The following is a 144,179-nucleotide window of genomic DNA, read 5'->3' on the forward strand; positions in this document are numbered from 1 at the left end:
TCAGCTACTATATATAGGGGGAGTTAATCTGCGCCGTTGATCAAAAATGAATCCGACCAATTAGATTAGCCTAGGAAATTGGGCGGTATGATTGAGCGGGATATTTGAAAAGACATGTGAGGAACTCGAGGCGTCATAATGATTTATCTTCTCGGAATACGAAAAGTTTTTGACAGACTTTAATGCTAGGGTTTACGTCAGCACTAATAGGGTGACATCATCCTTACCATATCGGGGAGACTAAATGACAAATATTTTTCCTGACCGGGCACACATGATTAATCGGGACAATGAGTACAACTCTAGCCCAACTATTTGAGGAGGGAGTGATGATACCCCGGGATGTCCCGGGTCAAGGATAAAATCCGAGATGTCCCGGGCCATGGGTAGTACCCGGGTCAGGAGTACAAATTATTCCCGGATCAATAAGACGACAATGAGTATAAATCTGGATCTCAATCTGCTCGGGACATTGGGAGCGTGACATCAGAATAAGCAGAGAGGCCAGTCGAACGGCCGGGCCATTGGAACACCCAGACTTAAACTAACTGGGATATGGGATGCCCGGGATCTCATGTAAATGCCCGAGAGGCGCTTCACCCGGGCCACTCTGATAAACGTGCCACATTTAATTACGCCAACAAAATAGAGTGTGCGGCCGACCTATCTCTGACACCAGTGCAAGTGGTTGACAAAATCAAGTAGGTTGGATTTGACTAATATGAGATTTGACATGTCAGAACAATAGGTATAATCAGCCGCCCTACTATAATTAATGCTCAACACAAAGAACGAGGTCATCATTACATCTCCTACTATAAATATCAGGTTCACTCTTTGCATTTACTCTCTATTCAGATATTGAATGCTCTCATTTATTGCTCATTTACTCCCCTCTCACACCAATCTCACAACCATTACTTGGTTACATTGGTTTTTTGCTTGAGTTATTCACTGACTTAAGCATCGGAGTGGTCACGCCGGACACCCCTCCGGCGCCCATTCACGTGGTTACTCTATTGGTTGCAGATTTTCATATCTATCCCGGGAAGCATGCTTTTGGTCCAGACGTCCAGCTCTTATTTTTCCGTAATATTTTGATAGTAAATTTGGTGGAGCACCCGATCCGGCTCACTCATTTCACCCGGATCACATCAATCCATATAAGAGTTGAATTTGAATATGAAGGTATTGTCACCCGACGCTTCTATAGATATCATTTTCTCAATTTGGAGTATCTGAATCATATGTTGTCGGAAAGCCTCTCGATTGATGGCCCTTGGCAAAAGGACTTTGGCGACCAAACAACGAGACAGCCGTTCCGTCCCAATTCGAACGTCTTCTTCATCGAGTTTTAAATCTTCATTCAGGTTTTGATTGATTAATTTCATATTGTTAACTAGCCAGACCATTTCATCAGGATCCATGATGGTCGATGGAATCAAAGAACCTACGCACATATCCAAGGAAGATCGTGTGGAGAAATCCTACAGAATGTAGGTTTCAACTCCTATAGGGTTAGAGCAGCCTAAGGAGCGCCGCCTCAAAATCTTCTTAATACATATAAAAAATCTACACTTCTATTTATAAAGCACAAAGATTGGTGCAAAAATTATAATCAAATCAAGTATATAATATAATTTATATAGCCGTTATGGATTAGTGGAGTTAGTCTATATTATATTAGAAATTAATTATCCAAAATTAATATTTGATCACGTAAATATTTTAAATAAAGCATGAAATTATCAGGAGTGGTCAAATATTTTAAGTACAGCATATAATTATCCGGATGAGTGGATACGAAGGTCCAGAAAGGATAGATTACTCGTCCAAATTCTTAAACAAATAATTTCACCGAGCAACGAGGGCGGCCGAGGATGACGTCGATTCGAAGGTTTTGCTGCAACTGATCTCCTCCGATTTGCATCTGTGAATCTCGACCATCTCACAGAAACAGTAAGTATCCCTTCCTGGTTTCGATCTTACCTTTTCGAGGAATCGACAATTCGGTATATTTCAATTGACAAGTGCAATAATCCAATGGCTGCAGTTCAACCTGTCGTTCTATATGACTTATTTGGCGCGTTGGCCGGATTATTTTCACGTGGCGGAAGCTCCTGGCAACCGAATCATGGGCTACAGTGAGTTCCCCTTCTATAGTCCAGCATCCTTGTTTAATTCTTAATTGTTGTTAAGTGGGAAGACAAGGAGGTTGTTTGCTTAGGTTTTGATCGCAATAGGATTGAGATTCCTGGATTGCCGGATTTGATTGCTCGTATGGTGCATAAGCATTAGACTGAGATGTGGAAAGATTTTAGACGCTGCTGGTTTGAGAAGCTGGGAATTCGTCTGTATTAATTGAATATGCTCTTATTTTATCTATTAAATTGTCCAAATTTGGAAGTATGTCAATCCCTCAACTAGAATCCTAGTTGTGCTCGTGCATTAGATGTTCTAGTGGGGAGTTCTTGTCTGCAGTGCGACTAATAGAATGGATATCTGTTCGTTAGTATATTGAAATACTCAATATAGTAGGATTGGAGCAACTTCGTTTGGAATAAGAGTAACTTTTAAATTTGGGATTAAAGTTACTTTGTTTGAAAGAAGGGAAAACTAAATACAATTGTTTCTTGGTTTTAACATGAGATGTACTTTCTAAACTTGGGAATTATCTTATTGTTCCCACTTAATGAAAACCAAATGTTCTTTAAAATTGTACGGTTCATATTAGGTTATCAAGTTTTGTCAGCCCTGTAATGGAACATAATAGATTTACTTAAAATTTTGAATGGGAGGAAAGAAGGAGAATGAATAAAGTCGATCAATGAGGTGAAAAACAATAAAGGCAGGTGCACATTCGGTCAATAATTGATAGAGTCTCAAATTGTTTTTCTGATAAAGAAGCTATTGCCTGTTTTAATTTTGGCTTCATTGTTTTCAGTGGTTGGTGAAGTTGGGTTATTTGGTTCATGATGTCCCTGACTACACGAAGAATTATGAATCTGAGGTCATAGATTGCTAGTCTTTCTGCCTAACTTGGGATACTCTTAGGTTTGGGGAAGTTGGGTTATTTGGTTCAAGATGTCCCTGACTGCACGAGGAATGATGAATCTGAGGTCATAGATTGCTAGTCTTTCTGCCTAACTGGTGATACTCTTAGTTTTGATTTGGATGTGGCAGTTCTGGTATTGTTTGAGACTCTCACAAGTCCTTAATCTGTAATGAAATTTGACTAAAATAAGATTGACCTTAGCAGGTATCAAGTGCAGAAGGTTCTTATATATCATGCAGGAAAATGAAATTATTCCTGAACTATTGCTGTAACTATGTCTTTTGAGCACTCCAGTTATTTTTGTGAGAAATATGCACTGAAAATTGGCTGCCTTGCTCTTCCACTTGCTACCAGAAAGTAGATCTGTCCCTGTTAGGATCTAGATCTCCTAACACAATTAAATCTGCAAATATTTACTAATAGAAAAGAAAGATAGATTTATTTAATACGAAAGATAATCTGAGAATTGTCTCTGCCAAGGATAGAATCCTTTTACAAGAAGAATACGCTCACTCTCCTTGCTTCCTAGCACCAACTAGTAAGATCAAAACATGATAAACATCAATGAATACCTCTTCTCTTCTCTCCTGCCTAATTTATCTTCCTCCCTCCTAAACCCTTTCCTCTTCCCCAAGTTATCGTTTCTAGAATTCTCTTGATAAGTGGATAGGCCCAATTTATCTATGCCGCCGATAAGCTGAGTTTCAAAGTTCACTTCATTGGCTTCCCCCAAGTTCACAGTCTGATGTCATTGATTGACATTACAAATTTAAAGACTTTCGTGGTAAAATTGAATGATTTAAGTGTGCCAAAAGAATGTTATCGTAATCTGGTGCTGATTTGTGATGATATGGATTGATTGACGTCAACATTTTTACTATTTAGAAATGTTAACTCCTAGACAGGATAATATGCCTGTTTCAACAGGACCTTAACGCTTGTTGTTTTGCAGTTATGGGGAAGGTTGAAGGACAAGGTGAGTCATGGCATGGTCATGTAACTGCTGTTACTGTAGCTCCTGAATATCGCAGGCAACAATTGGCCAAGAAACTGATGAACCTATTGGAGAACATGAGCGACAAGATGTGAGAATCCACATTTTTTTTGCATTCAGATGTGCCTTCATTCGGCATAGTTTATAGAAATGAAATGACACATTCTGGTTGTGTTCAAACATTTCAATAGATTCTTCAAGTTGTTTGTTTCTGCAATTTTAAGGTCGTTATTATTTCCTTTGTTGTCCAATCCATTTCTCTATTTTATTCTAAATCTTAGGAGAAAGGTAGTGTTCTGTGGGATTGTATGTTCAATGTTAGTGAAGTTTCTCGAGTATTTTGGCCTTAGTGGCATTTTCTCATTTGATTTTGATGTCTGCCACTTTTTATGTTGCTTGAAACTTGAAAGTGGGAGCATGCATAAAAGAATGTACATTGAAAATTGCCACAACTTTGAGTAATAGGAGTCTTCTTTTATGCATTCACTTGAGCGGTACATACGATGAAGCTGCTAGGATTTGCTTTATGCAATACTCTGAGTCTCCCTCTCAAATAATTAGTTCTAAATTTGAAAGTAACATTTTCACCATGAAATGGCGTAGGAAGTTCCATTTATTTCTGTTACGAGGTATTATATGAGTAATGATATGGAATATTTTGTCTCTACAGTGACAAGGCTTATTTTGTGGACCTTTTCGTGAGAGCTTCTAATATACCTGCCATAAAGATGTATGAAAAGGTACTGAAAATTTTGTTTCTTCATACGTGAAAATTTGTTATTAAAACCATTGTCCTTTGAAAATTGTATCGAATACATGGATGTGTTTTCTACTGATAATTGCATTCCTTTGAAAATTGTATCGAATACATGGATGGATGTGTTTTCTACTCATAATTGCATCCCCATGAATGCTCATTTTTTTCTTTTTTCAGCTTGGCTACATAGTGTATAGACGCGTACTTCGATATTACTCTGGTGAGGAGGATGGCTTGGGTGAGTTGCTGTACACAAATCTGAGAAAGTCGTCTGTTTTGACCGAATATTGTTGGCTTTTCTAAATGGTATCTTTTGCCGTGATGTTTTTAATTTTCAGATATGAGGAAAGCTCTGCCGAGGGATGTGGAAAAGAAGTCTGTTATTCCTTTGAAGCGGCCCATCACTCCGGACGAATTGGAATATGACTAGGGATGGGTTCTTCATTTTAGCACCCAAATCAAGGTTAAATGAAATGTGAGTTCCTGTTGATACTAAAGTTATCGAGCTAAATCTTGAGATTTTGAGGAATGGTTTTTTCTTTAAATACAACTGGTCTGAGTATTTGAGACTACTAAACCGCAATTAAACACGTGTATCTTTAACTATTTGGGGCTGTGGAAGTATATTACCAATTTTCAAGTTTTTAAAAAAAACGATTATATTGTTCGAACATGATCGATGTGTGGCAAACCATCTCGTCATTTAAACTCCCCAACTATATTGGAAGTTGCATCGGTATTTTGTTGGCAAAATTATGAATGACAGCACATGACATATTGATGGTGGTGGTCGGCTGTCATCATTATGCAGCGGAAAATTCGATAGCTTTGTGCATGAAATTTGACGAAAGAAACACGTTGTTTCACATGGATAAATAAGCTCTATAAATAAAGCATTATGCCCTCATTTCACATCTCATTCTCCTGTTCTTCTCTCATCTCAGTGTTGTTTTTATAATTTTTGTGAAGTGTTTTGTTAACGTGTATTAAGAGAATATTCTATTTGGAAACACTACTAGTGTGGTTGTACACCATAAAATATTTTAGTGAAATTTTTTTAATCTTGTTATGTGATTTTTACTTTAATAATTTTTATAGGTTTTTCACGTAAATTTCGGTGCTCAATTTTATTCTTTATTTTCATAGTTATATATCAAGATACTGCATCTGAGACAAATAAATGGTATAAGATTTTGTTTAAAATTTCTTAAAATTTTGAGTATGCTATATAATTGCAGTCTAAACCGATTTTACACATCGGAAAAATTTTTTCGAGATTTTATTAAGGTGATATTATTTTGTTTAGTCTACTATATTGTTGTAGACATAATGATGTGCATGTACGAGATAACAAAGTTCAATTAGAGTAATTTTATGTTGTGAAAAATAAAGATAACGACAATTAAGAGAGAAGAATTGCTCGGAGGATATTGGAGATAAATCGAGGGACTTGACAGATGATGGGAAGTTGAATGAGATGAATGATAATGTAAGGTTCAAAATGCGCTAATGTAATCCAATTGTATGTAAATCTAGAAAAAATAGAAAATGCTTAATTAAATTACTTTAATTGCATTTATTGAATATGGCAGACATGTTTACATGTTTAAAATATGGTTTTCTATTAGAATACATAAAACCGTGTTTAAAGGTTATTCGAGACGCGATCGAGGGACGGAGATCAGGGATCGTAAAAAGAAAATATTTTTATTAAATGATTCTTTTTAATTAATTAATATATGATATATTTAATATGAGATTTTCGAAAATGATGTCTTTTGAGGTGTTTTTACGCGTCTAGTCATATTTTAAATCGATAATTGATTTTTGACGAAAATAGGGACTTTTTGAGAACTATGTTAATATTTTCGAAAACTATCATAAACAAAATAATTTTCCTACATTCTAATGAGCCTATTATACTATGGTTATTTATCCTAAACTCCTATCCTATATTTTATATCAAAGCAAGCTTCTAAAAATCTAATCTACACAACATAAACTCACGCCTACATCAGGCAAGAGTCCTAGTTTTCTCTCCCCACTCCTCACGCCACCCACCATACATTTTGAGAAGAAAATTCACGTGATAGTTGAGAGGAAAGCGCATCAAGGGTCTTGGTCTTTTCGCCAACGTCCTTCACATCTCAAATTGTTTTCGTGCGTAAAATACGTAAAGACACGTCTTAATCTTCATTCACTCATCGCTCATACCATATTATGTGTATTTAACATGATTGCATGAAAAATATTATACACTTTCTTTTATTTTCGTTTTTATTACAAAACACGGACAAAACTTGAGTTTTTATCTTTCTAAATTCATGATTATGATGCACAAATGGGTTGTTATGATAGAGCTATGGGAAATGACGTTTTCAACATGTTTAAGGGTCCATAGATGCATGGCCGAGGGCTGGACAAGGTAGGGAGACATGCTGAACGAAAATCGGGTTTTAAGGAGCTAGGGTTTTCGGTTTTGGATTCCTACGAGGGCGCGGCCACTAGCTGCTGTAGGGACATGTTTAAGGGGCCTAATAGGGTCTAGTCATGGTTCTAGTCTGATTGAGGGAAGGCTGGTTTGAAGGGAAAGGGTTGTAGCGTGATGCTTGGGCGCGCAAGCCATGTAAGGATCGAGTTTGGGGGGCTGTGCGTTCTAGGCTCTTTAAGCTCGGTCCATCAGGGTCTCTAGGGGCCGTTCAGGGTCTTAAGAAGGTTGGTTAGGGTCTGGACACAGTGGTTAAGGGCGATGATCGAATAGCTTGAACTTGGCTAGGGCTAGGGTGTGGTTCAAAATCGTGCAGAATTTCCAACAAGGTTCTAGGCTTGTTCAAGGGTTCTAAATGGTTTGATTTGGTTTGTATTGGGTATGGGGTTAGGTGTTATAAGTTATGATTCAAATTTGGTAAAGTTTGGAGTTGATTCGGGTTAAAACCGGGACGTACGTTTAAGTTGTAAAACGAATTGGAAAATTAGTCGAGGAGCTTAAGTTTACGTCTAAGAAATGCTTATGGGTGTATTTTAAGGTGTTACGCTAAGTTTGGATGGATTCGGGTCGTCGTTTTAAGGTTCAAGTGTAAATTGAGCAAGTTGGGGTTTCAGGGGCAAAACAGTTATTTTACACCTAAAAAATGTTAGACGTCATTGCAGTGTCCTGAATGCTAAAATTTTATTTTGGAAGTTTATGGAATTTTATGATGAAAAACGATAATGCTAAAAGACGTGTTGCAGTGCTTGGTTTAAAAGAAAAATGATATACATGCATGAATTTTTATAAGTGGTGAAAATAATGAAAGGTTGAAGGAGATGACTTGATTGTGACTAATACGATGATATGATGATATGTTAGGCCAAGGCTCAGTTGACGGGTGAGAGTGTCGCTGATGTCCCCACTGTCTGGTACCATGGTTATACGTAAATGGATCTATCAACCCAAAGTTGAAACGAAAGTCACAATTAATGATCTGAATTGAATAAAAGGGGTAACATATACGATAAAAGAAAAAATGATTTAAATTTATGCTTGTTCATGAAAAGCTATTTTAATACAAGTATCTTTCATTGTTGCTTGTGAATGTAAATGTATTACTTATTATTATGGTTGAGGTTTGTTGAGTCAATAGACTCACTAGGTGTAATCGATGTAGGTGAGCATGATTTTGTTGATTGATGGAGGTCTTGATGGTCGAACTAGCTAGACTGATGGTGCACACAACCCGAGGACCGTCGCTAGTTTTTCGCATTATGATTTAAAATTACTTTAAAGATTTTATGACTATGCTTTTGAGAGGTTTTGATAGGATTTAAGTGTTTTTTGCTATTTTGAAAATTGCTAATTTTAGGATTGGTTTGACGATTTACGATTTCATGTTTTGAATTGCATTCTTTTTTATTTTCAAATACTAGGTTGGTTGGTTTATTTTAAAGGATGCAAATTATATTTAAAATATATATGTATATGGACATCTCGGCCGAAGGTATAAAAAAATACAAAAAATTCTATTATATTTTAAAGAAAAATGAGTAGTAGACGTTTAAGATAATGTTGTTGTCAATTTACACTTGGCCATAGCAGACGAAATATTCTCAAGTATCCTTGAGATAAAGACGACAAAAGTTATATGTGATATGACAAAGATGTACGAAGTCAATTCACTACATAATAAGATTTTTCTAAAGATGATGTTTTATATTCTTCGAATGACGAAATACTCATCAATGACTGATCATAACGATACTCTAAATATTCTATTTGCTCAACTCACATCTATGGAGCATAAAATAGAGGAAAAAATGTGTGAAACTTCTACTTCAAAGTCTATCAGATTCATGTGATCAACTTATCATCAATTTAACCAACAATATCCTCACAGGACTTTTTAAACTTCGACGATGTCTTAACTGCGGTTCCTGAATAATAAAATTATCATGCCTGGGAAATCGCTGAGGTTGGTATCATCAAAATAAAAATATTTGATGGACATCATTCGCACCATATAGTAGGTACGAGATTTGAAGGGGCTGACGAAGAATCATTTGTCCTTAGGACAATTGGATGATATTGGGTGTCAAATCCGTATCGAGAATGTGATCATGAAAATTATGAGGAGCGCGCTTGTGGTTATGAAAGAGGAAAATATTGATGCAAATCTATATTTACTTTTGGTAGAAATACACAAAGAGGCGGAACTATTCGTTGCATCGATTGGTGCAGGAGAAGAAGTAATAGTGTTATGACATAGAAAGCTCAGACATATGTCAAAACGAGGGTTGAAAATTCTCTCAGAACGAAAGCTGTTGTCGGGGCTTACAAAAGTTTCAATGTCCTTTCGTAAGCATTGTCTAACTGGTAAACAACACAGATTAAAGTTTGACACTTCTACTGCCAAAAGCAAAAGCATGTTGGAGTTTATTCATTCGGATGTTTGGCAGACATCAGTTGTATTCCTAGGAGGAGCGAGATACTTTGTCTCGTTCATTGATGATTTCTCTAGAAGATGTTGGGTGTATCCAATCAAGAAGAAATAAGATGTTTTCCAAGTATTCAAAGATTTCAATGCGTGTTGAATTTGATTCTGAAAAAAAAAATCAACTATTTGAGGACTGACAATTGAGGAGAATATATCGATAGCGAATTTGATGAGTTTTGTCAACATGAGGGCATCAAAGATAGTTCACGACGGCTTACACACCTCAACAGAATGGAGTGACAAAGTGGATGAACATGACCGTGTTGGATAGAACAAAAGCAATGTTGTAGACTGGAAAGCCGACTGATTATTCTCATTTGCATACATTTGAAAGTTTTGTGCATTTTTTGTACATCAAAGTTTGATTTGAAATCCAGAAATGTATCTTATTGGGTTATGCTGATGGTGTAAAGGGGTTTCACTTGTGGGATCCTACTTTCCACAAGCTTGTCATCAACAGAGATGTTATCTTCGAGGAAGATAAAGTAAAGGGAGATAAAGACCCAATGAATTCAGAAACTACTAGAATTCAGGTGAAAAATAAGATAGACGAATATCAAATTTCTTGTGAAGCAGTAATGGAGCACAAGGAACAAGAACATGTTGAGTCTGAGGTTTCTAAAGTTAGGAAAACCATTGGTAACAGGTGGATCTATAAGATCCAGTGTAATGACAATAACCAAGTAGAGTGGCATCGTGCTAGATTGGTGGTAAAAATGTATGCTCAGAAAGAAGACATTAACTTCGATGAGATGTTTTCTCCAGTTGTTCGGGCTTACAACAATCAGAGTAGTGTTGGCATTGTGTCCGATGTTTCTACAATCTAGAATAGCTAGATGTGAAAATGACATTTACTCAAGGAGATTTTGAGAAGAAATCTATATGCCTCAGTCAGAAGATTTTTCCAAAAAAGGCAAATAGAACTTGATTTGTAGGGTGAACAAATCTCTGTATGCTCTCAAACAGGCGTTGAGATGTTGGTACAAGAGATTTGATTCCTATATCATGAGTTTTGGATAGAACAAACTTAGTGCAGACCCTTGTACATAGTTCAAGAGATCTTGTGATGATTATATTGGTAGCCGCCCCAACATAGATCAAGTCTAAGAGTTCAAGGCACGGTTGGCTAGGGAATTTGATATGAAGAACTTGGAACCAGCAAACAAGATCCTAGGGATGCAAGTTCAACGAAATAGAAGTGACGGAAAAATGTGGCTTTCCCATAAAATTATTTGAAAAAAGTCTTGCAACACTTCAACATGCAAGATAGTAAGCCAATTTGACTAATCTTCCCGTTAGCTTCAAGTTATCCTCTTAGATGTGTCCTAGCAATGAAGCACAAAAGATGAGATGTCTTGATTACCATATGCCTCAGTAGTGAAAAAATTGTTGTTTGTCGTGATCTGTACAAGACCAGACATTGCTCAAGCAGTGAGAGCAGTTAGGCAGTATATGGCAAATCCTAGACGAGAGCATTGGAGCACTGTTAAGAGGATCCTTAGATACATTAAGTGTACCTCATATACTACATTATGTTATGGAGGATCTGATTTTACACTCAGGGGCTATGTCGATTCAGATTATGCGGGTGATCTTCATAAAAAAATATATATCGCTGGTTATGTGTTTACACTTGCATAGAGAGCTGTAAGTTGAGTTTCAAAACTGCAAACAGTTGTGGCATTATCTACAATGGAAATAGAATATAAGGTAGATACTCAAGCTTGCAATGAGGTAATATGGATTAAAAGATAATTGGAGGATATTAGACAAAAACAAGATAAGGTTCATTTGTTTTGTGACCGTCAGAGCGCCTTGCACATAGCCAGGAATCCAGCCTTTCATTCCATGACTAAAGACATTAAAGTTCAATTTCACTTTGTTCGAGAAGTAGTAGAAGAAAGAAATGCGAATATGCAGAAGATCCATACAAATGATAACATAGCTGATGTTCTTACCAAGCCGGTGAACACTGATAAGTTTGAGTGGTGTAGATCTTCAAGTGGCCAAACGAAAACGCAAGCAGCAGGTAATGACAAGATTGAAAAGATGTGTGGAGTTGTGGAGATATGTTTGATTCTCAATCAAATCTCCAAGTGAGAGAAATGTTGGCAAAATTATGAATGGTAGCAGATAACACGTTGATGGTGGTGGTTGGCTATCTTTATGTAGCGAAAATTTCAGTAGCTTTGTGTACCAAAATTGACGAAGGAAACACGCTGTTTCACATGGATAATGGAGCTCTATAAATATATCTTCATTCCTTCACTTCACCACTTATTATTCTCGAGTTCTTCTCTTATTTCAATATATTTTTATTTGAGTGTGTTGTTCTATAATATTTTTGAGTTATTTTGTTTTCATGTATTAAGAGTGTATTATCTTTGAAACAAAATGATTTGTTGTACTTCATAAAATATAATGTTCAATTTAATTTTTATTTTCATATTTATATATCAAGATATTGCACCTGAGACTAACGTATTTTTCCATTGATTTTTGCATCCCAAAAACATAAATTTCTTAAACTAATATCCCAACCACATTTGACAATTAAAAGTAATTTTCAACTTCAGTCAGCGCTTTGGAGTCAGGACCTCAACTTCAACTTCATAGATTCATCGGACGGTTGTTGTATAAAGGGTTGGGCACGGGTCGGGTTTTACGGTTCGGATATTCGAAATTTCGGGTATCCGACAAGTCAGGTAGTAAATTTTACTACCCGACACCAATCCGATCATGTCGGACCGACTATCGGATACCCGAAATGATCGGGTATTTTCGGGTACCTGACAGTCGGGTACCCGAAAAAAAAAGTTAATTTTTTTAAATTTTTTTTTGAAAAAACATATATATTTTTCGCATATCACAAAAAATCACGTCATTATATCGAGTTATAGCTAGTAAATTAAAAAAAAACATGTATTTTTCACATTTCACAAAATATAATGTCATTATATCATTTTATGATTAATCATTTGTCATTATATCGAGTCATGACTAGCCACAAAATACATGTATTTTTAAATGAATAGACATATAGGCCCAATATTTAAAAAAAAAAAAATTTCGGTTACCCGATACCCGATCGGATATCGGTGAAATACCCGAATCCGAACCCGAAAATTATTTTCGGGTATCGGGTACCGACGAACCCGATTTTTTTTAAAAAAATACCCGACCCGACTAACAGACTCAACACTCCGTTTTCTTGACGCAAATAATATGCCAACAAGTAGGGGAAAAATCGATAAAAAAAAAAAAATTTATTAATGTGCTTCGTAAGTGCAAATCTAATTAAATTTTGTGATTAAAATATGTGTTACTTGAAATATCATCGTGGACGTGGTTTACGGTTAGGAAAAATTATAATTTTAATCAATAAAGTTGATCAGTTTTGAATTTTAATCATGTAACTTGTTAAAGTTTGGTGTCATCAAATAATTTTTATTAAACCCGAAATCACTAGATTCATCAGTTATAGTTTATTTGACAATGATATCATCCTATGTGGTTATGTGTCACATGTGATGATAATAAAATATATATTATGTAGTTAAAATTAATTAAAATTCATTTAAACAAAAGAAGAAAATGAACAAAAAAACCACTCATTATTTCAAAATGAGAGGGAAAAATTTTGTTGATTCTTTTTATTTATGTTTATGTAGAATTCAATGCGTATAATATAAGTCTTATTCTTGTCACATGAGTCACATAGAATATCTCGGTGTCAAATAATCAATAATTAGTGTATTCACTCATTTCGGGCAGAAAAATGCCAAAAAAATTCAAGTTATTGGACGAAAATCAAACTTTGACAAATTATATGACTAAAATTTAGGACATGTTAATTTACATGACTAAAATTGTAATTTTTCATATAAATTTATTACTATTAGTCCCAATAAATCTTTGCTCATATCGTGTACATTATATTAAATCTGAATATAACAAATGATTTACACATATATGTTAAAGTGTAGTTATATTGAAACATTTTTTCCAATGTTAATGTATTTAGTTTTTTCTTTTACACAAAAGGGTATTATATATGAGAAAGGGATATTTCGGAAGATAAAATTAATTGGTATGTTTGGAAGAGCAAAAATTATCAGTATATGGATCTCAAACTATATATATAGATGCATAATATTTTTCATATAATTCAACTATAACAAAATTTAAATTTAATTGAATTTATTTCATCTACATATTCAGCTTATACATCTTATTCTTATCCTATTATGATTTAATTAAATATTTGAAGTAACTATTTTATTTTCTTAGATACATACAAAGCATATATCCCATATGTATGACTATTTACACAATTTAAAGTTTATAGAATCATAAATAAGGTTGATTAATTGTTTTTTTTACTAATGTTTAATCTCCCTTAAAAGATTTAAAAAAAATGGAGCCTCCAATCAAATGAGCACACTCATTAGCCTTTTACTATTTATATTTAGGAAAAAACTTGTGTGAGATGGTCTCACGGGTCGTATTTTGTGAGACGAATCTCTTATTTGGATCATTCATGAAAAAGTATTGTTTTTTATGCTAAGAGTATTACTTTTATTGTGAATATCGGTAGGGTTAACCCGTCTGACAGACAAAGATTCGTGAGACCGTCTCACAAGAGACCTAGTCTTGTATTTATATTTCTTAATAGTAGTATTTGAAAGATAAAGTTGAAATATATAATAAATAGACGATGCAAAAATATCATGCCAAACCAACTCTATTATAATCACGCATGTGCTGTGAGCCATCTACAGCACAAACCTTGGGCATTCAGCTTCTCCACCAGATACTGTACTATCTCTTCAAAATCCGTTATGCATTAATCTTGTTTCTCATTTCCTAAAATTCCCCGATTGTTTTGAGATATTGGTTAGGCAATGAATCAAATGCTAATCTTCTTTATGATACCTTTTCTTGGATTTTCCATGGCTGCGACTGTTTACGATGTCGGAGATTCCGCTGGGTGGACCATTATCGGCAACGTGGATTATAATCAATGGTCTTCTTCCAAGATTTTCCAAGTTGACGACACTCTCAGTGAGTTTGTTTTTCAGGATGATCATCGTTTTCTCGCAATAATTTCCAGTTTCTTGAAAGAAAGAATTAAACAAAAACCGAGCTGTTGGAATAGAAAATTACAGCGATTCTTTACGTGTAGTTTTCAATTACGATCCTCAATATCACAACGTACTGCAAGTGAGCCGCTCGGACTTCCACTCCTGCGACGCCACTTCACCGATCGCCGCCTATTCAACCGGAAACGATTCCATACCCATCCGGAGGTCCGGCCATTACTTCTATATCTGCGGATTTGTGGGCCACTGCCAAGCGGGTCAGAAGGTTGATATAAGGGTGCCCCTGTCAATTCAGCCCACTGGAACTCCAAACGAAAGCCCAGATGGAGGCCCACACGAATTATCTGCTCTAGGGCCTGCTCCCATTGGGAGGCGAATGCCAGGCCCATTCATGAATAGTGGGAAGTCCATTTTACTCGACTTTGTTTTGTTGCTGATTTCTTTTCTACTATGCTTTTTATTTTAATCGATGTCTCTTAATAAAAGGCTTGTAGGCTTATATTTGCTTTTAGGAGTCTTTGGCTTGTGTGATTTTCAGGGACGTTAACCATGTTTTAAAGTTGTTTGGCTTAGGATGCTACTTTTTGGTGCAAATTGTTTCAACAATTCTTTTTGTTAGCATCAAAGATTGTGTGTGTGTGTGTGTGTGTGATTTTAATTTTTTCTATAAATTTATTAGTAGATTAAAATTAGAAAATTTATTTTCCTTGGTTGATAACCATATATTGTAAACATCGAAAGTGTCTTTATCTACAAACAATGAGAATATATAGATTGACAACATATGAAAAAGACCGCGGTGTTTATCATTGCCCCTCACAATGGCATGGTTAGGCCTCACATCAATATCGTTTTCGATATGATCTGACTGGCTGTTACGTTGTATTTGGGCCGATGGATTTGAAATCAGTTATCAATTTCTTATGTTAAATTATTTTCATGCATTAAATGCATGATTTTATCATGAATATGTGTTTTATTTCATGGTTTATTAAAGTTTCATGCATAAGGGCGGCTTTTAGTAGTTTTCGCGCTAGAACGAGGAACGGAAATCGGGGATACTTAGGAAAAATATTTTATTAAATAATTATTTTCAATTATTTAATATATGGTGTAATTAAGGGATAATTTCGAAAATTGGCCTTGGTGGAGTATTTTTACTTGTCAGGTCATATTTTAACTGGTACGCAAAATTTAGCGAGTCGGATGACTTTTTGAGAGCTCGGACAATTTTTCTAAAACGTACATAAACGAAATATTTTTCGTAAGTATTATTGGGCTTGATGTGTTTATTTTAGTACTTAATGGGCCCAAAACCCTTTAATTTTTAATTAAGGGCCCATTAGTGTTTTAATTTATGACTTAAACCTAATAAACTAAACCCTAAACATAATCTCTACCTTGTGGCCGCCCCCTCCCTCACACCAACAGCAGCAACAGCATCTTTTCAATTGTTCTTCAGCAGCCACTTCGAATTCTTCAAAGGTTTTCAAGAAAACTCTTCTCCCGTCACTTCGGTGCACGTCCGACGCGACTATCTCAAAGTTTTCGAGCGTAATTATGTCATGTATCTCTTCTTCTCATAATTTACACAATTTATATGCTGATGTATATGTATTTGCATGGAGAATTCTTTAATGTATCAAGTGGTGTCATTTTTGCAAAGATTTGACATGAAATATGTGTTTTGCTTGCATATAACTCACGCTATTGTGTATTGCATGAAGGGGCTGCTAGGTTAAGGCTTGTAAGGGCTGTACACGAAGGGATTGAAGGTGTCTAGGGGCTGGAGTCTCGAGTTGTCCACGAATGTAGAGAGGGCAATTCGTTTCTCCTTGAGCGGCTAGGGTTTTGGTTGGTCTACTGTAAGAAAAAGGGAGGCACGGCCAAGTGGGACTAAACCAGGCCATGGTGCGGTCCAAGAGGGTCCAAAATAAGGCCTAGGGGAGGTCCTTACATGGCTTGTCTCGTGTTAAGTGGGGGTCGAGGTGCATGAAATGAGAAGGGTTGGGTTTTGGCTTGTTTTCGGGTAACTCATGCACATCCGCGTGCCTTGGGCTGTAGGCATGGGTTTGGTTGGTCCTTGGTCTGATCTTTGTCTGATCTTGGTCCTAGGTAACAATGGTTCAAGGCTGGTTTGGGTTGGTTAGGCCTAGGATCGATAATTCGAAGGTTTAGCTCACTAGGGTTTTCGGTGCTTGCGTGTTGAATTAATTCTTGCAGATGTTCAGTCTTTTCCGAGGGCCCTAGGTGGTCTGAATTAAGTGTTTTAAGGTCTGGTCATGTAGGTTCAAGTCATGGTTTAATTTGGGAAAATTTTGGTTGAAATTCGGGTTGATTCGGTTTAAAATCGGGACCCCGGTCCAAGTTTTAAAACGAATCGTATAAGTTTTGGAACAGGCTCGAGTTAATGTCTAAGAAATGCTTACTATTACGTTTTGAGGTGTTTTAAGGAATTTGGTTGGCTTCGGGTCGAAATTTTGAGGTCCAGAGGTAAAATGGTCATTTAGGGTTTCCAGGGGAAAAATAGTCATTTTGAACCCGGGTTGAGTTTTTAGTACTGATAGAGACCTGATCACAAATTTATCATATTTTTAAACGTTATGTATCACAAATATGATTATGCAATTATGAAAATATGTTTCATGCTTGATTTTAAGGAAAAACTACGTATGTGCATGATTTTGATAAGTGATGAAAATGATGATATTTTTGAAGGATGAGAGTTGGTTGTGACTAACAATATATGTATACGATCACCTGTAAGACCAAGGCTCAGTGGATGAGTAATACTGTCATTGATGCCTCCATCGCCGGGTAACACTAGCGAGTGCGGACAATTAAAGAGAAAATACCCTCGGGTGAACCCTGAAGAAACCAAACCAGCACCTAAAAAAGTTAGGGACCCCCCTAAGTGCCCCGGAGCTCAGGACCTACCTTTCCAACCCGGGCTCCGAGTTCCAGACCAATCTCAGATACTAAAGACAGGCCTCCTACGACAGGAAGAGCCCGAGAGGATAAAGATCGGGGGAAATCCCCCACCTTGGGGTGATAAAAATGATTTCAGGAGGATCTACAGACGGTGACTCCAATAGAGCGAGGAAGGCTTGGAGTCGAAGAGAAATTTTGAGAGTAGACAACTCTAAAAGAAAGGAGGAACTCACTATTAGCTTTGGGCCCAAGGATTTACAGGGCATCTGTCTACCTCATAATGATGCTCTGGTCATCCAAACCAAGATTGCCAATTACGACATCAGAATGGTGTTTTTCGATTCAGGTAGCTATGTCAATGTTTATTTCAAGAGGCTCTGGATCAGATGGATCTGGAGAATCGCAATTTGGAGCCCGTGGAGACAACACTCTTTGGGTTTTCCGTCACACCGTCCACCCCGAGGGGAAATCATGTGAAACGTCTGCTTATTCATTTTCTTAAAAAGTGCTAGAATTTTTTTTTTTAAAACCTCACTTAGCATCGGCCGAACCATAAAATATTTTTGACATCATTTTAAAAATAAACATCCAACTATCATTTAAAAATCCAAAGGAAAATATTTTCAAGCATAAAATCGTCAAACATTTTACCAACTTAAAAACATTATTTGAAAAGTATAGCTCATACTATAACCTCTCAAAAATCTCTCATAACATAAATAAAAGTCATAAAAATATCTTTAACAACACTTAAAATCATGAATCGTAAACTAGTGCGGAAAACTAGCGTCGGTCCTCGGGTTATGTGCACCTTCAGTCCAGTTAGATTAACCATCATGACCTCTAAAAACATTAACATCAAAATCACCTGCATCAATCACACCTAGTAAGTCTAAAGACTCAACACATCATATTCTTGATAACAAGTAATACATAATACAGTTAACATATAACAGTAAAAAATATTTGTACTTAAAATATCATTTTCATGAAGATGCATAAACTTAAAACATAACCATTTTCGTAAAAATTTTCATGATGCATAAAAACATTAACATATTCATATTCATATTCGTATTCATATTCATATGCATATCCATATTCGTATCCATATTCATATTCGTATTCATGTTCGTGTTTGTTGAATTCAGATCGTGATTGTGACTCGTATTCTTGATCGTATTGGGCAATGGATCCATCTAAAGAAAACCACAGTACTGGGCGGCGGGGACACCAGCGACACTCTCACCCGTCAACTGGGCTTTGGCCAACGTATTAACATATTCGTATTCGTATCACGTATTCGTATTCGTATTCGTATCCAAGGAAACACGATCGTCGGGCTCCCACTGGGACCATAACCCTCACGATATTTTCAACATGTAGTAGTCACAATCTCTTCACATCCTTCAACATGTCGTGTTTCCATCACTTAATAAAAACATGCATATAATATCATTTTATTTTGAAACCAAGCATGCAACATATCTTTTAAATGTCCAATTTAAACTTAATAATTATGAACATTTAAAAATCATGATTTAACATATTAAAATCATAAATATCCATAAACATTTTAAAATAAATATTTTTAACAGATTAAAAATCCGTAAACATTTAAAATAAACGTTTTAACATATAAACAGCCATAAACATTTCAAAATAAACATTTTAACATCATAAACGTTTAAAATAAATATTTAAATCATAAACATTTAAAATAAACGTTTTAACATATTAAATCATAAAACATTTAAACATATTAATCCTCTTAAAAATCCATAAACATTTAAAATTGGCATATTAACATATAAAAATTCCATAAATATCCATAACCATTGAAAATAATCATATTAGCACATAAAACAGCATTCAGGACACTGTCATGACGTTTACTAATTTTCTAGGTGTAAAAAGACCGTTTTACCCCTGGACGTAAAATTTCACGTTTATGATATTTTCTTAATTTCATTGACTCTAACATGTCCCAAATAATTATTTAAGCTTACATGAATTTTCTCATATTTTTATTTAGCTTAATTCGATGACTTTTAAATTAATCTTTTAAATGTGACGTATTAATGCGTTTTAATACCGAATTAAACCAAACCTTAATATAAAATTTCCAAATTCAAAACTTAGACTTATAATAATTATTTAAGCTTAAACCTAATTTTTCATAATTTTATAAGGCTTAAAACTAGACGTTTCAATTAACTCGTTAATTAGCGTTTCGTGCAGCGATTAAATCCCGAATAAATCCAAAACTCATTATTTTGATCCCAAAATTATAAACATAACATTTTTAAGATTTATTCTACCCTTTCAAGTCATGAGCCACCCCCGTGGACCCATGGATTCAAATTTAGCCTTTTAATTTTCGTTTTTGACCCTTAACCGATCAACCCGAGCCATCTCCCGATTTACTCGAGCCACGCCCGAGCCACATCGAGCCAAAACCTAGCCAACCCACATAGGGACCCTCCTGGCCAAGCCCAGCCCATAGAATCAGCCTCTAAGTCGCACAATCACTCCTGGAAACCGACCCAATTGCATGTGCTGTGTGTGCGTGAGTTTCCTTGTTGTATTGGGACTCCTATATAGTCTAGGCCTTCTCCAGCTGGTTAACCTTCGACCCCTCATGAACCTAACCCTCCCTGGACCGCGCACAGACCCAGCCCAGGCCAGCCCAAGCCCTGAACCAGCGCCCAAAGCCACAGCAAGCCCCCTGCCCTCCAACAGCTGCATGCGTGAGTTTGCACAGCAAGTGTACTCCACGTTTTTTGCTTCTAGGACCCCAACCACCGAGCCACCCCTTGAACCAACCCCTAAAGCACCCTCCTAGGACCCTAACCACTTGACCTAGCCCAGGCAAAGACCTCTGGCCGAGCCTCTTAACCATCTGCACAAGCTGCTGCCACCTGCGCTACTCTTCCTTCAACTCACGGGTTGGAGTCCTAGCTTGCTAGGATTCCTCCCCAGCCCTTGGTATCGAGTCCTAGCATGCCTAGGACTCTTCCCCTGACCCAAGCACGTCCCTAGCCTAGCCCTGGTTTAGCCAAGGCCAAGCCATGCATCAATTCTTCTTCACCCGATTGCATAAGCTACAATAATGATCAATTTGGTTCCAGCTTTAATCCCTACGTGTTCAGCCTGTTGTGGGTAATCTAGGACTCTTTTAAAACGTATAAAACATGCCCCTAACAAGTCCTAATCATGGCAGCCCCTTTAACAACACAATAAACAAGTTTTTGGATGAAAACACAAGTCTTAAAAATCACTTATGATGCAAATCTGAAAATATTACATGATGCAACTTGTTTTTCATGCAAAACACAATTAAATAAATACTATGGTGTGATGGATGAGTAAAAGAAAGAATTATGACGTGCCTTTGCGTATTTTACGCACGAAAAACTGTTGACGAATTGACGAACGACGGCACGAAGACGATGGCTTGATTTTCCTTGCAACCTTTAAATTTTTCCTTTCAATTAGTGTGTATGTGCCGTGTAAAATTTGGGAAGAAAAGTGTTTGATTTGCCTTGGAGATTGAGGCGTGTAGTGTAAAGGGTTTGGGAAGGGTCTACATATTTTATACTAATTAAATCTCTAAATAAGGCTTAGGCCTAATAAGCTAACAATTTAGGCTCATTAGTCTTAATTAGGATTTAATTAGAATATTAAAATGGTTTTGGTAAAAATAGTTTGTGAATTTAATAGCCGGGTTGCCAAAAAGTTCGTATTTTTGTTGAAAAACCAACAACGATAAAATTTACGTCCCGGCGTATAAAATCACCTCAAAACCCCTTATTTTCAAAAATAAGAAAAAGCATCGACCATATTCTAAATAATCAAAAATAATTATTTAATAAAAACATTTTGCATTTTTCAGCATTCGGTCCCCGTTCCTCGATCGTCACTTGAATAACCTTTAAAAATACATTTTAATGCAATCATGTAGAAAAATATATTTTAAACATGTAAATATGCACAACATAATTAATTCATGCAATTAAAACATTTAATTAAAATACAAAAGAATTTAATAATTGCATGCATGTGGTTCGCGTGGACCTTTAAATTTTCGGGACGTTACATCATGCTCCCCATAACTATGGGATCCGAGAACTAAGAAAGTCGGTAATGACCATTTTCACTGTGGTCAATGCGCCATCCTCTTACAATTTTATACTAGGGAGGCCGGCCATGAATGCCTTCAAAGCAGCGGCTTCCACCTATCATCAGAAGATAAAGTTCTCCAGTGAAGGGAAAGATCGGGAAGGTGTGAGGTGATCAGCCTTCTTCTCGAAAGTGTTATGCAGAGACCGTCAGAATTGAGAAGAAGAAGGCCACGAGGGATGGTGATAACAAGAGTCCGGGGAGGGGAGGTTAGTGTCGTGGAAAAAGTGCAGGCCATCATAGAAGAAGAACATGAAGAAGTGACTTTGATTCCTGTACTTCCAGATAAGACCACCAAAATTGCCCGGGATCTGGATCCTTCCACCTAGACACAATTGTTGGAGTGCATACAAAAGAATGGGGATGTTTTTGCCTGGTCCCCGGCGAAGCTTGTGGGCATCCCAGCCTATGTAGCCGAACATAAGTTGAATACCCTGCTAAGCGCCACCAGCAGATCAAGTTGGGAGCTTTTGAAAGCTGGCCAGATTAGGGAAGTTCAATTCCCAACTTGGCTCTCCAATGTGGTGTTGGTCCAGAAAGCCAGGGGTAAATGGAGAATGTGTGTTAACTTCAGATATCTGAACAAAGCATGCCCTAAAGATTGTTATCCTCTGCCGATGATTGATCATCTAGTATATTCTATTTCTGCTATGAGTTGCTGAGCTTTGTGGATGTCTACCAGGGGTATCATCAAATTCCCCTAACTAAAGATGAGCAGGAAAAGGTTAGCTTCGTAACTTCTGGTGGTACTTTTTGTTACACTGTTATGCCATTTGATCTAAGCAGGAGCCACATACCAACGCTTGATGGATAAGATCTTTAGAGAGCAAGCAGAGAGGAACATTTAAGTCTCTGTGGATGATATTATGATTAAATTAGAGAAGACAACATCATCAATTTATATTATAGTTTTAGTGTTAACGATGAAACAATAGATTAAATCTTAAATTCATACATTACTTATTTACATATTAGTTACACAAAGTAAAATGAATTTCAAATGCATCAATTATTGGATGAACTTGAAATTAATCATAATTAATTGAAACACTACTTAAATATGTAAAATGTGGATTTGAAGTTTATGGTTTCGTTTCTTCAAAACTACAAAAATAAATTTGAATATATTTGAAATCTATGGATTTGATATATTTGAAATGCATCAATCTATATATAATATTAGTTCTTTTTCAGCTACGAACCTTGGGTTTTGGCTATCCAAGTTTGTCTCGATCAGCTTTCACGAGATGAAGCCAATCTCATAGAAAGAAGTTCCATAGTTGATTACCTTTCCGGATATGAATTGAGTACTTTCTAATTCCTTCCGCATGACTTGATAGTATTAAAACCTTTTAAAAAAAACATTCAAATTATAAGCAATCGAGTTTCGAAATTTCATACAAGATTCACGTCATTTTGTTTGTTTGGTGACAAACAAATGTATTGCAGTATCTGAGAACAAGAAAATCATTATAAACAAGCTATAATGAATTGATAAACATGTCGTGCACTGGGTAAATGATAATTGATACATATCATTGTCATATATCTATTATTAATTAAAGTTAAAACCCTTATACTAACCAACTTTTGGTACGTTGGTGAAGTTTTTTCAAAATTCCAAAAATGTCATTTGATAAATGAATTGCATATTTTAGTAATAACCTTCCATCTCATCTCTTACTTCATATCCTTTCAATTTCAAAATTTGATAACTTTAAATTTATTTACTTTTTAAAAATTATTTTGTTCAGTTTTTTATGGATTACACGTATAGCGTGTGCCACGACCCGCTAGTATTATTAAATCTCCTAAAATAATAGACTATTTTAGCAGTCAAGACTCAAGACACAAGAGAAGAAAAATAAATATACTCAAACTCTGTATAGTCTTAAATTACATGACATATGTTTGGTAGATGAGTACATTATGTTATTAATTAAATATAGATGTAATTCAGGGGCTAAAGAAAATATAGCAATGCAACTTTTCTTCGTCAAAATGCCAAGTCTCTGGAGAAAAATGCTAATTAAGGAATATGCCCTTAGTAATCCAGATACTTTGACACAAATGACCTCTTTTCTCAAAGGAAAATTAATAGAATGATATCATATGACAGCATCACAAAATAATTAAAAATGATTAAGGGATATTAATAAACGTACTCTTTTATGTTGTAAAGAAAATGATCTTCCAACAATCATTGGAATTAAGTCACAAAGGCAGAAAATAAAGGGCTTTAGATCTCATTCTTATGCCAGAAAAAGAAGAATTGGAAGAAGTTTTCTTGTAAACCAAGAACATTATAGTCTAGAAAAAAATCAGATTTTATAATCTGAGCAATGAAGTGGACCGTCAAGAAGTAGGATGTCATCCCAAGCATCGAACGCATCTCGAAGTACATGGTGTACAACAACAAAGAAAACTTTCAGAAGAGCTCAAACCTGAGAAAGTAAAAGTTATAAAGATTTTAATTATTGAACATGTAGAGCAAGAAGTCATATTTCGACCAACTGTCTAGAAAATGACAGAAAAGAGATCAAACGCTTCGAACCAACTCTAGATATTGAAGAAGCGGTTATTTCAAAGATTAAGTTCAAGTATATCTGTTTGAAGATACTCGTTCAAACGAAAGTATATATAAAGAAGAAAAAATCGAGTCAGGAAGAATTTGATGGAACATAATCAGAATCTAATTGAAGAAGATGTGTTTCGACACGAATCACATGAAGACTTGTCTGGTTTTTTTATTCAGACTAAAATATCTCATAACATGGTCCAAAAGATTATGAGGGGAAATCATGTCTTACAGATATATCAAGGATTCTCTGTAGGATAAATATAAAAATTGTTAAGAAATCTTGGCCTAAAAAATAGAAAGCATCATCTAATCTACAAAATTTTCAAAAAGTAAAATGACAATCTCAGTGGAACTTACAAAAATCGGTTGGATATGCAATTAATTCCTTCTGAAGAAATTAAGAAGGAGTTGCAAAAACTCAAGATAGAAGTAACACAAACATGTTATGTATTCATATTGGAGTAATCCAAATTATGATGAAAGCTACTTTTAAAGAAGGAATAGATTTGCATAATGACATTGTTATATTCGATAAACTAATGGATAGTCTTTAAGATTCAACACTGGGAATAATCTCATGGAATCTATGAGCAGGAAAAATTGTAAGAGTAATTTACCCAAAAATTGCCTACAACCTGACAGATTGAGATTTCAGTCGATCATTAACACTACATCAAAATTTTACAGAAAAGAAGCTGACAAAATATAGTAATAGACTATATTGTGTTGCCTGTCAAATTGTATATGCTCTATATAATATACATTACTCAGAATTGTATTATAAATGAAATTATTGAAATACGAGAAATATTTAGAAAAGTTCCTAAGACAATTTATCCAGAAAGAATCGAGTTTTATTTAGCAAAAAAAAACAAAACAAAACATTCAGATCCAAGACAAATTGATTATACCAAGGAATCAAAGTATAAGATTGGAATCCAGAATACTATCTTTTCAAGGAGATAGAATAATAAGTCACATGTGGGAAAAAAACCCGTCCAGGAAGCCCAACAGGTAATAAAAAGAACGTTTCGACAATAGGGTAGCTTAGCTGTCCAGAATGGTGGAGAGAAGTAGAAAAAGTATTTGATATTACAAGACAAATAAATCAATTTCCTTGTAATACTATATAGTATTTGGAACAACCTATGATAGGAACTTACCAAGAAATTATTAAATTGGTGAATTGGAAGTTTATATCAAAGGAATCCCAGGAAAAGTACCAGGTCAATTGGTTTTAGGCTAGAGTTTCTCGATAAACACAAACCTTGAAAACTTCTAGAGAACGAAATGAAATTCATGGCAGATGATAGAATGTGAAAAATCCGATTACCACTAGCACATTCTCTCCCAGTATGGATGTTATACGAAAAATATAACGCATAATATTTTGTTGCTTATATTGATTGCGGAGCAGGAATCTGTACAACAAAAAGAAAAGTATTTCCAAAAGAATTACCACAAATTGATAGACCAGATTTCTCCAAACAAATCTTAATCTTATGTAAAGATATTAAGATGACAGAAATATTAATCGAAGGTGATGGACAAAGACCTTGGTACAAGGTAAAAACATCATCGATTTATATACATGAGCATATATTATGCTAGGAAATAATTTCTTGTAAATGTTTAATCATATACACAAGAAAATAAAACTAGAATATTAGTGTTCATAATATCATGTGATCACAAATTCATAGTCCAGAGACTAAGATAGACATTTTACATTAAATTTTCAATCTAGTTTCGCAGCAAACAAGGTGATGAATGAAAACTTCTGAATCTAAAAATGAAGGATTCTAGACGATTTGGAGAAACAATGCTTCAATTATGAGTAGATCAAAACCTCCAACCAGGAGAAATATAATTCCTCGAATTAACTTTACACCAGAAGGATGTAGAGTTCGAAACAAAATTATACCTAGAAGATGTCAAGAAAATGATTGAAGAAAATTACAATGAAGATCACTTGACACAGTGGGACAGAAACTAACTTCAAGCCAACCTTAAAATTAAGGAAGGCGATGAATATGAGTTCGTTAGATGTAAGTCTACCCGATGAACATAAATGATCACAAAGATATGCAGATTATTATCAATGAACATTTAAACTTGTGTTTAATCAAAGCAAAAAAATATCACCATATATATGTCCAGGATATCTTGTAAAAAATAATGATGAAATTAAAAGGAACAAACACATATTAGTTATTAATCATCAAAATATTAATAAAATTCTGGAGTTTGATGGGTATTTCATACCAGAAATCATTTAATCAATTGTATACGTAATGCAAAAATTATCAACAGATTCAGATGAAATAAGAAAACAAAAAAAATTCATAGTTTTCTCAACACCGCAAGGTCATCATATTTGGGAAGTATTACCGATAGATTTGGCTAATGCACCCTAGATATTTCAAAGAAAAATTGATAATCTGTTTAAAGTTTATTTTAATTTTATGTTAGTTTATATTAATGATGCTTTAATAACATCAAAAAATATGGACGAACATATTAAATATTTAGAGATTTTCTATAAGGTTTGTAAAAAAGAAAGACTAGTCATATCCGAAAAGAAGATAGTCATCGCTGCAAGGAAGATTGAATTCATTGAAATAAAAATAGATGAGTCATGAATAATTATGTAAAAACGCATAGTGAAAAATGTGCAGAATTCTCCATATGAACTAAAAGAGAAGAAAAAAATTCAAAGTCTCCTAAGAGTTGTTAACTTTGCTAGAATTTTCATTAAGTACCTAGCAAAACAAGAGAAACTATTTGTTACATTACTGAAAAAAGATGCAAGAATTATATGGACAGAAGGACACATAAAGAGATTTTGCCAACTAAAATAGATTTGTAAAAATCTTCCAAAAATTGTTATTTCTCAAAATGAAGATGATATGTTATTATATAAAAATGTGAGTTATCATTTAAAAGCAGTGGTTCTTGAAAAGCTCATACCAGATGGGGAATGGTCATGTAGGTATTGCAATGGACTATTCTAAAATGCAGAAGTCATACAATGACATATCAACAAAAATGAATTTTATGCTGTAAAAATGACTTTTGAAAAATGGTCATTATTTTTATTTGCAAAAAAATTTACCTTAAAAGTTGATAATACATAAGTAAAATTTTCTTGAAAAATAGAATTAAGTCTAAACCCGAGAAAATTATATTATTGAGATAGAAAGCCTTGTGGTCAAAATAATATTTTTGATGTTATTATTAAATCTCATGAAAATATTCTTGCAGATTTCTTAACAAGAGATGGACAACGCTAATGTCGATGTCATCATGAAAATGCAGAGACATTTGGGTGAATATGTTGAAATGCTTCAATCCGAGTTCAACAAGCTTGCTCTAAATGCAAAAATTGCGGGTAGGCTACAACGAGTTGATAAGAGCGTTGTCTCTGATCGAATAATATGTTGTTTACTTGCTTATACTCAGTTATAGTCTATATTACCAAAGTCAATCCTCCAGGCTATTGAGAAACTACTATTTTCCCAAATGGAGAGTTTTCGAGTAAATGGATCTATATCTAGAGCAGAAGATTCAAGTACCCTTAACACACAGTCGGGATCATCTTTAGATGAGTTGACGAAAACAAAAATTGAACCTCCGGATCCTTATCTCGAGTCATCAAGTCAACCCTTCATCTTTGGGATTAAAGAGGAATAAATCAACTTCAGTCTCAATTGACAAAGAAAAATCTAAGGTTGGTACTAACGAGTTTATAGTTTTTCCATTGTCAGTTATATCAACAAAACTAGGAGAAATTGGAAACAATAATATGTATCAATTCAGCCACAATCTGAGTTGATATTTCAAGAAAGTACCCTAGGGTATAGATGAAACCAAATTCATATTAAAATGAGGTAAAAGCATGATATGAATTTAGGACTTTTGCTTCAGTTTATACTACATCACTCAACTTTCCAGAAATCTCAACACTACCAAAATAGATCCAGGAAGCTGTCCATGAAACATGGGCAAATAATGATTATTTGTCATAGGAGATATTCTAGATCTTTATGTTTTTAGTGTAGCACCTGAACCAGTAGAGAAAGGTTCACATGAAGTTTTTCACTTCATCAAGTTGAGAAGACCAAACATGAACATTCAGAAGTTCATCGATGATCCTCCAGAGAATGAAACACTTCTTGTTTCATCACTCACTAAAGACGACATCTCCACTAGTCGAGCATGTGGATCATGTGTATGTCTCACAGAGATTAACAAAGTCAAGTTTTCATTTAAGTTTTATCAATTTCTGTAAAATTTATATTTTCTGTAAAATACCATGACATGAAAAACTACAAGCTTTGCAGAAGAAATATTTAAAAAGAAAATATATCTTATGTGAAACAGCAAACTGCTGAAGAGTAAAGAAATTTGTCGAAAATTCTGCATTATGGCTCATGTGGGATTTTGGTCAGAAGAAATCTGCCGAGAATACCCAAACCAGAAAGAGCCATAATTCGGTAAATTGTTTTGGCCCAGATCTAACCAAAAACATAATGTGAATACAAGTCCAAGTGGTGAAGGTCCATACAAGTAACATTTCCCCCGGTGACCATACAAAAACAAAAGATTCTCCGATGAAAGTAAAGAAAACATGATCCAACCACTCCATTAGTGGATGATGAACCATTCAACCACCACAACATGACAAACCACTAACCAGTAGTACACCAATTAAAAGATGTTGCCGGCTATAACTGGCAAAGCAATTCACAAGTTTGAAGTCCAGATTTCAAATCCATAAATACTTCTATATATAGCATAACAGAATAAATATGAAGACATCATTCGACATCTTTATTTTTCTTTCAAAATAAAATTTGTAATATTTTCAGTTTATGTGTGTTGTAATTCCAACTACTATAAATAGTTAAACAAGTTTATTATCATCTATAGGATGTTAATATGTAATAATATATTATATATTTGAATAAAGTAACCAAGGCTTACGTCCCATTTATTGTATTATTTTAAAAAATTAAATTTTTTTGCTATACACCATAAGTATGAAACGATACATGATTGTGTTAAATGTTGTTGAAGGGATCTACGCTAGAAACAGCCTGTTGCGACTGCGTGGTCAGGATGTGAAGAGCAGTCTGTGGAAGAGATATACATCAAAGAGGTAAAAAATTTATTTATTATACAGAAGCATGATGTGCTATTTTAAAAAAAAAAAAAACTCAATTCATGGTATATAGGATGAAAACCTTGCGTAACCATATGCTTTTAGATAGACTCGATAAGTATAGTAACATCATGTACCAAAAAGAAGGTTCAAAAATGATTTTGCAAAATCTTAAATATAGTAAAGAGTTTAAACTAACTTTTGATGAACAAATGTGTAAATTCTAAATGAAACTAGAATTTGAAGATTTATATGAAATTTGTCATTTATTTATACTTTCAGTTCGCGCATATAAAATTAATTTCTAAAATATGTCACGTGATAATTCTAAGAGAGAGAAATTTTTATATTAGTAGTGGTAAGTGGATTCAATCATACATTATGCTTTTTTTTTTGGAGCAAAAATTGAAATTTTCAAAATTTATGCATGAATTTTAAAAAAAATTTATTTCGACATGGAAATTTAGCTATTCGGCCACTGATAATTAGGGATGACAATGTGACGAGTAGGGATGTAATCGAGTCGAGCCGAGCCGAACTCTTGAATGTTTGAGCTTGGTTCGTTTATAATCGAGCCGAGCTCGAGCTTTATTTAACGAATATATACATGGCTCACGAGTTTATTCAAGCCTTTATCGAGCCTAAACAAGCTTAATAAATATGAATTATACATTTAAATTTTTATTAAATTAATTAAAAAGTAAATTACATATTTAAAGAAAATATATTATTCTTATTAAAATTTGTAAATTTATTATAATAAATAAATTTAATATATTTTTCTATATATTTCATAAATAATATGCAAAATCAATAAATCAAATATCAAAATTATTATTTTTTCATCTAAAAGATTACTCATGAACTTACCAACGAACATGTTCACGAGCTAACGAGCTGAATACTGTAAAGCTTGAGTTTGGTTTGTTTATCTTAACGAACCTCATTAAACGAGCTCAAACGAGCTTTTATCGAATCGAGCTTCGAACAGCTCACAAACGGTTTGGTTCGTTTACAACCCTAGTGACGAGGTAGGGTTGGGTTTGACATTCTCATCCTCGTCCCCCAAATTCCATCATCGCTCTCATACTCGCCCTGATCCCTGCTTTTTTCTCGAACTCGAACTCGCGAGGATCCAATCATCATTTTCGCTTCAAAAATGTTAATAAGACGAGGCGGGAGCGAGGACGGAGATTCCTAAACCCGAATTTATTATTATATGTTACTATTAATGATAATTATCATAATATTATTATTAATATTATTTTCGAGACGAGTTTCTTATATCCGCTTCAAATCCAAAACCAAAAAAAATCGAGTATCTCCGTTCTCATTTCGAGTTTTCTCACGAGGTTTTAAACCCATATACAAAATTGTCATCCCTATTTATATACCCATTTAAACGAAAATAGCGTAAACAAAAATAATCAAATAGCAGTAATTATACAATGCAATACGAAACCCCCAATAAAATTTAATTTCTTATAATCTTATAATTTTTACTTTATTGGTCCAAATAATTCCATCGTCCTTATTGCTGTTATATTTTTTGGTATGATAACGCAGCCCTTCGGTGTTTGGCTTAATTGCCCAGCCACTGCGCTCGCCGGGAATTGCCGCCACAATCGATGCAGTGGTTTTCCGTCTGCATCTCTCTCCTCCATCCATCCGTCTACCTCTTCGCCAACCATTCAGGCAAGAGAATCCAAAGTTTGGCCGATTTTTGGTTGGATTTTTTGCACTCCGAACTCAAATTTTTGTGAACGAGTTTTTTTTGTTCCGTTTTTATGAATAAATTTTAATAAGTTGAAGTTTGAGGAAATCCCACCATATTTTTTGAGTATATATATTTTACCCTTGCAGATTGTTGGTGGAAACCAATTGGGATGGCATGAAAAAGAGAGCTCAAAGCTTTGTAGCACTTTGGAGAGTGTCCACGAAGATTTTGATTGGGTGAAATTGGAAGCTGATCTTTATCACTGGACAAGACCATTACGTCCGGTTCAGGTAGGAATTTGATATTACTCTTTCGGCATGATGGACCAATTATTTTCTGATGTATTTTACGTTTGCTTTTGTGGACATGTTTCCGTGGAAATTCAATAGTGGTATCCTGGACACATAGCAAAAACCGAAAAAGAACTCAAAGAACAGCTGAAATTGATGGATGTTGTAATAGAAGTTCGAGATGCTAGAATACCCATGTCCACAAGTCATCCACAGGTTTATAAACAGCTTCTAGTTGATACCATGTCAATTGACTGCATCATTTCTTAGGCGTAATAACTCTTTTGAAGTCAAATGCATTCATTGTACACTCGAATTCACATGCTTGAAACACTTACTTTGCTAACTGCTTGAAATTTATGGTATTAGTAATCCGATGGAAATTTAATTTCTGACCACGTTGCATCGTTCCTATATTTGTATGGTTTTGTGACGATCTTTGAACGACACAGATGGATTCATGGTTGGGTAATAGGAAGAGGATTGTTGTTTTAAATAGAGAAGACATGATATCCACAGCTGACAGAAATTCTTGGGCTAATTATTATGCTAGGCAGGGAACTAAAGTCGTATTTGCCAATGGCAAGCTAGGAACGGTATTTAGCCTAATCTCCGTTAAATTTTGGTTAATTTGTGAGTCTATTTGACTTTTTTAATGATGGCTATGTATTGAGAACATCAGGGTACCTTGAAGCTAAGCAGGTTAGCAAAGGCATTGGTGGGTGACGTGAACACCAAGCGCAAAGCAAAAGGACTACTTCCTCGTCCTGTGAGTTTCTTGTTGTGCTAATGGATTCTACAATAACTTGTGTTGCCAAAAATTTCTGGCCATAAATATATGTGTAGACACGACTTCGATTACTTTTGTTGTCACGACATTTAGGTTTTATATCGTTTAATTAGATAATGTAAATTCATTTCAAATATGAAAAGATAATTTGGCTGGGATCAGCCTAGATATTATGAGCTAAAAATTATTTTCTTAATTTTTCACGATAAAAAGTAACAATCTTGTACCTGTGAAGCAATCTATTTCTTAACTTATCAAAATCGAGGTAAACTACACTAATGTTCTGCAAATTACATTTTTGAAGACTGCTAAGAAAATGTTACATGTTTCATTTCTGTTGTTTCTGCATCTTTTCACAGGTTCGTGCTGGTATCATTGGCTATCCCAATGTTGGTAAATCATCATTGATAAACCGATTGCTCAAGCGTAGATTGTGTAATGCAGCTGCAAGGCCAGGTGTTACTAGAGAGTTAAAGTATGTTTTATATTTGAAGTTGTTGATGAAAAATTGCCTCAAAAGGAATATGAGTTTTTCCTTGAAGATTTAGGGATTCCAAGTTTTACCTTTTTGTTTTTGACCTGGTTTCTTTTTCTCTCCTGATAAAAGATGGGTGCGCTTCGGGGATGACATTGAATTACTAGATTCCCCTGGAATGATACCGATGAGGATCAATGATCAATCAGCTGCTATAAAACTTGCAATTTGTAATGACATCGGGGAACGATCTTATGATGTTCCTGATGTTGCAGCCATTCTTGTACAGATGTTGGCTAGGCTTCCAACAGTGGGTACGTAGCACTATTTTCGAGCATATCACTGTTACTTATTATAGCTACTCGCATCAATAGTACAGCTTCTGATATTGCATAACTGTGTCCAGTCACTATATTGCAACAATATTTTCCGAGTCTTCCTGGTTAAGAAACGGTTTTCTTTCCTTGCTAGAACATTCTAAGATCTTGGAGGGTGCCAATCATATACAAAAGAACCAGAAGAGATCATATTTATTTTGTGGAAGTATAAAATAGAAATGTACCTTTGGCCATGATTATACCACATATTAGGGTGCAATTTGGCATTTAAAAGGCAGTACATATTCTTTGATCATTGATGAATCTCTTTACGAATGGTCCCACTGGCCTCTCGTCTAATTTCAGAACTCGCTATTTTCCATTCTTTAGTCAATCTATTTGCCAATTGTGAATACTTACCTAGTCCATTAAAACACGTTCATGCATGAATGGCAAATGTAGCGGAAGCCAAAGGAAGCAAGGAAAACTTTAGATTATAATGCTTCTTTTGCTGAACCATGCTTGTTGTCTGAACTTTGAAACAGGTTATAAAGCTCTTCATGATCGCTACAAGGTTGAGGCAGATAGTTTTGTCAGTAAAACGTAAGATTTGTTATGTAATCTTTAGTGAAAATAATGTCCTAGTTACTGATAGGACTTGATCAATTGCTGAAAAACATCTTGTTCCTTTAATTCTCCTTAGTTTTATAACCTACACTTCCACGTTTCTTGAGTTGCAGTTTTGTTCAGAAGCTCGCTCTCGGGTTATTCAATGGGGACAGTCATCAAGCAGCCCATCGTATCTTGTCAGATTTCCGGAAAGGAAAATTTGGTTGGTCGGCGCTAGAGAGGCCTCCCAGGTTTTATGAATGACAAACTTTTGGTCTGCGATCAAAATTTGAAACCATTCAAGTCGACATGCCGTTCCTCCAAGTATCTTTCGAATGTAAACTTTGGAGATAACATGACACCGAGAATTAGCACAAATATTGGGACTTGGTATTACTGTAGATTTGAAAGTTGCAACCTCCAAGATGGGAAAACTTGCAGGCATAGCTCGATGAGGTTTCTGGGATAATGGGTGGCTAAGTTTCTGCAACATTGACTCGTCGTTCTTTCTTTGATATATGTGTCCCTTGTATAATTGACGTTTGATTCTCTATACATGTATCAACATCTAATCAATATGTATTATAATCCAAGGCGAATGACTGATAGATTACCCCTCGATGATATTATGAATTTAGGATGCGTTTGGACAAGTGTATTAAAGATTTCAAATTTAGAATTCAAAGATTTGAAATCCTTTGAGTGCTCCAATACATTTTTTTCCTTAAATCTCAAATATACTTTCAACCTAGTTAGTTCGATTTCGAATAAATCTCTTGACAAATCCGAAAACCTCAGTCCAACTACAACGTTGTCATAATTAAATGATGCTATTATTGATATATCACGCTTTTTATGCAAAAATAGTTTATACTTTCTCACACAAATTGTGTTGATTTTAATATATTTAGGCATAGTTTGGTACATGGGATAAGGGAGGGATTGATAAATAATCTTCCTTATCCCATATTTGGTACTTTTTAAAAAGTCCATAATAATATCATGGGCCATTGATAAATAATTTTTTAGAATGATAAAATGTCTCTTCTATTAGGTGTGATGATTTTAATTTAATGATAAAATACATTACAAATGATTTAATTGCCCTCAATTTATAAATGATTTTTATAAATCTATCCTAGTAGGTAGAAATTAAAATAAAATAAATATTTTTATTTATTTTTATATATTATATAATATGATAATTATATAAATAAATTCGAAATAATTATATAAATAATTTTTATAAATATCAATAAAATTATTAGTATCACTCGATTAACCTTAACAATTGATATTTGACTTGACTCACAAAATCAAGGGCTCAATTATCATATTATATAATATATAAAATTAGGTAAAAATAAATAATCATGCAAGAACTATAGGCGCATGAACAGATAAAAAATAAGAACTCGAGCAAAAACTTTGAAATTATAAAATTTATTATGATAAGGTTAATTTTGTCATTACAATCTAATATATAAATTTAATCACTTTTATTAAAATCATACCAAACATTAAGGCTCCGTTTGGTATGTGTGATGAGATAAATAAATGATTAGTAATTAGAGTGATTAAAAAATGAGTTATATGGATTAATAGTATGGTGGGATAAATAACATGATGTTTGGTATGATTTTAAAATAATGGATTAATTTTGTAAATTTTATTGCAATGATCAAAATGCCTCAAGTGTTAATTAAATATATATTCTTAAAATAATTGGATAGATAATTAAATATTTACCATTATAATTTATATTTATTAAAATTAATTTAAATATATTTATTAGAAATAAATTTGTAAATATGTATTTATTTTAATAATTAAAATAGCAATAATATTTTGAATATTGTTAAATAAAGTTTAGTAATAATTACAATATTATTGTTTTTTTTAAAATAATTATAAATATTTTTAAAATAATTTGATAGATAATTAAATATTTATAATTATAATTTATATTTATTAAAATTAATGTAAATATATTTATTAGAAATATATTTGAAAATATTACGATAATCATTAAACAAAATAAATTAAAATTAATAAATATTTATTTTCATAAAAGAATTATATAACAAAATTAGAAATTTATAAAAATTTAATTTAAGATAGATTTGCATTAAAAAAATTTTTGTTTAAATGATTGAAAATAATAAAATATATGAAATTAATTTATAAAAAATATAATAAAAATTTAAATATAATATTAATTAATCATTATTTCTATTAAAAAATTATACATTATCACACTTTTGAGGAGGGATATTTAATCACACAAATAACACAAATAGTGATATCTTTTAATCATAATTCTATCCTAAATTAAAGTACGATTACATGCGTACAAATCTTTGACAGTGAAATGTTAGTGAAATGTTACGTACTGAGTTTATAAGTACTGATTACGAGAGAAAAGACAAATTTGCCCTCGAACCGAGATTGGCATGCCACGTGGCGAAACGTGGTTGGGTTATTAAAGATGAGGGGCTATCCATCTGATCCAACCTGTGTGGTTCACTTTGACACAGAGGTATTAAACGTCCACTCACCACCAATAATCACACCACCTTGATTTTACACAACACACACTCGGAGTCGGGCTATCGAAGGAAAAATGGCCGCCATCTCTACTTTCACCTCCACCTCGCCGATAGCACGCGCCGCCGGACAGAGAACGTACGGCGCCCGGGCTTCCGCCATCATCGGTAAATTTAAGAAAAAACCACATCTTTATCTGTTGTGTACAACTAGTTGTTCTTGGTGACGAATATTGATCCAAATGGGCATTTAACTTGAAATTCAGGGTTACCATCGATGTCAAAGAAGAACACCGGGAAAGTGAGGTGTTCCATGGAAGGTGGAAAGGGTGCAGAAGAGAGTGAGTTGAAGTTGGGTGTGGCGGCTTCTTCGATCATGGCATCGGCCTGCGCGGCGGCCATGTCTAGCCCAGCCGCCTTGGCGCTGGTGGATGATAGGCTGAGCACGGAAGGAACAGGGCTGCCGTTCGGGGTGAGCAACAACCTTTTGGTGTGGATTCTTGCGGGTGTGTTCGCTCTGATTTGGGCACTCTACTTTGTGTACACCGCTTCCCTCGTTGAGGATGAGGAGTCTGGCTTGTCCCTCTGATTCCGACCATCGTACCTCAGTATTATACGCTGTACTTGGTTATTATATTGTGTAAAACTATGTTGATATTGTGATTTTGGTTTCACATCTAAGCATTGTTATAATCTACTTTTGCAAGAAATCATATATATATATATAATATATATATATACTAGTTATTCTAGAGATGTCGATGGGGCGGGTCTGGCTAAACCCAAGACCCTCTCCGTGAAAAAAACTTTGACCCATTATCCGGTTCACCTCGGTTAAATATTCTTCGGACCCAACTCACCTCGAATACGAAACGGGGCTGGGTAGACTCGTGAGACCCAAATTTTTTTAAAATAAAAAAGTAAATTTTCTTCTCATATGACTGAATTATAAAACAGACAAGCCTCTAAACACAAAATTGTGGAAAATTAATTCATGTTTTCGACCACACTTAATAATAATAAACAAAATATTTTCACGACATAAAGAATTACATAAAAAGAGAGTTACTAGCTCTCCAAAAAAATCTTGACATCCCCAAAAATAAGTCATAACATAATTTTAACAGATCAATATAAAATCATTGAGTAGGCAATATTTCAGACACATTTTTCGGGATCATTTTCCTCTTCATCAAGAATGGTGGGACAAGTTGGTAAACTACTTGAAGAATTAACTACAAAATTAAAATAGATAAAGTACATTGAAAAAATAAAACTGTAATTTCAAATTGTAAAAAAAATGTAATTTAAAAAGAGAAAGTACAGTAAAAAAAATTAAAATGAAAATACAATAACAAAATAAAACTATGATTTATTTATCTTTCACCTCACCCCACAACCATCTTCGCGAGCACATCAATACCTCCAAAGTCATTGGATTAAGTCTACTAAGATGAGGACCAACTATTCTTCCACAATTGCTAAAAGCAGATTCAAATACAACAGTTGACATAGGAAAAACTAAGACCGTTATGGTTGAGGTGAGCTACTAAAAAAATGAAAATTAATATCCACATATATGGGATGGGTATGAGGCGGGTTTTATAGGACCCATGACCCGCCCCATATCCGGACGGGTCAGAAAATTTGGACCCGAGACCCTCCCCATGACCTATTTAGTATGCCCAAACACACCCCATACACGCGGTCCATTGCGGGTCTGGGTAAAACCCGGACCCATTGACATCCCTAAGTTATTATGCACACGCGATGCTTGTGTGTACAATCTTTTTTATCATTATCAATGGACTAAAGTGAAATTTGACAAATTATGGACGAACTAAATTGATATTTGAATTGTTGAAATAAAAAAATAAAAATAAAAGTGTGTGTTGAAATTGAAAAAAAAAAAAAGTGTAATATCAGTATCATATAAGGGTAAAATTGGAAGATTGTGTGTTGAAATTGAAAAACAAAAAACAAAAATGTAATATTAGTATCATATAAGGGTAAAATTGGTGTCTTCTCTAGGTAGTTATAATCATGTCCTCACACTTAATAATATATATATATATATATATATATATATATATATATATATATATAAAATCCTATTTAGAACATAAAATTTGAAGGGACTCCGGATTAAGTTGCAACCAAACATAGACATTTTTTTCAATTGACGGTCATTTTATAAAAATTTACAGCAACGATATAACTTAAATATTTTAAATTATCAGATAACCTAAGCGACACATGATTGTTTTTTAACATGGATAATTATTGTATGTCATCAGATAATATCGGATATGAAGGATTATGCTTTCGACTTTAAAGGCTCTGAGAAGTTTGGCATGATTTTCTTTCAGAGTAGCTAAGGCAAACCATCAGTACTGTTAAAATTTGGACAAATTTATCGATAACAGAGTCTGATTTAATGTAAAACTAGCGAATATGATACATGAATAATGAGGGTGGTGAAATATGTATATGTAATATTAAAATATAAGATACGATAACAAAATACCGCCGACTGAAGTTTAGGATAGAAAAAATCAATGGAAGACGAGCTTAATTGGTCTTAGCCCTCGTGGGGCTTCGTTCTACTTCTAGTCCATCTCCACTCTTATTATAAATTTCATTGATCTTTTTAGGATAATGGTCAAAATGGTGTTCTAATATTTTTATTTTGTGTTAAGGTCTCGTATTCAAATTTGAGTTATAATGCTATAAATTTATTATTTTTTGGTTTTTTTTTTTTTTTTTAGTTTTAAGATTCCGTAGAAAAAACTGACATGTCATTGAAAAATACTGATGTATTCGAAATAAAATACCAAAGTCAAACAATAACAAACTTATAAGACATGTAAATTGTAAAACACAAAATAAGCAAACTCAGAAAACTATTTTGGTCTTATAAGTTGGTTATTTTTTGTCAAGTGTCACATTTGTATTTTTTGTTACCATATCATTACCTAGGCAAAAAATGGCCAAAGAAAAATAGCCAACTTACAACACCAAAACCCAAATTTCAATTATTACAAGACCAAAACACAAAATAGACATAGTTAGGGGATTATTTTAGTTCATTCTCTGTTTTCAAACATATACATATTGCAATTTAGAAATTGATTTTATTTGTTATTATTTGATTTAATTAAATTCCACAAACTTTATTTTCATCCATTTCAGACATTACTAAAAAATAACTACTTTTGCATGTTGTGTGCAGCAGACTTAGACCGTATCCATGTTTGATGGGACATGAGATTAGAATAAAAATAGAATGTTTTTATTGCGGTAAATGACTGTAAATTTCAATTTTCAAATACATAAATATATCATAAATGGTATATTAAATCAACAAATATTTCAAATAATTATATAAATATTATTCCTCAGACCTCTTTAGAGACGAAAATATTTATCAAATTTGTTTAGTGCAATTGTCGGACAATTTCTCTCTCAATCGAAGACATATCTAGTCCATTTAGAACAATTCTTAATTTCATGCTACTACGAAACTATCAGTCATGACTATGACTACGAAATTATTATTTATGACGATTCTTAATTTTATGTTGTTAAATAAATTATGCAAAAAATAAAAAATAAAAAAACCAGCAAGGCAAATGAAAAACAAAAAAAAAAAAATTTTATCTCACATGTCAACATAAATCTTGTACAAACAACTCGAAATAAAATCTCAACAGTACACCAACGAAACTTAGGATCTACGTTCCATAAAAATTGAAAAACCCAAATTGAATTAGATAATACAATTTTATGTTTTAATTTTCTAATCTTACTTTCAGATATGGAACACGAGCAACTTATAATTCAATAATCCACATGATCATCAGAATCAACCTATTAATTATAGACAACAGTACATCAAGGAAGACGAAAAATTCGATAAAAAAAATTATTAGGAATGGATCGAAGGATTGAGATTTAATGAAGACAAAAACTTGTGTGAGACGGTCTCACGGGTCGTATTTTGTCAGACGGATCTCTTATTTGGGTCGTCCATGAAAAAATATTACTTTTATTGTGAATATCGGTAGAGTTGATCCGTCTCACAGATAAAAGTTTTACATAAGATATTAATTTAGTAGTTGGGCTTGAGCCCATACAAAAAAGAGTCTAAAATATACATTTACATATAATTATATATAAAAGGCCCCCTCCTAGGCAAGATTATGAGGCGGTCGCCTACCTGGCCTTACATAGGTTCATCCCTGTAGACTGACTAGGTGTGAAGATGGATCGAGAGAGTTAAAAAATTTCAAGATGACATAGTTTTGTTTATGCTCCACTTGGAGCTAATTCTCTACATCTCTCCAACATCGGATGATGTCGATTCTTTTCATTTCATGAAAATATTCATCAGAGACTAACTTTAATCTGTATCATATGTAGAAAAATATTTCAGAATGAAACATATAAAAAGTAATATGAATAAATTATGATAGCCAAGAGGAAAAGACATTGATGATAAGCCAAAATAAAAATGGATGGGTGGAAGTTTCAATCAAAATTTTTTGGCTTACCCACTTGTGAAAAATTAGAGTACTTGTGGCTAATCAACTTCAATGCCAAAATTGAAAAGTGGAACCGACTGAGCCATGCAAGCTATTTTCCAGCCTTCACAAAAATTATCGTTGGAAGCTCCCCTTGTCTCTGCTATTAGACAAGCTAGCGTGCAATCGAAAATCGGTACAGGATAATATAGATGGATTATAAAGATTCATGTGAAGTTATAAAATAAATTTTTTTTTACCGTGATAATGTAATATTTTCTTCGAAATCACAATCTTAAAAAGTAAAATAAGTAAGAAATTAATCACCCCCCAATTATGTACTAAATACTTGCCAGTTGCCTGTATTTCATAAAAATCAGATAAATTTTGTGAGAAAGAAAAAGGAAATGAAGCAAGCAACCGAGAGAAGGTATATGGCCACTTTTCAAACTATATAATAATTGGGGGAATCAAACTTGAATTGGCAACTCTCCGGTCCGGAGGTATACATTGATTGATAACTTGTAAGTATATGACGAACGATGAATCTTTCACATGTACTAAAAACCACGAGCCTTTGCAGTTGACACCAGACTTGACTTTCGAGAAGGAGCGGCTTGAATCCTTGAAACGAAAAAAAGAATGTTGAGAAGCACTGATCATTCCTATGGTGGATGTCCAATGAAGGAACCATACTGATGAGAAGCATGATCATTCCTAATTGAATTATCATTTTTAAATTTAAGATTAGGCACTTTTCAAAATAATTAGCAATTTTTTAATTAAGTTAGAATTTTTAAAACTAAATTATCACTTTTATTAAACCCAATAATAAAAGGAGAAAACCCTTCCCAAAATCCCTCAGTCATGTCCAAAAAAACACTCCATAAAATTTTGAGAGAGGGGGCTATAGTTCTCCATGCAAGGGCCGAGTTTTTGTGTAAATTCAAGGGTTTTGGGCATGATTGTGTCATTTTCTCCTTGTCGGAATAATCTCCGAACCATTTACGCAGTAATATTCAAGGCAAACAAAATTTTGTTTCTTGATGTATCGATGATATCATATTATATATTGAATTTGAAGGTTGTATGTTGTTTTTATGATAGCAATTGATTATGAATATAATTTGTTTGATGGTTATGCAGAAAAGTTTAAGCAAATATAGTAAATAAATTGTGTGTGTGTCATGTGTTCGAAGGGTTTATGTTGATGAGTTAAGCCAGAAATTATATTCATTCTAAAGAGTTAAGTCAGAAAATATGAGGATCATATGAGAAATTAAGCTAGAAGATTTATGAAGTTTTGAAGAAAATTATTGTAAAGTTTTGTTCATATATATATAATGATATATATTTATATCATAGATATGCTATTATTTACCTTCTTTATCTTCACCAAAATTTTAGTTTCAAATTTTTTTTTTCGTTTTTTGTCCCTTAAATATAATAAATAGCACAATTTAGTTCTTACTATTATATTTAAACATAAAATTAACAGTGAGGAATAATTTTGTTATAATTTTAAAATTCAAGGACTAAAAGTGTTGAGTTGAAATATTTAAGGACCAATTTTTTTTCCAAAAAAATAATATATGTATGTTTGTTAAACATGAGTGTGGTGGGCCATTTGGCACTTCACCAGGCCCAATGTTTGGAATGGGCCAGCTCAATCTGGTCTTGTGTCTATTAACCCGGTGTGGCGTAATACGCACTCCCGTTTACGATAGGACATAGCGGACCTCGATCAGGATGTAGCATCTGGATTCTGCCCCCCCAAATCTCTATTCTCGGTGTCGGAGCTGTATATCTCAGGATCCTCGAGTTCATTCGGAAAATGTTACGCCGTCTCGCCTCTCAACGCATTCTCGAGATACGTCAGTCCTTCCGTCAATTCCCCCAGGTTTGCTCCATTTCAAGAATTTCTTCTTTGTATTTATCGCACCTATCAATCATTCAATCTGTTCGAAAATTTCGTTTTCCGGTTTTGTTTTGTCCTTTCGGGTTTATGAACGACGTTTGTGCAGCCATCGCGATCGTTTTCGACTGCGCTGAACTATGTAAGTTGATTATTGTTTTCCTCGGAATCAAAATATTCGACTTTATATTATGTTAGCGTTTGTTCCATTTTTTTAAAATTTCCGAGGAGTGCAGCATATTGATGGCCCAGACAATAATCCGGACCTTCCATGGGAATTCACCGATGCAAACAAAGAAAAGGCTAGTGATGTTTATTATATGCGATTATTGAACACACTCGAATTTTTGTGTGATTTTAGTAACACTATTTTGATATAGGCGTATATTTATCTGTTATTCCTTTTTTTTATTCAGCTTCCAACCTCACTTTTCGCATTGGTTTCAAATTTTGTATCTGGGAATTTTTCCACAACAGATTTAGCTGATAGTTTTATTGTCTGTTTGAAGGTGTGAGGTTATCTTAGTTGTGGTTCTTCCGTAAATAGCATATAAATTGGCTCGTTTGAAAGGAATTCGACATTCATCAGTGCCCTTTGTGTTAAAAATAGACGGTCATGGGAATCCAGGGACTGGATGACTGCTAAGAATAGCAACTATTTGGCATGTTTGCTGAATCAATGCACATTTCGTGATAATATTTCTTTCATTGATGTCTTATGGAGACTCCACTAGTCATTAATTTTGTAGATTCACTAATCTGCTTTGAGAAATTTGTTTGTAGAATCAACTTAAGATCATAAATGTTGCATTCTTGATCTTTTTTTGTGTGCCTATATCCTTGTAATGCAATGGAGCTTTAGTTTTGAGTCATGCAAGCTTCGCACTCAGATATGCGATATCGTGTGAAAGTTCTCTCAAAAGCTACGATCAGGCTATTCACTGGTTAACTACTGTTGTGTTTGTTTTTTACAGGTTAAGGAGATATTAACTCACTATCCTTCCAACTATAAGCGATCTGCTGTCATCCCTTTATTGGATCTTGCACAACAGCAACATGGAGGGTGGCTCCCAGTTTCGGCTATGAATCATGTATGTTGACATCATTGCATTGTATAGCCATATTGATTCATCTGCTTTGAATAGGATGGCATTGACAATTACCATCAACGTAAATCGTGAATAAGATTATTGTCTCTGATCTGGCTTAACTATCAAATAACTTGATTCTCGTGCAATTTATTTTTAGTAGCATGTCATTATCATGATTTGCAGTAATGAAGGTTCCTTGTGTTATTGTTTAAGGGGCATATCTAATATCTAAAATGGCAATTAAGTCGTCTACTTTCCTTTAGCTTTTATGTGCATAAGTGAAAATTAAAATATAAAGTGCTTCAAGGACTCAGTGCTTTTGATTTCCCTTGGAAAGAAGTAAGGCTGCTGAACTAGTATCACATATCGGACCACTAGACATTTAGGTACCGTTTGTTCGTGGACGAGATAAGTGAAGGATGTATTATAAGTGTGATAAGAAAATGAAAGTTAAGGATAATGATATAATGTGCTAAATTATATGGTGTTTGATATGATTATAAAATGGTGGATTAATTTTGTAAATTATATTGTAATGACCAAAATGCCCTTACCATGTATTAATTAATTAATATTCTTGTAACAAGTTAATAAATAATTAAATATTAATAAAACTACTTTATTAAAATAAATTTAATCGAATATTAAATAAATATATTTAAAAATATAAATTAATCATTAAAAATAAATTAGAAAATATAAAACCATTTAAGTTTGTCATAGAGTTAATTAATGAAAATATAATTTTATAAATATTTACTTTTATAGATTTTCATTGTATTATTTATTTTACTGGTAGTAAAAAAATGTAATTTATTTTGCATCAAATTATTTATTTTGCTGATTGTACAAATGAATTGATGTATTTTTAAAAATCAATTCAAAATTGATATTACTTAATCCATTTATTTTAAAATTTTAATAAAATAGTGTTTCAACAATATTAATGTTTTTTTTTGGGAAAATGGGGCAATAAATATTAATGATTTTTAACGTTGAAAAGAATCAAAATAAATACAATCGAGTGAAGAAAAAAGGTATCATCCTGGATTAATATCTCGGAAGCCGTCAAATCTCCATGGACAAGACCAACAATCATAGATTTTTAATTTTCCCAGGTCTTAGGTGGGCGTTAATTTGTGGCAATATCCCTACTACTGTGCAAAATGGTGTGAGTTATACCGAGGGAAAAGAGGATGCCTTCTACATAGCAAAGAGTATTTTATAACGGTCTAGGCTTTAGAAATAAGTGAACCGAACGTAACATAATGGCTTGCTAGAAAACTATCCTGCACTCATAAGCCATACCGAACGGTGCCTTAGGATATGAAGCGTGATTATTGAACAGGTAACTTGTGGAGCATGTGTTGATGTTAAATGCTTCCGTATTCAAATGGTTACTGGCACATATAATGGCAAAAGTAGACAGTGGTCATATTTAGCAAAAGCAGTAGATGTGATCATGTTTAATGTTTCTGTAGTCGTGATTTTTCTTCATTGCTTAAAGGTGGCAAAAATTATTGAAGTTGCCCCAATTCGTGTATTTGAGGTTGCAACCTTCTATTCGATGTTCAACAGAACAAAGGTGAGATCTTTTGCGTCAATTTTATGATAATTAGGATTTTTCATTGTTAAATTTTGAAACTCGCTTAACTTGACAAATTACTTTGGTGATCTTAGGTTGGCAAATACCATCTTTTGGTATGTGGTACGACACCTTGCATGATACGTGGTTCTAGGGAAATTGAAGAAGCATTATTGAAACATCTAGGAGTAAAGCGCAATGGTAATGTAATGAATGGCTTATGCAGTAATTTTGCTTTGTTTGATTTCGTTTGAAATAAACTTGTTTTGGTGATTCAAAACCTAGCCTGATTTATATTTGGAATCCTTAATTAATCTTTTCAGAAGTAACCAGGATGGCCTATTTTCTGTTGGAGAAATGGAATGCATGGTGAGTTGTCCTGATGATATATTCTATCTGGCATAACCACCTTTTATGTAATGTACCTATGGTCTACCATTGATGCCAAGTAGTGGTGATGGACTTCATTTTTGAGTTCTTGGTCCTGTTGTCCCAAAAGACCTGTTTTCGTATTTCAAATTCTTTCCCTTGTGAAAGTAGGTGATTTGTTCTTGAATCAAAATATGACATGAATTTTCTTAAATGTAACATGAATTTTCTTAAATACCCGTATCTTTATTTTGAACTTTTGTTGTCTAAATTACCGAACAGCTATGAAAGATAGTTCGTTTATGTGTTTTGATTGAAACGTGATCTGGGATATATTATTGTTCTCCATAGGGATGTTGTGTAAATGCTCCGATGATTACAGTTGCTGATTACTCTAATGGATCTGAGGGATATGCATACAATTATTATGTAAGCTCATTTGTTTCCCATTTTCATGTGGTGACACCTCTAATTATTTGAACCTCGTATGATATTATGTCTGCCTCTCTTTTACTTGCAGGAGGATGTTACCCCTAAACGAGTCGTTGAGGTGGTCGAGGCTTTGAGAAGAGGGGAAAAGCCACCGGTAAGACAAATAAATTGAAGAGGCATAATCTATAAATTCATTGATTTAAATATTTAAAATTTTCAGCGTGGCACGCAAAATCCAAATCGCATCAACTCTGGACCAGAAGGTGGGAACTCTACATTGCTAGGCGAGCCTAAGGCTCCTCCATGTCGGGATCTTGATGCATGCTGAACAAGTTGGTTTTTTGCAATATTTGTCCATAATAATCAAGCAAATTTGTTGGATTTGAGAGCATCACAGGCTATAAGTTGTTTGGCTACTTAAATATATCTATATTTAAACCCTTCACTGTTAGTTGTATGGCTGGCTTTGTAATGGATAAAATTTGCTGTTTCGTTTCATGTAACATTTCCCCTCTACACAAATATGATTCAGAAGCAATATGTGTAAGATAGTGTTGGTAATCCGTGATATAGATATTACGTTCTCATGATACACGAAAAATTATATATATTAATAGAAATCGAAACGAAAACAATTTTCGTCTCTGTTATATTCTATTTCATTCAAATAATCTAAAGAAATAATTATTTCAAAAAGTAGTCCATAAATTTAAAGACAAAAACTTATGTGAGACTGTCTCACGGGTCGGTTTTGTGAGACAAATCTTTTATTTGAGTTATCCATGGAGAAATATTATTTTTTATGCTAATAATATTATTTTTTATTGTGAATATCGGTAGAATTGACCTGTTTCACAATCAAATCATCTTCCAAGAGATCTATTCAAATTTAAATTACTCTGCTATGAAACGATTTCAACAGGAGGAAATTGATCTCCATTCTATCAAAAAAGAAAAGGAAAATAAATGCAAAATGTATACTTGGAAAAAGACATTTGAACTATTTTTCTAAAATTATATTATTTTTATATTATTTCATCGTCCTGAAACCCTTTAGTAGCTGTCGGAGTAGCGTGAAAGAGAGAATGAAAGCGGATTGATGGCTGCGTCGACGATTGGAGCCTGCTCCCTCCAACTAAAGACCAATCGGAGCATCTCCGACCGCCGTTCTTCTCTCTTTTCTTCAAAGAAGAAATCACTCAAGCCTAGGCCCATAATGGCCACCATCGTGTCTTCCCCAACTTTGGGGATATCCGAAACTTTTTCCAGATTAAGGGAGCGAGGAAAAGTGAGCATTTGGGTTCTTTTTTCAATTAACTTGTTTTTTTTTTTTTTTTTGCTACTGGATGGCGAATCATTGGTGATTCCGTTCATAGTGCAGAAGTGAAAACATCTTAAAATGGTTTTCTTGAATAAGTCAACCTCGATATTCTTTCAAAAATTTAGTCCATGGTCATGCTGGCATATATTGTTCCTAAAGATTTCGATTTTAAATAGTGCGCGCGCTTGTGTTTGTCTCTGTCCATTTTTTTTAAATAGATTATTTATTTGTACTCTTTTTGGTGGGAAAGGTGGCGTTAATTCCATACATCACAGCCGGTGATCCTGACCTTTCCACCACTGCAGAAGCACTGAAGGTCCTCGATTCCTGTGGTTCAGACATCATTGAATTAGGAATGCCTTATTCAGACCCTTTGGCCGATGGTCCTGTTATACAGGTTTGAAAATGTGGTGGCTTGTAGTCTTAGTACAACATTTTTTTGATGTAAAGCTTGAAGAATCTTGACATGACAATTTTATTAAGTCTGGTTGGTGCCAATTCATTTTCATCTTCTTTCACAGGCAGCTGCCACACGATCATTAGCGAGAGGAACCAACTTCGAGAAAATCATTGCAATGTTGAAGGAAGTAAGTGTTTTTCTTAACTGGGTGTGAGACCACAAGTGATGCTAATTTGATATGTCAATGAAGTTGGGCTACAATATTATGTTTGACATCTTGTTGCGCATCTTAATATTATCACGGACTTTAAATTGTTGGGCCTGCTTTGTGTATTGGAAGGATCTAGAAATGAGAATGGTAAATAAAGTGTCATGGAGGGGAGGGTTCAGGATTTGGTTATTCTGTTAATTTGGGGTTTTGAGAGGAAATACTAGCGTAGGCTAGGGGAGAGGAGTGATCCTCTTGTTGTCTTTGGGTTTGTTTCAATCTTCACTTCTTCTTCTTGTTTGGCTCTTGTCTATCTTTTCTGCGATATTATTTGTGGATTGTAACAAGTGGTCCCCGAACTGCCGGATTTGATGGAGGGATAAAACATGACAACCAAAGAAGTGCAAAAATTGGAAGGATTACAGAAGACACTGTTTGTTGGACATAGGAGGACAAATAAAATTCATCTACCAATCTATCGGGTCCTTCCTAAAATTGAAACCCTTTGTGGAACAGTATATAAATGGGAAGAGTCTGGGGAAGAATCGGCCTCTATGCAACCGACAACATGATGAATCACCACCTCAAGAGAAGAAATAGGAGGAAAAAGAATCATGCAAGGAAAAGTGGGCTGAAGCAGAAGATTTGATTAGTAGAAGGGGATGTCAAAGCACTGGCTCCGAGGGAGTTAAATCCATGATGTGATAGACCCAATTGGAAGGTCAATTAAGGTTGAAAATTTTAAAAGAAATTTCATACAGAGGTTGCAAGTTTCTGACGGAGAAATTAATCAAAAGATATAGGTCAGAATGCAGCTAAAATTCTCATGAGGGCTGGAAACCATGGACTCTGAAAGCTGACAACCCAAGAGTCTAACGAAAAATACAAGGGCTATTAGGCCGAGGATTGATTATTGGAACGAAGAGGAAGCACATGGCTCAATTACAATTATTAGGGTTAGGGATTTGAGACATGAGATCGAGCAGCAATTTGTAGAGAATGTGTTTTTCATTGGCAGCCGAAAAGAGACGGGGCATACGCAGTGGGTTGTGGAGGAGGAAGAACGCATGAGTTATTACTTTTTGTGGACCTTAAGATCGGCCCAAATAGCCCAAATAGTTAGCTTTGTGCAATTAAATCAAAACAAGGAGAGCATGTTAATTTGTCTCCTAACGCTCAAAGAGGGAGGGATAGAGACAAGTTGGTTGCAAATGACAATGGGAGATAAATTAGATAATCGCCCAAAGCTAGGGGCTCACACCAAAAGGGCAGCGTCCACTGTGGTAACTGGCTTGAGCAGGCGGGCAATAAAACCAGAAAGACCAAAACCCTGGCCCAGATAATTTAAAGAAAGAAGAGTAAAATGGCAAGGTGTTGAAGAAATCGAGGTAGAGCTGTCTGAACAGGAGTGGAAGGAGCTCGGTGAAAGAGCGGAAGATTCTAAATCCAAGTTACTGAGGCAATTGCTAGATTTGGTGGAGAGTGCAAGAAAATCACGTGACCTTACTGTTAATTTGATACGGTCAGGGGGAGCTGAACCAGCAGCTATGGAGGGTGGAGGTGAGCCAAGCAGAAAAACAGAAGTTCAGAGGAGGCTGGTATTGAAAAGGTACCCCGCTAAACAAGTTGGTAGTAAGGCAGTTTTCATAATATCTGTCGGTACTGCTATTGAACACTCTCAAAGAAAAGTAATCAGTCTGGTGCTTGGTGAACTTCAGTTTTTTAGTGTCAAACTTGGTCGCTTGTTGCATTCCCTACGCATCTATAATGAGAAGAAATCAGTAACTGCATTATCTCAAGCTGTGTTACTTCTGAAACAATTTGCTAAGTGGTTAGGTTCATCCAGGGTTGAGTACATAAAAGAACTAGAGCCCATTCCTGAATTTGAAATATATAATGAAATACGATACTTCCTGCAGAAAATACATCAAACCTACCTGCTAAATTTTGTGAAGAGACATCACTACGTTCCACCAAGATTGCTTCATTGAAGTCTGAAAGTGTTGCATAGGAATAGTGGGTCAAGTGAGGTGTTTCTCAGAGAGGAAACCATGACAATAATTTCAAAATTGCATATTGGCATTTGGACAATGAAACTGTTCATGTTACTTGGAATATTGGTCCATTGTGCAACTTAGATAACACAATCAATCTAGGTGCGATTGTTTCTGATTTTATATCCTAGATTGGGTTGTTCATCCCCATCAGGTGTTTCATCTTCAAGACGAGTATTCTGTACCTGTCTTTGGAATTACTATTGGCATGGCAGAGACAACCTGTATCAATAAGGGCCTGAATGAAGAAGCTCTTCTAGTCCTTATGAGGCTTTTAAAGAAGTATCTAATGTATAATTCTGTTGAGATGGACGATCTGGCAGTCCAAGTGACGAGAAGAATTATTTCAACTGAAAAGGATCAACGGGCCTTGGGGCAATTGGATTCTTATGAGAGCTCTCTTGTTGAGGTCCACTCAAAAGGTGCTATTTTTTTTTTTTTGATAGGAAACATTATTTTATTATTAATATAGTAAAAAGGATTACATCAGTGGACTAGAAGTTCACTCTCCTAATCTAGTAAACAATAGCACGATGAGTTTAGTGATACACATAATCCCATTGTCTTATCAAATCGAAAATCGAAACATTCTTGAAATCTTTGTGAATTCCGATCCAATTGGCAACGGTAATCCTGATCTTCTCCCAGCACTTGTCAATATTTGCATCTTTTCCTTCGAAGATTATTTGGTTTCTTTCCAACCAAACCGTCCAACATATGCAATGAACCACGACTTGCCAAAATAGTCTTCCTCTCTTGCCCGTGGTTTGTCCCAAATCCATACCGAATAATTCTTTTGTTGTTTTAGGTATCACCCAAACCAACCGCATCTCTTGCAACGCTCTATTACAAGGACTCATTTTCCATTATATGAAGAAAATTCAAGACCGAATCAATTTCTACTAACAACTCAAATGTGAGGACAACTTTGGATAGAGCATTTGATGCATGGATCTGTCCAGTTGTATATTTGGTGATAGGCAATTGCAATGACCTCATTCTAAGATTATGTGAACCCATTGTGCTGGTTAGATCAGACGTTTTTTTATCATCATACATTATTGTTGATGTAGCTGGAAGAATGGGTTTAGATGTGTTTACAAACTATTCTCTTTGAAAGATGGCTCTAAGATTCTTGCAAATTTCGCGCCCACTCCAGTAGTTTCCGGAATAGAAGTTGATGTTGGATGGGCATGTTTTGCTATTGAGCTTGACCTCTCCATTGTTAAGACATCTAGAAATCCCGGTTTCCCAATCCTTTCATTGGAAAAGCTTCAGCCCAACAATTTTTCGGACTGCCAATCTCAATTTCTCAAAGCAGTGATGATCATGTATATAGGGAAGAAGAAAACTGGGCTGGACTCGTAGAAGTTCGAGTTTCAAGTCTCAGCCTTGAGGACAAGGCTGATTTTCAAGAAGACGGTATTGTTACCGATCTTAATACTATCACGGGCTTTAAATTGTTGGGCCTGCTTTGTGTATTGGAAAGATCTAGAAATGGAAGTGGTAAATAAAATGTGAGGGAGGGGAGAGTTCAGGATTCATTCGGTTATTCTGTTAATTTGAGGTTTAAAATACTAGCATAGGCTAAGGGAGAGGATTGATCCTCTTGTACAGAGAGTTGTCTTTGGGTCTGTTTCAATTTCATATCAATTAATATAATTTCAATGTCAATTTCTTCTTCTTGTTTGGCTCTTGTGTATCTTGTCTGCGATAATATTTCTGGATCGTTACACATCTTAGGTAATTTCCCCACGCGTTCTTTGTGAAACCTATTCTTTTGATTTTCTGGGAAATTGGGCATTTTGTCCACACCATTTGATTCTATTAGCAGAATAGGATCCGTAGCTGATTTTTAGCTTATTCTTGGTGACATCCTTTCCTAATTTAAGTTTTTTGTTACATCACAGGTGGTACCTCAATTGTCTTGTCCGATTGCACTATTCTCGTATTATAACCCAATACTCAAGCGTGGTGTGGAGGAATTCATGACTACATTGCAAGATACCGGAATACATGGTAATAGCGTTCACTTTGCATTATTTTCCGTTTCACCATATCACGACACTCATTTAGCCTGTTTGCCAAACTTGGAAACTTTCTTCTAATCGGTTAAATCTTTGTAACCAAAAGCCTCGCGCAGTGCCTTGTGTAACCAAAACAATCATGTATTTTGTGCTTGAATACTCATGAATTCCTCACCTTCATTTTCTGCTTCATAAAATGTAACTACTCTGTGCATGTTTAGTTTGGCTTTGCCTCTGTTACATTTCTTTTGCTTCCCACCCAGCCTATTTATTATCATTTTCTTATGTAAAAAATGGGGATTTTGTTTTCAGGGCTTGTTGTTCCCGATGTCCCTCTGGAGGAGACAGAGATATTGAGGAAGGGAACTGCCAACAAAAATATTGAGCTGGTTGACCTCTCCCATCAACAAATTTCTTCCTGACTTGATTTTATTAATTCAAATGGTTATTTTTGTATTTCAGAAGTTTCCTTTTGGATGATGCTGTACAATAGAATTGGGTATGGAGTTGTAGGAGGAATGGGTATGGAGTTGTAGGAGGAATGTCCTGAGAGAATTGAAACACAAGTAAAATCGTACTGCTACTAAAAAGTTTCAACAAAATTCTTGGACATTTTTTTTGATATGCTGTACCTTAGGAAACAATTTGTCTTAATACTATTGCTGTATCGAGTCATCAAACAATTTCCAAAAATGCCCTTTTGGCCACAGTTAGCCATTTGCTTTTGGGGGCTTATCCAATGATCCATTTGAGCCTGCTATTTCAGGTACTGCTTACCACTCCAACAACTCCTACAGGACGAATGAAAGCCATTGTTGAAGCTTCAGAAGGATTTGTCTATCTTGTAAGATTCATTTCTTTTGATTTTAATTTTTGTTTTCTTTTCGAGTTTTGGGTGGTTAGTGGTGGAAAGAGTCATCTTGTGAAGTATGCTTCCGATTTTTCTCTTTCAACCACAATCATTTCTGTGTCAATGCAGCATTGACAGTGTGTAAAAAAATAGCATCTGGGTATTGCCACCACGAGAACTCAACATATTCTTTTTCAAAAAATACAGATGCAGCCATAATTTTCGTTCTTTTTAAACTTATCTTCGAATAGGTGAGCACAGTGGGAGTCACTGGAGCACGAGCGTCTGTTAGTTTAAAAGTGGAGTCTCTCCTAAAAGAAATTAAAGAGGTAAGAATTTGTAGTACCTTACCTTTTTCAAACATAAATACATTTCATGGTTTATCGTTGTGTTTTTTTATGGTAAAGCCTTTTCTATGTTTATGACTATCTTCTTCACAGGCGACAGGCAAGCCGGTAGCGGTTGGTTTTGGCATATCAAAACCAGAACATGTTAAACAGGTTAGAATTGGTTGGTCAAAATCATAGTTAAACATCAATTACTATCTATTTTCATGTATTTAAATGTTTTATGTTGATTGTTTCAGGTGGCCAGATGGGGAGCAGATGGCGTGATTGTTGGTAGTGCTATAGTAAAACTATTGGGTGAAGCAAAATCTCCTGAAGAAGGATTAAAAGAACTGGAATTGTTCACCAAAAACTTAAAATCTGCACTGTTGTGATGTGTTTGTCGTAGCTCTGCCTTTGTACCTTAAATTAAAGCCTTTCAGCATCGAGCAGAATTGGATGCAGCAATTGATTTGGCCTTCGGGGGAAATAAGTGGTTATGTTTTCAGATAATTAAATGCATTTTTTGTATAATAAATATATTCAAATCTTTCAGCAATTGATACCTATCATTTATCCATGCTGGCTGTTAGATGTTTGACCCCATCATTGGTACAACACATGGAGAGTATTCAGTTGCCATAGCCAAAAGAAAGAATATTCACTGGATTATTCGCATTGTTCTGGTAACGAAAGGAGAACAAAGTGAACTACGTAAACCTGAAGCAACAAGACAAATTTCTTTGACAATGCTCTTTCAGAAACATAGTATTTTTTTAACTTCAATCCTCCGGCTTTCATTTTATGTTCCTTTCCATCGTAATGGATATTAATGCCATTTGTATCCATCCGAGGAAGCATGAAATGAAAACCTGTGATTGATTTCAAATGACTTAATCCAAATGCACTCGTTGATAAAAACCAATAACAGAGATGGTGGAAGACTAAACATTTTACTCTTGATCATAGTTTGTCAACATTGTTAATCTATCCAGGCTCTGAATATCACTCTCTTGTCACCATCCGAAGACAAATATCACCCTACAATCTAAATACCATATATGAAACAACCTAAGAGTAAACTGTATCATTAAACCAAACCATTCTGCCTGCATCCCCAAGTGAACATGATCGTCTGGATATAGCTGTACAATTGATATAACTGTTACAACATAAAAGGTCTCTCTTCAACCTGCAATGTGAACGTAATCGACCACGTATGCTTTGTGTCAAAATGTAAAGCGTGGTGAGGTTTTGATTGATAGAATAAGAGTTTACGTATCATAAATATATTTCTTCTATTCTGATCTTCGACTGTCTTTCTGATTATTGTATAGGGGTAGCATCCAACGTGAACCGTGCTTTCTCTTCCCATAACATCGCCAGTAGAGCACCAATAATGCAGCTATTACCACAAGAGGGATCACCCATCTGTTGGGAAACACAATCATTCAGCACAAGAGTTCAAGTAAAATAATTGTAAGCAATCGATAAGACCGGAAAAGTGAAAAGTAACCCATTTTGGTTTACGGTGTTAAAAAAAATCTCTATTTTATTGATACCTGTCTAAATCAAGAATGGGGCTGTACACCAGAGTTTCCCAAGTCCCCACAATAACATGCCATACTGGATTGTAATAAAGAGATTCTGCAGACCAAAACAACCTTGTATATGTCTCTAAGAATATAAACATCATCCAGGCTCCAATCTCAACCAATATAAATTTAATGATAAATCGGCCAACCACCACCATAACAAGGGCGAAAGCCACCAGCCAATTGAAGAGCCTGTGATTGTATTCTTTGATAAATAGAGATTTTGACTTCCCCAACATCTGCATTTACAGGCTGCGTGTTACAAAGATACCATCAGGAAATTAAATATCAAAATATCAACAAAATCACAAACCTTCATCATCCGCAGCTCATAGCTGCTTTTAGAAGGCCCGACACATTCTCTTTCGAAGCTTTGGTTGCAATGAAGAAATCCTGCATTGAATTTAGCCATCGATGGCAGTCTGAGGACTTGGAGTTGATCCATTTTGTCCTCACATCTTGTATAAAGAGCCTCACAGAGTTTCGAGGAATGATATTCATTTGACAATATAAAATTCTTGTGTACCTGAGTACATAGATAAATTAGAACTATTTTGTAAAAACCAGTCATCAGATTCTTGTTCCAGAAATCATACCTCCTCTATTGCTTCAACCAACTTCTCAGCGGATCTTTTTGCGTGGTAGCGTCCAAAATGTTGCTCATCGAAAGCTTTCATAGCCACTTTCTTGGAATCCTCATGGCCTTGTTGCAGCGACTCTTCTGATGTGGGTAAACCCAGATAATTCATATGTTCTTGGTAAAGTTTCAAACAACGCTCCAGTATACCCTTGTTAAATAACTCCACAAGGGATCCAGTAGATGGAATCTCCCCTTTATTTATGGCCTCTAGAATCTGGGATATAGAATCATCATTTATAAAAAGGAGTCTCGAAGAGGCAAGGCCATTATCCGCTGGATAAATCATACTAACATTTGATTTACAACTAAAATCCTAAATTGGATTCATTTGACATTTAAATCCATCACATATCATGTGGAACTGAACCCATATATTATCCAACGGCATCTTTAGCCATTACTTAGGTGGAAATTTTACCAAGAATAATTTAGACCTTTGAGCAAGAAATTGAATTGTCCCTACCAAAAGAAAACAATTATTTAACTCTTGACAGGTTATAATTGATTACATTGCTGGTTTTCTGAACCATTACACAATCAAATTAGCACAAATTGGCTATAAAATCCAGGAAAGTCCGCGAGGCTACATGAGTAACATCATGAATGGATTAGAAAATTTTCACCTGTCCAAGAAAAGATACAAACTCCTTCCCATTGAGAGGTTTGCCCTGGACAATCTTTGGACGGATGATAGAAGAAACAACTTCTTTCAATTTTTCCCTCTTCTTCACATAAATAGGATCGAGCTCATCATCCTTCATGTCACAAAGCTTTGTGCGTTGCAGATGAGGCTGTACCAATATTCAGATTGAGCTACTATTTTATGTTGAGATTATATGAACACGTGTGTAATGAGAGTAAAGACCTATATAAGGAAAAGTCTTGTCGAGAAAAAAATCCATTATATGAATGCTAATTAACTAGCATTGCTCACTTCATACAGGCACATATATTTCTAACTTGAGTCACAAATATACTGTAAAGATTTTTTAGTACAACTAAACCAAAAATTCACCATGAAAAATCTCGCCTATCGAGTTTAAAAAAAAAAAGTTCTTCCAAATCCCATAAATGTAAAACATTTTCCTGATTAAATTTAAGCCTTGTCTGGATATTGCCTGTTTAACAGTTAGATAATTCTGATGCTAATACATTGTCATGAAAAAAGAAGAATGGAGACATGAAAGAAAACCGAGATTCTAGAACACCATGCCAACACAATTATTTATGTCAACAAAGTTTATAGCCAACGACAGAATGAACAGAAAAGTCTGAAGTAGCCTGCATCAGTTATTCATTATCTTAAACTATTTGACATAATTATTTCTTTTACATAAATAAATAGAAAAATAAGCTGAGTTCAAAAATTAAAGGATGATAAAAATTATGTAAACGAAGAAAGACCATCCTATATTTCTTTCCATTTCAGCTCGAGCATGCTATTTCACTCTTAAAAAAATGCATATATTTCTGCAAGTAAAAGTATTACATGTTACAAGCGAGCAATGCAACAGGCATCTTACACCAAGAAACACAAAGTTGAAACATAATAGTAAAAAATGCAGACCTGGGGTAAGCTGAAGGCGGTGCTGTTTCCGCCCATGATAGCTAAAGAATCACGGATTCGGTTCACCTGAAAATAAAATCCAAAACCTGATGCGCGTATTTAGCATAAAATAATTATTATCACACTCTAAGTAGAGGATTTACATACCTGATCAATATTCTTGTCCCCTGTTCAAATTCAAACTCGCCATTAATAATATTATCAAACAGATTCTTAGCAAATTAGTGCCAAATTGCCTACGTAAGCAGAGAAAAACTCACCATCAGTATTAGGGACTCTTTGGAGAGCCTCGTGGACCATTTCTTGCACTGACTTTCCTTCTAATAGTGCCAACAAAGAGTATCAAGTCCAGAAATTGGTAAAACAGTGAGAAGCGTAGCATAAAGGGGATAATATTACAAGGACTTCCAATGACAAAAAGAAGTTAATGCAAAGTAAATTGAGTGTTGGCGGGAAACAGCTGGTTGAATATTAAGTGCCTAAAACTTCTATAAATGAATACCATAGTTTTGTAGGAAAACTTACGAAGAAAATCGCGCTGGATTAGCCATAACAACTTAGCAGGTTCAAAAGCCACATCTTCTCCCTGCAGAAATAATATATTAAACCTTTAGCGTCTCATCTTTTCTTTTTTGTTTGTTTTAGGTGAAATAATTATGAAAGCATAATGAAAGGAGAAAAAAGAAATGGGCAAATTACCTTCACTCTGTTCCGAATGCATATGAAAGAAACAACAAATAACAAAGAAACATCATCAGAATAAATCAAGTTGAGATGCAAAGTTAAAGCTGATAGGCACCAAATGTTGATCAAGTAAGATGTCAATACAAACCTTCCATAAAATTCTTCGGCAAGTTCAACGGCAAATGACAGCCGAGACACATCTGCTTCTCGTATCTAAGCTTAAAACAATAAGAAAAGTTGCCAAAGTAAATAAGTTTTAACATCTAAAAACAAGTGGTCGTAGATCGCTTTTTTTCAAGTGAACGGAGCAACAGGCATCGAGAGACATGCCGAGGAATTTATGGGTGGCATGCAGAGTAATTGTTGAGTTTTTTAGCAGAAGAAATATAGTGAAATAGAACACAACACAACATAGGACATACATGATTCAGTGATAGTTGCCTACATCTACGACAAAATAAGAGCCGTCAACACAGACTAGTGGGGCGGGCCTAGCCGAATTTTAGTTATAAAATGGCGGGTTGAGGGCCAGCCCGCCATTTGGGGAAGCTAGGAAATTGCCAACCCCTCCCGCATATTTGGTGGAGCGGGTCTAGCTCATTTTGATGGCTCTAGACCATAGTTGTCAAAAGCGAGCGCTTCATCTTAAGCACAAAGCGCCACGAAGCGCAAGCCCTGCCTCCTCACCGCCTCTCGTCTGACTCGATGCTGCCACCGCATGTTCTGCCCTCTTATTTGCTACCAAGGGTAAGAAACTAAGAACTCATCTCTTCTGTTAGTTTACTTTTTTATTGTCTTGTTTAACTTTCTGTTTCAATTTATTGATTGATTATTATGATTTTCAGTTGGTTTAAGTCTTATTCATGTCAAATACAACTACCCCATCAAATCAAAAGGATATCGCTTGAAATTTTGCAACACTTTTGGATCCTAAAAATCCAAATGTTGTGAGTTGTATTTTTCATGGTAAAATAACAAATGACACGATTTATCGACACATGATGCATTTAGTTGGGGTATAGAAACGCGAAAGTTTGTATGAAATGCCCCAGGCGTGTTAGAGAAAATTTAGAGAGTTCATGCACAAAAAGAATAAAATGAAGAATCCGATAGATAAAATATTCCTCATTCTGATGATGATATTGTTGATTTGGAAGAATATAAAGTTGATCTTCAAACTAAAGATAAAAGGAAAACGATCAATACTCAGTTCAAGCATCCACTGCATGGTCCAAGGTAAAAAATGTAAACAAACATGATCTATTAATCTTTGTATTTGTTTTATGAAAGATTTTGATGAAATTTCCAAACAAAGACATGCGAAAAATAAAGGTTTATTTGATGAAAATAAAAGGAAATTAAGAGATAATGCGGTTGACAGATTTAATGCATGGATGTATGACGATTGAATTCCTTTCAATGCCGTTAAATATGTTTTTTTTTCGGCATTGTATAGACACTATTGGGAACTTTGGATTGGGAAAGAAACCTCCATCATATCATGAAGTTAGGGTTAAGTATTTGAAGATGAAGTTGACAAATACAAAATTGCATCTCAAATCCCCGATAAAGATCATGCTAAGTATGGGTACACAATCATGACAGATGAGTGGACGGATAAAAAGAGCAGGACTCTTGTAAAAATGTTGGTAAACAGTCATAAAGGAAGCATATTTATTGAATTAGTTGATACTTCAGGTATTCTCACACATATGACAAGATGTTTGAAATCCTTTTTAAATTTGTTCTTAATTCGAGTTGTATAATGTAAGTTTCAATGTCAATGCTATTTTAATTTTATGTTACTTTCAAATAAGAATTAAATATTTTCAATTTTTTGACTATATGTACTGTGTTTTTTTAGGTTTGTCTTTTGAAAAACATATTTCCACCCTTGTGTTGGAGTCATTGTACAGCTCATTGTTTAGATTTGTTGCTCGATAATACATTCAAAATTATTCCTCGACTCAGAAATTGCATGAGCGGGAATTGGTGGTGAATTGTTATTTTTACAATAAACCACAAGTATTGAGCATGGTGAGGGAGTTTATTGTACAAAGAGACATGGTAAGAACCACAAAGACACATTTCGCAACTGCTTTTTACTTTAAAGCGGTTACAAGTACAAGAAGCAAATCTAATAAACATGTTTACATTTGAAAAGTAGGCAAGCAAATAGCCGATTTTCTAAAGAGGCTGAAAAACGTATAGCAGAAGTGATATTGATGCCTTCTCTTTGGAAAACTATAGTTCTTTGGTGAAAGTATTAAGGTTGGTCCTTCTCTTTGGAAAACTATAGTTCTTTGGTGAAAGTATTAAGGTTGGTAGACAGTGAAAAAAAGTCTCATATAGGTTATATTTTTTAACCTCACTTGCTCTTCTTCATGTTGTGAACGTAATTGGAGTGTTTTTGAACATGTAAATTGGAGTTTTTTTTTATACATATTAAAATTTATATTATGGACTGGATTTATTATTTTGAAATTTTTTGGTAGATACATTCTAAAAAACAAAATATGTTGTCTCAACACAGAGCTTCGGGGCGAAGATATGTCATTCGAGATAAGATCAATCCTATTTCATTGTCAAATATAAATGATAGTAATGAACGGTTATTGGGAGAATTGCATGACAGTGATGAAGACAATGATGGTAATGATTTGTCTATGAAGATGAAAATTTACGTTGGAGTGAATCAAGTTTAGTAGCACGAGCGACTGAGGTTGTTGAAAGTGTGTACGGCTTTCGATTTAGACATACATCTACTTCAAAAAGAGCATCATCTTCTTATTCAGCAAAAAAAAAAATCTCAGCTCGAACTAATCATGTAGATGAAGAAGATATCAACTATAATGATTGAACTTAAGAAGACGATATTGATTGATACAAATCAAGCGATGTAGCTGATACTGTAGATTAGGAAGATGAAGATGAAGATTGTTTTGATATTTGATATTTCATCTTTCACATTTTCAAAGACTTTTGATTTATTTTTTATTTTTTTGATAATATTTTGTTCATTGCACTTTTTCCTGTAACGTGTGTCTTCGCTTTGAGTTTTACACTTTAAACACCAGACACTTGAACGCTTTTTTCCGCCTCGCGCTTTTGACAACTATACTCTAGACACGATGAAAATACGATGGGATATTTATGGTGGGAATTATATAACTAGATCACCATAAAACTTTTTCTCGACTACTCAATGCAGGTGTCGAGAAAAGGGAAATTGACTGATATACCTAAAAGAATGGTCCTCATCCAGATTAAAAATCAGAGGTAATCTTGACTATGTCTGTGGGAAATGGGAATGAAGAGGAAAATAAAATAAATAGTGTACAGGAAAAATGATTCTTGTTTGACAAAAAAAAAAAGATTAGTATTAATAACTAGAAGAGTTAATTAATATAAATATCTCTAGGTTTTGGAGAAAACTGGGACAGCATGGCGCCAGGGTAAGTGAGAGTACCAGACTGCAGAAGAATATGAATAGCATCTTCCTAAACACAGAATAAGTGCAGAAGCTAAAAATTATCAGTTAAAAGTATCTAACAAATATGCTTTAGTTCTATTTAAAAAGACATATTTTTTTATGATTTCGATTACTTATATGTGTAATAACATTCTAGAGTTCACAATAAAGCGTTCATCAACACCCAGGATTTATTGGACAATTCCAACAATCTTGATCATACGAGCGATTTATATAGCATGTGCATTGCCTTCTATTATATATGTAGATCATGAGTTCTATAGATCATGAGTTCTACAGTCTCAGGATGGATCACTGTAGGTTTATTTCAAAAAACTTTTAAATGGCCAAGATTCATATTAATTCCACACTAATATGATGCAGTAAAAGTGAATTAGAATTTGGGAGAAGAACAAACCGTCTCAGGAAGGTTATATACAAGCACAGAACTCATGACAGTTGCCAGGGCAAAAATCCTGCAAAACAGGCGATCAGAATTGATAAATCCCCAGAACCAATTAAATTAGTAAGAACATACATATTGGTTAACTAGTTTAAAATGAATTGCAAGTACTTCAAAATCACCTATCATCATATACATTTGACTTTCCAACACTTTCAAAGCCCTCAGTATCAAGATAGATGACAGAAGTTTTAACTCCACCAATATCCATTTCAACTGGAGTACCCCACACCCATATACCTACATAAACCAGAAAAAATTATGAGCACAGTTTTAAAAACATTGCATCAATCCTCATATAAAAAAAGGAAATTTCAGTATACACCTTTAGTTTTAGTATCACGCATGTGGCCAACACCAAAACCTGTCAAATTCGAACTTCACTATCAGGATTTAGAACACTTGAAAGGAAAAATGAAAGTCATCATCAGAACAAAATGTGATAAAATGGACCTTCATAACATGAAAGAGACAGAAGCTGGTTAAGTAAAAATGATTTTCCAGATCTATATGGTCCGATAACCTGTAAAAGTACACCGCACAATGAGAAGACTTTATGAATAACAAGCATTGCTGAACACACAAACAGATGTGAAAGTGGCATGTCGAAATCCAACTAAATCATGGTAAACAAACATTCTTCAAGCACCAACAACAATAAAACAAACTGCCTACAAATTTTGCTTCAGTCATTCAATCTACCACTTAAAATGTACCCCACACAAAGATACTATTTCAATATCATGTGTATATGACAATCGTTGTGAATCTAAAGCTTACGGCAACAGCTGCAATAGGGGTTGGGATTCTTTCAATTGCATCCAAGCCTTCTCTTGAAAGACGAAGTCTTGTATGACCAGGATCGGGTTCTATGATAGGAAACCTGTGCCATTAAATTGCACCATCAATTGAACTGTAAGCATAGAAAGTCAACTGCAAGTAATATTTGGGCCTTGGCAGTTAGTATGATACAGAAAGAAGATACAGCCAAAATAAAGCAGTTTAAATGAACAGGACAAAATGTCTTTGGCAACATGCGAACACGCGATATATTATTTATACAGAAACAGTAAATACACACATACATGTAACACACACGAAAAAAAGACCCTTCATCTACTGATTGATAGCTAACATTCTGATTTTCCAGTGAGAAAATATTTTTGGACTCGATAACCATGATGACCTTTGACCTCACTTTTACATAAAACCTTATTTAAATCAAGAATTCGAGAATTCCCCATCAGCACATCTTCAAAACAAACCAAGGCTCGTGTTCGAATAAAAAAGTGCATGCATCATCGACAAGAAACGTGAAACGGCTAATCAAGGAAGTAAATTAGCATCATCGACAAGAAACGTGACCACGACAGAGGAACATGGATATAAAAATAAAAATAACAAGCAAAAAGGCACCCACCATTTACCTCCCTTTACATAATAACGAGTAATCAAACAAAAAAAACATGAAAATTTTCCTAGAATTCATTTTCATCATAAACCAATGAACAGATTTCGAACTAAAAATATACAATGCACTATCAATAATAAACAAGAAAAAATCCAAACCAGAGAGCAAATGCACGAACTGCGGGCACATAAACAGTAACAGAAAAAAAATCTAAAAAGGTACTCACGCTTGACGAAAATTTTCAATAGCGAACGAACCAGATACGAGTAAACCAACAAAACAAGAAAAAACCGCAACCGCATTAAAAACCCGCATCTCTGATCCGCCAAAAAGCCGTTACATCAAGAATGCAGTGCTTCCTTGTGAATGAAATGCACAAGATTGCGCGGGAGAAGAAACCATACCCAAAAAAAAAAGATATTGAATTGAGCGGAAGCAAAAGAGGGGGGATCTCAAGAAGCCATTACTGAGGGAGCAGGTTAAGAAGCGTGGAGAAGCAATAGCAAACAGGATTTGGATCTTGAAAGTGGGAAGACTTTAGGAAGAGCAACGAGATTTCTTGATTTGAGGAAGACCACAACGGGCCGCAAAGCAGGGGATTCTTACCCTCCCTGTAAAACTTCCCTACTGAGATGGGCCCATATTCAAGCCCAATTTTATTTGGACAGAGGAAACTCAACGGCTAACTGGACAAGCTTCGTGCTTCGGAGCCTATATTTATTTTTACTTATCCAAAAACAAGAGTTTATGTAGGCCCAGTGTTAGGTCCAATTTAAAAAAAAAAATTTTCCATTTTATCTTTATTTGTTTGTAAGCCCAGTGTCAGGCCCAAACTCGAACTTTTTATTTTTAATAAACAATTATGTTCACTCGTAGTGTTGTATACCTAATCCAAAAAGCAAAAGAAATCTATGTAATTTTGTTTCCATTTCTTTATTTGTTTGTCCACCCCGTAATTTCTTCTGTATATGATGTTTTCTAAACAAATTTTATGTTGGTTTTATATTTTCCAAACAAATATCCAATGTAATCACTTCTCACTATATTGGAGTCCCAATTACGAGCATGACAAATATGTTAGAATATGATGAGTGATATCTTATAAATAGGCCCATTAATATCAAGCCCAAACCAGATTTAGGACCTCCGGCTAATCCCTAGCCAAGATAAAGGACCATGACAAGCTCAAGTACTCTCCTATAAATATCAGGTTTGAGTGTTCAATTCAAAAAATTCAATATATTGATTTTTAGCAGCACTCTTAGTTGTTCTCTCATTATATTCTCAGTCTCTGACTTGAGCGTCGGATGGGCTACGGTGGGACACCCTCCCGACCCCTTCTAACGGTCTCCTTCGTGATTTCAGGCCTAGAGTAAATTCGAGGTCTGAATTTGGATTAGCGTCACCTGCTGGAACCGGACCATAAATTTTCAGTGAGTATCACTTGACCCCGTCTGTGAGAAGTTTGATCCGAGACGTAGAGATGGTAGGCCGGAGAGGGAGCAGAAGAACAAATTCAGTGTCATCACGTCCTCAGATGAGATCAGAACAGCCTCTTCTTGAGGAGACTGGACGTGAACAACCTCATCCTGAGACGAGGGCCGAACAACTTCGTACAGATGAGAATGTGGGGAATTTGATCCTGGAACAATTGGGGTAAATTCATTAAACAAGACATAAACAAGGCCACGAAGAGGAACCGAGAATCTATGTTTGCTGAAGAGCATGCCACTCGCCAGGAAAGAGAGGAGAAAGCGGAGGGCCGTCAGAGCAAAGTCGAAGAGACGCGGCCCCTCCCAAGTGGAGAGAATCTGGAGATGGAAGAGATGTAGATGGAAATAAGAATGTTGAGACAGAAATTGGGAAACAGAGCTCCAACGTCCCAAGAAAGAGAGTCCTTTTTCCCCCGCCATTTTGGAGGAAAGGCTTCTCCCAAGTTTTCGACAGTCGGGAGAGTATGTTGGACGTACTGACCCAGATAAACACTTGGGAAGATTTGAGAATGCGACTTTGTTACATCAATATTCAAATGGAGTTAGGTGCAGGGTGTTACTTGGCACGCCCGTGAGATCAGCTCAGCAGTGGTTTAATATGATGCAGCCCAACTCCAAACGTTCTTTCGAAAATTTTTCTACGTCTTTCTTACACAGATTTTCTAACAGCAACAGGTACCAGAAAAATTATCTAAGCATGTTTGTGATGAAGCAACAAGAAGCAGAAACTTTGTGAGAATTTATCCAGCGTTTCAAAAATGCAGCACTGGAGATACCAGGGGCGACCCCTGACATTATGATAAGTGCTTTCACTCAAGAACTGAGAGGAGGAGAATTCTTCAAATCCCTACTCAAGAAATCTCCATTGAGCTATGATTATCTTTTAGCTCGGGCAGAAAGGTACATGAACCTAGAAGATGCACAACGACACAAGAGGATGGAGCAGCGACCTGGAGGAAGTAAGGTTGAGGGGGTGGAGAGAGGGGGTAGGAAAAGAGGTGTTTGAGAGAGATATGAGGATAAAGCTAGAGGTAGAAGATAATTCTCATCTCATGTTCCTCTGAATAGGAATCGAGACAAGGGATGGATGTAAGGGAATTAGAAGGGAAATGGGAGAAATCGCAGAAGGTTGAGAATGATGCTATATTGCCTCCACTTGATAGACAAGAGAAAAGAAGAGCATACTTACCACCTTAGAAAATATTACCCTTGGCTTTTTTGTTAATGTATTTCGTTTCTGAATTTGTCCTGTGTAATCGGTTGAAAATTAATAAAACAAAGTTCTTGTATTAAGTTCATGGATTTTGTTCTATTATGAGGATGACATCAGCTGAAGTTTACCTACTTGGGCTACGCCTAGTAGAGGAGAAGAAGTGAGGAGATTGAAAATTAAACTTTTCTACTTGGGCTATGCCTAGTATATGAGAAGAGGTGAGAAGATTGAAAATTAAATTTTCCTACTTAGCCATGCCTAGTAGAGGAGAAGAGTTGAGGAGATTGAAAATTAAATTTTTTTACTTGGGCTACGCCTAGTAGAGGAGAAGAGGTAAAGAGATTGAAAATTAAATTTTCCTACTTGGGGTATGTCTAGTAGAGGAGAATAGGTGAGGAGATTGAAAATTAAATTTTTCTACTTGGGCTACGCCTAGTAGGGAATAAGAAGTGAGGAGATTGAAAATTAAATTTTCCTACTTGGGTTATGCCTAGTAGATGAGAAGAGTTGAGGAGATTGAAAATTAAATTTTCCTATTTAGACTATGCCAAGTAGAGGAGATGAGGTGAGTAGATTGAAAGTTAAATTTTCTTACTTAGGCTATGCCTAGTAGATGAAAAGAGTTGAGAATATTGAAATTTATTATTTTCCTGCTAAGGAATCTCCTAGCATATGAGTCATGGGGTGAGGAGATGGAATTTATTATGTTCCTGCTAAGACATCACCTAGTAGAGAAGTTAGGGGTGAGGAGATGGAACTTTTATTTTCCTGCTAAATCATCGCCTAACAGAGGAGTCATGGGGTGAGAATGTGGAATTTATTATTTTCCTACTAAGGCATCGCCTAACATAGGAGTTAGATGTGAGGAGGTGAGACTTTTATTTTCCTTCTTAGGCATCGCATAACAAAAGAGTCAAGGGTGAGGAGGTGGAACTTTTATTTTCCTGCTAACACATCGCCTAGCAGAGGAGTCATGCGGTGAGGATGTGGAATTTATTATTTTTCTACTAAAGCATAGCCTAGCAGAGGAGTTAGAGGTGAGGAGGTGGAACTTTTATTTTCCTGCTTAGGCATCGCATAGCAGACGAGTCAGGGGTGAGGAGGTGGAACTTTTATCATCCGGGCTGTGCCTAGTAGAGGAGAAGAGATGGAGATACTGAAAATTAAATTTTACATACTTAGGCTAAGCTTAGTAGAGGAAAAGAGGTGGTGAGAAAAAAAAATTAAATTTTACTTACTTGGGTTGCGCTTAGTAAAAGAGAAGATGTTGGAACATTTCATGTTCGCAATCTTGATTTTGACATTTAAAAAAAAATTATTTTGTTTTTAATGATTTTACCTAAGTCGACAGAAACTGGAACTGATCAGGATCCGAACTGATCAGTTATCGAGCCAAAACTGAATATATCGAGACGGAAACTGAAAGCACCAATTGATCGCTCAAACTGAACCAGTTCAGCTGAAATATCAAAATACGAGTTCAACTGATTGTCTAGATGATAGGCAGTTCAGCAGAAAATCTTCAGAAGCCCGGCCAGCTGATGAAGAGCTCAAGTGATGAAGAGTTCAGCTGACTAGTTCAGCTGAAGCAGCGAAATCAGTTCAACTGATGAGCCAACTGATTTCACCGAACCTGTTCAAAATTAGTTCAACTTACCAGTTCAGAACAACAGTTAGGAATCAATCAGTTTGCAGAACGCGACAAGCTTATTCTATAGAATCCATCTGTGCGCACTGAGCAAAAGCTTTTGTCCAGTCAAAGAACAATAATAGACGTTGGAGCAGTGCTTAAAGCCAAAACGTTCTAGAATGGCTGTCGAAAAGTACAAGACAAATGTCGAGGAACAGATTCAAAGTGCAACGTTCATATTTGATTAGTCTTGATGTACGGTCTCATAGCCTCTATAAATACAATATCAAGACCATCAACAAATAAGAAGTGTGTGAAGATCAAAAGAGAAAAAGGGCATGTCAACTGCTTAGTCTAGAAGCAAAATTCTCAGTGTGTGAGAACACTTTTGTATTGTATTCGTAGTTCAGTTCTCACACACGCACACACACAATCACTAACACATACAAAAAATTGAGTGTACTGATAAGTTGAGCGAGTCTTGCACAAATACGTAAAACTTGTGTATGTAGTCTTTGACACATAGAAGTTAAACAAGTGCTGGCTGAAAGGTGTTGCCTTCAGTCTAGGCTAGGAGCTCAGTTAGACAATAGTGTAAGTCTTAAGCTGAGTGGGTTTGTACAAAGTGTTGTATAAATCAAAGTCTTCTAGTAGAACATACCCGAGGTGGTAGAAGGGGTAACGTATAAGCAATTTAAGTCTCCGAACATCCATAAACATATCTTGTGTATTTAACTACTTAACTTTTGTTTTAAAACTGATTTGATAAATTCGACCTGTTATCAGTTTAATTCTCACCATAACTGAATTGATATATTCAAGAACTGATCCTCCTTATTTCAGTTATTCATTTTCCACAAGTTACAAGCTTTAAACCGATTAGCTTTCTTAACGAAAGATTATTTCTAGTATTTTTCGCTTGGTTTTAAATCAAACTAGATCTAATTCATCGGTGTTTACATTCTTAGAACATGAGCTATTGCAGCTCATTGAGAACATTGTATTTGAAGCAACTTCAAAGGTACCCGAACCGATCTATCAGAAGAGTTGGGGGGATTGAAAATTAAATTTTACCTACATAGGCTATGCCCAGTAGATGAGAATATGTGCGGAGACTGAAAATTATAATTTTCTTACTAAGGTTGAAGCCTAGTAGATAATCTTGAGGTGGTAAGGGTGAATGTTGGAGCATAGTAGAAGAGCTTGGGTAGTGAGGGTAAAGGTTGAAGCCTAGTAGAGGAACTCGAGGTGGTGAGGGGAAAGGTTGGATCATAGTAGATGAGCTTGAGGTGGTAAGAATGAAGAGCTTGAAATATGGAGAATGATGGTTCATAATTTTCCTACTAAGGCTGAAGCCTAATAGATGAGCTTGAGGTGGTGAGGGTGAAGTATGGACCCTAGGTAGAGGACCTCGAAGTGAGAAGAGCAAGGCCGCGAGGTTATGGGGTGTTGGGGCAAGGGTTGAGGTGAGGCTGCAAGTTATGGGCAAGATCAGAAGGGGGGCTACAGGTGAGGCTAAATAGGGGCAATTGCAAGGTAAGGCTAAGGCCAGCGCAGGAGGGCGAGGAAGCAGAAGGGGCAACGCGAGGCGAGGCAGCTGCAGGTAGGGGGGAGCGCGCGACGGGCGAGAGGCTGGAAGGGCGAGGGGATTTTGCGAGGCAGTGGGCGAGGATGGGAGAAAACACGGAGAGCGGCAGGTGAGGTGCAGGTGCGCTCGAGGAGGGCAGCAGTGAGGCTTGTGTTGGCGACGCCTGGCGAGGGTGTGCAAGGATGTGCGTGGGCAAGCGCGCAGGGCTGTGTGGGCAAGGCAGCGAGGGGCTGTGGCTGGCGAGGCAAGGGCTAGGGCGTAAGCCAAGCTCCGCAGGGCGAGGACTCGGGAGAGTGGCAACGGTGGGGAGATAGCGTGGGCGAGTCATGGCTGTGGCGAGATTGCAGGGCTGTGCGGGAGGCGGCTGCTGGCGAGGGAGAAGAGTTGCATGCTGAGGAGATTATAGGCGAGGGATTGCGAGAGAAAGACGGGCGAGGATGAGCAGGGGCTGGCGAAGGATGGCATGGGTGATTAAGAGCGAGGGCTGTGATGGGTGAGCAAAGATTGCGGGTGGGCGAGGCTCGCGAGTGGGGGAGAGTACGTGTGCTAGTAAGGGAAAATACGTGGGGAGAGCTGATGAGTGGTAGGAGAAGAATACACAACTCACATGTTGTAAGCCGATGACAACGCAATTAATCGAATTTCGAACATGCGATTCAGTTCGACTTGGTGATACCCTATGAAAATGCCCATCAAGATCAGGTCCATACCAGACAGGCCCAGTTACTCTCCTATAAATACCAGGTTTGAGTGTTCAATTCAAAAATTCAATATATTGATTTTTAGCGGCACCCTTAGCTGCTCTCTCATTATATTCCCAGTCTCTGACTTGAGCATCGGAGGGGCTATGGCGGGACACCCTTCGGGCCCCCTTCTAATGGTCTCCTTCGTAATTTCAGGCCTAGAGTAAATTCGAGGTCTGTATTCGGACTAGTGTCACCTGCTGGAATCGAGCCCTAAATTTTCAGTGAGTATCAATGAGATACATAAAAAAAATTCAAAAATATTAAAAGCTTCGTATTTATATCTACGTACAATTATAATGTCTATTTTAAATATACACACTATGTAACTTAAGTTGTCGTATTTTTGTATTATAACTCTAATTTGTGAAAGTTTAGTTTTATTCAGTATAACTTTGTTTTTTTAGTTGTGTTCAAAAATATTCCATCTAGGACCGCATAGGTAGTAGAAGATTTCTCACTGCCTTGATTTTTACAAAAGTTATACTTCTGAATGTTGTTACATTAATCAATCGCCTAGATTCTAGATTAATAAATAAATTGTTTAACTTTTAAATTTTTATAAAGATTATTTGGCATTCGATCAACTTGTATCGAATCAATAGGATAAATATGACATAGATTTTGAGTTTTAATCCGACATACAAAAATTGTTGAAGAAATATGAAGATGAACTACAAGAATATGTGAGGCCCTTAGCTCCTAATCGTTATTACAATGCAATTTGATTAGTGTTTATTAATTACAGCGGAAAACGAGTGAAAATGTTATTTACAATGAGCCCAAAACATATCATTATAATACTAAAATAATATTTCATCTCACATCATAAAATATGCTCACACATAATCAAAACCAACTACATACAAACAAGTCATATCCTCGGGACATGCCCCGGTATATAGATACATATACATATATAATGGGATAGACCACCAAACCTCAACTCAGATATGACTCCCTCCAGAAGTACCATCTCCGGTCTCCTCATAACTTGGAGTACCTGCCATTGTCCACACATAAAGACAACAACGGTCCCCCTTGGGGGTGAGCAAAGCTCCGTATAGAACAACCATCATATATACAACATATATCTACACAGTGATATATGATATGCAATGCTTGTATGTTGTGGAGATATCAAATCAAATGCCCATCCACTGGGCATATATCAAAATCAATCGAATCGCTATCAAATCAAGGCCCGAACTGGCTCACGGCCTCAATCAGGGATACTCGTATCATAGCGTCGACAAAACACCATCAAATCTCAAATCTCAATTAATCATCGGGGCCACTAATGACTATGCTTTAAGGACCACATAATGCCAAACATAGCATCGTGTTCAGAAACCCCAGAATCAAATCCAATCATAATAGGTATCCAAGTATAATAGCTCAATGTGTATGTCATGTATGCCACATCAACTCAACAAATAAGGCATATAGACATATATTCTCAATCAAATCAATCAGACATATATCATATTATACAGATACTTGTCGTATGTTACTCAGTCGCAACATACCTTAATTCTTCGTTTCCAGTCCACTATAGCCTTAAATTTCAGTATAAAAATCTATCTACATCAATAACACGTTCATTTTAGTTAATAAAATCATTCAAAATCAACAATATAAGTTTCAAATATCTTTTTAAACTTTGAAAATTCATATCAAATCAAAATCATAACATAATTCAATTCCGACTTCAAAACTTAGTTTCTTGTCAGTTATTCCACCACATATATGAATCTCGACTTCAAATACACGCTATTCCAGCATTTCAATAATGAAAGCTGCTGAAATCAAAAGAATAGTACCTCAAAAGAAAGCTCTCGACGCGAGGAAAGCTACTGAAATCAAAAGAATCTTACCTCAAAAGAAAGCTCTAGACGCGATGATTCCGAATATATAATTCGTCTCACGTTTGGATAACGCTTCGAAGTCAATTTGTATGCGAGAATTCGAGTTTCCTCATGTCTCTGTCGAAGGCTCTAAAGGAAATGACCAGAACCTTCATTCTTATCACTTAAATATTGTGCAGTTCGATGGACTCTCGGAGGACGGAACAAAATCCGCGCTCGGGTACGCCTAGTGTAGAACCCATAAATCAGACTACGTATAAGTCATGCATAATTTCTAATATTTAAATTAAAATAATTTTTATGCATGTGGATTTAAATTATTTTCTTTAAATTTAGTTATTTTATGCAGTATTTTAATTGTTACCTTTTCAGTTAAATAAGTGAGGCCGGACTGGAGTTGGAGTATTGAGATAAAATTTAATATTAAGAAAGCATTCCCAGAATTTATTTTAGATAAATAATAAGTTAATTCAATGTAAAAGAAGGTTTAAGGAATTATTTAAAGTGATCTAAATATTTAGCCATGCATGCGAGATAATGTTATTCCTTAATTAATTTATTAAAATATTTACTGGGTAGATAAAACACTAAAGATTTAAAATTTAATAATTTAGAAATATTTTCCCTCCATTTAGCATGCAATTTTCGGCCCTCACCATAAAATATTTAATTTTATTTGTCAACTCATTTCCTTGATTCCTTTCTTTATCCATTTTCTTGGGAGACAATTCCATCATACTTAATCTTCAATTATTAATCATTTAGCTATTTTCCTATCCCTTTTTGAATGAATTATCGGCCACCTCCTTGGAAGATTGAATATTTGTTTAACAACTCACCTTTGATTCATTTCCCTAATCTTTTCCTTGGTATGATAATCCATTCCTTTTAATCACCAAAATTATTAAATAAACAATATTTCTACCCTTGTTTTCATAGCAATTTTCAGCCATTCAACCCCCAATATCATCAATAAAATCAAATAATATCACCATTATTTCCTTATCTCACAAATTCAAAAGAAGCAAGATATGATCTTGCCATTCTATCCCACTTTATTTGTAGACTTTCCCTCATTTCCCTAACCATTTCCTCCCCTCGATTCCCACCGAAATTTGAGAGCATTTTCAGAGGAAAAATCGTGAGGTGCTTGAGGGGAAAAACAAGAGAGAAAAACAAAAGAGAAAACGAGAAAGCGAAGCACTCCGCCTCCTCCGCGTCGCGTCATCGTAATCGTTTGTTTTATTTTCAAAACAAATTTCCAGGCATGTTTATATTTTTATTTACTCCTCAATCAAGTCATATTATTATTTTAAAACATCATATGTGCATGAATCATGAAGGAAAAAAAACCGAAATTTGTTCAAGTCATTTTCGAAAATTGTGTGCAGAATTTTTCGGGTTCCTTGTGCTCCTCACGATTTCGGCTGTTTTGATGGTTTCAGGTGGTTGGCTCGACCCTAGGCTCCCAAGGCTGCACCTAGGCACGTACTAGGGTGTGTCAAGACCATGTTGGTCCATTAGTTCAAGCCCCATGCATGCTGGAAATCAGTAACGACAGCAACTTTTCCCTAGTGTCACAATGAGTCTCGAATTTTTCAGTTTGCTGTCAAGGGTGATGCTTCTGATCTTGGCTGCCCTAAGGGCTATAGCCATGGTTAGAAAATCTCCTTTTTATGTCTAAGACGAGACCAAGTCGGCCTTTCAAGACTTGGTCCATGGCTACATCGGTTTTTCAAAATAAAACAAGACAAGCACCCCCCCCCCCCTTCGAACCCTTTTTCAATTTCTGCATGTGTGCTCTCGGTTTTGGTGGTTTGGGGTGGACCTTGTTTGACCTCTGTCCCTTAGCCCTGGTTCACACCATACCTCTTGATGTCTAGATCATGCCATGGTCAATCAAATAGGCCACTGGAATGGTCCGTGACTGCAAGAACAAGCGAGACACCCCACGCGTGCATATGCGTTCTCGGGTGGAACTTCGAGTTGTTGCTGGTGTTGTTTGAATTGTGGCTGGCCTAGGGCCCTTAGCCATGGTTCAAACCAAACCCTAGGATGTTGGTAAGAGGCTCTAGTCAGTGGTTCAAACCCCAATGGCCATTAGCCTTGCAAACGACGCAAGGAAACACACCAACAGCTGCTGTATTTTTGACAGCAACTGTACCTGCAGTTCAGAGGTGTGTTTTAGGTTCTTGGTTGGCATTTAGCCTATGGCCTTGGACTGGACAGTGCCTCATTGAGTTAGGAAGGTCATGTTTTTGGCCATTTATGATTCGGTTAAGTTTAGAGGTCGTACGAGAATTTACGGTGCAATGTGCCAAAGTGACTCTCGAAAGAGCGTTTCATGTTTTGGCCTCCATTCACCAAAATTTCGAGTACTGTAATTTTAGGGGCATTATTTCATCATTTTAGGTGTATTTTAATCATGACTAAATGATGGTTCGGTGTTGGTTCGGGTTGAAACGGAGTCATGATTAAATAATAAGTTGTTGGACGTAATTGTCTCGTTTTTGGGTTCAATTACAAAGTTTTGGTCAAGTTAAACCATTGCATATTTTTCATGTTAAATTTAGGTCGCAGTGAGCCTGGGAACGATCCAATCCATTCGGTAAAATTAATACAGGATATTTGTTTATGTTACTTAATTATATTACGTGCATAAAAATATAAAATGTTCATTTTTGAGATTTATGCGATATTGCTTGTGGCCACTTCACTATCATGGGACGACAACTTATCATGGGATTATTACTTCACCCGGTGGTCATTTATCGGTTCATGCTCAGTTATTGGTACGGATATCCAGTCCAAGGGCTGTGATGATCTCTACCGCCAAGTATACTGTGGTTTAGTCTGATCAGGCGATTCAGTTCAGTTCAGTTCAGGGGCCACTAGCGTAGAACATAATCTCAACAGAAAATTTATGACATGTTATTTTATGACAGGGCTCGATTGAACAAACATTTCACTTATGATTTTCAGTTCAGTTATGCACGTATTATAATTACTCATGACATGATATTTTCACTTTGCATGCGATTTTATTATTATTACTCGTTATTTATGATATATGCATGCTGAGTCTTTAGACTCACTAGACTTGATTGTTGTAGGTACTGATGAGGTCGGGATCGAGGGCGGGGACCAGTGAGCCATCTTGGGTCGGCAGTAGTGGAACCCGAGGACCTCATTTTCAGCATTTACCATTTTTATGCCAAAACATTTTATCTTTTGTTGGATTATTTTAAATTGTTATTTTGCAAACAATAATTACTTCCGCTGCTATTTTGAACATTAAACTTTTTATCAGTTTATTTCATGAATGAGACATTTTATTTATTTAAAGAGAAAATTTTAAATTTTTCCGCAAATTTTCAAATACGAATTTCGGGCCTCTAAAGCTGGTATCAGAGCCGACCTCTCTTAGTACGGTGTGGTTCGGGGACGAACCAAGCGGAAGCTGGTGGGCATGTGAGGCCCGGGGCCGAAGAGGGACGGGGGGGTGATCGCCGGTGCCATGAGGTTGCACGGACAATGAGCGGCTCCTGGAAGCCTTCTAGGTGGAGGGAACATGAATGAACCGATCTCACACCGGAATGAGAGGGATTCCGAGACTGTTCAATGTAATGGACTGTACAGTTGAAGAGGGCTTAAAAGATTTGATTGGTACTACTCATATCACGAAGATGCATCTTCTTTTCGGTAGCTCATCACATAAGAACTCCAAAGTTAAGCGTGCTTAAATTGGGGCAATTTTGGGATGGATGACCTCCTGGGAAGTTTCCCAGGGTGCGTGTGAGTGAGGACATAAGCACGCTAGGAAAGACTCGTCTTGGTACAGTGAGGACAGTCATCAAATCTGGGGTGTTACAGTTTGTATCAGAGCCTATGTTCTTGTAAAGGGTTGTACTACTACTGACCTCGAGAAGCTCACGAAGTCACGTCTTCGGTCTGTAAGTTTTACTTCTACGCATTTTATTTAAAGCATGAATTATTTTAACTGCATGTTCTCATGAAATATTTTTACGTTCAGATTTTAATTGTTCAGTATTTATTTAAATTTAAATAAATTATGGAATTATGCATGTTGGTTACGAATGGGTTATGTATGGAGCAGTATGCCTCCTAGACGTATTCTTGAGCGCGTGAGAGATGATGAGCCTCGCCAGGAGGATGGTGAGAACCTGAGGCAGGAGAGGAATGTACCTCCACCCCCTCCACCTGATATGAATGCCCAGATGCTAGCTGGGATGACTCAGTTCTTCGCACAGTTTGCGGGGAACAACGCTGTGACAGCCAGGCCGACAGGGTCCGATGCTACTTATGTACGGTTTATGAAGATGCGTCCGAAGGAGTTTTCAAGGGACGTCAGATCCCATGATTGCCGAGGGCTGGATTAAGTCCCTCGAGGTTATCTTCGAGTTCATGGAACTTGGAGATGCGGACAGAGTTCGTTGTGCTACCTATCTATTCGGAGAAGACGCACGCCTATGGTGGGAAGGAGCATCCGTAGCCTTGAACTTGGCTACTCTGAGTTGGAAACGCTTCACGGAGGTATTTTACTCCAAATATTTTACTGATGAGGTGCGTTCCCGATTGACCAGGGAGTTCATGACCCTGAGGCAGGGAGATCTGCCTGTTACGGAGTTCATCCGTAAGTTTGAGAGGGGTTGCCACTTTGTGCCTCTGATCGCCAATGATGCTGGAGCCAAACTGAGACATTTTATGGATGGTCTGCGACCGGTTCCAGTACCACCCTGTCCTCCTCCTCCTCCTCAGCAGCAGCATCAAAACAAGAGGCCTTTCCACGGCCCACCCAAGAACAGAGGAGAGTGGCAGCAGCAGCAGGGACGTGCAGCCCCGAGGACCTTTGAGCACCCAGTCTGTCCCAAGTGCACACGCCGCCATCCTGGAGCATGTATGTATGGCTAAGGGAAGTGTTATAAGTGTGGTAGGCCAGACCACTTGCTGCAGCAGTGCCCTCAGAAGAATCTGCCTACCCAAGGCAGAGTTTTTGCCCTTCATGCGACGGAGACGAACCCGGAGACCATGCTTATGACAGGTATCTTAAAGCTTTAAGTTAATATTTGAATTTCAAAGTTTTGGGAATCGGGATTAAGATTTTGAACTTATAATTGTGATAGGATTGCATGCTCTACTCTGTATTATTTTTGGGAAATTTAAGTTAGAAGAACTTTGGCCTTCGCATGTCTATAAGTTAGTTCTTGTAATTATTGGGTTCAGCTTGACGTTTCAAACTTTCAGGGAGAATTTTTATAGCGGGGTCGGCTACGAAAGCCTTGATAGACTCAGGGGCTACTCATTCATTCATTTCGGAGACATTGGCTAATTTTCTCAAGGTCAAGACCATTGGGCTAGATGTAGCCTATTCAGTAGTGTTGCCTTCTGGTGAGGAGATGGCAGCCACCAATGTGATCTGAGACATAGACCTTGAGCTGCATGGCAATCCTTGTTTATGCGGATCTGATCTTGCTACCGATGCCAGAGTTTGACATCATTCTGGGGATGGACTGGCAATTACGGAACAGAGTGTTGATCGACTTCCAGCGCAGATCTGTTCTAGTTCGACCGCCTGGGATGGAGCAGTTCTTATTTGAGCCAGACAGGTACTTTCCTTTACCGCGCATTATACCTTGTGTCCAGGCTAGGAAGCTCATGCATAGAGGGTGTCGGGCGTTTTTAGCAACTTTTATATCTGTCCCCGAGGCACCCAATCAGACAGCTTCAGACGTTCCGATTGTTAGAGACTTCTTAGACGTTTTTCCTGAGGACGTCTCTGGTATGCCACCCGAGAGAGAGGTGGAGTTTTCCATTGAGCTTATGCCAGGTACGGTTCCGATCTCAAAAGCACCGTACCGACTAGCACCGACAAAGATGGCAAAACTTAAGAAACAGATTCAGGAACTTCTGGACAAGGAGTTCATTCGCCCGAGTTTTTCTCCATGGGGCGCGCCAGTCTTGTTTGTGAAGAAGAAGGATGGTTCTATGAGGTTTTGCATTGATTACCGGGAGTTGAACCGGGTTACAGTGAAGAACAAGTACCCACTTCCGCGGATTGAGGATTTATTTGATCAATTGCAGGGAGCTTCGGTATTCTCCAAGATTGATCTGCGTTCCGGTTATCACCAGTTGAGGGTGAAAGACACTGATGTTTCCAAGACTGCTTTTAGGACTCGATATGGCCACTACGAGTTCCTTGTGATGCCGTTCGGTTTGACGAATGCGCCAGCGATCTTCATGGATATCATGAATCGCGTATTTTAGCCGTATCTTGACCAGTTTGTGATAGCGTTCATAGACTGACATTCTCGTCTACTCGAAGAATCATGAGGATCACAGCAGACATCTGACCGCAGTTTTGCAGACCCTACAGAAGCATAAGTTATTCGCCAAGTTCAGTAAGTGCGAGTTCTGGTTAGAGTAGGTGGCGTTCTTAGGCCACATCGTTTCTAGCAGCGGTATTGAGGTAGACCCAGCGAAAGTCGCAGCAGTCAGAGATTGGGTTGTGCCGCAGAATGCATCAGAGATCCGCATTTTTCTTGGGTTAGCAGGATATTATCGGAAGTTCATTCAGGGATTCTCCTCTATCGCAGTTCCACTCACATCATTGACAAAGAAGAATGTGAAATTTGTGTGGAGCGATGAGTGTCAGAAGAGCTTCGGTACTTTGAAGCAAGCTCTTATCTCAGCACCAGTATTGGTCCATGCCGTCAGGGCCCTGGCGAGTTTGTTCTGTATACCGATGCTTCGAAGCTCGGTCTAGGCGCAGTATTGATTCAGCATGGGCAGGTGATAGCGTATTCTTCTCGTCAGCTGAAAATCCATGAGAAGAATTACCCTACCCATGATCTAGAGTTGGCTGCCGTGATATTTGCCTTGAAGATTTGGAGGCATTATTTGTACGGAGAGAAGTGCCAGATCTTTACCGACCATAAGAGCTTCAAGTACTTCTTTACGCACAAAGAGCTGAATATGCGTCAGAGGCGTTGGTTGGAGTTAGTGAAGGATTATGACTGTGACATTAGCTACCACCCGGGTAAAGCTAATGTAGTTGCGGATGCACTGAGCAGGAAAGTCGCAGTGATGGCTCATTAGACGATTCAGAGACCTCTTCAGTCTGAGATGCAGAGATTTGATCTAGAGACTTATCCTCGAGGTAGAGTTCCCCGTCTATCTACCTTGACTATTCAGTCCTCTCTTCTATATCGTATCCGCAGTGGTCAGTCAGCAGATGAGCAGTTGACAAAGTGGAAGCAGAGGGATGAGGCCAAGGGCAGTGTCTTGTATACAGTCAGCGACAGTATAGTGAGATATCGCGATAGAATGTGGGTTCCTAGCAGTGGTTCTATCCGAGCAGATATTCTATCAGAGGCCCATATGTCGCCGTACTCTATCCATCCTGGGAGTACGAAGATGTACAAAGACCTGCAGTTATTGTATTGGTGGCCTGCTATGAAGAAAGACGTCAGACGGTTTGTATCTGAGTGTCTGACATGTCAGCTTGTGAAAGCAGAGCATCAGAGACCAGCAGGTATGCTCAAGTCTCTTCCTATTCCCGAGTGGAAGTGGGAGAATGTTACCATGGACTTTGTTACCGGTTTGCCGAAGTCAGCCAGCGGATCAAATGCTATCTGGGTGATTGTTGATCGTCTTACAAAGTCAGCGCACTTCTTGCCTATTAAAACGACTTTCACCATGATTCATTATGCAGAGTTGTATATCTGGGAGATAGTCCGACTTCATGGTATTCCAGTTTCTATCATATCTGACAGAGACCCCAGATTTACTTCCTCCTTTTGGAAGAGTTTGCATTCGACTATGGGTACGAAGTTGCTGTTTAGCACAGCTTTCCGCTTTTCGTTCACAAACAGATGGGCAATAAGAGCGAGTTATTCAGATTTTGGAGGATCTTCTCCGTGCTTATGTTATTGATTTCTCAGGGAGTTGGGAGTCGAAGCTGCCATTGGTAGAGTTCACCTATGACAACAGTTTTCAGTCATCTATAGGTATGGCTCCATATGAAGCACTGTATGGCCGTAAGTGTAGATCTCCTATTCATTGTGATGAAGTAGGGGAGAGATCAGAGTTGGGTCCGGAGATTATTCAGCAGACTACCGATGTAGTAGTCAAGATCCGTGATCGGATGAGGACTGCTCAGAATCGACAGAAGAGTTATGCGGATCAGCGGAGGAGAGACCTAGAGTTTGCCGTCGGCGACCATGTTTTCGTGAAGGTGGCACCTATGAAGGGTGTCGTGCGGTTCGGGAAGAAAGGGAAGCTCAGTCCGAGATTCATTGGACCATTCGAGATCCTCGACAGAGTTGGGACGTTAGCTTATCGTGTTGCTATTCCGCCGAATATGGCCGGAGTACACAATGTGTTCCACGTCTCTATGCTGAGGAAGTATATGGCAAATCCTTCGCATGTCTTGAACTTTGAGCCGTTGCAGCTCACTCCGAACCTGTCTTATGAGGAGAGACCAGTACAAATCTTAGACAGACAGGAGAAGAAGCTTCGGAACAAGATGGTGCAGCTAGTGAAAGTCAAATGGCTCAACCATTCTGAGGAGGAAGCTACGTGGGAGTCTGAGTCAGAAATGAGGAGTCGTTACCCCGAGTTATTCGGTAAGTTTAATTTCGAGGGCGAAATTTCTTTTAAATAAGACTACGTATAAGCCATGCATAATTTCTAATTTAAATTAAAATGATTTTTATGCATGAGGATTTAAATTCTTTTCTTTAAATTTAATTATTTTATGCAGTATTTTAATTGTTACCTTTTCAGTTAAATAAGTGAGGCCGGACTGGAGTTGGAGTATTGAGATAAAATTTAATATTAAGAAAGCATTCCCAGAATTTATTTTAGATAAATAATAAGTTAATTCAATGTAAAAGAAGGTTTAAGGAATTATTTAAAGTGATCTAAATATTTAGCCATGCATGCGAGATAATGTTATTCCTTAATTAATTTATTAAAATATTTACTGGGTAGATAAAACACTAAAGATTTAAAATTTAATAATTTAGAAATATTTTCCCTCCATTTAGCATGCAATTTTCGGCCCTCACCATAAAAGATTTAATTTTATTTGTCAACTCATTTCCTTGATTCCTTTCCTTATCCATTTTCTTGGGAGATAATTCCATCACACTTAATCTTCAATTATTAATCATTTAGCTATTTTCCTATCCCTTTTTCAATGAAATTATCGGCCACCTCCTTCGAAGATTGAATATTTGTTTAACAACTCACCTTTGATTCATTTCCCTAATCTTTTCCTTGGTATGATAATCCATTCTTTTTAATCACCAAAATTATTAAATAAACAATATTTCTATCCTTGTTTTGATAGAAATTTTCGGCCATTCAACCCCCATTATCATCAATAAAATCAAATAATATCACCATCATTTCCTTATCTCACAAATTCAAAAGAAGCAAGATATGATCTTGTCATTCTATCCCACTTTATTTGTAGAGTTTCCCTCATTTCCCTAACCATTTCCTCCCCACCATTCCCACCGAAATCTGACAGCATTTTCAGAGGAAAAATTGTGAGGTGCTTGAGGGGAAAAACAAGAGAGAAAACAAAAGAGAAAACGAGAAAGCGAAGCACTCCGCCTCCTCCGCGCAGCATCGTCGTAATCGTTTGTTTTATTTTCAAAACAAATTTTCAGGACATGTTTATACTTTTATTTACTCCTCAATCAAGTCATATTTTTATTTTAAAACATCATATGTGCATGAATCATGAAGGAAAAAAAACCGAAATTTGTTCAAGTCATTTTCGAAAATTGCGTGCAAAATTTTTCGGGTTCCTTGTGCTCCTCACGGTTTCGGCTGTTTTGATGGTTTCAGGTGGTTGGCTCAACTCTAGGCTCCCAAGGCTGCACCTAGGCACGTACTAGGGTGTGTCAAGACCATGTTGGTCCATTAGTTCAAGCCCCATGCATGCTGGAAATCAGTAACGACAGCAACTCTTCCCTAGTGTCACAATGAGTCTCGAATTTTTCAGTTTGCTGTCAAGGGTGATGCTTCTGATCTTGGCTGCCCTAGGGGCTATAACCATGGTTAGAACATCTCCTTGTTATTTCTAAGACGAGACCAAGTCGCCCTTTCAAGACTTGGTCCATGGCTACATCGGTTTTTCAAAATAAAACAAGACAAGCACCCCCCCCCCCTTCGACCCCTTTTTCAATTTCTGCATTTGTACTCTCGGTTTTGGTGGTTTGGGGTAGACCTTGGTTGGCCTCTGGCCCTTAGCCCTGGTTCACACCATACCTCTTGATGTCTAGATCATGCCATGGTCAATCAAATGGCCACTGGAATGGTCCGTGATAGCAAGAACAAGCGAGACACCCCACGCGTGCATATGCGTTCTCGGGTGGAACTTCGTGTTGTTGCTGATGTTGTTTGAATTGTGACTGGCCTAGGGCCCTTATCCATGGTTCAAGCCACACCCTAGGATGTTGGTAAGAGGCTCTGGTCAGTGGTGCAAGCCTTAATGGCCATTAGCCTTGCAAACAACGCAAGGAAACGCACCAACAGCTGCTGTATTTTTTACAGCAACTGTACCTGACGTTCAGAGGTGTGTTTCAGGTTCTTGGTTGGCATTTAGCCTATGGCCTCGGACTGGACAGTGCCTCATCAAGTTAGGAAGGTCATGTTTTTGGCCATTTGTGATTCGGTTAAGTTTAGAGGTCGTACGAGAATTTACGGTGCAATGTGCCAAAGTGACTCTCGAAAGAGCGTTTCATGTTTTGGCCTCCATTCACCAAAATTTCGAGTACTGTAATTTTTGGGGTATTATTTCATCATTTTAGGTGTATTTTAATCATGACTAAATGATGGTTCGGTGTTGGTTCGGGTTGGCACGGAGTCATGATTAAATAATAAGTTGTTGGACGTAATTGTCTCGTTTTTGGGTTCAATTACAAAGTTTTGGTCAAGTTAAACCATTGCATATTTTTCATGTTAAATTTAGGTCGCAGTGAGCCTAGGAACGATCCAACTCATTCGGTAAAATTAATACAGGATATTTAATTATGTTACTTAATTATATTACGTGCATAAAAATATAAAATGTTCATTTTTTATATTTATGCGATATTGCTTGTGGCCACTTCACTATCATGGGATGTCAGCTTATCATGGGATTATTACTTCACCCGGTGGTCACTTACCGGTTCATGCTCAGTTATTGGTACGGATATCCAGTCCAAGGGCTGTGATGATCTCTACCGCCCAGTATACTGTGGTTTAGTCTGATCAAGCGATTCAGTTCAGTTCAGTTCAGGGGCCACTAGCGTAGAACATAATCTCAACAGAAAATTTATGACATGTTATTTTATGACAGGGCTCGATTGAACAAACATTTCACTTATGATTTTTAGTTCAGTTATGCACGTATTATAATTACTCATGACATGATATTTTCACTTTGCATGCGATTTTATTATTATTACTCGTTATTTACGATATATGCATGCTGAGTCTTTAGACCCACTAGACTTGATTGTTGTAGGTACTGATGAGGTCGGGATCGAGGGCGGGGACCAGTGAGCCATCTTGGGTCGGCAGTAGTGAAACCCGAGGACCTCATTTTCAGCATTTACCATTTTTATGCCCAAACATTTTATCTTTTGTTGGATTATTTTAAATTGTTATTTTGCAAACAATAATTACTTCCGCTGCTATTTTGAACATTAAACTTTTTATCAGTTTATTTCATGAATGAGACATTTTATTTATTTAAAGAGAAAATTTTAAATTTTTCCGCAAATTTTCAAATACGAATTTCGGGCCTCTACACCTAGTATGGCCGAAGGCTTGGTCACGCGCTCGGGCGCAGCAAGTTATTGATTTTTTCGAATTAGGAAAAGTGGTCAACATGAAAGTTGGTACATGATTCACTAAGAGAGATAATTTATTGAATGCAGAACAATGCAATATCTCATGTCCCAAATGAATTAGAAAACCTGAGTATTTATATGGGAGAAGATGACATCGTTTATGGTGTCTGGACATTGTTCCTGATTAGACATATGTCCATGCTCTATCCTATGACCGTTGTCCATGCTCTGTCCTTTGACAATAGACATAGCGAGACATACTATTCTGGTCTTGTCATGGGCAATGATTGTCATGCTAATGAATTCGAGAAATGTTGGCACATACTGGTGGGCTCATCTCCTTGCGATCGGCCCAAGTGGAAAGGAAGCCGATCTGGAATGATCTTTGCTTGTTATTAAATGAGATGAACCATAGTTCGAGAAGACGAACTCTAGTCGGGCGAGTGAACCATGGTCGGGGAAGATGAACTCTTTCATATCAAATCAAAATCATAACATAATTCAATTCCGACTTCAAAACTTAGTTTCTTGTCGGTTATTCCACCACATATATGAATCTCGACTTCAAATACATGCTATTCCAGCATTTCAATAACGAAATCCGCTGAAATCAAAAGAATCTTACCTCAAAAGAAAGCTCTCGACGCGGTGATTCCGAATATATAATTGTTTCACGTTTGAATAACGTTTCGAAGTAAATTTGTATGCGAGAATTCAAGTTTCCTCTGTCTCTGTCGAAGGCTCTAAAGGAAATGACCAGAACATTCATTCTTATCACTTAAATATTGTGCAATTCAAGAGACTCTCGGAGGACGGAACAAAATTCGCGTTCGGGCGCGCCTAGTATGGCTGAAGGCTTGGTCAGGCGCTCGGGCGCGCAAGTTATTGCGCCCTAGCGCGACTTGTTCGGACCAAACCTATATTTTATTTTTCGAATTAGGAAAAGTGGTCAACATAAAAGTTGTATATCTATGTCTTAGATTTTATTTGCCACTGGCCTCACTCAATTTGGACATGGAACGCAAGAGTTATGGTCATTCTCCAAAAATGTGTCAATGCTGAAACTGCAATGCACACGTTACACTTGGGGATGATTTTGCCCCTATTTCAAAATGGATTTGGACAAAACTCATAACATTAAAGTTTTAGTACTATGTATTAGCTTTCCAATGAAATTAATCTCCTTACATTTGGACTAATACTCAGATAATTATGCGGAAACCCGTAAAATGTGTCACTTTTCTATTGCGGTTCAGCACATCATTCAACTACAAATCAATTTCTAATATAATCTTTCATTATCACCACCTATTTTCTCACTTTCATTGTCAAGTGTATACTGCATACACATAATAACATGACAATTTCATAAATTATCGATAATCAACATAATATTTACGATAATACGATACACGGTCCTTACAAATTATATATTTAAGTTTAAAAAACCACCTAGACGTTAGGCGGTATGTGGCTATCCACCTCTTCTTTTTAAAACACTGGTTTTTATTCCTACTTCAGATGAATGTTGACATGACAACAAGCATGTCAACTATTTTTTCGTGCTATATTAGCAGTTCCGATGTCATGCCGGTATTTTTCAGGTCATCACTCAACGAAGTAGGACTAAAAATCAACAAAAAAAAGTTATGTAGCTAAAAATCAGCTTTGAAAAGTCAGAACATGAAAAATAGAAAAACATGAGAACTTACTTGATGATTCCCGAGTAGAATGGGTGAACTGAGTGGACAATCTACCAGGCAGAGAGGTGTATGTTCCCTGTAAATATTTTGGCTTGATGGGATGTACCTGGCCTGACGGGATGAGCCCGAGTGGCCTGGCCTGACCTGATGGGAAGATCCTGGTGGGCTGGTCTGATGGGATGAGCTCGGGTAGCCTAGGATGTAAGTACCCTTGACCGAGTAGGATGAGCTCAGGTTAGACAATCTGAACACACTCAACAAGAAAATGTCAGTGGGGTGTCGGAATGGTTTCCGGTGTAGCAAATCCGACGCTGAAGTTAGTACATGATTCACTAAGTAGAGAGATAATTTATTGAATGCAGTACAATGCAATGTCTCATTTCCCAAATGAATTAGCAAACCTGAGTATTTATATGGAAGAAGATGACATCGATTATGGTGTCTGGACATTGTTCCTGATTAGACATATGTCCATGCTCTATCCTATGACGGTTGTCCATGCCCTGTCCTTTGACAGTAAACATAGCCAGACATACTATTCTGGTCTTTTCATGGGCACTGATTGTCATGCTAATGAATTCGAGAAATGTTGGCACATACTGGTGGGCTCATCTCCTTGCGATCGGCCCGAGTGGAAAGGAAGCCGATCTGGAAAGATCTTTCATTGTTATTAAATGAGATTAACCATAGTTCGAGAAGACGAACACTAACCCTTTCATATCAAATCAAAATCATAACATAATTCAATTCCGACTTTAAAACTTAGTGTCATGTCGGTTATTCCACCACATATATGAATCTTGACTTCAAATACAAGCTATTCCAGCATTTCAATAATGAAAGCTGCTGAAATCAAAAGAATCTTACATCAAAAGAAAGCTCTCGACGCGGTGATTCCGAATATATAATTTGTTTCACGTTTGAATAACGTTTCGAAGTCAATTTGTATGCGAGAATTCAAGTTTCCTCATGTCTCTGTCGAAGGCTTTAAAGGAAATGACCAGAACATTCATTCTTATCACTTAAATATTGTGCAATTCAAGGGACTGTCGGAGGACGGAAAAAAATTCGCGTTCGGGCGCGCCTAGTATGGCCGAAGGCTTGGTCACGCGCTCGGGCGCGCAAGTTATTGCGCCCTAGCGCGACTTGTTCGGCCCAAACCTATAGTTTATTTTTCGAATTAGGAAAAGTGGTCAACATGAAAATTGTATATCTATGTCTTGGTTTCATTTCCCACTGACCTCACTCAATTTGGATATCGGACACAAGAGTTATGGTCATTCTCTCAAAATGTGTCAATGCAGAAACTGCAATGCACACGTTACACTTCGGGATGATTTTGCCCCTATTTTCAAATGGATTTGGACAAAACTCATAACATGAAAGTTTTAATACTATGTATTAGCTTTCCAATGAAATTGATCTTCTTAAATTTGGACTAACACCCAGATAATTATGCGAAAAACCGTAAAATGTATCACTTTCCTATTGCGGTTCAGCACATCATTCAACTACAAATCAATTTCTAATATAATCTTTCATTATCACTACCTATTTTCTCACTTTCATTGTCAAGTGTATACTTCATACACGTAATAACATGACAATTTCATAAATTATCTATAATCAACATAATATTTACGATAATACAATACACAATCCTTACAAATTATATATTTATGTTTAAAAAACCACCAAGACGTTAGGCGATATGTGGATATCCACCTCTTCTTTTTAAAATACTGGTTTTTATTCCTACTTCAGATGAATGTTGACATGACAACAAGCACGTCAACCATTTTTTCGTGCTATATTAGCAGGTCCGATGTCATGCCGGTATTTTCAGGTCATCATTCAACGAAGTAGGACTAAAAATCAACAAAAAAACAAAGTTATGTAACTAAAAATCAGCTTTGACAAGTCAGAACATGAAAAATAGAAAAATATTTGAACTTACTTGATGATTCCCGAGTAGAATGAGTGAGCTGAGTGGACAATCTACCAGGCAAAGAGGTGTATGTTCCCTGTAAATATTTTTGACTTGATGGGACGCACCTGGCCTGACGGGATGAACCCGGGTGGCCTGGCCTGATCGGATGAGCCCGGGTGGCCTGGTCTGACCTGATGGGAAGATTCCGGTGGGCTGGTCTGATGGGATGAGCTCGGGTAGCCTAGCATGTTAGTACCCTTGACCGAGTATGATGAGCTCAGGTTAGACGATCAGAACACACTCAACAAGAAAATATCAGTGGGGCGTCGGAATGGTTTCCGGTGTAGCAAATCCGACGCTGAAGTTAGTACATGATTCACTAAGTAGAGAGATAATTTATTGAATGCAGTACAATGCAATGTCTCATTTCCCAAATGAATTAGCAAACCTGAGTATTTATATGGAAGAAGATGACATCGATTATGGTGTCTGGACATTGTTCCTGATTAGATATATGTTCATGCTCTATCCTATGACGGTTGTCCATGCCCTGTCCTTTGACAGTAAACATAGCCAGACATACTATTCTGGTCTTTTCATGGGCACTGATTTGAAATCTAGTCCTGCTTTGATCCTCTCTTCCTGTCCAGATCCAAAACTAACCCGAGCCTTTTCAGAAAATCACCATTACTAAATCATTTTTCTCAGGAAAAAAATGTACAAGTTAGAATTACATTATAATCAGGAGAAGAGATGTTCCAAGTACCATTGAATTTATTTGTTCGTAAATTGTACTACAAGGGTGGTGGAAACGTCAGGCTCGTGGTTTGAAATTAAACATGATTGGTTGAATTTGAATTATTAAACAAGGCTCTAAATTTCCGTTCAATGATGCATGACGTGACAAAACTGCACGGAAAACGAAGCGCTTTGAATTTAAAACTAAAATATCATGTTGCGATTTCCTATAAAAACATACTTTGCTTGAGCAGTCTTTTTTGGTGCAACTTACTACACCAAACTTATTCTCTGCGCCGAAGGCTGAGTTAGGCAACACCAAATCATCATCGCCCCTAGCTAGACTACTTCGGAGGAGCCTCAATAAGTTATTATTATTATTTAAAAAAATAATAATAATAATCGAATTTCTTAAGATAACATAAATGATCGAATTTCCATGTTCACGGCATATATACGGAGAACAAAATTATATTTTTTGGATGTTATTTTTCAATTTTTTTAGTAAAAAATAGTGAGACATATGTGCTAGTGTTTAGGTACTGTTTAGAAATAAATGATTATGGAATTTTTTTAATAAATTTGCAAAACTTGTTAAATAAAAATTCATAATCAATTTTTTTTTAAACATTTGTAAACAACTAAACAGTACAAAAACAGAACTAGGAATATGATATTTCAATAACTTTTATTAGAAAATAAAATGTAGGAGAAAATTGCATGTTGAAACTAAAAAAAAATTAAAATAAACTTTTACAAATACTATTTAATATTTGGTGATTTAGAGATTTGTTCATCACCAATGGTGTTAGTTTTAGATTTTTACTGTCGTCGTCGATTTTTAAAAAAAAGGACAAAACAAAATCAGCTATTGCGAGAAGTATGGTAGAATGATTGTAGTTTAAGATCAAGCATTGGATAATTTTTTAAGCCCGATTCGTTGATTAAGAGAAACAACAGTTCCAACTTCTGACCACGTACTCTTGATTATTTATTACATAATATATATTTTTTAATGAGATTTTAGGTTATATTTAAATACTAGATATTTAATGATAGTAAAGCAAATCATCAATAATTTTTTATCTCAATAACAAAACGTGTGTTCATTTTATGTCAGTTTGGTTCTTTTTTTGAAGTCACTGACTAACTAAAACAATGTTTCCGCACTCTTTGGACTTATATATATTTTTTCGGATAAAATTCGGTACAAAATATTGAAAATTTGAAATAAATATATGATATTTCAGAATTAAATGTTTTAGATTTCACACTGATATATGATTTTTAGGTGTCAAGTTTAACAAATGTTGATATTAATGACATGTCTTTTTCAGATGAAAATATGTACAAAATCTTGAAAAAAATCTGATATTAATATATTAAATTCGAGTGTTTCAGATGTGTCATTAATACATAATTTTTGAATACTCAAACATATATAACAAATTTTGTTATTATTGACACATTTTTTTGATATGAAAATTGGTACATAACATTAAATATATGATATTACTATTTCATATTTCAATATAAACTCTTTTAGATCAGACACTAATATGTAATATTCGAGCACACAAAAAAATGTGATACGTATTGATATTTATATAGTTATTTTAACTTCATATTCAAAATTTTATTCTTGTACCATATAAAAAACAATAATATTTCTCTTGTGAGACAGTCTCACGAATCTTTATCTGCGAGACAGGTCAATCTTACTGATATTCACAAGAAAAAGTAATAGTCTTCGCTTAAAAAGTAATATTCACAAGAAAAAGTAATAGTCTTCGCTTAAAAAGTAATATTTTTTCATGGATGACCCAAATAAGATATCTGTATCACAAAATACGACCCGTGATATCATCTCACATAAATTTTTACCCTAAAACCAATTGTTATGCTACAATATCATATATATGTTCTAATTTTTCTTTATTTTATATCGAATTTCATCCCAAACAATAATTGTGAGCCAAAGAATATAAAATGTATTAATCACGATCTAAGGAGAAATTTTCGATCAGACAAGAACAACAGATATTTAATTATACTTTTTGGAGATTTAAAAGCAAATCTCTCCTTTATAGTATATAATTTATTGAGCCCAAAAAACAGATTTAAAAATAGTGATTTATTTTAGTTTTTGATCTTGAAACAGGAGAAGAAGATTCAAAGGATAAATAACACAACACAGTTGATATACAAACAAGAACACTGAATTTATTCATGTAAGTATTTTTTCTTCTTGCTTTTCTTTTATATTATTTATTCTTCACACCCTTACGATAAAAACAGAAGGGGAATTACATGCAAGCCGACTATGATCGAATAAAAACACATCAAAATTTTACGGTTTATCTTGAATTATTGAAGCTAGACCAGCCACAATCTTACTTCCTTTGTGCGAAATCTTAGGCTTAATCTCCGGCGGCTCCCACGGCAGCGCCGTTGGAGTTGCACTCTTCTTTTCGTCGTCGTCACCGCCGTTGATTTCCCCGACGGCGGAGCATTTCTCTACTAATATGAACTCAATTTCATCACAAGAACTCGTCTTTTCAACCAATCCCTCCTCTTTCTTGTCAGCATCGTTGTTCAAGTTATGGCGAGTGTGAGGAGAAAGCCATTTGGATTTTACGTAATCTGCTTTGCGCCATGGAGGAAAAGGCATGCCCTTCTTGTTCAAGCTCTGTTTAGCTGATTCTGATACGATGTCGATGATCTTCTCGAGACGATCGGCCTTCCCTACGAATATGTTGGGAAGTATTTGAAGGACCAGTTTGTACGCCTTCGTGGATCTTGCAATTTCAAATTCTGCTCTGAAATCAATGTCGATGAAAAATCTCTCGGACTCGATTACTACATCTACATATTCGTATTCTCCTGAACACAGAATGCATGCCTAAGCAACGCTGGATATTTTCTAGGAATGATAAGAGAAAGAACAAGTTTTGCAAAATATTGTTCGGTACCTGCGGGAAAAGAGGGCGTTTTCGACCATTTTGATTTGCAGATTGAAGCATTGTATCCAAGCGCTGCCAGGCTATCTGTCAAGATTTCTCTGCAAAATCCATCTTTGCGCTTACTGATCTTGTTTTTCTCGACTATTCTGGCAGTGTCAGCCAACAGATTTCTCTCAGATACGCATACAGAGGGTACCAAACTCTGATCAATAAACGGCACAAATTTTTCAGATGCATTATCCTCGAATATGAACTCCTACGTAGCAAAAAATCTGCCCACAAAATCATCACCGTATATAAAAAAGCTAAAGATTACCTTAAGGATGTCGCACGCATCCACGGGGGAAGAAGCCTTGTACGAATCATACTCATCATCACAGCCGTCAGAACAGTTTCCATTGAAACAGTTGCATAGGTTTCTACCGCACTTGGGCTTCTCGTTGTTCTCTTCGAGGAAATTCTGAACCATTTTCGCCAGGCAGATTGAGCTAGGCTCAAACTCCTCCGATACATCCTTGTTGCAATAATTCGGCGGCTCATCAGCGCTGGGCGGCTTATCTAGCGCAGAAATTTTCAGGACACTCGAGAATTGCCTCTCGAAAAGACGTTTGATCCGGGACTTCACTACTGGCTTTAACGGCTCGAAATTTGCCGGAACCTGTTTCTCCGGCAGCGTATTCAAATCGACGGGCTGAATTTTCAAAGGGAAAGGCATTACTTCCAATATGCTATTTCCTTTGGAATTATCTGGAGTTTCTCTCAATTTTACGTCTCCATTTTTTCATCCAGTCAATCGAGAAGACAACAAATCTAATATCTAACAGCCTTATTCCTCAAAAGATGTTATTATCTCATCTACTTCGCAGTAAATCGCCTGCCTAAAAAACGGCGCCAAATTGATGATGATGATTTGAGAAAGAAAGGAAAAACTACTCGATCTAAAAATATATGTATCAATCGACACAAGAACAGAGAAGTTAAGCTAAAAACAGACCCAATCTTCAAAAATTAAAAGGGTTAACGACAATCAGATACCAATTCCAGAGGATAACCAAAAATTTCAACAATAATCCATCTCTAATTGCAAAAGAAAGCATGGAATAACTTCTAAAGTCTGCTACATAAATCTTTAAATCAAAGCTTCAGCTTCGCGTAGCGCGTTCAAATTCAGAAAAACCTCACCTTACAAAACAAACAAAAATATAATCCTCTCTAAGTAACGTGAAGACTCTGGCAATCGGAAACGGAGACACGATCAGCAAAAGCCGGAATCTCCATTTTCCGGACAAAACACCCCGAAATCCGGAGAGAAGATCGAGCGAGCACCAAAAAAAAAAGAGAAAGAGAAAGAGAAAGTACACGTAGAAACACGAGAAGTGTGTGAGAAAGTGTGGAAGAAATGGTAGCTGTTTTGGTGTGATTTCCTTTGTTGTGTACTTTGTGTGACGCCTTGGGAGGCAACCGCGAAGGTGGGGGGCCATTTTTAATAGAGGAGAAAAGAGCGAAATAGCGGACTAGGATTAGATTCTGCCACGCTGGAATATGACGTGCCAATCAATCCATTCGTTAGTGGGTTACGTGTCGCGCGATTAGGGATGTTCAGCTCTCAACTAGCTGCTTCACGACGCCACGTAAATTCACGGAGACGCGTCGAGGGGTTCCGATTGAATTGTCTAAAATACCCCTCTGATTTGTGTGAAATCTCCCTGTTGTATAAAAAAGTTAGCTCATCTTATCGGTGATGGTTTATTTATTCTATTTTATTAAAATTGAGTACATTATATTAACCATCTAGGAAGTATCAGTTTTTTCTTTCAATTTTACCTTTATATGATACTAATAATATATTTTTGTTTTTTGTTTTAAATTTTAACACATTTTTATTTTTATTTTTTTATTTCAACAATTCAAATATCAATTTGGTCCCTTCATAATTTATCAAACACTTTAGTCCATCGATAATGATAAAAAAAGACTGTACATACACGCATCGCGTATGCAGAGTAACTAAAACATAAAACACCGTCCAATCGCCTAAAATTTCCAAATATTATCTTATTTTTTAAATCTTTTGGTCAATATAAATTCCTATATAGGTGGTTGATTTTACACAATTTTGTTATGACGCGAAAATTCACAACCGCTGTCTTTTTGCAGCATATTTGAATTAATATAATAGTCTGTAAATCATACTAGTCAATTAATCACATTACACAAATTATGTGCGACAAACTTATCCGAAAAAATATCGACGACGTCAATGAGTCATCATCTAGGATATCACATCCGTCGGGAACTGAATTTTATATATTTTACCATATATATGTATATACACCTCCCTAAGGTGTGCCTACATTAACTACTTATAAATCGACCTATTATTGCCCCAAAAGACCCTTGCCGGCCTACGAATGATATTTACCTTGTTGGATCATTTTGCTACCCTCGGCCAAAATGTGTGTGTATCACCTTGTTGGATCATTTTGCTACCCTCGGCCACACACACACACACACACACACACATATGTATATATATTTGAAATTGTAGAAAATGTATTTCGGATGCATGAATTATTCATTTTATCAGATTCTTACTTTACTTAATACTATTATGAGATATGGTTTTGCAAGAAAAAGAATTATTAATGCATTGGGGAGAAAACTGGTACGCGTTTCCTTGAGCATAGGGCTACCAAAAAGGCGAAAACACCACAATAAAGTCGATCAGTAGAATGAGAACAAACTTTGAAGATGAAGTTCAAAGAGGAAGGATCGGTCTACATCAAAATATTTTGCCTCCGACTAAAGAAAATATTGCATTTAATAGAGCATTTATAAATTAACATAAAACACAAACAATGCTTGAATGTAATATATTTTGTTAAATTTATAATTATCGTCGGGGATATTATTAATTCATGTAATTTTAAATGCAGATAAAAGTTAAAATTTTTGTTTTGATGTTCAAAATTTGACTTGAGTGTCGTGTGATTCTAAATTCATTCACATTGTCTATTGAAAATTTACCTTTAGCAATCAATGTTCGCTTCCAACAATTCCGGTGTTTGGACAGTAATAACTCTTCTTGTATTTTCCTATAAACAAGCAACTGGATTGTACATCATTCTTCAATGGTATTATTAAGTCCATGATCGAAGACTTCGTTCCTTGTTTAGATTGTATTTGTAATCTAAGCAAGATTTTTGGTTGAGATCAATCGTCAGAAGATGACGAAACCATGACAGTAAAGCGGCGGTGGATGAGGGAGTGGTGGTGGAAGAGGGAGGTCTCGATCATGGCTTCTTGTCCAACAAATTGGTCAAGATTTTGGTGCGTGAGGGGGAGAGAGTAGAGAATCTAGGTTGATAACATATATTTAATGTCTCTTAATTGTATATTAATCCTTCCAGAACTAGTATTTTTTCCCTTTTCACATCTCTCATGTTTATCTTATCAAATTTTGAGGAGATTTGATAGTATTAAATAAGTCTTTATGTATCAATGAGATTCTATAACCTTCTGAAATTCTCATTGGGTGATTTAACAAATCATAAATCTCATAGTCATTGTTTGATTAGGAAACTACGAGTTTAATTAATCAAACAATCTTGATTCTTGTTTCATCATAATTCTTATTGATGGCAAGACATCGTGTAACGTACCGTACTTTAAAAATACGTGAAATTTGCGGAAAATAAATTTTTTTCGTAAATAAGTAATAATCTTTCAAAAAGCAATATAAATTAAATGTTTGACTAAATATTTGAAATATAAACGAGTACAAACTATTTCCGTGTTATCAATGTCACAATCAAAACGAGCTTGCAAAAAGTACTTGTTTAAATAACATGAAATAATTTCATTAAAATCAGAGTAGATGAATGTATAAAATTCTTGAAAACTTAAGCGGTCCTCGGGTTAGGTCTCCGCACAGTCCGAGCCAACTCACTGTTCCCCACCTCTCGCATCCTCGTACTCGTCCTCACCAGCATCGATCAAGTTTAGTGAGTCTAAAGACTCGACATGTATAAACTGAGAATCTCAAGTATACATAATAAAAGTACATGCATTTTAAAATAGCACATACATACTTTAACTCTGAACATACTTACATAAACATAGACGTGCCATCATTTCATAAACGTGCTAGCATCATACATATTTAAACATGCATAATCATCATCATTTGCGTAGAGATATGTTTCAAAGCAAGTGACCCATAACATAATGCGTCTGATCAGACTAAACCATAGTACTGGGCTGGCAGAGATCATTACAGCTTTCGACCGAACGTCTCCGGTCATGCTTTACTGGGTTGACTGGTCACTGGTCATGTTTTACCGCTTCCCAATCTTGATCAAAACCCGGTGATGATTTATCGAGATGGAGAGGTAACCGGACACGTACAAACGCCCCAAACTTTTCCAAGCAATGACACGCAACCACAACGCGTCACAATCCCATAAACCTGAAATTCGACATAATTCGCTTCCCTACGACTTCTATTGTAACCAAATCGTTTCCGACCTGAAACGAAACACCAAATAGCGTCTGATCACAACAAACGACATACCTAAACGCAGCAGTGACCACCTGGCGGTTTCCCAATGAAGCCTGCAACCAATAAACCTCAAGAAAACATGAAGAATACATTTTAATAGCATCACAGTTTGAGCAGTCACACGAGAATGATCATAACTCATTCGTCTCTTATCCGAAAATTATGAATTTACTGTCAAGTCGAAGATATCGAAAAGTAATACGCTTTATATGTTGAAAGTTTCCAGAAAACTGAACGAAAATTCGCAGGATTCGAAATGACAGCAGATTCGTTTTTTTAGATCTAAAAGTTGTTCCAAAATCGTTCCAAACATCATCGCTCAAACTTTGCATAACATATACGGATTTTTACACACAATATGCATCAAATTATTTACTATGACAAGATCGATGCGGAAAAATGAAAGATTATACATGCCTCGATGATTTATACTCACGATACAATGAATATCGAAGCGAGGAGATGCGAGAACCGATCCGGGACGACTTGTGGCACGTTTCTTGCTACTAATCAAACGTGAGTCTGCTGAAAAATCGTAGGGGAAAGGGGGTTGACTGCTGGGGGAACTTAAGAACCCTAGTTTTTCTTTCAAAAAGAAAATCACAAAGTGTGTATGTGTGCGTGCAAGCCGATGAGTGTGTGTGTGTGTGTTGTAACGTGTGAGTGAGTATATGTGGTGATTAAGGGGTTAATTATGGGCTTAATTAGACTAAGAAAAATAACTAATAACCAATTAACATGTTAATTAAAATAATAATCCAATACTATTAATACACCACTAACTTTACTAGAGCCCCTAATTTTAATACAATACACATGTGTCAAATTTTCAAAATTTAAAATCCACAACCATTCAAATTAGTATTTTTGAAATGTTTAAAATCTTAAAATTACCTAATAAATTAAATTAGGTTTAAAATTCTTAAAATTTCATAAATCATTTAATATACCAATTTTCTTGACTTGAAATAAAATATCACATTATTCATAAATCGCCTAAATCATCACCGGTCTCTTTTCCCGATCCCGCATCGAATATTCGTCTGAAACATAAAACTCAAGAAACTGTTTTAACGTTAATCAAATAAACATGTAATAATTTAAAATAATGCAAATCATAAATCATGCATCGTTAAAATCATTTTAAAATTAAATAAATAATTTAACAATTTAATAAATGCATGGCTTTACGTGTACTGATTTTGGACTCTACACATCGTCGATGTGACAATAGTACAAAATCGTTATTATGAAGCAAAGTGAAAATTTGGAGATCAAATTTTGTACTAATCCATTTTTTGCTGCTGCCTATTTTGGAACTCCTTCACTAAAGCAATCATTTGCACTACCCTCACAAAATTAGTAGTCAAACTAACTTTCACAACTTCCAAATATGAAATCTACTTATAAACTCTTTTATGTCATATATCTGGTCTCCATAAAACTTGATCATAAAATTCAACTTCTTGAATTTGATTATCTCAACGGAAATACAAAATCCAATTCTTACATGTCATCAATGGTTCATAGATACAATTAATTGTGGCTTTATAACTCATGTGATTCAAGACAACGTTTATTTATTATATAGGTTTATCATTATTAGCTTAATATGTGCATAAACCTTTTGATCACACGAACTGGATAACTCAATTCCAATTGCACTCATCAAATCATGGTAAGAGTATCTATTAGTATCACCTTGTGATCTTCTAGATATCATTGATGGTGTCTGCAAGAACTAGTAGATTATAGTTAGCTTGCACAACGACACCAATGTTGTTGCAGTACACCAGGACTGGATCAATTTCATTTAGAATGATGCTCAATTCTTGGACAAAATTTCTCATCCGAACAGCCTCCTTTGCTGCAACTAATGCTTGAATACAAACACCCAACTCTTGGTCAAAATTTCTCAAGAAACAACACCACTATTGAGCTTAAATATAAATCCAGAAATTGATTTTGAATCATTCACATCTGATTGGAAGCTAGAATAAGTATGACCTTCTAATTTTAATTTCCCACCTCCATAGACCAAGAATAAATTTTTAGTCCCTTCTCAAGTACTTAACAATGTCCTTCACGGATTTCCAATACAATGGATCAGGGTTCGCCTGATATATCTGCTTGTAACACTCAGTGCAAAGGCTATATCTAGTCGAATAAATATTATACCGTATATAACACTATCAGACAGACACATAAGAAATGTGTATCATGATTTCTATCTTTCATCAGTCTTAGGGCACATAGATTTGGATAGAGCCATACCAAAACACAGTGGTAGATATCAGTTCTCTTGGATTCCTCCATAGAGAATCTCCTTAGTATGCTATCGATATAAGTGGTTTGGGTGAACCATAACATACTCTTTGATATATCCCTATATATTTGTATTCCTAATACATATGATGCTCCACCCACGTACTTCGTTTTAATATGAGAAGGCCACAAATTAAGTAATTCATGTTATATTTGTGATTTATGTCCTTCATGTTATCGAATTCCAGTTTTAGTATGTATATTTAACAATTTTAGTTTTTTTTCTACGTGCCTGATACAAAGTTAATGAGTCAATAAATACTTTCATGTATAAAGGACTAAATTTGGAAAACAATGAAATAAAATTATCAAAAATCTATTCTAACCGTATGACGGACCAAAATTACAAAATGTCGAATATAAAAGACAAAAAATCTACTTTTTTTTCTTTGAATTAGCTAGTGATATATGTACACGTAGAAAATGAAATAAAAAATTGAAAGGCTTAATGAAAAATGTACATCAAACAAGTGAACAAGCATAATGTGAAATGATACGAATATTTGTTAGATGAGTCGACTCGATCTATATATAGATTGAAAAAATAATACTTATGACGTACAAAATAATAAATTTTCATGAATTAAGTCGAATAGGAAATCTGTATCACGAAATATACCCATGAGATGGTCTCACTTGAGTTTTTATGTAAATAATTTGTGTATGACCAAACGCTAGCGGTTTTTCAAAAACTATAGCTGATGATAACGCTTGAAAAATATGTTATTTATTATCAATTTATTCTCATTATCTCTCCAAGCTTCCTATTTTCTATCGAGTAGGTCTCTTGTGAGACGGTCTCATGAATCTTTATCTGTGAGACAGGTCAATCATACCGATATTCACAATAAAAAGTAATATACTTAGCATAAAAAGTAATATTTTTTCATGGATGACCCAAATAAAATATCCGTCTCACAAAATACGACCCGTAAGACTGTCTCACACAAGTTTTTGTCCTTTCTATATGCATGCTCTGATGATACTTGATTAGCCTTTCCCTGATTGGGATACTCGATAACTTGGTTAAGAGAACCCATCGGAGCCGTAGCTGATAACGAGTCTTCACATGACAATTGTCACTGTTTATGAACCCCATTCCCATGTTGCTACTTTAATTTCAAATAGAACAAGAGAATAAAGGTAAGGACCCATTAAAAATTCTATATTTTTAAAATTTAATCGTTATAAAATAATTTTTTTTAAAAATGAATAGATCATTAAATTTACTTTTCAATTGTATGTTAATAAAATTTCCGAACAAAAAATTATCACTAGCTAAAACAGATTAATTTATATTCAACTCATAAAAAATGAAAATTATAATTATATATTTCATTTTAAAGACATGATAATAAAATAAAATTATTTTAATCCTAAAAGATTATGCGTTAAAATTAAAGATTAATGTATATATTATTCAATAATTTTTTAAAAAATAGATTATATATATAGTGGCGGGACGATCATATCTCAAGACTTGTCCCGAACCTGCTTTGGACCAGCTTGACATGATATAAACCCAAACCCAGGGCGACTTTAATACGAGACCAGTTTAGATTTAGTCTATTGCTATCTTTAGTAGTGTTTATCACGAAATTTGCGGGCGTGCCAGGCACGTGTTCGTGCCAAAATTGTGAAATAATCTGACTTCGTTTACCAAACGTTGTAGGTCTCGATTCGGTTGTAAGTTCTAACTCCTTCGAAATGGCTTCAAAGCTAAATTTATAAACTAAGGAAAATGAAGAAATTACAGGATCCATAGACAACATCAAACTTAAATATGCTGTTATGAATTTTGATCCACATTCTACAATAAATTTGAAGGAATGATTAAAATAAGCTGCTTGGAAATGGAAAAATGAGCAAACAATTATTGACAGAATTCTGCAGAAGATTGCTGTAAATTTTTTGTGTTGATTTGTCGGGGCATTTTTCTGATTCCTCCTTCTGCTTTTGTCACCCTCCACGGGGGAGTTTCAGCCACATTCTACGATCTCCCCACGATTTCCACGTCGTGTAATGGTTCATCGTGCTTTTCCCTGGGCCAACCATAATTCTCCTGGACTTAGCACCATTTGGGCCTTCATGTCTGATGGGTTTTTATTTTTATTGAACTTCAAATATTTGGGCTAAACAACTGCCCCCCTAGCCAATTTGGGCCAATGGCCAATTTGGCCCATTTTGGCTATTTGGCTACTTTGACCAATTTGGCCCAGTTGGCTATTTAAAGCTCACGTACAGTTATATGGTTTTGAAAGGATTGGTTCTATGGATTTGAATATGAATTGACCGAGACACATGTTTTCTTCCATCGGGTTAAATCCAAGTGTGCATTCCCTGAACCCCCTAATTCCTCTCACTTTCCTTAAAACCTTCTTTATCTCTTTCTTTCTCACTTCCCCCAAACCTCCATCGGTGCCCACCAATTTTCCCGAAGAAATTGCCGCTCCATCGACTTTGTGATGTCATCCCAGTTTCTGAAAGTTGCCATCATCAATCTCCTTGACATCAAACCACACCTTCTCAAGGTAGGTATATTTAACCATCTTTCTCAATCCTCCATCACAAAAATATTGTAGAATATGTCACATTTCATGCTGCATGCAAGATGTTTGTGAATATGTCTGAATGAATTTCCGATAAGTAACAATGGGTGTTGCACTTCAACAAAGGTGCTACCTTGCTGTGCATATTCAGAACTTGGTCCTTTGGCTAGTGCAACTTCTGTAATCTTCATATTGAGAACACAACCACACTTCTTTTGCCCAAATCATTAGCTAGCACTGTATAAATTAGATCTGATTGAGATGGCAGAGTCTGATGGATTTCAGAAGATGGAAATGAGGTATATATAAATCATCCAACTGTCATTCACTTGGTCATCTTCCATCCTGCTTAGTAGATGCTCTTCTTCCTCGCTCTTATGTTGCATTATTATTTGAGCATTCATAGTTTGCTGATCAACACTTTGTTATTCATCACTTGGTCCCATTTATTTCGCAGGAACATAGTTGGAGAAATCGAGAATTTATCTCAAAGGCCAATACAAGAAAATATCTTAAAGACCAATAGAGATGAAAATTCCCCATGGTAGTGTCGCTGGCCTATCAAAAAGAAAATTACCAAGCTTTGATGAATATCTCTGCAACCGGCTGAGCATATATGTATGGAGGAGTGTCAGACACGTCGAGAGGAAATAAAATATGTAGGCTAGGGACAGTAGGTGTATGTTTTTACACTTGTTTACCATGATTTGGCAAGTATTTTTTCTGATGTGTAGAGTTGAGAAAGTGGCTTGAAAGCCAAACTTTGTTGGGAAAATGCATTGTTGTTCTTGTATATGTTGCTTGGGATATATTTGCAGGTGTTTACAATTTTGGCATATCACATTTACAAGGGAAACTCTGCCAAAATTTTTATAAAAAATGAACAAACGGCAAAAAGCCTGTTTTCTTTGACATTGACGCAAACATGGCGGGTCAACACTGCTTGTTACAAACCAACTGTTAAACAACATTTTTCTAACAATACTCCCCAAGGTTTTGAGATATGCCATAAACGAACTTCACTTTTTCATCAATTTGGCCAACCAACACAACAAATATTCCTCTCCAAAATTTATCAACTACAGCGGATTCCATGAGCACTTATTTTTATTTATTCACAGATGCTCCATCATTATTTACAAACAAGTTCAGCAAAGAATGACTTAAAAGCCTATTCCTCACATATTTACATAAACTTCTTATAGGCCAATATGACAAAATTAACCAAAGTGGCCATCCAGTCTACTTTGTACAATACTTCCCATCTTTTTCATCTTTATAAAACATCTGTCTCCGGCTGTCAATCTTTCATCTGAGCGGAGCTAAGATTAAATCCTCCATTTGTAACTTTTTTCCTCGCTACCTTCAATAGCCTTCCTCCCAAATTTTTTTTCTTCTCTCTGAGTGATTCCCCCATCTTAGATCTGCGATCAGCAGCTTTTTCTCTTAACAAACGTCGTTTTTGGGTCCCAGAAAGAGGTTTTGGGAACTTTGGATGTTCTACCCGCTTCCTTATGCCATCGGGGATTGCTCTGGGAGGAACAACAAAACGAGGTTTCCTTTCATATTTTCTTTCAGAGCCTAGAGGTGCTGGCCTTTGGATTATCTTCTGGACCAACTGTAGGTCATTTTTTCTCTCGCCATTCACCGACCAAGAACGTGAGCTCCTTCTGAGGTATTGGTTCTCCGGCCTTTTGGCCATGGATTCCCTGTTATATCTCATATTCCTCCCAGTATAATGCAGGCCGCCCCCACTGTAATAGCTGTCTCTTCCATGAGCAGCTTCTGTCTTCTTCTCTTTGGACTCAAATATCATTTTTCGAGGCACCCAACACTTTTTTACGGTAAGTCTTGGTTTAATGGACATGTGCCCACTCCCATTCCTTCTCCTCTCGTTGATTAAGAAACGTAAGTCAGTGTTGTTTACATTCACATTGGCCACCGGAGGAAAGGGATCTTCATCCACTATCATTGTTTCTTTCTTCTCAGGAAATTTCAGGATCTCCTTATTGATTCTTTCCTGCAAGACATTCTTGAAAGCCCAACAAGCATTAGTATTATGGTTGAAGGAATTGTGGTACTTACAATGATCTCTTCCTTTTAACTCCTCCCTGGTGGGCAGCTTGTGATCTGAGGGGAATGTTATAAACTTTTCCTTCACTAAGTGATTGAAAATTTCCTCCGTATTTGATGCATCGAAAGTATAGGGTGTTTGCACTGGAGTAATGTTTTTCTTGGCAGATTCTTCACTCTTGCGTTTTAAGAAAGGGACAGTGTGTGACCCGGAATTTACCACTTCTGCCAACGTAACTTCCTCCACTTCTTGGAAGTAAAGAGCCCATTGTAGATTGTCTTTAATGACTCTCTTCCCGCAATAATTCCTCATACTCTGACACTTTGGCCGCAAGTTCATAAAAATCACGAAATTCCATCCCTTGGAACTTCTTTCTAAGTTCAAAATCGAGTCCTCGCTGTGCCATCTTCACGTATTCTGATTCAGGGAGGAAAACTCGGCATCTGCTTCTCACCTTCTTGAACTTACAAATGAAATCATTGGCAGATTCCCCCGATTTTTGGACCACCCTTGACAATTCCGCTATACTAATCTCAGGTACTGTCCGGAAGAATTGTGTATGGAATTGATGTTCCATATCGTGCCAAGTCATAATAGAGTTTTGAGGTAGTGTTGCATACCATGTGAAAGCAGTATTGGTCAGGGAATTGGGGAACAAACGTAACTTGTAATTAGAAAAGTTCTCCAAATTTGCCAATTCCCCACACTGAATTGTAAATCTGGCCACATGTTCCACGTTGGATTGACCGTCTTCCCCGGAATATAACGTGAAGTCTGGAATGCGGTATCCTTTTGGATAAGGGTTGTCACGATCCACAACATCAGGATACGGTTTATGGAATTCTGGTCGGTTGATTGGCATCACTCCTGGGCCATAAAACTCTTGAATCACATCACGTACCATCTCAAAATTCAACGTTGGAGTTTGTCTTAACTGGTGAGGAGGATAGATTGCCCCCCGAGTGTTATTCCCCAAACCTGGCGCTGAATATCCACGCATTCCCCCATCAACGTACATCCATGGATGTAAGTTAGGAGACGTCACAGAGAACACGTTACCAGCCATTTGTTTACTGTTGCTGCAGTTTTGGAATTTCAACCCCAACTCCTCATCCCTTTTGTGCGGAGGAGTGTATCTCCCTTCCCTGGCAGATTCAGGAATTCGTGCTTCCCCCAAGCGGCGACTTTCACCTGCCTGAGAAACTCCTGATCCTTGGCCTTGATCTTTCAGCAGCTTGACGTCATTCTCTTGAAGTTTATCACTCTCTGGTATAACCACTTCGTCTTTTGCAGACTTTCTCCATTCCTTCATTTCTGCCACAAATTCCATCATGACAGTAGCGAAAGTTTGAGTCATTTTCTTGAGATCGCTGCGGATATTTTTCTCCATGGCCAACATGAAGTTCGGCGAAGACCCATCACCACCAGAAACAACAATTCTTTCCTTCATAGTCTCTTCCTCGAACTGGTGTACGAGCCTTTCAACCGTTCTTCCTTCTGCATCAGTTTCCTGAAACTCTTCTTGTGAGCGATGACCTTTCCCCAGTGATGGAGGAATTCCTTCACTCTTCTCAGTACGCTTTGGAGGCATTGTGTCCCACTGGGCGTGCCAACTTGTTTGCCACGAAATTTGCGGGCGTGCCAGGCACGTGTTCGTGCCAAATTTGTGAAATAATCCGACTCCTAATCAAACGTTGCGAATCTTGATTCGATCATTCGTTCTAATTCCCTCAAAATGGCTCCAAAAATAAGAACGTGAAATGACGAATATAATGAAATTAAAGGGGGAACTCATAAACAACATCAACATATGTTATGCCGTTATAAATTCGAACAAAGTTTTTACAAGAAACTGGAATAAACATCTGAATTCTATGGAAGACGATTGCTGATATGAAAGCAAAGTTGCAGAGAAGTTGCTGTAGACTTTTTGTCGATTGTTTTTGTCGGGGCATTTTTCTGATTCCTCCTTCTGCTTTTGTCACCCTCCACGGGGGAGTTTCAGCCACGCTCCACGATCTCCCCACGATTTTCACGTCGTGTAATTGTTCATCGTGCTTTTCTCTGGGCCAACCATAATTCTCCTGGACTTAGCACCATTTGGGCCTTCATGTCTGATGAGTTTTTATTTTTATTGAACTTCGAATATTTGGGCTAAACAAGTAGTAATTATAAAACTCAAATTTCTTAACTCAGAAATTTTATTTCGATCATTTTTTATTGCAACTTAATAAGTTGTATTTGAGTAGTGGCTAATACCGAGAAAAATATCCGAACTTTGAATACAATTATATTTAATATTCAAATATATATATATATATATATATGCACGCAGTTGGACACTAATGATTTGTTATTTTAATAATAAGAATTATTAATTTTAATAATAATTAAAATAATGTATCGATCAAAATTTGTTCTCTAATTGTTTCCGATGAATTTGTACGTTTTTTGTTTATAAATTTTATTTCTTATTTAATTTTTATACGCGTTGGAAACAAAATTTCATCTCACCATATTTACCTGACATTTTTTAAAAAGTTATTCCTTCCAATATTAAATGATTAATTTTTTTGAAAAGAAAGTGGACAATGATTGCGTCTCGAGAAGCGGGAGTCATACACACGCTTTTAACCATTTCCAATGTCCACTTTTGTCAAAGGAATCGTTTTCACCACCATCGTTTTAAACATTTAGCTCAAGTAATTTAATTGACAGTGTGACGCGTTTGTTTTGATTGATTGATTGATTGATTGATTGATTCCCCCCACTCACTTATCCATCGATGCTAATGCCACAAATACATTTATGTGACCTTTTTGGGTTCAATCTATTATTATATTATTGCGCAATATATTTATCTAACAATCCACGTTTATATATAAATGAATAATAACTGTTTGATACAGCTTCAAGTGTAACATGTTAAGACTGACATCTCATCAACCAAATGATTTAATCTAAATCTTGAATTTTTGGTAGCCGATGTTAGTAAAATGTTCGATATTTAGGGAAACTAAAATTAAAGAGTTTACAAACTCATATAGAATTGTTGAGTAGGTCTCGTGTGAGACGGTATCACAAATCTTTATTTGTGAGACGAGTCAATCCTACCGATATTCACAATAAAAAGTAATACTCTTAATATAAAGTTCAAGTATACGATCACCTCAAGATATGTAATAAAAAAACTAGAAAATTTAAAGCTTAAAATGAATGTACAGAAATGCAAGATGGTTAATGGGCTTTGAAGGTGTGTGCCCACTTTGTGCTTGATGACAATCAAGAATGAATAAGTAGTATAGTTTTCTACAAGCGACTCATGATAAAATATCCGTATAATAAAATTGACATGTGATATTTTCATACACGAGTTTTTATGTTCGATAATGCATCGACTTTCGTTAATTATAATTTATAACTCCCAAAATAAATTTTCATACAATTAAGCTAATTATCTCACAACAGATCATTATCCAAAATAAGCATATCAAATTCTATCTCCAACATGAGCCAAACATAAAGCTTTTGTCGCAATATGAATGTAAGTTGTGCTCAACTTTCTTTTCCTTTCTCCCTTACCTCGTATGTACATTTTCTTTAACAATGTTTTTGACCGACGAGATATAAAATCATTTCACTAAAATTTTAAAATCATGTAATTTTCAATTAAATTGATTTTTCCACAGTAAGGGTCACAATTTTGACAAAAAATAATTGGAAAATGACATTGGTCAAACAATCTTTTTCTTTAATTATTGTCTTTCTTCATTTTTTATTTTTTCATTCAAATTTTAATAATTAATAATGTTACATTTCAAATTATTGGTGAGACAAATATCATTTTATTAAATTTCTCAAATGTGAATCATAATTTAATCTTCCGAATTTATCATTCAAAGAAAATAAGTAAACACCATGCACTTTGTAGTTTTAAATTTTTTATATGGTAAAGATTGGATAACAATTTAACTGGGCTATTCCAGGCCTAACCCGAATATAGTGGGCTACAAATATTAGATTGGGCTGTTTTAAAATCCGCTCAACTGTGGCCCAGTTCAGATTCCAGCAGAAAAGGACTTTTTAGTAAAAACACAGCGGGCCAAAATTTTCGAACCCAAAAACGTGTTCCCGCCAAAACCACCCTCTCTTTCAATTCAAAAAATAGCAAAGCGATACATTCACTTCTCCCATAGCAATTACTTACTCCTTTCCGTCTCCTCTCCTGTTCTATCCCTCCGCTGAGGTACTCTTGATTTTCATTCTATGACTTGTTTTTTATTTATAATTTGCATTTTCAGATCCTTAGATTAATGAATTTGCCTTCCCCTTTGTGTAATCATGCCTCGGAGATTCGTTTTTTGCTGTCTGGAAGTTCAATTTACTCGATGGAATGCTCAGATCTGTTTATAGTTCTGTCTAGTAACCTTTTTTTTTGGTTCTCTGAGACAGCAGTTAGGTAGGAGAAATGGCCGGAAAAGGTGGAAAAGGGCTTGTGGCGGGGAAGACAACCGCAGCTGCTGCCGCTAAGGAGAAGGATAAGAAAAAGCCTATGTCTCGGTCAGCTCGTGCGGGTTTACAGGTATGGATGGATCTATTTTATTCCAAATATTGCATTAATGTTGGGTATTACTTACGTTCAAGTTTCAAATAATTCAATAGAAGTTGCTGAGGTCAAATCATATTTTGCGCATTTCTCCGATTTGAGACAAAACAATATCCGTTTTGTTAGTTACTTGCTCTATGTTTATTAACTAGGGAAAGACGTCCACATGAAGCTCAAGAATAGTTAACTGGAAAAACTGTGGCATCTTTGTGAAAGTTTGGGAGTATGTAGTTCTAGATTTGAATATTTTTAGCAAATCCCAGATTTGATGTATGTGTGAGTAATCTATGCGACACATATCTCTAATAGTAATTTGATAGTTTTCTTTTGCTTATTTTGAGTGAAAGATAATATCAGTACAGGAAATTGGTTGCGTGATTCACTTCTCTTGTTCTTGTTGACTGTTGTGCCACCAAACTATCTTTGCAGGATTACAAGAGTAGCTTGTTGTTCGTTCTTCATGCTTGAATGCAATTTATGTATCCATAAACTTACCCTGGTGTTTTGGCCTCGTGGCTCTAGTTTCCTGTAGGAAGAATTCACCGTCACCTCAAGTCAAGATCCAATGCCCATGGAAGAGTTGGAGCCACCGCCGCAGTTTACACTGCTGCAATTCTAGAATATTTGACAGCTGAAGTGCTTGAATTGGCTGGAAATGCCAGTAAAGATCTCAAAGTTAAGAGGATAACACCGAGGCACCTGCAGCTTGCCATTCGTGGGGATGAAGAGCTTGACACCCTCATCAAAGGTACCATAGCCGGTGGTGGTGTTATCCCTCACATCCACAAATCCCTCATCAACAAAACCACCAAGGAATGATTTGTTTCTTTCTTGTATTTCTCATCTCTTTTAGATCGGATGTTAGTAATTAGACTCCATGACATAGTTGAGAACCTGTAACTCTCCTTGGTGTAGTTTTCTTTAACATTTAGTGTGATGATACTCGTTTGTTTCTACGACTGTTTCTACTTCGGCTTGTGTAGTGTTTATGGACCACTTAACCAATTCTCCTAGAAGGTTTACATACAAAATTTACCCAGTTTTTTAAATGATTGGATGTCAGAAAATTGCTATATAAATATTTTTGTTTTGATTTGCGTATATAACAGATCAAAAGTAACAAAGTTAGTGAGAAGTCTTTGAAAAGGAAAATCGCTTTTGAAACTTTGTTGTTTGACGTTTCAATCCTAATGTTCAACTATGTATTTGACACATTAAATATTTTGTTTTAATGTTTAGAGTATTGAATTTAATTTTTCATTGTAAATATTTAAGTTTATGTTTGATGAAATATTAATGCTAATCTTATCTTCTCCTCATTATCCAGTACTATTATTGCCGCTAGTCATGGTTAGCCAACAAAATGACCAACCCTTGTATTTCTAAAAATTTCAACCCAAAGCACATTTTGTTGGGTTAATATATCATAGAATACACCGATGACTCCAAAATACTTCCATCTCCGGCCATTAATTCAAACCAACAAGCGAAACAAATCTCAATCTTCGCTACTTGGAATGTTCAAAGACAAAACTCATACAACATGCCGTATAAAGCAACCAGAGTTCAAAAACAGCTAATCTATCATCACCAACTTCTTCAAGCAACTGGTTCTGCCAATGTTTCATATTGGGTCGGGATAATCTTCATAATGTGGACAATTTCTCCAACCATTGCTCATCCAAAATGTCCTTTGGATTTTTCTTTTCTTTGCTTTTGTAAATTCAAACTCAAATTCTTAAACTAATATTTAACTAGGCCACCTCTAAATTGTAATATTCAGGGGTCCTCGGGGGAATGCTTTGCTCATTTCTGAAGAAGTCTTGTGGATCAACCATCGTCTTAATTTTGACCAGTCTGTGGTAGTTATCCTTGAAGTATTTCAACCCAAAACTATCCCTTCCATTATCGTTATTTCCAACATCAAGATCCCTGTAATTGAGAAACGCTTGCCTTGGATTCATGGACACGAATGGAGTCATGTGATTATAGCAGCGCTCTTGTCAAATTTAGGTAATAATTCGCAACCTCGATCCCCCCTTCGTTCCAGTTAGTCACATACTGAAGTTTGAAGAGGTTTCCTGCTCTATGCGGGAAAGGTTTTGCAGAGGGTGGGATCCTAGCCATTTGACCTCCGTAAGGATTGAACGCCAGCATGGGGAATTGCAGTTCCACCATTTTCTTGAATATGAATTCAAGCCCTGGTCTTGTCATGGGTTTCTTCACGTAATCAGATTTTCTTTTCAGGTAACTGAGAGCTGGAGGAACCCTGCTGAGAAGGGTGTCAACTGGTGTGCCTGTCGGGTAATCGTACCAGAAAATAACTGATTCAACCCAGCTCATCTCAATGCAATCTTTCTGCTGTATTCCCAGTTCTGGAAAACTTGCTTCTGCCAGAGAAAAAAGGTCTTTCGATCTTCCAAGGTAGAGAGCGCGAAATGTCGCCCTGTTGGTTTTTCGTCCGGAGGTACTGTTTACGACGTCCAGCGTGAGTCTCACGAATAATTCGTCTGGGAAATTGGGTGCGACTTCTTGGTAACGATAGATTAGGTTTGTGAAATCTGAGTCATAAGTTCTACGAACCCGGAAAACGGTCACCGCTGGAGGAACACGGGGGAGTTTGATTTTGTACGACAGCACGACTCCGTAGCTTGATCCTCCGCCGCCTGTAATGGCCCAGAAAAGATCCTCTCCCATCGACTTTCTGTCGAGAAGCCCCCCGTTGACGTCGATCAATTGAGCATCAACTATATTGTCTACCGAAAGGCCGTATTTTCGCATCATGTTACCATACCCACCAGCGCTGAAATGGCCACCGACACCAACAGTTGGGCAAACTCCGGCAGGGAAGGCGTGAACGTTGCTTTTCTCCGCAATTCTGTAGTAAACTTCACCAAGAGTGGCGCCACATTCAACCCATGCCGTCTCATCTTCGATGCTGACGCTAATCGCCCGCAGGTTGGACATGTCAAGAACGAAAAAGTTCTGATACTCAGACACATATGAAACTCCATCGTAATCGTGTCCGCCGCTTCTGATTCTCATCTGGAAATCATACGCTTTAGCGCAAACAATGGCTGCCTGGATATGAGAAACATGAGACGCTGTGATAATGAGACGTGGTTTCGGGGTGGTGGATTCATTAAACCTCAAATTTCTTATGTAAGCTTGCAAAACAGATGAAAAAGATGAATTATCTGGAGTGTAGAGTACATCTGAGATTGGAGAGGAAGAGGGTTGAGGGTAATTTTCCAAGCATTGAAAGAAAGCTTCATATTGAGACGGATGCCAGGCGACGCAAAATAGTAGGGACAGAGAGAAAGAAAATGTTAAAATTTTCATGATTCTTTTCCCCGAATTCAATTCACATATTATGATGATTATAAAAAGGTGGCCTTTCTTGTAGTATAGAGACAAATTCAATAATTTGAAAATGACACATGCAAATAAGAGAAATAAAAGCAACTCTCAAATAAATTATAAATATGGAGACAAATTTTAAATCGAGAGATGTGTATAAGTAGACATAAATTATAGGGAGAAGATAACAAACATGGATCTTCAGAGTATATCTGACAATATTTCGATGATTAATATGCTCAACACAAAAATCGATAATACGATGCCGATGAATATTAACTCGCGACATCTCAAGCCTTACCAACTCATCGATGATTCCCCGGAAGCTACATCACCATATTAATCCATATTGTGATTGATCTTTGAAGATGGCAAGATCTCTTTTGTTTGAACATCAACTAATCATGTTATTTATGCATTAGCTAGGAAGCTTTTTTTTTGTTGTTGTGTGATTTAGAAGGTCGTTCGTTCTTTTGTATTCTCTAAATTTTTTTATGTAATTTACTTGACTTAGGCAATCTCCAACCCAAAATTCTATTTTAAAGCAACTCTACTTTAAAATAGTGCAATTTCTGTACCAAATATTATATTCATCTCCAACCCATCTACTTCAAATCTTACTCTAAAAAGATTTTCCAGATTATTGATAATTTAGTTTGATTCTCTTTTATTATCCTTGCACTTAAATTAAATGTATTTGATTTCGTTTTTTTATTTTAATCGTGTGTTTGAATGTTTAAATATTATTCAATAAATTTGTGTATTCAATTACGCGATTTACATTAACCTTTCAATTTATAGATTAATATGTTAATCAAATAAATTTCAATTATTAATACTAACAAAATATTTTTTTATTTATTATATTAATTAAATGCTTTTAAATCATTTAAAATATATTAAAGAATTCATATATTATTAAATATATTGTTTATTAAATTAATCATAATTTAAAAAAGTAAATAAAAAATTTAAAAAAAAATAAAAAAAATACAACGCCCTGCGTCAAATTTTGACGCAGGGTGCCTCCAGTGTCAAATTTGACGTAGGAGGCGCTGTGTCCAAAATAGCACCCCGGTTTGAGGGCATAGGACAACAAAATAGCATGAAATGCTATTTTGTCCCGGTTAGGAGATGCCGTTAGCGTAAATATGTTTATCATCTTTACCCCCAACAAAAAAAGTGCACTCTAATATCATAAGAGTATGTTTCTTGTGAGACGGTCTCATGAATTTTTATCTGTGAGACAGGTCAACACTACCGATATTCACAATAAAAAGTAATACTCTTAGTATTAAAAGTAATACTTTTTCATGAATGACTCAAATAAGAGATCGTCTCACAAAATTTTTTGTCATATCATGATTAATCAACCTTTGAAGTTCTAGTATTTACATATCCACGCAATCATATTAATATATTTAAAATAAAAAAAATTTAATTGTAAAAATTATGAACTATATTTTAAAAAATGTGTATAATGTATTCATATAATTGGTGTAGATATTTATTGAAAAGTCATGGTTTTTTTTTAATTTTAAAATTTTAATGTTGATAATGTCTTTTGATTGCTTTTCCACGTGGTAGGTTTGTAAACAAAACCTGCATTGCATTAAAGTGCTGTCCCAATTCCGAAAACGAAGTCAAGAGAGATGTGAAATCAATGATTTTACATTATTTTAGTGCAAAATTAGTTTCAAAATAGTGTAATTTTTATATCGAATATAAAATTTACGTCCAACCAATCTTTAAGTTAAAAAAATGTGAACAAGTTTATGTGTGTGACAAAAAAATATAGAATTTTTGTGAACATTGTAAATGGAATTATGAATGGATGAAAATTGTTATGTATCCAAATGACACATTTAGAATCAAAATAATGATATTTCAAAACACAAAAAATGAAAAATATTTAAAATAAAATCAAACAATTTAATTAAATCACATCAATCTTCTTCTTTTCTTTCTAAAAAAAAATGTCAAGTGACAAAATATGTAACGGAACCACATGAACACTAAACCAAGTCGGTAATATATTTTGTTATGAGTTTTAGCATATTATTATCTTTGCAAGCCATTTTCATTTTCTAAATAATTGATTAATTCAGCTTTAGAAAATCAGGAAATATCTAAAAAACAGATATCAATGCAGGGGTAAAATAATTGGACAAAAACTTGTGTGAAACGGTATCACATGTCATATTTTGTGAGACAGATCTCTTATTTGGGTCATCCATGAAAAAATATTAGTTTTTATACTAATAGTATTACTTTTTATTGTGAATATCGGTAGTATTGACCCGTCTCACAGATAAAGATTCGTAAGAATTATAGAATTTTGGTATATAACATATATTATAATTAAATTTGTATTTGAAATAATAAGATAATTTTATTATATACCAGAAGTACTACTCTCGATGAATTTTCTACAAGACGAATCTTGTATAAAACAAAAAAATATTGACTGATTTTATATAATATATTTGGTTTTTATCTAATATTGGTATAAACTAAAAATAAAGAGAACAGAACTGTCCCATAATAACATAGAATCAGCCAAATAAATGTAGTCGGCATCTTGCACCTGATATCAATCGTCACAAAATCTTAATAAAAGTGCCAAAAGTAATCTGTAGTCAAACGATTTGATTCCAATACGAGAACTTACAAGTCAGAGACACTTGCTCTCATATGACAAATATTTTTTTTAAAAAAATATAAATTAAAAAATATATATTTGCCGAAATATGATAAAAAAACATGTTGCCAAAATTTGAAGTAAAATAAGAAGAGTGATAAATATATTATATTTGTAATGTTTGTATGTTTTAAAAATTGGATTTACATTGTTTTAATCGGTTATAATTCAACTATTTGATTTACAATTGATATCAAGTTAAATTCACGCGTTTGTTTCTCATTAATTTTGAGAACTAATGGGTATAAGACCAATTATTTGTTGAGATAATAAAATCTATTGGGTTTCGCATTATTGAGGTCCAAAATATTCATTATGTTTGCAGAAGCCCAAGCCCATTAAACGCTCTTGAAAATCTATAAATAGAGGAGTTTCCAAACAATTCAAGGTATGCTCTCATTTTTATAAAAGTTCTCTAGTTTTTTTTGAACTGCTTACTTATTTGAGCGTCAGAGTGTCTACGTCGGGAACCCTCCCGACGCCCACTTAACGAGTGTTCGTGATACAGGTGACGCCCCCCACAAATCAATTATAGATTGCCTACGTGGATCCATTTATCGGCCAGGTAAGCTCATTTACCGGCCAAGTGGACCAGTTTAATAACCAATCGGATCTCGTGTCCGCATTCTACGCGACTAATTAATTTTAGCTACATCAGCTTGGCGCCGTCCGTGAGAACACAATCACTTTGTCACTCGCTTACTGCAAAATCTTCCGACCTACGCTATCTGGTCGTGCGCTTACTTGGTTCAACAAGCTCCCTCCAGGAACAATAGTTAGCTTGGAGCAACTAACTCAGTGTTTTATCCATCAGTTCTCTATCAACAAGAAATACCCGAAAACAACGACTTATTTATTTACAATAATTCAGAAATAAGGGGAAAGCCTGAGAGAATATGTACAACGGTTCATGCAAGCCGTGCATGAAGTTCCCCATGTTAACCATGACCTGTTAGCTGGAATAACACAGCAGAACCTCCGCCATCGAAAATTCAAGGAATCTATAGCTGGAAAGCCCCCAAACACTCTAGAGGAATTGTTAGAAAGAGCCGAAAAACATATACGCATTGAAGGTGCCATCGAACCACGATACTTAGGGAAAAGAAGAAGTGAAGAGGAGAGATCGGAAGGGACAAAGAGGGAGGAAAAAACGAACGACCCAAAGTTCGAAACTCCAGTACACTCCCTTAAAGGCACGTTTTTCAGACATACTAGTAGCAGCAGAGCAGCAAGGCTTACTGCAACCCACACGCCCGATGAAAGAAATCCCAAGCGTTAGAAATATGACAAATACTGCCGTTTCCACAAAGATAAATGTCATTCCACTGAAGATTGTTTCAGCCTTCGGGCCGAGATAGAAAAGTTGATCAAACGAGGATATTTAGGTCACTATGTGGATAGATTTCGCCGTCAGTAGAGAGGCAACAAGCGTCCTGACAATCGCCCAAGCGAGCAGCCAACGAGAATGGGGCGAGATGGACAAAAAACCCGAGCAGAGATAGGAGAACATGCCCACAGGAGGCATAATATCTGTTATAACCAGGGGGCCCACCTGTGGTGATTCAAACAATGCAAGAAAATATCTCGCGTGTGCCGCCAGATGTGATCAAAATTCATCACGCTTAGCCATAACTCTGTCGATTAACGAGATATCAATGAAAGATGAAGAAGTATTTTTTGGAGAAGAGGACTTGGAAGCATCTCGGGGGGAACACAATGACGCCTTAATCATTTCCGCCACGATTTCTAACTTTTGGGTAAAGAAAATATTGGTGGACTCAGGAAGCTCTGCAGATATCATTTTTCATGAAGCATTCCAAAAGTTAGGCCTAAGTAATGCGCAATTAACGCAAGTGAATACTCACCTCGTCGGTTTTGCCGGAGAAATAGTTGAAGCAATTGGAGAAATCTCTCTATCCCATATCCCCGGGATCTTACCCGCGGCAGAGGACAAAAATAGTGAAGTTATTAGTGGTGAAAGGCCCCTTGGCTTACAACGTGATCCTTGGGCATCCAAGCCTCAATCTGTTTCGCGCCATTGCATCCACATAACACATGAAGCTAAAATTCCTGACACTAAAAGGGGCAGGAGAGGCTGTCGGAGATAGCAGACTCGCAAGAGAATGTCATGCGTCTATTTTGTTAAATGCTGTATAGACCCGAAGAAGACAGGAACCCGACATAGATTCCCTCACGAGTGATTCTACCGCACGAGCTGCTCACCCACAGCCACGCCCCGACCATCACTCCGGACAAAAGTGTCGCTCAAAGCTCAAACAATGAAATAAAAAAACACAGAGGAGGAGCCTTCGAATTTTATTCCAACAGTGAGCGGAGACAAATATCTATCAATGCTACAATAAAACAAATACAAACAGAAAAAATAGAAGACAAAATAATAACGAATCATAAAAGACAGTGCAAGCGTGAAAGTTATAAAACGATCCAAAAGTAATGAAAAGAGGGAAAAGACAATGCATACCCATTTCTTCAATTACGTTGACTCAGACTTTATGTTATTGTTTTGTCCTCTTTATTTTATTTCATACCGACTCCTATTTATGAGTGCACGGATGAGTTTTGTTTCCATCTCAATACGAAGGAAAAATAATCATTCTAAAGTTCTGTTTCTTCTCAATTCCAAGGAAAGGTAATCATTCCAAATAATATATATATATATATATATATAATGTTTACGTATGTACTATTTTGAAATACTATGCAATATTAATTTCAAAAACAAAGAAAAGGTAAGGTTAAAAAAATGGAAAGACCGAAAACGAAGATTTACATTCGTACCAATTACACGGTTAGTATTTTCAACTAATTATCTATATAAATATGTTATGTAATAATGCTAATATCTGCAGGGGAGAGAAAATAAAATATAAGACAAAATCATGCAATATATTTCTCAAGATCTCCAAATCAACGATACTCTTGTACCAAAGACTGGATATTTGATTGCGTGATTTCTTTGTGAATTTTATACTCTCCATTATCTCCATTTACCTGCAGCTGTTCGAGAGTGGGGGGCCAATGATGGGTATAAGACTAATTATTTGTTGGGCTAATAAAATCTATTGGGTTTAGCATTATTGAGGTCCAAAATATTGATTATGCTTGCAGAAAGCCCAAGCCCATTAAAAGCTATTGAAAATCTATAAATAGAAGAGTTTCCGAATAATTCAAGGTATGCTCTCATTTTTATAAAAGTTCTCTCATTCTCTGAGTTTTCATTGAACTGCTTACTGAATTGAGCGTCAGAGTGTCCACGTTGGGAACCCTCCCGACTCCCACTTAACGAGTGTTTGTGACGCAGGTGACGCCCCAAAAATAAATTGTATATTACCTACGTGGATCCGTTTATCAGCCAAGTAAGCACATTTACCAGCCAAGTGGACCAGTTTACTAACCAATCGGATCTCGCGTCCGTAGTCTACATGACTCACTAATTTTAGCTACATCAAGAACTAAAATTCTTAAGGAAATTGATTGTTGGAAGAGCAGTAGGGGCTGTCAAAATAGGACCTGACCCAGTTCGATATGAAAAAAATCTTGTTTGGGTTAGGGGATTTCGGACATGATATCCAACCCGAAAAGTAACCAGGTTTGCGTCGATGGTTGACCCGAAAATTTTAATTTTTTTAAAAAATATATATTTAATACATATTTTCTTCTTTATTTTGAATAAACAATCACACTAGTTTGTCCAAAATTTGGGTGTGATAACAACTTTGAATTTAGTAATTCTCTCCAAGTCAATGTCAGTTGACTAATGAGATAAAATATTAGTGGAATGAAGCTAAATTAACATATTGAACACTAAAAAATGACTAAGTAAGAAAAAGATTGAGTTATCAAGAATATGCTGACTGAAATATAAATAACACAAATATATTTCTGGATATTCGGAGATTGGATTAATTCTTACATCACCCATTCTTCCTTGTGGGGAGGATGCACAATAGAAGACTTTTGAGATTATAACTTTTGTAACAACCCAATTCAGTAAGATTTTATCACTGTCTAACTGAAACTTCTAGTTTAGCTTACTTATTTGAACAACACTGAACATTACACCAACTATCAGTTTACAATTATTTCGAGATGAAAAATATTAAGCACAAATTGATCCTCAATGATCTGATATAATACTTAAGTTTGTGCTAAGAAGTCTTGAAATCAGTTGAACTATTTAAAACTTGAATATTTGAACTTATGCGATGATTCTATAGAGCCTAACTGATTTAAAAGTTTATCTACTTATATACTTGGATCCAACGGTCAGCAAAAATCAAATATTATACCATATCTAAATATGGTAGATGTTAATCCCATATTTTTTACGCCACTATATCTTCTAACAATTTGTACACTATAGATAGTGTTAGCGGATTTCTGACAATTCAGAGGCTATTGGTATAGAAGACTTTATCCATAAATTCAACTTTGTAAATCTGAGTTGTCTAACTGATTCTTCATATGATGTCTCTTCAGTTTCGCTCAACTATCTTATAGTCCAGTTGGTCTTCAGCTGTCAGTTCGGTAGAATTAGATATTAGTTAAGCTTCAAACAAATTTGTCTTACAAAACTTTAAGTTTAGCTCAATTTAGTTTAGCTCAATTGAGTTTAGCTCATGTTAAATTTATCCCAATTTTTTAAATCAACAAAACTTAATTGATCCAATAATTTTTCACTTTTTGGAGTTTGAAAAAAATGTGATTTATAATATAAAACTTAAATGATCATGATATACAACAATTGTAGATAAACTGATAAGTTAGCACTATCTTTTATGAATATTATTTGTGGCTGCTTGAGTGCTTGCTCAAGTCATTTGATGTATTGGAAAATTGTTCTTGGCTATATTCTTTCTTCTGACTCACTTATCCTTTTTGTCAACACTAGGGGTCTTCAAACATTCAAGAACTGAATTCAGCTGCATTGAATCAATTTTGGAGGAGAGATCTTCATGAACTTCTGCTAGCTCAAGATTGGAGGTAGAAATTTGTCTCAAGAGAGCCTGAGCAGTAAGAACTTTACCAATTTTCAATTTGTCCAAAGAGATAAACACACTAATAACCTCATTGGACAAGTATGCCATTTTTGTTAGCAGTTTGTCTCGAAAGATATCAAGAGAATTTTTAGTATTGACCTGGTTTCTTCACAGAGAGGGGAGACTAGAAGTGATGGAAGGCAAACTAACAGTGATATTATCCAAAATGTGGTCTTCAGTGATGTTAGTTCTGGATACAGTGCATCACTTGTTATGTCCTTAATTGCTATAGGTTGAGATACAACCATGGAGAGATTTTGATTTGAACTGGAGGATGATCCTTGTTCAACCATCATAATCGGTTGAGCTTGAAAAACTTGTTCAATTTGAAAATTAGACTGAGTGACTGCATGTTCAATCCCTATCCGATTCACTTACTCTTGAACAATCTCAGCCAATATTGTTTGTAGTTCACTCTTAACACTTCATCTCCGCTGACTGGTTCAACAAAGGCTACATCTCTAAATTGTTCCTCTAATTATGCAAGAGTTTCATGAGTTGATCCATAAATGTTGAAAAATTCATGGACGTGGGCCTATTCTTCAACTCTTTATTCGTGCAGATCATTAATATGTTGTTGTGCAATAAAGTGCACAACTTCATCAATGATAGCTTAATTAGAGGAGAAGAGGCTGGACTTTGATTATGCTGACTGGATGATGATTCATCTTCCTGTATATCTTCAATTGGGTGGAAAAGGACCATATCAGACTCTTCTTTAGGATTGGTGTCAATTGATATGAATAACTGATGGACATTCTCCGAAACTTTGACTTTCATGTGCAAAGTGATTATATCTCTGTCCAGTTATTTAAGTACAAAAATGTCATCAAACGCAGTTAAACTAATTGGATCATAGTTGGCTCTGAGTACTGCACAGATTGCAGTGAGCTTCTTAATTTGCAAGAGATCCACCATGTAGTCTTTACGTCGAGTGCTTCAGCAATCACTGTATTCTTGACTTATTTCAGAAGTGCCTTTTCAAGAAAAATAAACTTATTCAGATTAGTCTTATTCTTCAGTTTCTTGGCGAAGGTGACTGTTATGGACTCAACCCATTCATCACAGAATTCAATCTTGGTTTCATCATACTAATTTGCTGCGTGCATTAGTAACTCAAATTTAGTTTGAACTGCAGATATAGACTCAGTTTTTGGAGCATCAATCACGTAGTCCTTTCCTTTCCCAGAAATTGGTTTCGTGGTAAAGGTGGAATCTGGTCCCGACTTGGTATACTTAGCTGTTTCTTAATCACAACTCCTTTGCATGGATTAGGAGGTGGGAGCGCAGACATAGGAATAACTCTTGGAGGGGCAGCCATGACTATTAGCTTCAACTTATCTTCTGGCTTTGCAGTTGTCTCATCATTAGTTTTCTCAACATGTGGTTTTTGGGAGGGAGCAAGGCTTTTGAGCTGAGTAGATTCATGTCTATGTTTCAGAGTCCTTGGCTTCTTTGGATAAGGAGCAAAGGTGGACTGGTTTTCTTTTTGTCTTTGGAGTCTCATTCTGACCGACTTTCTTCTTTGGTGCATTTTTGGTCCCAGCCAGTTCTTCTCCTAATCTCTTTCTTAACAACCAACATCCCCAAATTTAGAGATGTTCAAGGCTTGTACCTTTGTCATGAGAGATATAATATTGAAGGAATTGAGATGCTTGAACTGATGGAGAGTGACCGAGTCGCTGAGATTTACTCCAGCATCTTCAAATAATCTTCATAGTTAAAATGAAAACCTAAGAGACTGCTTCTCCGATTGAATCATAGCTTTAATAGTTTGGAAGAGAATGATTGTCCAGTTTCCTTTCATTTCAGTTGTAATTGTAGTCATGATCAGAAAATTCTCAGCAATAATGCCAGCAAATGAACCCGCCTTGGCCAACAGGCACTTAGCCTCTATGTCAGCAAGCAACTGATATTATGGCCTCATCTCTTTCTTCAGTCCTGATGTCTTGATAGCTTTGGTGGATGCAGAAAAATTACACTGCATTTCCTCAACTGGCTTTTGAGACACTTCAGAGAAGGCAGAAATCCCTTTAGAGGGTAACAAAATAGAATAGATAAAAACCCTAGGTCAATAAGGAGACTATGTTCTCCTAGAGGCATGACGATATTTCTATCATTAGTGACGATACATCTGCTATAGAAATTCTTCAGTTCTGGAACAAAAATTTCAAGAGGAAAGCTTAGAAAGACTCATAGTCTAGATGACTCAATTGACTTGAAAACTTCAGTGATAGCAGGGACTTCCATTCAGTAAATAGACTCAAAATCAATGGCTAGGGCATGATATAAGCAAGAGTAGCATGTGCAACAATTTTGTTGTATAATCTCGAAAAAAGAAAACGGTTAGAGATTCAAAAGTTGAAAAGAACGAAAGAAATGCAAATAGATATAAGAGAATTTGAAGACGGTAAGAAAGAACAAGAGACTAACTGGTAGTTATATCGTGCGAACTTTTGAATTTCATATACAATACACATGGTAGTCTGCCTATGAACGTTTTTTTTTTAAAATGTACGAACCAACCAATGAATTTTATGAAATAAATAAAATCAAGTAGTTAGGTAAATCTGAAAAGATTTAACGAGGAATAAAATAAGTCATTAAAGTTAACTATTAAATGATAAGATCAGTTGAACTAAGAGTGTATCTGTCAATTTGGCTATAGAACTAAACTGACAGTTAAAAAGAATCAAAGAATGCTGACTATTGTCTTATCAGTAAGGCTTTGAGACTTAATTTTCCTGAGTGAAATAATAACACAGTTAAAATAAGTCAGTAAGTTCTAAAACATTTCTGAAGTAGGAAAACTTATTCTCTATAAGTGGTTTGGTGAAGATGTCTGCAACTTGTTGCTCAAATATGAAATGATGATGAATATCAATATGCTTAGTCCGAGAGTGCAAAACTAGATTGTATGTGACATCCATTTCACTAGTGTTGTCTCAGAAAATTGACGACTCTTGAGCATTGATCCCATAGTCTCTTAGTTGTTGTCCTATTCCTTTTGAAGTTATCTCATCACTTTCAATACAACTTCCCTATTGCTATATACTTTTCCAAGAGCACTTAGTTTAATTACAATGCTATTGACTCTTTCATCAAAGTCTGACATAGACTCTCCAGTCTTCATCTTGATGCTATCATCTTCTGTATTGTGAAAGATATTTTTTTCTCTTTAGTTTGATCATTGCCTTCACAGAGTTAAATCAGTTTCTCCCATATTTCTTTGCCAGATTTTCATATCATGATCTTGCTGAATGTGTTTTTTTCCAAAGTTTTGTACAATATGTCTTTAGCCACATTTGTCAAGTTTGATTTCTTGTTATCCTCACTTGTCCATTTAGCTCTGGGATCAGTAACTGCAACATATTTATTAGCTTTTATTATAGTAATTGGTCTATCAATAATGATATACCACATATTATTGTCTTATGCAGCTAAGTCTTGCATTTTAATTTTCCAATCATCAAAATACTCTTTGGAAAACATGAAGATCTTACTGAAGGAGACCATTAAATAGATAGCGTTCAGAAATGAGAATTAGCTTCGCTATGATACCACTTGTTAAGATAGGATGATTGGTTATAAGGGGGTTGAATAAACAATAACACTAGTTTGTCTGAAATTCGGTTGGGTTAACAACTTTGAATTTTGTAATTATCACCAAATCAATGTCAGTTGGTTATTCAGATAAATTCTGGGCGGAAGTAAGTTAGACTGATGATTGAACACTCAAAAATGACTAAATTATAATGCTGAGTTATCAGTAGTAGACTGACTGAAATGTAAATAATACAAATATGTTTGTAGATGTTCGGAGATTTTAATAACTCATACGTCACTCTTTTTTCCATGTAGGAAGCATGTTCATTAGAAGACTTTGAAAATTACAACTTTTGTAAGGACCCGATTGAGTAAGGCTTTATCACTGCCTACCTGAAACTCTTAGTTTGGCTTTCTAACTTCAATAACAGTGATAAATACACTAATTACTAGTTTACAAGTATTTCAAATAGAAAAATATTAAAAACAAATTGATCCTCAATGATCTGATATACTACTTAAACGTATGTTAAGAAGTCCTGAAAGCAGTTGGACTATTGAAAACTTGAATTTTTGAACTTATCCGATGATTCCAGATAGCCTAACTGATTTACAAGTTCTTCAATCTATAGAACTGGGTCCAACGGTCAGTAAAATCAAATATTATATCTATTCTAAATATGATAGCCGTTAATCTCGTCTTTTTCACATCACCGTCCTTTCTGACAATTCGTACACTGTAGGTAGTGTTCACGGATTTCTGACAATTCAGATATTGTTGGTACGAAATACTTTATCCAATAATTCAGCTTTTTAATTCTGAGTAGCCTTACTAGTTCTTCAGAGAATGTTTTTCATTTACTCAACTATTTTTTAGTCCAGTTGGTTTTTAACTATTAGTTCGGTAGACCTAGATATCGGTTAAACTTCAAACAGATTTTGTCTAAAAAAACTTTCAGTTTAGCTCATGTTCAGTTTAACTCTTTAGCAGTTTATCTCAATATCAGTTCAGTTTGATTCAGTTTGTTAAATCTCCAAACTTACTCGATTCAACATATTGTATGTTTGAAAAAAAATATTATTATTGTATATTTATATCATAATTTTTCGTTATTTAATATTTATTTTATACATTTTTATTTGTTTAAATAGTATTTTATTTGATTTAGTAAATATATTTTTAATTTTCTGTAATTTGATTTTCAAATTTAAATAATATATAAGAGATGTTTTGTTATCATGCATTTTAATTTTATTATTATTATTTTGAATTTTTATTTAATTATTTTTAAAAAATAAAAAATAAAATCGGGTTGTGTTGGGTTGATCAGGTTGATTCGAATTTGTCAGTTTCGGGTTTAGGTTTAGAGTTTTCGGGTTGGTTCAGGTTTGGGTCGGGTTCAGGTTGAACTGTTTTTTATACTATTATGCGTCAACCCGACCCGTACTCACACGATCAACATCCCTAAGGAGCAGGTCTCCTATGCAATGACCTCACATATTTATATATATGCGAGATGAGTTGACCTAATTCATACATGCAATAAAAATAATAATTTTGACATAAAAAGTAATATTTTTCACTTAAATTAGCATATATTACGTAATACTTTTGACATAAAAGTTAATATTTTTCATCCAAATCAACATATAATACACAATATTTCTTAATAAAATAACTAAAAAATGATAATTTTGTAGTAAAAAAATAATACTTTGGATATAAAGCATAATACTTTTCACGGGTCGAGTCGAAGATCCGTATCATAAAATTGATATGTGATACAACACATGAATTTTTGTATTGTTGGATTCCAATAATACACCTTTTAATGGAGCGGTTAATACGTGATGTTTGGGTTATGCTATTTTAAAATATTAGAATTGTATCATTATCATTAGTTATAATTTTTGGTAAAACAATGGAGACTTAGTTATACACATATTTTGTATGTATATGCCACTTCCGTCGTTTCAACGGGCGAATCCACTGATTTTTGTTTGCTATTTTTTTTGTTTTTAATTTAAGTAAAACTAATAAAAACATGTTAAAACTACGAAAAAATAAGTAATAGGAAATGAATTCATAATAATAATAAGAGTGATACTGATAATTCGATTAATATTGTAATTCACACAAAGAATCTAGGAAGTTAAGTTGATTCCCAAGATAAAAATTGATATAATAATCACACTTTATCATCTATATAATAGGTCATCAATCACATATTATTTTAATATAAAACATAGTAAATGCATACTACTTTTTATTTAATTATTTTTGCAAAGAATGATTTTTTTGTCTAATGTGCTGATTTTTTTTCCTTGTCCACATAATAATTAAAAGATAGTTTTCCTTTCCATTCTAAAATTTTAAAAGTAAAATCCCCTTCTATCTTTCTTGTTAATTTTTTTTCACAAACTAACGAAGTACCCAATAATAAATTGCTTGTGATATCACGAGTAAGAAACATCACACATGCAATTCACCAGGGAAAAAAAGAAAAAAAGGGCTTCTACAATCTTGCCTTATTGCAGATTTGTCCCACCACAAAAGGAAACAAAAAAGAAAGAGTTTGATTTCTCCTTTAGACATTTTTTTCGAATGAGTTTGTGACGTATGACTTGCTTAATGTAATTTACTTGGCTAGCATGATTTGGAGGTTATCGTGTTATCCTGAAATAAGTAAATTGTCACATATTACTTGATTAATGTAATTTACTTGGCTAGCGTGATTTATAGGTTATCGTGTTAGACTGAAAATTTATCTAATGCTCACCGAAAAGTAGTGACGGTAAGTTTCCAATTCATTAAAAAAAAAAACGAATTAACCGAACAAAATACTAAAAACTTAGGTGAGATTCTATAAAACCAACTTCCTCCTAGGCTTTTGGCAAGACATTGAACTACTTCTGCATGCCAATGCTGCAAGATCTTCTATAGTCTCCCCAATCAAATCCTTGAATATCATCCGTTCCATGTCCAAGACAGCCCCCGATTTCTCGGCTGGGCAATCCGCCCAACTGGTGGTCGCATCCCCTGCTGATAAGTCCTTCTTCAAGACACCGCAAATTACCCCAAACAAATCCTGAGCTGTGTTTGGCTCCCTAATTCTTTGAAATTCAGACCAAACTTTGTTGAGCGACGACTTATTAACATTGTGATCATCCCGAGAAGCAGTGTTCCATGGAGGCAACTGTCTGTTTCTGTCAAGAATTTCAGTGGTTGTGTCGAAAATAAGTTTCCTTTGGAGCCTAGAGGCTTTGGATGTATCCTTTCCCTTGAGATGCTGTTGCTTCTCCAGAAGCTGGAAGACATCGGATTTGTCGGATAGGCAACGGGACACCCTTAGGACATCCGATATGTACGAAAAATCAGAATCATCCAAGGTTTCTCCGCATTTTGATCGAACAGGCGAAATAACAGGACTCCATATCTCTTCCACCAAATCAATAGATTCATCTGTTATATTGTCCAAAAGCAAATAAACTAGATCAGACCGAAACGAGTCTTGGAATGTAAAGCACACAACTCTCAAGTCTTGATCAACATCGTAGATATAGTACTTGGAATTGGAGACACTAAAGTACTTTTGCGATGTCATAACTCATAATGCAAGAACAAGCTTATTCCAATATAGTTTTCACGACTATTAAACTATTCCATTTGCATGAAACCCGATTTCTTGAAATTAGCTGGAAAAGTAACTGTGCACCCTTATCAAACAAGGACCAGATTCGTATAGAAAATTTTCAATACAAGTAGACAGATTACGGATGACCTATGAATTTTAAGAAGCAAGATTGTGTACCTTTGAAATCAAGATTGCGTTTGGTTGTAACAGGTGAAGGGGTTAATGATTCGTCCTTATAGAACGACGAATCAAGAACTGACACGGGACTCGGCTGTGTATCTGTTTCATTCATCTCTGCTGTGCTGTTAAGAAGCTTGTCGCATCTTTCCAATAAATTCTTCCCTTCTTCGTATACCGCAGTCTTCGACCTCTGCAATCAACATTTGTTTCGTGAATTATTGCAATAAATTGAAAGCCTAATGTTAATTATTAATTGTAATAATAATAAAAAAAATCACAAATACTGATTTTCTCTACCTCTGTATCAGTTGATGTAGTGAAGCTGCTCCAAGAAATTGATGAAGATTCATCAGCTACAACAATGGCTGTCGTGATTTTCTCTTTGTGTTCAGTCTTAGAGGCTGTTTTCTTACTCCTATGCGAACCGCCATTGGCCGTTTGATCTGGTCTGGTTATTCTTGGTTTTCGCATCGGTGACTGGTTTGGGGTGACTCTCTGATTCTCCGTCGACTCGTTCAGCCTTTTTTGGATTCCGACGCTCGAGGGTTTCGGATTGGTTGGGAATTTTGGCCGTCGCGTTTTCGCACTGCCTTCATTTCGAGTTGTTGGACTCGACACGTAGCGCTCCAGGCAGGGATTCACCGATGGTGAATTTTCTCCGGCGAAACTAATATGCCGGCGAACGCTACGACCGTGATTCCCACCTTTTAACGGCGAATAATCACTGCCATATCCCGTAGACAAAGTTGAAGTCAGCAATCGCGAAGGTCTAATTAAGACGATCGGTGACTCGTCGTAAACAAAGATGCGGCGGTTGGCTTGATTTGGGCCCGACGGTTTGTTTGAATGCAGGAGACCTTTGAGCTGCAAAGCTTCAAGGATTTGTTTCAAGGTCTCCAAATCTTTTGACGGCTTGTCGATTCCTCTCATTTTGAGTCTTTTGCAAACCTCTCCATATTGGATTGATACAGTTTGTTTAGGCTCAGGGAAAATGTCTGCCGAGTCGAATAAACATTTGCGGTGCTGCGAAGCTCTCCATGGAGTTGGCGGCGAACCGGAGCCGATTCTGTTCAACCCTTTAGACAGTGCAGCCTTGTTAGACTGCTTCCATGATTGATCCCTCGGATCTTCATAATCTGCATTCAACTGGGTATTTTCTTTCACACCGTCGATCGTAAGGGAAGATTTCGATCGACTTGGCAGCTTGGACAACGTATTACCACCTTCTGTGACGAATCGAGAGTGAAAGATATCTCTCGAGGCTCTTGATTCGGAGGCGGATCTCCGGAGCTCAGGCTCAACTGAAACAGGCTGCGGCTCCAGACCCATGAGCCTGGCAATGACACTGGGAGACCGTTGCCGATATCCATCAGATGTATAATCGTTTCCAATGCCACAGGACCGATTCGCCATAGGTAAAACGGAGGCGACTGTGCGGATCTCTTTGGGATGGAGGCCTCCCTTTGCATCCATTGTAGCTCTGCTGTCGAGCGACAGTCTAGGGGAATCTCTGTAGATATTCCACGAAGACTTACTGACATCTCTCAAATTAAATACAGGCAGCGGAAGAGGTGATTTAGGCGGCAACTCGGCCACATCCACCTCCGGACTCGGTTGTGCCGATGAACGCAACTGTTTCGTGTCACCCAATTCCCTCGAATTCGCGGGCAGTGAGGGAGCTGATATCTCTAAATCCAAAGTTGTATCAACAACCTTAAAAGCACAAAAAACACAATGAATGCAACAAAACTTTCGATCGACAAACGGAACAATAAAACGTAGCCAAGAACACAACTATACCCGTGAAGAAGGGAGGCGCTTGGTGGAGTAGAGGCGTTTCCCGGTCAAAAAATGTTGGCGATAAAAAATTTGAAGAAAACCCGCCATGCAACCCATTTGTCTCTCTGTTTGCATCTCCAGATTCTGCTCATTTCCCATAGCCATTCCCAAAACCCTCCCGGAGATTTTCCAGCTAACTGTGACGGAGTCTCTATTACAAAGAAGTTTACTTCACATTTGGACTTTCACTCTCTATTTTTCTACTTTTGCTGTGAATGGCTAACTCCCGCTTTCTGCTCTTTTTAAAGCAAAGGTTGGAACAAGTCATTAGGGTACGCGAAACTTACCAGCCGGTTATTTTAACTTTGCTCGTTCGTTACCATGTGCAGTGTTGAAATGACAACAATATCCCCCCTTTATAATTTTATTTTATTTTATATGAATTAAAATATATAAATTTATATTATATACTCTATTTTACATAAGAACTTGGGTTTTTTTAAAATTAATTTAAAAAAAATTGAATTTTAAAAAAGAAGATGTACGATGAAGTTTTGCAAAATTAAGGCCATAATAATAATGAAAAAAATATTTTAAAATATAAGGTTTTGCATGTGTCCCAAACTTGTCTTGTCAAATATTGCTACTGCTGAACAAAACAAAAACTTGTGTGAGACGGTCTCACGGGTCGTATTTTGTGAGACGGATCTTTTATTTGAGTCATCCATGAAAAAATATTACTTTTTATGCTACGATTGTTACTTTTTATTGTGACTATCGGTAAAATTGACCTGTCTCATAAATAAAGATTCGTGAAACCGTCTCACAAGATACTTACTCACTGAATAAAGCTCATTAATGAGAGTGTTAGCATATAAAAGTACTGATGTTATCTACGGATGAAAAAAGGTTGGATTCACTGAATCTGACCATTAAAGATTTGAAGGATCCGACACCCAATCCGACCCATCTAAACGTTATTCCATACCTGCCCAACTAATATCCTAAAGTTAACAGATATATATATATATATATATATATATAGAAAAAAATCCCATATAAAATAAAATTTTCAATAGAGAAGCGAAATAATATATTTAAAACTGAGAGGAACAATATTTATGTTAGTAAAACTTATATGTGTCGGGTATTGTAAAACACGTTACTCAACTTATACCCGTCTGTGTATAGAAGTTGGATGCTCATAAATCGTAATACGAACTATATCCGGAAGGAATATAATTTATTCTTTAATTATGTTTTTCTTTGTTAATATTGTGTTTATTTAATTATAGAGTTTTGTCTTTTTAGATCATAGATATTTATGATAAAAACTCTAGATATGATATTATTGTTTAAAGAGTTTATTTTCTAATGAAACTCTTGTTTACATATCTTGTAGGATTTTTTTTATGAGATAAATTCTAGGGCAAATGAAGCACATGAATAATCCAAAATAGGTGATGTGAAACGTGCGAAAAAGAGAGAGATGCCGCAAGAGAGCAAACACGAGATGTGAATATTAACATCGAAGAGATCAAGTGCTCAAGACAAGACGTATTATAGTGCTGCCGTGGTGTGTTGAAGACACGCAGACACAAAACCTAATTACATTGCTGATTAGTGTGTTGTTCATCAAGAAGAATTTTGGCTTCACAAACAGTGCATCCTTAGTTTTGGTTATTTTGTTTGATAAGTGTTTTGGGTGAACTTTGATCCATCACTATGTCAAAGGAGTTATCTTTTCTTTATTCACTAGTATTGATTTTGTAAACTTACAAGTTTTTCTATTGAATTTTTTGCTCTGAGGCACCTCACAAGCGCGTTCACTTGTGTATAACTTCTTGTGTCTTGTTTTATTTACGTAAAGTTTTGTGTGTTGAAATATTCTGCTGCATATTGTGTTATACGTTATAACACCACACACAACACTTAACTCTGAAACACACAGTCACTTTATTGTACAGTTCTTTTATGTCATACAACCATCCTTCAAGTGGTATTAGGTCGGACACTTGACGTTACTAAGTGAGATTCTGATTATTTTTGTTTGTCAAGAAATAATACTGTGGACATGCCGTTGGTTAACACGACACAATTAACACCAGTTCTGGATGGATCTAACTTTGTACTTTGGAAAGTTATGATGTGGGTTTACATCAAATCTATTGAAGAAAGGACATGCCAACGTGTTATAGATGGTTGGTTCTCCTCCGAAGACTTTTGACGAAGATGGTGACAGTTTGGTTATACCAGAAAGTGCATGGAATATTGATGAAGTTCAGATTTCGAACTTCAATTCAAAGGCACTCAATGCCATCTTTACCTTTGTTTACATAAACATGTTCAGTCTAATCACAAACCGTGTCTCTGCCAAAGATGCATGCGATGTCCTTCAAAGACACTGGGAATGATCTGAAATTCTATGAAGAACCAAGCTAAGAATGCTAACCTCAAATTTTGAAAATGTGAAAATGGAAGAAACCAAGTCTATCACCGTTTATGATCGCCGAGTGCGAGTCCAAAGAAGCTTGTAGTCTTGGTGAACCAATCTCTAATGAGAGATTAGTCAGCAAGGTGTTAAAATCACTACCAGAACGCTTCAACATTAAGATTTGTTGCAATCGATGAAGCTCGAGACACCATCAACCTCAGTTTGGACGATTTGATTAGTTCCATCAGAACCTTTGAGATGAATCTTGATCTGCAGAAGAAAGACAAAGGGAAAACAATTGTATTTCAAGTTTATGATGATTCATACAATGACTTAGTTTCAACTATCTTAGAAGTTAACGAGTCTGATTTATGTGAAGATTTCATCTCGTTGATTACAAAGAAATTCAGGGAATATCTAAAGAAGATCAGAGACAAGAAGAAATCGGGTCAGCAGCTTAAATTTCCAAGCATTACTGCTCCCACGAAAACTCAAAGATTTGCACCTACGCAAGGAAAATTTCTACCGATGAATGATGGAAATGTTCAATATGATGTTAAGAGACTAGTTTCGGTTCAATGCCGAGAGTACTCTGGATTCGGTCATTATCAGTCATTATGCTAATATATGTGCCTATAGACTTCGTAAAAACAACGGTTTAAATGTCTCCCTAAGTGATGAAGATTATGACGAAGAACATAAATCCAGTTAAGGGGAAAACCATACATCTTTGTTTGCAACTTTGGAGAAGAAACATTCAATGCAAGTTAATCCACTGAGTTTGGCCTCTGGTGTTGCAACACATGGTAGGAACACCTCTCCAAATTCATCAAGTTCTATTTGCCCCATTGTGACAATTATTCAATTGATGTGGAAATTCAAGATGTAGATGAAAAAGAATTTACCTTAGAAAGTTTACAGAAACTGTATCTTGATTGGATCAAAAAGAACAAATTAGACTCGATCCTCTCAAAATAAAACATCTAGTTGAAAAGTTCTGTGGCCAGAATTGAGTTGATTTTAAGTAAGAGGACCTAGAGATAGACAAGATCAAAGCTGAGCTTGAAAAATCGACGCAAACTCTTGCTAAATTCAGCTCAATCTCAACTAAGTTGGATTTCATATTGATGATGGGAAAAGAGAGGAAAGCTAAATTGAGATTTAACAATATTGTGTTTGAAGTTGGAGAATCGTCCAACTCTTAATCTAAACCAAAAAATTTTGTGAAAAGAAGTGTTGATACTGTTGTTCCAAAAAACATTCCTTTGGTCAAAATTATACCAACAAAGAAGCAAAATACAAATCAAAAGCCTAAACGAGGAGACACTGCTTTGTATGTCACTACTGTTTTAAGCCTGATCAAATCAAACCTTATTGTTTTAAGTTGAGGGGTGACTACATGATCTGAGAGGCAAATCAAATGTTGCACCAAGTGTCTCACAACAACAACACCACCTTCACCAAGAAACCTTTAGTCATGGAGAAGATTTGGGTACCTAAAGAAAAAATTTGTTGTACTGTTTTTATACCTCCTTTAAAAACTAATATTGCAGGTATCTGATATTTTGATAGTGGATGCTCACGTCATATGACAGGTTTGAAGGACCACCTTGCTCATTATGTCGAATTAAAAAGTGGTCGAGTAACCTATGGAAGTTGTGCAAAATGAACGATTGCTTGAAAAGGGATGTGCTCCATGTCGAGGGACTTAATCAAAATAAATATGCATTAGTTAATTATGTGATGATGACCTAAATGCTAAGTTTGTCAAAAATATGTGAAGTTTTTGATAAAGATAATATTTGTGTTATGATATGCACTATTTCTGCTAATAACTTCTACTAACTGGGAGAGGAACATGTTTGCAGACATACAAAGGTAGGTGAACTAGATTTGTGGCATCAAAATTTGGGCCATTCAAACTTCAAAACATTGAAAAATCTAGGAAAATATGATTTTGTGCAATGTATGTCTAATTCAACCTCTATAATACATTATGTTTGTGGAGCATATAATAAAGGTAAACAAACACGTGTGTCGCACCAAATGTTACATCATTTTGGGACAAAACAATGTCTTGAAATTTTACACATGGATTTTATGGATCCAATGAAAGTGGAAAGTCTGGGAGGTAATAAATATTCATTTGTTTGTGTTGACGACTTTCCACGTTTTAAATGGATAAGCTTTCTTAGAGAAAAATCAGATGCTTTTGATGCATTTAAAAAGATACTTGCAAGAATTAACAATTTGCACAATTTGTGGGTTGGTAAGATCAAAACCGACCATGATAAAGAAATTGAGAATTCACAATTTTCATCTTTGTGTGATAGAAAAAAGTATAACACATGAGTTCTCTGCCCCAAAAACTCCTCAACAAAAAAGGCATCACTAAGAGGAAGAACCACACTTTGAAGGAGATGGCTTGGGTCATGTTGAGTTCCAAAAATATTTCAAAACATTTTTTGGGCTAATACCTTAAACACTTCCATATCATATTTCAAATCCTCAGTTATTCACCAAATAATCGTGCATATCGAATGTTTAACTTAAGATTAATATTGTGTTTGATGATCTTGCAGATCTGGCATGAAAGACAATTGAAGTTGATGTAGATGGTCTACTGGAAACATCCGAGTCACTGGTCAACACAAATGTCTAAATGTATTTTTATACAAAACCGATGAATCAGATAATGTTGTTAGAAATAAATCTCGGTTGGCTGCTCAAAAGTATACACATGTTGATGGGTTGATTTTGATGAAACCTTCGCTTTTGTAGCCTGCATTGAGTCAGTCCAACTATTGCTTGTCATTTCATGTTATATGAGAATTAAAATTTATCAAATGGATGTGAGTCAGCCAAAAAGATTTGAGGATCCACATCACTTGGACCATATTTACAAGCTGAATAATGAATTGTATGGACTGAAACAGACTCCACGTGGATGGTATGGTAGGTTGACTGATTATCTACTTGACATTGAATTCAAATGAGATGATGTCGATAAAACTCTTTTTATTCAAAGGTCGAAGTATGATATACTCATACTTCAAATTTATCTTGATGATATATCGGTGCTTCTTCACAAAAACATGTGGATAATTTTGTTGAATGTATGTCTTCAATAATTGAAATGAGCATGGTAGGTGAGTTATGTTTCTTCCTTGGTATTCAAATTAAACAATTGCATGATGAAATTTTTCCGTGTCAAAGCAAGTATGCTAAAAATATGGTGAATAAATTCTCAAATGAACATTCTAAAACACATGAAAACTCCTATGGTATCGAACGAAAAACTGGGTAAGGACGATGTTGCCAAAGATGTTGACAACACTATATACCGCAACATCAGCATTAGCAGTCTTCTTTATTTAACTGCGAGTCATCCAAATATAATGTTAAGCATTTGTCTATGTACTATATATCAAGTTAATCCTAAGATCACACACTTAAAGGTTATAAAATGAATTTTGAGATACATTCTAGGGACTGTAGATCTAGAATTATGGTACACAAAGGAAACTAACACCAATTTAGTTAAGTTTAATGATGCTGACTTGGCTAGAGATTTACATGATAGGAAAAGTACAATCGGTGGATGCTTATTCTTAGGCAATACTTGGTTTCATTGTACAACATGAAGCAAAACTGTGTCTCTTTCAACTGCTGAATATGAATGTGTGGTAGCTTCTATTCACAACTTTTGTGAATGAACCAAATGGTAGAGGACTACGGTTTCCATAGTGAGACATTGATTGTTTACTGTGACAACTCAAGTGCAATTGACATTTCAAAAAATGCAGTTTCACACAAAAAAAAATGGACATCAGACATCACTTTATTTGAGATTTGGTTGAGAAGAGAATAATCTGAATGAAATTTGTTGGAACTGATAACCAACTACATATATTTTTATAAAACCATTAGATTTCGAGAGGTTTCCAAACCTTAGGAAATATCTCAGTTTGTGTTCATAATAATCACTCGATGATGATGTCTCGGATGTTGTAACATTTGGGACAACACCCGACATGCATATACTTTTATAGGATGTTAAGTATATCGCATTAAATCATTCATCTTATTTTGTGAAATGTTTATACTGCAATTACTATTTCATGAGTTGATTTCAATTTCCAGCTTTATTTCAATCAACTCACTTGACTATGAGATGTACTCTGCCTGAGTCATAAAGTAGTTGAAGGATGTTCGTGCACTCCATGATTTTGTCCCATGTGAAAATTGACTTGAGAATATTGAGCAACATAAAAAAGGAAGATTTTGTTCTGTATCAGAAGATAAAGAATGGAAAAAACTACCTAAAGTAGTCCAATGAAGACTGTTCTTTCAGTGTGGGCGCTAACTTTTATAAATCAAAAACAGAAATCATAACAAAAAAAAAATGAAAAAATCTATCTAGAGAAGTCCAATGAAGACTATTCCTCTAGTGTGAGAGCTACCACTTCTGGATAAAGAAAAAAATGAAAGTATAAATTATCTCTGTGTGTGCAGGAAAATCAAAATTCTTTTTGAAATAAGTGCTGCTGATAGATGTTGCGCCTCATATAAACACCTCACAATTTGGTCACATGCCTAACATTTCTTGAATATATCATATTCTGTGCATAATTAGGGGATGCATATTAATGGTTATGTGATTTTATCCTAGTCAGTAAGCTATCGGATTTGAACTTGCGACATTTGCATGAAACTCTAATCTTCCTGATTTTGAATATTTATGATTTCTATTAGATTAGTTGGTTGAGTCGATGAAGCAGGAAATCCAGATGATTTTCTTGAAATATGATCTCACCGGGTTGTATTTGTTACCATTGGGTGAAAGATTGAATCTTAACAAAAAGGAGAAATTTTCTCTATCGTTAGAAGAAAAATTATTAAATTTTTATCGTGACTACACATTCATCAATGCTAATTATTATTGTTTTTACTCTCACACTTTCTCTTCTCTCATCATTTGTATTCTATCTGCAATTTTTGTTGTGCTTATCTCGATTTTCATATGTAATTTTCGTTTATATTTCATAGAAAGATGGAACCGGATATGACCCTCTTGATTTTCAAAGTGAAATGACTACAAGCGTCGGTGTTCACCCTTTGAGGCAACACCGCCTATAGAACCCCCAACTGTTGATTATCTTCAGATGGTTGCAGGTCATCGAGGACCCAATTTAGCTTGAATTCATTGCCTCCAGGGAGTCAAGCAATGCAATAGACATGGACAATCTGTCAGATTTTGAAGAACTGAATCATGTCTTCTCTGTTCCTCCATAGCTAAGACGATCAAAGCGTCAGACAGGGTATGACACTGATTTGGTTCCATCCAAGAAGTTCTGAGCATCCTCATCCACTTTGAATCTTCTGGACGTTGATTTGTCATCTGAAGATGACTCCGATGATGAATATTTTGAATTGGTCGTAAGACCAAACTTGTTGCTGTTGAAAAGAAGATGTCTCTACTGTAGCTGAGAAAGAAAATGTGGTTTCTTGCACGGTTAATATAAGAAAAGCCTTGAACAAAGTCACGTCCGAGGCTGATGAACCGGCTGAAGAAATGTTGCAAGACTTCGAAGAAAATCCTCTCCCAGGAAATTCTGATTGTTATACATCTGATTCAACTCCTAACTCTGATTCTCATAAGTATTCTGGTGGTGATGAAAAAGTGATGATGCTGATGTCAGTCCTGATGTTGAGGACAATGTTTTCAACACCATGGACAACATCGATACAACAAATTATGACTTGAGTAAGTCATTTTTCATAAAGTTTTTATTCTGAAGCTGCTCTTGCTCTGTGGACCCTCTACATTGTTCGAAGATTAATTGATGAGAATAACATTGATGTTGATGCTTACGGGAATCAGAATTTGACTATGTTCCTGACCAATCGGCGGCTGTTGTCAATTTTGACTGCAGTAGCACCATACTGCAGAAGTCCAATTCTGGAATTCTTTTCATATCTCTCATCCAATGTGGGTGATGACAGATCTCCAAAATTTGGTAGGGTCTACAATTTCTCTCATTCAGTTATAAATGCATTTTATAACACACTAGATGAAGAAGAAGAAAGAATGACTCCATAATTAATGAGTTATTGCTATCATCACTGGCTCACTGATTAAGATTTTTCCATATCATCCCAAACGGCTGTCTGCAGCAAATTTAACTGTCTTTTTATTCAGTGTTGCACAAAACGGGCATCCGAAATTGTTCTTCCTTGAAAAATACAACAGTGGTTACTAGACCACATACATTTGTTTTGTTTGCAATTGGTTCTTGGAGTACCTTTAATTTTGGGAAGCCGGACCTTGTATGGTTTGCTATTGTTGCCCCCGATGTTGGCAACATGACCTCTTCATCTACTGTGAACCCTACTGATTTTATTTTTTTGTCTTCTTCTGTTCTGCAGGCTCAAATTGAGTTTGAATTGAAGCAAATCAGCAATGTGAAGAAGCTTATTCCATATTATGAAAACCAAATAGATGAGTACCATTTACTTCTGGAAGTGACGGTGCATTCTGGCCACAAAAAGGGAGTATGAGAAACTTCAACAAAAATGGAAGAAGAACCTGACGGTGAAGAAGAAAGAGATATAGACGAGCTCATCGATGGAGTTGGAGATGAAACTGTTTCACTGTTGTTGGTGTTATGATCTTATTGACACACCATTAAGTGTTCTGGTTTCCCACACAAAACCTCTAAGAACACTGCTCTACAACATCTAACTTAAATTGGTTGAATTCAGGGGGAGATGGGTCTCAAACTCAGGGGAAGTAGCGTGCTAACTAAATGATGTTTGATTGACATTTTTAAGTTTTATCTAGAAAGGCGAAAATGAGGAGATTGAAATTAATGTAATTTATTTCTTAATTATGTTTTCTCTTGATAATATTGTTTTTATTTAACTATAGAGTTTTTCATTTTTAGACCATAGATATTTATAATAAGAACTCTAGATCTGGTATTATTGTTTAAATGAGTTTATTTTTTAATAAAACTTTTGTTTCCATATCTTGAAGGATTATTTTTATGAAATAAGTGGAACATGTGAGAGAGAGAGAGACACCGCAGGAGATCAAGCACGATAATTGAAGATTTACATCAAATAGATCAAGTGCTAAAGCCAAGGCGTATTACTGTGTTGTCTTGGATTATTGAATCACAGTGCTGATTGGTGTGTTGTTCATCAAGAAGATTTTCGACTTCACAAACGCTACATCCGTAGTTTTGATTATTTGATTTGATAAGTGTTTTAAATGCACTTTGCTCCCTCACTTTGTTTATAAACCGACAAGTTTTTCTAGTGAATCTTTTGCCCTGAGGTACCGTACAAGTGTGTTCACTTGTGCATAATTCCTTGTGTCATGTTTTATTTACATCAAATTTTCTGTGTTGAAATATACCGTTGCATGTTGTGTTAGGTGTTACAACACCGTACACAATACTTAACTCTAAAAACACCGTCACTATATTGCACAATACTTTTTGTCATACAATCACCATTCAATATCCATTTAATAGTACCCAAATGAGTTGGATTCGAGTCGGGTACCTGTTCTATTTGTATCAATTGACATCCTTTATGTGACAAAAAGTAAAAGAGGACTTGGCCTAATCGTAGCCCTCCTCCCTAAAGTTTTTATGTTTCTACTCGTTCATTTGTATATACAAGTGTGGGTATGTCGAATATCTATGACAAATCGGCTATGTGTTTTTAATAATAATAATAAAAACGTGATAATATTTTAATATCTAAGGTTACCCGTTCAAGCGTTGTATTTTGTATTATGAAAAAGGTGACCATACCTAGTTCATCAATATTTGTTTGTTAAATAGTTTTTCGCATTTTCATTTTTTATAAAACTTATTATTATATTTAAAATTTTGTTTTGGTTTCTAAGAGGGCAAGACAGTCTCACGGATCGTATTTTGTGAGACAGATCTCTTATTTGGGTCATCCATGAAAAAATATTACTTTTTATGCTAAGAATATTTTTTTATTGTGAATATCGGTAGGATTGATTCGTCACACAAATAAATATTCGTGATACTATCTCATAGATAAAGATTCGTGATACTGTCTGAGAAGATACCTACTCTTTTAAGAGTGATTGGCTTTTTTTTTAAACGGATTTTTTGGGGAAAAAAACGATAAAACCTTGAAAGATTACTCAAATCTTAATAAATGATATGGATATATATAGAAAATATATTTTAAGTATTTTATATATATACACACACTGAAATAATTAATAATACTAGGATATGTTTGTTATATAAAAAGTGACACACCCAATATGATATATAGGACGAACTCTAGCATGACATTTGTACGCATTATAAACTTTGTATTTGAATCGATCAAAAGGCATACCATTGTGCATATAACCAAATATAAAGCTCATACAAAAGGAACAAAATAATAATAATAATAATAATAATAATAATAATAATAATAATAAAGGTTCCTATAGATTTTTTAAAATTTCCAGATATCGTTGGTTCGAAAACAATAAACAGAAAGAGATTCCGATCCGTCGTCTAACTGGGAGAAGGAGTCTGTCTTGACAATGGCTCAACTGTTAAAAAATAATTTTTATGAACTTTCTATAATTTATTATATTTTATGTTTCTGTCTGAAAAACAAATATAAATATATATCATACATTATAGTAAAATTTCCGAATTATAATTTTCAAATCGTTTGTTGAAATCAGACACTTTCTTCTAGCTAAACAATATTAAATACCGTTGACACTATATTATATGACCGGTTGACAAGGTAAGCCGTAAAAAAGAAACATCGAATCTTAATAGATAAGACCAGTATATGCTGAAGACATCGTCAACAACAAAGAAATGATAAAATTGATTTTTAATGTGATATAAAAACAACACCATCAGTTAAACACGCTCCTCTGTGCACACATAAAATTAATAACTTGATCATTAACACTTAAGTTGATGCAACCCCTTATATCCACTTGTCGTTTAGTACGAGCATATGTACATTCACAAATATAAGAAAAAAATATGTATTTAGGCTCCCTATCCATCCCCGTTGATGCACAATAACAAAAAATACAAACATATAGGAATGTATACTTTTTTTTTAAGGAAAATAATTGTTATAAAACACAATCTGGGAAAAAAAAATTTGTTTCCAAGGTTATCTTCTCGATTGGCTCTCTATTATTCTTCTGACTGCTGCCATCGTTATTTTAATATTCCTGATTCTCACAAGACATATGGCTCTTATCTATATATATATATATATATATATATATATATAAATAGGCTCCATTTTGTACTATAACGATGTAATAATGATGGTTTCTCGCAATAAAAATCCCCTATCGTTTCCTAATTTTCTTGACTTAATAAATTTTGATTTATATATTTTCGAGTGCGACGGGGGCATATAGATCTATCAAGAAACGTGACTAGCTGTTAGAGTTATAAAAATAAATCAGGCTTTAAGAAAGTTGTCTTGACTGAATTTATTCCACAAACTACATTCCAGATTTGTATGAAATAAATTATATATTTTTAACTCAATTATGTTATTATATAAGATTAAAAAAAAAAAATAGGAATACATGTGGTGTGATGATAAGTGACGAGGGAAGAACGCATTTGAGAACAAGTAAAATTAATCAGAGATGGTCTCACATGTTAATTTTGTGAAACCGATTTTCAATTCATGAAAAAATATTACTTTTTATGTTAAAATTATTAATTTTTTACTCTAATGGATCAGGTTAATCCGTCTCACGAAAATAGATTTGTGAGACCGTATCACGTGAAATCTATTTTGTATGTTTGTTTATATTGAGTTTGTGGGTGTAGGGGAAATGTGCCCTCATCTTCATACATTGCATTTGCTTCACACCTCATTATCCCACATGCTTAGTGGAATCCTCACTGCACTTTATTAATTTATTAATTTAAGCCTTTGAGTTAAATAAAACATTGTGAATCCCAATAAATCATGAACTACCATGGATTTGGTGAGGAATCTGACACTGTAGGAATTGAAAGTGAGTAGGTTTTTGTTTTAATTTTAAACCGAAAATGATTGATTTTTAAAATTGAAATGGTGGGAGAGAACATATAAATATATGATTTATAGAGTTGGATAGTTAAAAGGTAATTTTGAAATTATAAAAAAAATTCACAAATGTATTAATTATTTTAGAGGGTTTAAGTTCAATCAATTACATATATAAGCACTGTTAGTTGGGTTTTCTCCAATAATCGGCCTAAAATTTCAAGGAAAATCTTGGGACAAAAAAATTGAAATTTCTTAATACTAAGGTGTTCTTATGAAATTTGATGTGATCTAAACCATTCTTACCTCCCGTTTTTCACTTTTTTCTTTTGACTCGATCTCACGTCAGACTATGAGTGAGAAATTGCCAATCTGGTTCGATTTTATGTAACTATGGTTCGGTTTTTGAAATGTCTAATATGATAACTAAATAATTTATTACGATCTAGATTGTTTTTATAATATTACGGTTTGGTTTATATGGTCGGTTTATACGGTTTTAGAAATAAATTCAATTAATTCATTATGTATCCTTAAAAAACGTGTAAAATAATCATTTAAATTCAGTTTCTATAAATTTCGTTCGGTTTTTCGAGGTTAGGATTATCTAATTAGGTCTATTTCAGTTAATTTTTTTAGTGAGGTTAGGTCATTTAAATTTTGTTATTATAGATATGCTAATTGTGTGAGTTATAAATTAAACTCTTTTTAAATATATATAAATATTTTTGAATTATTTTTAAGTAAAATTATAACTAGTTATGCAAACTTAATGAATATAAAAATATATAAATAGAAATACATAAATATATATTTGAATTATTAAAATTATATTTAGTTACTAATCATCTAAATATAAATAAATTTAATTTATTTACTTAAATATGATTTAAACGGTTTGGTTCTATTTTGACTTACATAAAACCATAACCAAACTATAATATTTTCGATTTTAGGTTATAAAACCAAAATAAGAACTTTGGATTACGGTCCACTTTGCGGCTTTTTCTGGTTTGAATTTTCGATTTTCCGGTTTAGATCATATTATTCTCAATCCTACGTGAGACGGTCTCATAGATTTATATTCGTAAGACGAGTTGATCCGATGCATATTTATAGTAAAAAGTAACATTTTTCACGAGTAAGGTCAAGTCAGAGACTCGTCTCACAAAAGTAATCAATGAGACAGTCTAATAGGAGTTTGTGTTTTTTTTTACACCTCATATCATCTTATGCAGTCAAATAATTAAAATAAACTGTTCCAACATTAAATTTTCATAAGTTATCAAATGTGTCCTACAAATATTAAGATGTAAATGGAGCTCTTCAGGGGTGTCTGAGTTGATAAAGTAAGATAGCGTATGACCAAAAGTCAAAAGTTTGATTCTCCTTACCAACACTTTTTCGGACGAGCCTGTGGCATATGGCTTGCACAGTACGATTTATCTGACTAGCATGATTTACAGGCTATCATGTTAGCCCGATGATTTACCAAGTATTTACTAAAAAACAGTGTCCGCGGATTCCATCATATGAAAAAGATGTAAATTAAGTTCAATGTATTACAATTATATATATATATATATCGTGGGAATCCGTATTCATTAACATTCGATGTACACTTTGTCAATCTCCGTACTAACGCAATAGTCCGTAAATTACGTTAGTCAAGAAAATAAACCACACTACACAAGTCTTGTGTGACAAACTCGTCCGAATATTGATAGGTGAAATCGAATTTCTAACCATTGATCAACACGCTCATCTACTTCACAAACTCAAATACACCCGTAGAACTTGCAATTATGTTGGTCCTCTTCAACCTTATATCTAGTATTATTTTAAGCCTTTCTCTATCCAGTACGTAGAACTTTACAGTGTGTATTAAAAACGTTCACAAATTCCCAAGAAGTAATTTTAATTTTCTACCCACATTCGTAGAACATAGGAAAGGACTGACATTATCATATATCACCTAACATAATATACTATAATTATTTTATGTTATTATAGAGAATTAATGCAACATTATTTATTATCACTGCTATTATTGTTGTTCTTAAATGAAAAAAAAGTACATATTTTATAACAACTTTACGAATGCTATTCTCAATCAAATTACAATTTACATTAATTGATCATTCACAAAGTTTGGTTAGTATTATCGGCGCTCTTAAATTAATTTCACCAAAGTTCCATTATCAATTAACAATAAATTATTAAAAAATATAACAACAACAATAATAATATAAATGGGTGGAGGTGTAGCTTTATATATATATATATATATATATATATATATATATCTTTTTTTTTAATATATATATATATATATAAAACTCCACTATACTTGGAAGTCGTAAAAATGCTGGCAAAATGCATGGGGCTTCTCAAACTTTGGGCACACATGCAAGCTAACTCTTTTGTGTGTTTATGTGTGGAAGGGAGTGATAAAATAATGAAATGTTAACGGTAAAGTGGATGAAGCAAAACTATGCAATTATTCCAAGTCGCAGAAAGTGTACATAAAGTGGATGAAGTAAATATATGCAATTATTATGTTTTCTGGTGAATAAATAAATATTGACAAAATATATAGTATTGCCATGTTTATCTATTACAAAATTTATAACATGGATGAAAAAGAAAAAAGGGTTCGAGTTTCTTGATGATCCCTGTAATGGATGAGAATTACTAAGAGCATACGTTGTTTTGTGGATTGTAACAGCGTTCAGGACATTTTTTCTGTCATTTTTTGATATTATTGTTACTTAATTTATATATAGGTCGCATTTTATTTTTCATTTGTCTAGAATATTGTCTGTGGGAAAAAAAAAATAAAATTAAATAAGTTCACATAATTGAGACAGGGTAGTGTTATGTTTGTTATTTCTTGTTATTGTTACTCTCACTAATTAATAGATGTGGATCCACTGCTGTGGGGTAAGCATAATATGTATTGTTGTGCGTTTTTTATACCAGTATTTGACTCATGCGATGTATAAGGGTGTTCAAATTTTGATTTGAGTCGAAAAAACCTAAATCCAAACCGAAGGGACCTTGAATCGAACCGAAAACAGAATTTTAAATTCGGATATAAATGTTAAAACCGATGTTTATACGGTTTGGTTTTGGACTATATTTTTTGTCAAAATCGAACCGAACGAAAAAAACGAAATTTAATTTAATTAATAATTTTATTTATATTTTATTTAGATTATATATTTTAGGATATGACATTTAGTAAGTTAAGAATTATTTTTGTTATTTATTTAATTTAATTTAGATTTTATTGAAATAATTATATTTTAATTACTAATTTAAATAATTATCAAACCAAATAAACCAAATCAAAATAACTGAAATTTTTTGTTAGAAAACCGAATTGAATCGAAAGAGAATAATTTAGATATCGGATTATAAATTTTTAAAACAAAAATAAAAAACCGAGAACCGAACTCACTAACGAACGATGAGTGTTCAGAAAGAGAATGAATGAACACTTACGATTTAAAGCTTTCTCTAAATCATGTTGAATTAAGCAACAATAAATTTGTATCCCAGTCGTATAAATATCAGTAAGCTAGCAACAAAGTTGTTGTGCAAAAAATAGCATATTGAACTTAAAGTGTTGATACTTCAACAGGTTCTCAAATCAGTAACTTAGAGAGTGCTTAAATAAAGTTTGTACATGATTTGTTTATGGAAGTTCGAAGGTAGTGTAATCCTTTTAGGTCTCCTCTCATTTTGTTTCCAGACATATAGCACTAGAAGACTTTGAAAATTACAATCAATTTGTAAACATTCACTCCAACAAGGCTTAAATAACAGGTAGCTGCAACATATCTTCGCCTTTTCCAAAATAGTATAGACAAGTAGTGTGCATGATCTGACACTTGATAAAATCCAAATTTATTCGTTTGTGAGAAAACATTCTCTATCACTCGAATACTGAGTGCATAATACCGATCAAGATTTCGGCAAAGTAGATAAGCAATCCTCTTATTTTCAATTTAAGCGACCTTTAGAAGCACTGAATTGTCAAGGGTACATATTTGCTGATTTGATAATTCAGTTTTATTTTTATTTTTTAAATTCTCTAAAACTTTATTTTAGAGTAAATTTCACTCTTTTTGGTGATAT

General features: G+C 35.5%; 10 protein-coding genes, 1 long non-coding RNA gene and 1 pseudogene across 15 annotated transcripts; 7 read left to right on the top strand and 5 right to left on the bottom strand.

Annotated features, from left to right (window-relative positions):
* The first annotated feature begins 1,865 nt into the window (after positions 1–1,865).
* On the top strand, positions 1,866–5,448 carry LOC142544509 (N-terminal acetyltransferase B complex catalytic subunit NAA20). Its single transcript, XM_075651554.1, is given in 7 exon segments — positions 1,866–1,910; positions 1,912–1,959; positions 2,054–2,144; positions 4,008–4,140; positions 4,720–4,789; positions 4,984–5,044; positions 5,145–5,448. Coding segments are annotated over 7 exon segments (525 nt in total). The 5' UTR covers positions 1,866–1,880; the 3' UTR covers positions 5,237–5,448.
* Positions 5,449–31,238: 25,790 nt separating this feature from the next.
* On the top strand, positions 31,239–34,229 carry LOC142544478 (DAR GTPase 3, chloroplastic). The gene is made up of 9 exons (XM_075651525.1): positions 31,239–31,431; positions 31,600–31,743; positions 31,843–31,959; positions 32,196–32,339; positions 32,426–32,512; positions 32,893–33,008; positions 33,141–33,322; positions 33,871–33,928; positions 34,066–34,229. The coding sequence occupies exons 1-9, from the start codon at positions 31,291–31,293 to the stop codon at positions 34,196–34,198; spliced, it is 1,122 nt and encodes a 373-aa protein (XP_075507640.1). The 5' UTR covers positions 31,239–31,290; the 3' UTR covers positions 34,199–34,229.
* Positions 34,230–36,438: 2,209 nt separating this feature from the next.
* Positions 36,439–37,177, top strand: LOC142544468 (photosystem II reaction center W protein, chloroplastic-like). Its single transcript, XM_075651515.1, has 2 exons — positions 36,439–36,648; positions 36,747–37,177. The coding sequence occupies exons 1-2, from the start codon at positions 36,558–36,560 to the stop codon at positions 37,067–37,069; spliced, it is 414 nt and encodes a 137-aa protein (XP_075507630.1). The 5' UTR covers positions 36,439–36,557; the 3' UTR covers positions 37,070–37,177.
* Positions 36,982–38,644, bottom strand: LOC142544475 (uncharacterized). Its single transcript, XR_012820046.1, has 2 exons — positions 38,603–38,644; positions 36,982–37,229 (listed from the first exon to the last, which is right to left on the bottom strand). It is a non-coding gene; the product is annotated as an uncharacterized LOC142544475 (long non-coding RNA).
* A 4,038-nt stretch (positions 38,645–42,682) lies between these two features.
* LOC142544484 (NADH dehydrogenase [ubiquinone] flavoprotein 2, mitochondrial-like) lies at positions 42,683–46,985 on the top strand. Of its 2 annotated transcripts, XM_075651532.1 has the most exons (10): positions 42,683–42,903; positions 43,028–43,060; positions 43,155–43,220; positions 43,893–44,009; positions 45,517–45,594; positions 45,690–45,803; positions 45,925–45,963; positions 46,315–46,392; positions 46,484–46,549; positions 46,616–46,985. In XM_075651532.1, the coding sequence occupies exons 1-10, from the start codon at positions 42,838–42,840 to the stop codon at positions 46,721–46,723; spliced, it is 765 nt and encodes a 254-aa protein (XP_075507647.1). In that variant the 5' UTR covers positions 42,683–42,837; the 3' UTR covers positions 46,724–46,985. The 2 variants fall into 2 exon arrangements, with proteins under 2 accessions (XP_075507647.1, XP_075507644.1); XM_075651529.1 differs by lacking the exon at positions 45,925–45,963 and having other exon boundaries at positions 42,684–42,903; positions 45,690–45,842.
* Positions 46,986–47,424: 439 nt separating this feature from the next.
* Positions 47,425–54,161, top strand: LOC142544501 (tryptophan synthase alpha chain). Its single transcript, XM_075651545.1, has 9 exons — positions 47,425–47,683; positions 47,967–48,113; positions 48,238–48,303; positions 52,289–52,397; positions 52,718–52,794; positions 53,172–53,249; positions 53,507–53,584; positions 53,696–53,755; positions 53,842–54,161. The coding sequence occupies exons 1-9, from the start codon at positions 47,495–47,497 to the stop codon at positions 53,974–53,976; spliced, it is 939 nt and encodes a 312-aa protein (XP_075507660.1). The 5' UTR covers positions 47,425–47,494; the 3' UTR covers positions 53,977–54,161.
* Positions 54,162–54,518: 357 nt separating this feature from the next.
* On the bottom strand, positions 54,519–63,991 carry LOC142544493 (uncharacterized). 2 transcript variants are annotated; one of them, XM_075651536.1, is made up of 16 exons: positions 63,640–63,991; positions 62,783–62,885; positions 62,456–62,525; positions 62,328–62,366; positions 62,125–62,242; positions 61,958–62,015; positions 58,083–58,280; positions 57,909–57,969; positions 57,644–57,703; positions 57,531–57,550; positions 57,384–57,449; positions 56,440–56,607; positions 55,773–56,030; positions 55,490–55,702; positions 55,144–55,415; positions 54,519–55,012 (listed from the first exon to the last, which is right to left on the bottom strand). In XM_075651536.1, exons 1-16 carry the CDS (start codon positions 63,726–63,728, stop codon positions 54,880–54,882), a joined length of 1,926 nt encoding a protein of 641 aa, XP_075507651.1. In that variant the 5' UTR covers positions 63,729–63,991; the 3' UTR covers positions 54,519–54,879. The 2 variants fall into 2 exon arrangements, with proteins under 2 accessions (XP_075507651.1, XP_075507655.1); XM_075651540.1 differs by lacking the exons at positions 62,456–62,525; positions 63,640–63,991 and having other exon boundaries at positions 62,783–62,890.
* A 26,404-nt stretch (positions 63,992–90,395) lies between these two features.
* LOC142544518 (uncharacterized) lies at positions 90,396–92,613 on the bottom strand. Of its 3 annotated transcripts, none has more exons than XM_075651576.1 (4): positions 92,338–92,613; positions 91,472–91,846; positions 91,165–91,357; positions 90,396–91,075 (listed from the first exon to the last, which is right to left on the bottom strand). In XM_075651576.1, exons 2-4 carry the CDS (start codon positions 91,622–91,624, stop codon positions 90,543–90,545), a joined length of 879 nt encoding a protein of 292 aa, XP_075507691.1. In that variant the 5' UTR covers positions 91,625–91,846; positions 92,338–92,613; the 3' UTR covers positions 90,396–90,542. The 3 variants fall into 3 exon arrangements, with proteins under 3 accessions (XP_075507691.1, XP_075507683.1, XP_075507678.1); XM_075651568.1 differs by having other exon boundaries at positions 91,472–92,033; XM_075651563.1 differs by having other exon boundaries at positions 91,472–92,613.
* Positions 92,614–107,083: 14,470 nt separating this feature from the next.
* On the top strand, positions 107,084–108,226 carry LOC142544551 (histone H2A variant 1). The gene is made up of 2 exons (XM_075651595.1): positions 107,084–107,246; positions 107,793–108,226. Exons 1-2 carry the CDS (start codon positions 107,133–107,135, stop codon positions 108,087–108,089), a joined length of 411 nt encoding a protein of 136 aa, XP_075507710.1. The 5' UTR covers positions 107,084–107,132; the 3' UTR covers positions 108,090–108,226.
* Positions 108,227–108,739: 513 nt separating this feature from the next.
* LOC142544540 (berberine bridge enzyme-like 8) lies at positions 108,740–110,629 on the bottom strand (annotated as a pseudogene).
* A 4,210-nt stretch (positions 110,630–114,839) lies between these two features.
* On the top strand, positions 114,840–115,439 carry LOC142510123 (uncharacterized). The gene has a single exon (XM_075619598.1). It carries the CDS (start codon positions 114,840–114,842, stop codon positions 115,437–115,439), a length of 600 nt encoding a protein of 199 aa, XP_075475713.1.
* Positions 115,440–124,704: 9,265 nt separating this feature from the next.
* Positions 124,705–127,815, bottom strand: LOC142544562 (protein LONGIFOLIA 1-like). The gene is made up of 4 exons (XM_075651604.1): positions 127,553–127,815; positions 126,050–127,465; positions 125,750–125,942; positions 124,705–125,400 (listed from the first exon to the last, which is right to left on the bottom strand). The coding sequence occupies exons 1-4, from the start codon at positions 127,694–127,696 to the stop codon at positions 124,802–124,804; spliced, it is 2,352 nt and encodes a 783-aa protein (XP_075507719.1). The 5' UTR covers positions 127,697–127,815; the 3' UTR covers positions 124,705–124,801.
* Between the last annotated feature and the right edge of the window lie 16,364 nt (positions 127,816–144,179).

The sequence above is a fragment of the Primulina tabacum genome, chromosome 1, assembly GCF_025594145.1.
Source record: "Primulina tabacum isolate GXHZ01 chromosome 1, ASM2559414v2, whole genome shotgun sequence".
Classification (NCBI taxonomy): domain Eukaryota; kingdom Viridiplantae; phylum Streptophyta; class Magnoliopsida; order Lamiales; family Gesneriaceae; genus Primulina; species Primulina tabacum.

Bases quoted from the DNA above. Each gene is read 5' to 3' on its own strand.
- LOC142544478 (XM_075651525.1), top strand. From the start codon at position 31,291: ATGATAACGCAGCCCTTCGGTGTTTGGCTTAATTGCCCAGCCACTGCG. The intron at 31,744-31,842 runs GTAGGAATTTGA...GAAATTCAATAG, and splicing joins GACCATTACGTCCGGTTCAG to TGGTATCCTGGACACATAGC. The intron at 32,340-32,425 runs GTATTTAGCCTA...TGAGAACATCAG, and splicing joins CCAATGGCAAGCTAGGAACG to GGTACCTTGAAGCTAAGCAG.
- LOC142544468 (XM_075651515.1), top strand. From the start codon at position 36,558: ATGGCCGCCATCTCTACTTTCACCTCCACCTCGCCGATAGCACGCGCC. The intron at 36,649-36,746 runs GTAAATTTAAGA...CTTGAAATTCAG, and splicing joins CCGGGCTTCCGCCATCATCG to GGTTACCATCGATGTCAAAG.
- LOC142544484 (XM_075651532.1), top strand. From the start codon at position 42,838: ATGTTACGCCGTCTCGCCTCTCAACGCATTCTCGAGATACGTCAGTCC. The intron at 43,061-43,154 runs GTAAGTTGATTA...CGAGGAGTGCAG, and splicing joins TTTCGACTGCGCTGAACTAT to CATATTGATGGCCCAGACAA. The intron at 44,010-45,516 runs GTATGTTGACAT...CATTGCTTAAAG, and splicing joins CAGTTTCGGCTATGAATCAT to GTGGCAAAAATTATTGAAGT.
- LOC142544501 (XM_075651545.1), top strand. From the start codon at position 47,495: ATGGCTGCGTCGACGATTGGAGCCTGCTCCCTCCAACTAAAGACCAAT. The intron at 48,114-48,237 runs GTTTGAAAATGT...CTTCTTTCACAG, and splicing joins CCGATGGTCCTGTTATACAG to GCAGCTGCCACACGATCATT. The intron at 52,795-53,171 runs GTTGACCTCTCC...CTGCTATTTCAG, and splicing joins CCAACAAAAATATTGAGCTG to GTACTGCTTACCACTCCAAC.
- LOC142544493 (XM_075651536.1), bottom strand. From the start codon at position 63,728: ATGCGGGTTTTTAATGCGGTTGCGGTTTTTTCTTGTTTTGTTGGTTTA. The intron at 62,526-62,782 runs GTAAGCTTTAGA...GTACTTTTACAG, and splicing joins CCCCTATTGCAGCTGTTGCC to GTTATCGGACCATATAGATC. The intron at 62,243-62,327 runs GTGTATACTGAA...TGGTTTATGTAG, and splicing joins GCGTGATACTAAAACTAAAG to GTATATGGGTGTGGGGTACT.
- LOC142544518 (XM_075651568.1), bottom strand. From the start codon at position 91,870: ATGCCTTTCCCTTTGAAAATTCAGCCCGTCGATTTGAATACGCTGCCG. The intron at 91,358-91,471 runs GTAATCTTTAGC...TTTATTGATCAG, and splicing joins ATGCGTGCGACATCCTTAAG to AGTTTGGTACCCTCTGTATG. The intron at 91,076-91,164 runs GTACCGAACAAT...TTCTGTGTTCAG, and splicing joins AACGCCCTCTTTTCCCGCAG to GAGAATACGAATATGTAGAT.
- LOC142544551 (XM_075651595.1), top strand. From the start codon at position 107,133: ATGGCCGGAAAAGGTGGAAAAGGGCTTGTGGCGGGGAAGACAACCGCA. The intron at 107,247-107,792 runs GTATGGATGGAT...TCGTGGCTCTAG, and splicing joins CAGCTCGTGCGGGTTTACAG to TTTCCTGTAGGAAGAATTCA.
- LOC142510123 (XM_075619598.1), top strand. From the start codon at position 114,840: ATGCCCACAGGAGGCATAATATCTGTTATAACCAGGGGGCCCACCTGT.
- LOC142544562 (XM_075651604.1), bottom strand. From the start codon at position 127,696: ATGGCTATGGGAAATGAGCAGAATCTGGAGATGCAAACAGAGAGACAA. The intron at 125,943-126,049 runs GTAGAGAAAATC...TGTTGATTGCAG, and splicing joins CTACATCAACTGATACAGAG to AGGTCGAAGACTGCGGTATA. The intron at 125,401-125,749 runs GTACACAATCTT...ACAATATAACAG, and splicing joins ACGCAATCTTGATTTCAAAG to ATGAATCTATTGATTTGGTG.